This window comes from Hyla sarda, chromosome 7 (genome assembly GCF_029499605.1).
Source record: "Hyla sarda isolate aHylSar1 chromosome 7, aHylSar1.hap1, whole genome shotgun sequence".
NCBI classification, from domain to species: Eukaryota; Metazoa; Chordata; class Amphibia; order Anura; family Hylidae; genus Hyla; species Hyla sarda.
The window spans coordinates 213,431,532-213,575,710 of record NC_079195.1 but is presented as its reverse complement, the minus strand read 5'-3'; the positions used below and the strand labels follow the sequence as shown (position 1 = coordinate 213,575,710).

At 41.4% G+C, this 144,179-nt stretch overlaps 2 long non-coding RNA genes across 4 annotated transcripts; both read right to left on the bottom strand.

The window, feature by feature from the left end:
- Positions 1-61,716: 61,716 nt before the first annotated feature.
- On the bottom strand, positions 61,717-125,623 carry LOC130283302 (uncharacterized). Of its 2 annotated transcripts, XR_008846639.1 has the most exons (4): positions 125,374-125,623; positions 124,347-124,524; positions 117,341-117,730; positions 61,717-61,925 (listed from the first exon to the last, which is right to left on the bottom strand). It is a non-coding gene; the product is annotated as an uncharacterized LOC130283302 (long non-coding RNA). The 2 variants fall into 2 exon arrangements; XR_008846638.1 differs by lacking the exons at positions 124,347-124,524; positions 125,374-125,623 and adding an exon at positions 121,750-123,042.
- Positions 74,138-116,534, bottom strand: LOC130283303 (uncharacterized). Of its 2 annotated transcripts, none has more exons than XR_008846641.1 (3): positions 116,467-116,534; positions 77,151-77,254; positions 74,138-74,332 (listed from the first exon to the last, which is right to left on the bottom strand). It is a non-coding gene; the product is annotated as an uncharacterized LOC130283303 (long non-coding RNA). The 2 variants fall into 2 exon arrangements; XR_008846640.1 differs by lacking the exon at positions 116,467-116,534 and adding an exon at positions 105,618-105,719 and having other exon boundaries at positions 77,151-77,257.
- Positions 125,624-144,179: the final 18,556 nt, after the last annotated feature.

Sequence of the window (144,179 nt, the reverse complement as noted above, 5' to 3'; positions counted from 1 at the left end):
GGGCAAATATTTTGCATATGTGAATATTCACAAATTCCTTCTTTTAGCTTGTGGGCCAATGAGAATGATGCAAATACACTTGTCAGAGGTTATCAACAACATCCCTATCAACCAGTAGTAATGTTGCCCACCTCCTCACTGTTTTCTTCCTCAAATATGCGATTATGCCAATATGCAACGAATAAGCGAATACACAACGAATTTAACGAATATGCTAAATTCGCGAATATAGGGTGAATATTCGGCAATATATTTGTGAAATATTGTGAATTTGAACATGGACAATGCTGCTCATCACTATTCACTAGACCAGTTGCTCTGCACTCTGCCCAGTGGATGTATACCGATACTTAGTGAACTGTACAGGAGCAGGGACTCCTGCCTTTGATAGGAGTACCTGCATTGTACATACTTTGTAGGGGCAATTGAAAAACCATTTGGGCCCTTCTGACTCTAAATAAGAAGCCAAAACTGAAACATATCTGACAGTCACATTTAGCCAGTTCCAAATAAAATAATTTTGGGAGAGTGACTCCTCTCTACAGGATGAGACTACACATTGGTTGTTTGTAGTATGTCACCATAGAAATACATTGTTGTCTAAACAGTCAAAGATTTTTAAAAGCAACCTATAACCTTATACATAGAAAGTGCTTCATGGTGTAGTAAGTCCGAAGTTCCAAAGTCCCCTACTGATGAAATCATCTTACCCAAAGTGGTAGTGCCAGACAAGCACAACACTGAAAAGCGTGCATAATTGAAGTTCCCCTGCGGCGGAAACGGACACTGCTCCACCCACTTACAGAACAAACACTGATCTCCAAACCTCTCTGCCACTCTATCGTATGCTGCAGAGCACTGACCGGACCACACACACTTCTCAACAGGTAAGTATGAGTATATATTTCTCTCTAAAGTTACAACAAGTTTCTAGGTTGATCTGACCTTTTTTGCTGGAAGAAAAGGTCGGATTGACGTAGAAAAGACCTAGCCAAGTGGTTTGGAAATTGGTGAAGATTTTTTAAAGACTTGGGCATCTAAGTTTTTTTTATTTTAGATACAGTTGAACAGTGGTCTCAAACTATGGCCCTGCAGATGTTTTAAAACTTTAACTTCCAGCATGCCCGGACAGCTAACAGCTGTCTGGGCATGCTGGGAGTTGAAGTTTTAAAACATCTGCTGGGCCACAGTTTGAGACCACTGCATTAGAATGATACAACATGGTTGCAGTAAGCATGTCATGTTTCCTTTAAAGGGATTATTTTAGTATGTACCTGACGGACAGTAATGGACATGCTTAGGAAGGATTTGTGCCTGTCTTGGGGCTAAATGGCTATGCTGTGAGATTACCATAACGCTATGGCTATCTTTTTGTGAACTGGGTATTTCCTGTTGGAGTTCCTTCTCTCAAACTATAAAAATCTGATAGTTCCTTGTTTATAAGTGTGAGGTCACTTTCCTCCCTCCCACACATCAGCCACCCCACCCATTGAAACACAAATGAGCTGTGTTCCATTCAAAAGACCAGTGTTTTCTAACCAGGGTGCCTTCAGCTGTTGCAAAACTACATTTCCTGGCAGAATTATCTCCCTCCCACCCAGCTGTCACTCCACCCATTGAAACAGAACAGGTTCCCTTTGCACACCTAACTAGTGACGTCATGTCTCGGCCACACTGCAAACTAGGAAAACCTGAGACCTGAGTAATTTTGTAAGCTGTTAAACATAAATATTGGGGCAAAAATAACAGAAGAATTTTGAGTCCACTGTCACACACAGGTGCAGGCACTATATTATGAACTACACTAACTTTACAGCCCCTGTAGCATAGTCAAATAAAAATAAAAAAAATATCCTGGAATACCCCTTTAATTCCACAGTGTTTTAACATGGTAATAAAAAAAAATAGAATAAATAAAAGAATATTTTATTCTATGCTCAGTGATTTACTGAATTTTTTTCGGTGTGTTTATTTGTATTTTTTTGTGCCGCCTCAAAATAAAGAACTAAACAATATTTTCGGCTCCAGAGGAAACAGACTAAGATCCCTCTCTAATCAGCCCATATTGTTTTTTTCTAAACATATTTCGTCGGGAGATAATTTGTGTATAATCAGCAGCGAGCGGCACACTTGTCATCGACACTGTCAGAACTCTGCTCTCCGTGGCTATCACGTATGATTATGAAAATAGTTAATAAATCCTTTTCTTTCCGTAATTCTACCGTGCAAATGCCAGCACTTTAAGTCGTAAAACGCCAACGTGTCTCTGGTGTATCTATGGAAACAAAATCAAAGTCACAATAAAGTCAGTTTTGGTAACTAGCATTCGCTTAATACACATATGTGATCACGAGCATCTGAGCAAATACTAAAATATGCATGGGCCGCCCGTGATGTGCACTGAACAAATGAATATTATATGGGGTCATTATAGTGTAAACCTCACGCAACTGAATGGGAGGCAATCCCCTGGCATACACTATATCCAAATCCATATGGTACGGTTGGCAGAGGATTCAACACTCCGGTGACTACCATGTTACGGCTGCAGAATCCATTGGCTTTACACCCCTCCAGTAGACACCTGACATTGAGCATAATGATCTCAATCCTGGGAGGCTACTTGGCCATGGAAATTGAGTGAATCCACTTAGAACTAATCATATTTGTATGGAATTTTCCAAAGTGGTAAAGATACTAACTCCAATGTAGTGTTAGAAATAGGATGTATTGCTGTGCAAGAGCTTGGATACATTTGGCTACATTCTACGAGACAAAAGAGTCAAATACAATCAGGACATTTTCAAATCTTAATAGAATCTGAGGAATAGGACTCAAAACAAACCTTCGGAAATTGTCTTATCGTTAATGTTGCATACAACCTTTTTAGCATTGGTGTCATAATTCAAAAATTTTGGCCAGTCGTCCAGAAAAAAATGTTGTCAAAATTTTAGATCACGTCAGGTCTTAGTCCTGATACCCCTGCCATTGTGGGTGATAGCCAGAGGAATTGTGCAACAGCGCTCTTCATTACCTGGCCAGCCACCCTATCTGATTTGTTTGCTCCATAGACTAATGCAGTGAATGAGTCTGATCTGTCAGACAGGCGGGAAGTGAAGCACACTGCGGCGCACTTCAGCAACCTATTACATACTAATGCAGTGGATTTCAAAATTGAGACCCAGTGCAAGCAAAACTTTTGACATGTCTTGATAAGTCGCCCTATCCATGGGCATTATGCAGCTTCTGGACTCACAAGACTTCAGAGAGAAGAGGGAGCAGAGCGGTGATGGCGGAGGTGCCCGGGCTGTCAATCACCTGATGCTCCATGACTATGTAAGGCTGCAGAATGTCCTGTAGACTACTTACACCTCAGTACCCTATGTAGGACATCATGACCTGGTTAGAAACCTGATAGAAGATTTTGCCAACAGTTATATAGGGTAAAATCTGGTGAAAGGTCCCCTTTAAAGGGGTATTCCAGGAATTTTTTTTATTTGACTATGCTACAGGGGCTGTAAAGTTAGTGTAGTTCATAATATAGTGTCTGTACCTGTGTGTGATGGTTTTCTCACAATTCTTATGTGATTTTCACCCCAATATTTATTTTTACCAGCATACAAAATTACTGTTGTCTCAGATTTTTCCCAGCTTGCAATGCGGCGGAGACCTGACTCACTAGTCAGCTGATGACAGGGAGCCTGTCTGCTTCAATGGGTGGAGGGATCGCTTGGTGGGAGAGAGATCAATCTGCAACTAATGCAACAGCTGTAGGCACCTTGTTTGAGAACCACAGGTCTTTTGAATGGATGCAGCTCATTTATGTTTCAATGGGTGGGGTGGCTGATGTGTGGGAGGGAGGAAAATGGAATTATGGGATTTGTAGTCAAAAATAGAAAAGTCAAACAGGAAATACCAGTTCACAAAAAGCTAGCCACAGTGTTATGGTAATCTCACAACATAGCCATTTAGCCCCAAGACAAGCGCAGATCCTTCCTACGCATGTCCATTACTGCCTGCCAGGTACGTACTAAAATCACCTTATGGTCGATAACTCCTTTAAGGTTCCATTTAAGGTCCCCCTCTTCAGCAGTCCTGTTATGTCTGTATATATTGCCTATCATTGCATTTCGAAGCTGCTTTAGCTTCTAGATGTATTAACATAACTGCACCTCTACTCTTTTCACAATGTCCACATCCAATAAGAGGTTTGAACATAATCCACTCTAAGGCCCTATTGTCAGAAGTAATGGCAAATATGTTTTCCACGCTGTAAAGTTGTTTGTGGCAGTCCATGTTTGTAGAAAGCTTAGTCTACTTTGCCTTCCTATACAATTAAAGATGTATGCAGTCCATCAAGTGAATGGGGTTCCCATGAATATATTCAGCATACTGTATTCCACAGACAAAGTTCCTGGTACAAAAGAGTTGCAAATATAACCTTACAGGGCTATGCTCACAAATCTGATGGGTTTCTTACACCCTCTCACATGTCATGTTTGACATGGATTTGGAATCGGATTCCGCTTCTACTCTTTATCCGATGACAAGCTGCATTCCCAAACACGCAGTTAGGTTTTCCATAATGCCATTTACATGCTGCGTGTTACGCCGAGCGCTCCGGGTCCCTGCTCCTCCCCGGAGCGCTCGCGGCGTCTCTCTCTCTCTGCAGCGCCCCGGTCAGACCCGCTGACCGGGAGCGCTGCACTGACATTGCCGGCGGGGATGCGATTCGCATAGCGGGACGCGCCCGCTCGCGAATCGCATCCCAAGTCACTTACCCATCCCGGTCCCCGGCTGTCATGTTCTGGCGCGCGTGGCTCCGCTCTCTAGGGCGCACGCGCGCCAGCTCTCTGAGATTTAAAGGGCCAGTGCACCAATGATTGGTGCCTGGCCCAATCAGCCTATTAGCTTCCACCTGCTCCCTGGCTATATTACCTCACTTCCCCTGCACTTCCTTGCCGGATCTTATTGCCTTGTGCCAGTGAAAGCGTTTAGTGTTGTCCAAAGCCTGTGTTCCAGATCTTCTGCTATCCACATCAACTATGAACCTTGCCGCCTGCCCCGACCTTCTGCTACATCTGACCTTGCCTCTGCCTAGTCCTTCTGTCCCACGCCTTCTCAGCAGTCAGCGAGGTTGAGCCATTGCCGATGGATACGACCTGGCTGCTACCGCCGCAACAAGACCATCCCACTTTGTGGCGGGTTCTGGTGAAAACCAGTAGCAACTTAAAACCGTTCCCTTGACACGGCCCACGCCAATCCCTCGCTGACACAGAGGATCCACATCCAGCCTGCCGAATCGTGACACTGCGGAACATTTACATGGAAAATTCTGTCCATATCGTAAAAAAAAATCTGTTGCAGAAGTAACTAGTTTATCCTTTATTTTGCACAGAGAGGCCAGGGATTCCCTCCATTGACGATGGTGCCCATCCTTGTGTAAATCTGCTTAGGATCTTCGGCAAACCCAAATATATGTTAGATCTGTGTGAACACTGAATGTCCCTAAGCTCTTCAGCTGAGCAATCTTTTTTTATACTGTATCTGTCTATGAAGAGTCTGGAGAAGATCTAAAGTGTAGTCCAGAGCTGGTCTTCATATTCTGCACAGATAGGTGCGGAGAGACGCAGCTCATACTTGGCGGCAGTAGTATGACACCCAGCAGGTTACGAGCACAAGTCCTTTTCTGATGGACGGAATTCATACACTGAACTTGCTGGCCATGGTACGGTTGCCTCGGCAGCTGTATCACCCAGCGTGAGTTGCGTCTTTTTGCACAGATGTGTGGAGAACAAACAGGAGACAAGCTCTGGACTTAAAAATATACCTTTTCACATGTTACCCAGGCATGTCAAAAGGTTTGATGGCACCAGGTTTTGCTCCTGATCAAAGGGGGGGGGGGGGGAGGAACCGACCGATGGGACCCACGTGATCTCCTGCCCAACACCCCAGCTCTCCTCATGCTCGGAGTGACATCCACTTCGTACCGGATTACTGTCAACCACCGCATGAAGTGCTGTATCTCCGGCTCTCCCATAGAGATACATGGAGGGGGTGTGTCGACCATGGCCGCTTAGAGTCAGAGAAGAAGCTGATGTTCTGAAAACTTCAGAAGGAGATCTCAGGGGGGTCCAAGGGGTCGGACCCCCATGATCAGACACTTATCCCCTATCCTGTGGATAGGGGATAAGATGTAATGTACCAGGGTTTCTTTTTAAGATTGGTGTAGGCAGAGGCTTAACTTGTAGCTATTGGGCCCCAATGCTAAATCTGCAACAGGGCCCCATGTACCAATTATAATACAATTCTCTTATGGGGCAGATGTGCTTTGGAGCCCCCTAAGCCACCAGAGCCCTGATGCGATTGCTATCTCTCCACCCCCTATAGCTACACCCCTGGGTGTGGGTCCCAAAGTAGAATGCTTGTGGATACACCATGAATGTAAGTCCTCAGTTGGTCTCCACCTGTTCTGCATATTTCGGTGCTGAGAGATGCAGCTCATGCTTGTTGATACAGTTTCCGAGGCAGCAATATCCTCGCCAGCAAGTTCCGTGCACAAGTCCCGTTCACCAGTAAAGGGCTCGTGCACAAAACCCGCTAAGTCTCCTTTGATCTGCTTGGTGATGAGAAAAGCAAGCTATTTTATGCATTTTATGTAACGCCCATTGACTTGCATTACGTAAGCAAAAAATAAAAAAATAAAAAAAACTTGTGCACCAGCATTATTCAGATTGACACATAAAATGTCGATCTTAGTAACTGCCCCCCCTGTATGTAAGCACAAGAGAACATTGTGCTTTACTGTAGAGATGGAAAACTGTAACCTCATGGCCGGGTTCACATTGTGGAATCTCCGGACGAAGTTTCCGCCGGAAATCCCGCGGGCGGCTCTAGGACCACTCGGACTGCATTGCCGTCCTCACAGACGACAATGCATTTGTGAGCGGATCCTGAGGCAAATGCTCTGAAAAAAATGCATTGCCGCCTATAGGGACGGCAATGCGCTCATAGCGCCGCCCCCAGGATCTCTGGTGGAATTTCCGTCTGGAGATTCCACAATGTGAACCCGGCCTATCACTTATTCTGCTGGGGAAAAAACAAGATGATGAATAAACTTTATCATTGAATTTCTATAACAATTATTTTTTGTTATTTTTATTTTTTTGCAGATTTCTCCAACAGTCTAAAACCATTTGCTTGGTCTCGTCCTCTGGTGCCGGAGCCATAATTGTAATGGTATAATCCCCCCCCCCCTTAGTATAAGTGAGCTAATGTCACGATGCTGTTCTCCACATGTCCTCGCGGTGTGACGTTCCTGCTTCCTGGTGAAGCTCGAAGCACATCTTTGGTGTCAGATATATCACTTTCAGCTAAGTGGAGCTGACATTTGGCGGTGACGCGTAGGGATCCTGATGCCAGCCGCACGGCAAGAAAACCACATTTTTTTTTCTGTAGCGTCATTAGATTTCCTTCAGAGGTCATGGGAGTTAATCACATTCACGGCACAATGATACCCAAAAAAGGCTGATATAATGCCATGGATGCTCGCTGCGTACTACATTCTCAGAGAAGGGGGCAAAAGAGCAAGGGCCTCCAGCTGCTCCAAAGCGAAAATTAAGAATTAAAACTTCACTTTTATTCCATCGAGATTAAAAGCAATAGGATATCCATAATGGTAATAAAACAAGAAACACCGACATGTTTCGAGCCAAATGTGGCTCTTACTCGTGGCCACATTTGGCTCGAAAACGCATCGGTGTTTCTTGTTTTATTACCATTATGGTTATTATATTGCTTTTAATCTCGATGGAATAAAAGTGAAGTTTTATTTATTAATTTTTGTTTTGGGGCAGCTGGAGGCCCTTACTCTTTTGCCCCCTTCTTTCAGTTTCTACATGGGATACGGCCCGCTGTCTGATTGACCTGCTTTCCGAATACAGACATGGTCTTCAGTCATGGAACATTCAATAGTGGTGAGTAGTGTTGAGCGGCATAGGCCATATTCGAATTCGCGAATATTCGCGAATATATGGACGAATATTCGTCATATTCACGAAATTCCCATAATCGTAATAATTGTTTTCTTTTCGCATATGCGAATATTCGCATATGCGAAAGTCAACATATGCGAACATTTACATATACATAAATGCGCATGAACGAAAATTCGCATATGCATAAATTCGCATATGTAAATTTCGTATATGCGAAAATTCGCCCACCAGTCTCACACAGTAGTATTAGAGCTTTCTTACACCACATAAGCTGGAAGCAGAGAGGGATGATCACATTGATGTGTTCTGTGAAAAAAAAAAAACAACGAATATTCGTAATTACGAATATATAGCGCTATTTTCGCGAATATTCGCGAATGCGCGAATATGTGATATTCGCGAATAAAATTCGAATTGCGAATATTCGCGAGCAACACTAGGTGAGTTGAATCTACATATTTTTTCTTGTACTATATTCTCACCCACATTGGTGCATGTGCACATTGAAATTATTTCATTCTAAAAATGCCAAAAATTTCTAGAGATTTTCTGATTTTATCTTCAAATTTTATTTTGAGCTTTTATAATGAAGTAGAACAGTGTTTCCCAAGCAGGGTGCCTCCAGTTGTTGCAAAACTACAACACCCAGCTACTTCGTCTGTCCGGGCATGCTGGGAGTTGTAGTTTTGCAACAGCTGGAGGCACTCTGGTTGGAAAACAGTGCCCTACCTCATTGATATTGCACTTATGGGTCTGATTGAGAATTGGGTTGTGTCTGTTGACAAGTAGTGTTGCTCGCGAATATTCGCAATTCGAATTTTATTCGCGAATATCGCATATTCGCGAATTCGCGAATATAGCGCTATATATTCGTAATTACGAATATTCGTATTTTTTTTTTTTTTTTTTTTTCACAGTACACATCACAGTGATCATCCCTCTCTGCTTCCAGCTCGTGTGGTGTAATGAAGGCTCTAATGCTACTGTGCGAGACAGGTGTGCGAATTTTCGCATATGCGAACATTTAAATAGCACAATTTTCGCATATGCGAATATTAGCTTGCGTTAATATTTATCATGTATGAGAATATTCGCATATGCGAAAATAAAACTATGCGCATATAACGAATATTCGTCCATATATTCGCGAATATTCGCGAATTCGAATATGGCCTATGCCGCTCAACACTATTGACAAGTTGTTGACGGTTTTTAATTTTAAAAGGGGAACTCCGGTCCTAGACATTTTATCTCCTATCCAAAGAATAGGAGATACAATGTCTGATCATGGGGGATTCGAACGCTGGGACCACAGTGATCTCCAGCCTGGCACCCCGCTGTGCTAGGCTTCAGGAGGCCATGGTAAACTGTGTCCCTGTAGCGGAATGTGACCCTTCACACAAGGACACCCTCTTCTGCTTTACAGCCGGGTCCCACTCACTCCATGATTCCTAACCCTTATCTTAACCTCTAATCCTAACCCTATCCCTAATCCTAATTCTTACCCCTAATCCTAATTCTCACCCATAATCCTAATTCTCACCCCTAATCCTAACCCTAATCCTAACTGTAACCTCTAATCCCAACCATTTATCCTAACACTAATCCTATTCCTAATGCTAACCCTAATCCTAACCCCTAACCATAATCATAAAACTCCCCCCTAATCCTAACCCCTAACCCTAACCCCTAACCATAATCGTAAAAATACCCCCTAACCCTAATCCTAACCCCTACTGCTAACCCTAAACTTTACCCTAATCCTAACCCTGACCTGACTCGCGAATATAGCACTATTCATTCGTAATTACGAATATTCTATTTTTAATTTTTAATTTATTTTTTTATTTTTTTCACAGTAAACATCACAGTGATCATCCCTCTCTGCTTCCAGCTTGTGTGGTGTAAAGAAGGCTCTAATACTACTGTGTGAGACTGGCGTGCAAATTTTCGCATATACGAATTTTGCTGTATGTTAATTTTCACATATGCAAATTTTGTCGTATGTTAATTTTCACATATACGAATTTTGTCGTATGTTAATTTTCGTATATACGAGTTTTGTTTCATGGTAATTTTCGCATTTGCAAATTTTCGTATATGCAAATTTTGTTTTATGCTAATTTTGGCTTATGTTACTTTTAGCATTTGATAATTTTCACATAAAATTTTTTCTCATGTAAATTTTGATTCATGCAAATTTTCGCATGTGCGGATTTTAATTCATGGTAATTTTCGTATTTGCTAATGTTCGCATATGCGAATTATAGTTTATATTAATTTTTGCATATGCAAATTTTGGTTAATGTTACTTCTCGCATTTGCTAATTTTCGTATATGCCAATTTTGACTTATGTCAATTTTCGCATTAACAAATTTTTCACATATGCAGATTTTTTCTTATGTTAATTTTGTTTTATGCTAATTTTCGCATATGCGAAAATAAAACGCGAATAATACGAATATGCGAATTTAGCGAATATATGACGAATATTCATCCATATATTCGCGAAATATCGCGAATTCGAATATGGCCTATGCCGCCGAACACTAATCGTAAAACTAACCCCTAATCCTAACCCCAATTTTAACCCAAATCCTAACTCCTAATCCTAACCCTGACCGCTAATCCTAACCATAACCCCTAATCCCAACCCTAAACCCTAATCCTAACCCCTTATCCTAACACTTATCCTAACCCTGACCCCTAACCCTAATCCCTAATGCTAACCCTAATCCTAACTCCTAACCCTGACCCCTAACCATAATCATAAAACTACCCCCTAATCCTAACCCCTAATGCTAACCCTAATCCTAACCCTAATCCTAAACCTTACCCTGACCCCGAACCGTAATCATAAAACTAACCCCTAACCTCAATTTTAACCCTAATCCTAACTCCTAATCCGAATCCTGACCCCTAACCATAATCGTAAAACTAACACCTAATCCTAACCCTAATCCTGACCCCTAATCCTAATCCTAACCCCCCACCCCTAACAGTGATCAGCACTGAGAAGGGTTTAGAGCGCTGAGCTCAGGAGCTCAGGTCACAATTGGCTACGGGTCACACTTTTTTTCACTTCACCTGCCAAAAGATCTGGGGGTTCCCAGAGTCGCTGGGAGCCGCCCAGCGATCAGACACCTATCCCCTACCCTGTGGATAGGGGATAAATTGCCTAGGAACAAGGTACCCCTTTAAATTTATACATTCTTCTATAACCTACCAATAATCCAGAGTTTAGATTTGTCCCATTGGGAATAGATATATAGATGTGAATAGTGAACTTTTATGCAGTGCTGTGTCATTTGTTAGTTTATATAAAAGGATTGACTTTGAATTACTTTTTATTTACTTTTATATGTTGTTTATTTTATTTTGAATAATTAAAAAAAAGAAAAAGAAAACTCTGGTTTGACAAATTATTTGAACGGAAAAAAGGATTAATAATCTGGCATATGCTAGGATCACTTTACTGCAGAATTGTAGGAATTTAGCTGCTTATAAAGTGTACCTGTCATATCACGTAAAAAATAATGTTTCTTCATGTTACTCACTAGGTCATACAGATGCTTTACATGTCTTTTTATGTGTCTAGCTCCTGTATTTGGCACACAAATCCTTCCGTTCTGCTGCTCACTCATTCTGACATCCACTGCTCAGGAATAGGCGTGTCTAAGGCAAGAACTGAGCCGGCCCTCTCTCCATAAACATATACTTTCTCCCTGAGTCTACTGTGCTGTACAGGGTATCTTCATCCAATCACTGCAGGCTGCTCTGTAACCCCTCCTCTCTGTTTTCATGCTGCAGTCTGATAGGACAGGAGTGAGCACAGAGGAGTGCTAGTCCTGCCCTAACTTCCTGGACTTTGTCCCAGCCTGTGCTTCAGCTGAGATAAAGATAATGCTGTAGCCGGAGAGGATTATGTTCTGGATGGTATAGGGACCCCTGGTGGTCTTTTTTTAATAAGCCATGATTTCTATAAAAAGGAGATACATTTCTTTGATAAAGTATAATAGAAAGGTTAATGTTTTGCCAAGATGTACCAACACATAAAATGTTTTTATTCTTACGGTAAATTTAAGGTGGAATTGTTGTTAAGGTGGAATCTTCCCTTCAAAAACGACATGTCCCCAAACTCCCCCTTCAACAGTAGAATCAGTGAGAGTTATTTTTATAACCCAACCATAGTCATTCCCCCACTTACAGACAAGCTCTAAATACTCTACCCTAAAAATAAAGCAAGCATCATTTCCATATTCTCTAAAGAGCTGGATCATCTCATTGTATCAGTCTGTACCTGTATATCATTATTGCAGCTTTCTATCCCTGCCAAAGCACAGAAAAAAAATGATGGCACCAAACCAATAAGTAATACAAATAAATACATTTATAAATAGCATTCATTTCCCTTTAACTCCTGCCAAATACCGTACAAAGCTAAAGCGCGCCCTGCCACTCATTTCAGTCTCTGGCTCAAATAGGAAGGAGCTTAAAAGGTAAACAATAAGGGAGCTGAATGGGAAGGAATCTGGAACATTTTCAGGTCTATTTGCTTGTAAATATTTAATTAATTATTAAACTCATTACATATATAGTGATAACATATTCCGCAGGACAGTACACAGAATACTCTCACATCAGTGCTTGATACCGTCAGACCTCAAAAACTATAACTACCTGTCTTAATGTAGTTATCCCCAGACTAAAACGTATCACCTATTAAGTATCTTTCGGGATCTGACAGCTGGGACCCTCAAGAGCCCCTTGTCCAATTTTGTTAATAGAACAACAATCAACTATTCTTACTGCCTCTCTTCATATTAGCTGAGCTGTCTGGCTTGTAACTTTGACATCACATCACAGTCTGCAACGTCCCTACTCCCCCCTCTGCTCCTGCCTGCTCAGGACAAGGCCAGTGATGTGAAGGGGGAGCTCATATTACTGCTCATTAGATTTTAAGGCAGAAGAAAGCCTTTCCCAGTCACATTAGTTTCAGTTATATCAGGCTCACTACTGTCTTATCTGAGAAATCTGCTTTAAAATCTAATGAGCAGTTATATGAGCTCCCCCTCTTTACATTAATTGTCTTGTCCTGAGCAGACAGGAGGGCAGTAGGGAGCAGACTGCTATCAGATAGTATGATGGGACATCACAGCTACAAGTCCGACAGCTGGGAGTTGTACTATTGCCACATCTGGAGGTCCACTATTTTAAGACCAATCAAAACCCCCAGTTCCTTCTATTAACAAGGCCTTCCAGTCTCATGAGGTTGACTTCTAAATATGACTTTATTAGCAACAGCCCGGATTTATTCTTGGTTTCCGCTGAGAATGCAGATCTTTATGTTTGTTATTCTCATACATTGAATAGATTAATCTTGTGTATTACTCTATGAATTACTGTCAGAGTTTTTTCACACCTTGCAAACATGAACAGTATTTGTTGCTTCATGCATAGAGACTCGGAATTAATTCAGCTATTTCACAAATGAGGTGGCACAAAGTCAAGTTTCCTTGTGCCGTGTTTCTTACCTTAAGCGCTACTGATTCCATAAGATTTCGCAAGAAAAGAGAAAAAAAAAAAAAAAACACCTCAGCCGCGCACAAGGTCTAATTCTCCAAAGAGCTGCTCCTTCACTGTGTCCAAAACAAACAATTTACACTAAGGATGAAGATAAAGCACAGAGAAACTAATGTACTGACATCATTTACACCTTCTCGGGGAGCGAGAGAGGCTTATTTTATAGGAATCTTACAACTCTACCTCCAATTACCTGCATAAAATAGAAATAAACTCAGTAGAACAATTTAGTCCAAATTGTTTACATTTTTTAACTCCTTTTTTACTATGCACTAAATGGAGAACCTCAACCAGTGTAGGTCTTGATGGACCAAGACGGCATGACCAAGGGTTGCTCCTATGCTGGAATTCTCTGATATATTACTAGTATATGCCATAACATGACCTGTGAAGGTTCGCCCTCTACAACCACTCTTTCAGGAGAATGAAGGTACCTGCAACAAATCCCTAATGAAGAAGAGTTCTCAGGACATCCATTGTGCTGAAGAAATCAAAGGAGCTTGTGGAACCTTTATGGCAAGGTGGAAGCACCAACAATGTGTAAGCCATGGCTTATCCTTTCAACCCCTTATGGAAGAATTCACTTGGACACATTGACACTTTGGTTATGGCCCCAATATCTACCTATAGTATCTATTTACTAATATCTATCTATCTATCTATCTCATATCTATCTCTCTATCTAGAAAGCAAGGGAAGAAAGCAACACTCCTATTGTAGTTATGCACGGGTGCCTCCCGTAGTTAATCTGGGTCAGAGATCCAAGCTTGATACAAAAAGTAGAAACAGTGGCACTCCAGGTAGGTGAAAACGTGGTGTCTTTATTCACTCCAAGGCTCGCCTTGGAGTGAATAAAGACACCACTTTTTCACCTACCTGGAGTGCCACTGTTTCTACTTTTTGTATCTATCTATCTATCAATCTCATATCTATTTAATATCTATCTCATATCCATCTATCTATCTATCTATCTATCTATCTATCTAGAGATACAAAGTTGAAGAAGAGCAGCACTCTAAGTAAGGGAAGTTCAGATAGTGGGTGCAGGTGTTGCAGTCGCAGGGGCCCCGGTCCTGGGTCCAACAAGGTAGATAGAGAAGGAAGTTGACTGCAGCACACCAGCGTATTTGGTAAAAAATTGTAGCTTTATTCCATAGATACAAGGACAAGGATACAACGTCCTTGTATCCATGGAATAAAGCTAAATTTTTTTTACCAAATACGCTGGTGTGCTGCAGTCAACTTCCTTATCTATCTATCTATCTATCTATCTATCTATCTATCTATCTATCTATCTAACCAAAGAATAAGTTGGCCAGCACTATTGATTCCAAACTATTATATTGACCTGGCTGTATTACACATACGGGGGAGTGGCTACCTCCATGTGGGCTCTTGCACCCCATCCACCTCTATCAGGTGTATATAAGGTGCCTTGGATGTTTCAGATCCTGCAATGCCTGCTGAACTGTTCACACAGAGACATATTCACAGTGTAGGGTCCGTTCCAAAATGAGATCACCTTACTGTGGTGGGACGGTCCAAGCTATTTGGCCGCCAAATTTGCAAGCTAAGTACCTCACTGTTTCATAATTTCATAATTTCATATTTTCATTTATTGCACTACAGCTGGATAGCTTTTCATGTTTCATCTATATACTCATGTTTTATCTATATCTTTGTGCTAGCAGTGTGCTGCTGTATTCTCCTGTTGCTGTATATTTAGCCCAGCAGCTTGCACCTGTAAGCCAGGTCTATATAATAGTTTGGAATCAATAGTGCTGGCCAACTTATTCTTTGGTTGTATTACACATACGGGGGAGTGGCTACCTCCATGTTGGCTCTTGCACCCCACCCACCTCTATCAGGTGTATATAAGGTGCCTTGGATGTTTCAGATCCTGCAATGCCTGCTGAACTGTTCACACAGAGGCATATTCATAGTGTAGGGTCCGTCCCAAAATGAGGTCACCTTACTGTGGTGGGACGGTCCAAGCTATTTGGCAGCCAAATTTGCAAGCTAAGTACCTCACTGTTTCATAATTTCATATTTTCATTTATTGCACTACAGCTGGATAGCTTTTCATGTTTTATCTATATACTCATGTTTTATCTATATACTCATGTTTTATCTATATCTTTGTGCTAGCAGTGTGCTGCTGTATTCTCCTGTTGCTGTATATTTAGCCCAGCAGCCCGCACCTGTAAGCCAGGTCCATATAATAGTTTGGAATCAATAGTGCTGGCCAACTTATTCTTTGGTTGTATTACACATATGGGGGAGTGGCTACCTCCATGTTGGCTCTTGCACCCACCCACCTCTATCAGGTGTATATAAGGGGCCTTGGATGTTTCAGATCCTGCAATGCCTGCTGAACTGTTCACACAGAGGCATATTCATAGTGTAGGGTCCGTCCCAAAATGAGGTCACCTTACTGTGGTGGGACGGTCCAAGCTATTTGGCCAACAAATTTGCAAGCTAAGTACCTCACAGTTTCATAATTTCATATTTTCATTTATTGCACTACAGCTGCATAGCTTTTCATGTTGTATCTATATACTCATGTTTCATCTATATCTTTGTGCTAGCAGTGTGCTGCTGTATTCTCCTGTTGCTGTATATTTAGCCCAGCAGCTTGCACCTGTAAGCCAGGTCTATATAATAGTTTGGAATCAATAGTGCTGGCCAACTTATTCTTTGGTTGTATTACACATACGGGAGAGTGGCTACTTCCATATTGACTCTTGCACCCCACCTACCTCTATCAGGTGTATATAAGGTGCCTTGGATGTTTCAGATCCTGCAATGTCTGCTGAACTGTTCACTAGTGTTGAGCGGCATAGGCCATATTCGAATTCGCGAATATTCGCGAATATATGGACGAATATTCATCATATTCGCGAATATTCGCATATTCGTAATATTCTCGTTTTATTTTCGCATATGCGAATATTCGCGTGTGTGTGAAAATTCGCATATACAAGAATTAGCATAAGTGGAAATTCGCATATGCGAAAATTAGCATGCGTAAATTTTTGCATATGCGAAAATTTGCACACCAGTCTCACACAGTAGTATTAGAGCCTTCTTACACCACATAAGCTGTGAAAAAAAAAAAACGAATATTCGTAATTACGAATATATAGCGCTATATTCGCGAATATTCGCGAATTCGCGAATATGCGATATTCGCGAATAAAATTTGAATTGCGATTATTCGCGAGCAACACTACTGTTCACACAGAGGCATATTCATAGTGTAGGGTCCGTCCCAAAATGAGATCACTTTACCGTGGTGGGACGGTCCAAGCTATTTGGCTGCCAAATTTGCAAGCTAAGTACCTCACAGTTTCATAATTTCATATTTTCATTTATTGCACTGCATCTGTATAGCTTTTCATGTTTTATCTATATACTCATGTTTCATCTATATACTCAAGTTTTATCTATATCTTTGTGCTAGCAGTGTGCTGCTGTATTCTCCTGTTGCTATCTATCCATCTATCTATCTCATATCTATTTAATATCTATCTCATATCTATCTATCTATCTCATATCTATCTATCTCATATACATCTATCTATTTATCTATCTCATATCTATCTCATATCTATCGATCTATCTATATCATATATATATATATATATATATATATATATATATATATATATATATATATATATATATATATCCACCTTTACTGGCAGAGGCAATGCTAAAGATGTCAGATTCAAGAAACCATTTGATCTGCCAAATTTGATAAATATTTTTATTTTTCTTGGCATTTTTTTTATTTTATTTTGAAGTTAAAATAAAATACTTCCAAAAATGTTGTATGTTGTTTGATCAATGTACCGAATCTGCCATAAACTAAGAAACATATATGGTCCAAATGGTAAAGCTTTGTTCACATTTGCACCAGAGGCCATGTTTGGAGTCTCCATCAGATATTATCTTTTAAAAATTTTCCTATAAAAATGATTGACACCTTGGTGGAAGTGGATGAACCCCATTATGGGCCAATGGAGTTTGTCAGGCCCAGCTGGTGTGTTTCATGTCACAGATCTGTCACAACATTATTTACAGAAGCCCTTGCGGGCAGGTCCCTCTCTCCCTTTATATCAGTCCGTCATTTACTGTTTCACATTCTTTTATTTGCGTTTGCGTTTTATGTCTGTCATGTGTATTTTAACCCCTTATCCTATGTACAGTGCCCAGGAACCAAGGGTCCTATAAAGAAAATAATAATATTAATTAAAATAATGATAAAAACAACAACAATAATAATAATAACGACAATGTAAATGTTTATCCCAAATAAAAAATAAATAATACAGGCCCCAGACCTGAAAATTTTTCCCTATCAATTGTCTATTCTTCAGTCACATACTGGCCCTACAATAAAAATACACATTCTGGGAATGTTTCTGTCCTCTAATCTCAATTGTATCTGTTTCTTATTTATATTTTACCAGAAGGAAGGACAAAGAAGTATTACTTAATGAGTCTGACCACCACTACAAGATTACAGGTTTTTTATGGTTTGCCTGATGGGAATTGGAAAGAATTTAAATGGAATACAATGGTAATAATTCTCGACCTTACATGAGCCGCTCACTTAATGGTGTGATAATGATTATGTCATCGGGAAGTGATGAGAGGAACAGCGGAGAATGGGAAATGTCATCAAGTAGTTAAAAAAAAATCTATCTATCCATCTACCTCATATCTCATATCTATCTATCTACTTACTTACTTATATCTTTCTATCTATCATATATATATATATATATATATATATATATATATATATATATATATATATATATAGATCTATATTTCTTTCTCTCTATCTATTTGTTATCACAGCAGATGGTGGATCCTTTGGGCCTGTAAGGATGATGACGTGAGCCGCGCCAGGGAGCGGAGTCTAGGGTGCTGCTTTTCACCAGGTGGCACCCAGGTCACTACCCCTGGAACGACTCGTCCACACAGGTAGCTGGGAGGTGGCATGGCACAGAAGGAGATTGGCAGGACGTGGCAAGATGGCAGTAGGTATGGGCAGGAACAAAGGTGCAGGGTAGGAAGGTAGCAAGGAACAGGTACACAGTAACAGAGACACAGGACTTTCACTATGGCAATAGACAACCAAAGATCCGGCAGGGAACCAAGGGAGGAGCGGATATTTAAGGACCAGTGTGCAGGTGTAGACAGTTAATTAAATGAGCACGGGCCCTTTAAGAGTGAGAGCTCCGGCGCGCGCGCCCTAGGAGGCGGGGGCATGCGTGCCAGGGCTGTGAGGACATGGAGAGGCGGGAGGTGAGTGAAGGGCTGGGATTCGCATGCGGCGCTCACGGCCGGTGTGTCCGGACGGAATGCAGGAGTTACACTATTTACAAATATATATCTATCATCTATCTATTATATATATATATATATATATATATATATATATATATATATATATTCACTTATATCAATCTATCTATTTATCTTTCTATCTATCTTTCTTTATAGAGCAGAAAGAGCTCTATAGCAGCCTAATATATTACTTTATTGGAAAAGATTCATAGTAACTGGTAACTTATTGACTGAAATTTCTTCTCCTCTTCCATCAGGAGTCCAGTGGACAGTGTCACTCAATGATTGGACCGCCCAAAGGACTCCTTAGCCTGGAAAGAATAGAAATTTGAAACAATAAGTTAAAATTTACACTAGATCTTTTTCCACAAAGATATATATGAATCTGCTCGGTTCCTACTCCTCTATGACATGGTGCTATTGGCAACTACTGCCATCAGTTTTCCTGAATACTTTGTATCCTGACCTTGTTTTGGACTTAACCTGCTCATCAACTAGTGGACTAGTAAAAATCCCTTCTTTCTTGCAGAGAATTAGGCAGAATAATAAAGATAGAGCTGACACAGTCATGTATAGGGCACACGACATCAGACAGAAATCAATCACTGCCACATGTAGACATGTATTGTTTTTTTAATTTTTTTATATACATTTGGTTTCTTTCTTCATTTAATTCTGCTTTCCCCCTCCCTTAACTATGAATTATGAGATCATAAAAAAGCAGCTCAGATGTAAATAAAATAAAATGTGATTAATCCAAAGAGTTCTAAACATATATCTGGTGATTTATGAATAAGTCTTAGTCACAAGTGCAAAACCACAAGTCAATAATTTACCCATTACTACCAACAATAAGCCATTGACTCTATTAGTTTACCCTGGGGAACTTCAACTAGTTTTCGGAGTTTTTGCTAATGATGTGCCCTGGTGAATTAATTAAGCAGTAATCACTGATGGTAAGAACATTAGCTCCATGTAATAACATTCCCCATTCTAGACAGGCCATTAACCAGCATTTAATACTTCATCCGAAAGGTTACACATGCCCAGCATTTCCCTGCACGTGAACGGGAGGAATTGGGGGAGCAAGACGCCAATGTGCCCGCATGAAGGTGGAAATACCACAAGGGCAAAGCTGCAAAATCCTCACAACATACAAATACTCACATGTGCATTATGTGGTAATGCACAGTAATAAGGATAGTACAGATTTGAGTTTTTATTTTTAATATTTATTTTGTATTTAATATTTGTTTATTTTTTAAATACTATATTTAAAGGGGTACTAATCCCCTAGACATCTAATCCCCTATCCACTGGGGACCCCGGCGGCATCGCTGCTGCACCCGGTGTTTGTTAAGAGCATCAGGTGCAGAGCCGGAGGCTCGTGATGTCACGGCCACGCCCCCTCAATGCAAGTCTATGGGAGGTGCCTGGCGGACGTCACGTAGCCTTGACATCACGAGCGGGGCAGTGACATCACAAGCCTCCGCCCCGCATCACCAGTCATCCGGAACAGAGCGAAGTTCGATCCATGCACTGGATGTCTGGGGTGCCGCAGCCGAGTTTGCAGGGGGTCCGCAGCTGCGGGACCCCCTTGATCAGACATCTTATCCCCTATCCAAAGGATAGGGGCGGAGTACCCCTTTAACTTCTTAAAGATCAAGAAAATTAAAATTTTTTGCCTTATATATATTTTTTTCTCTCCTTCTAACAGCCATAACTCTTTTACATTTTTTTTTTATATTGCAAAGGCTTGTTTTTTGTGGGACCAATTGTTCCTAGTAGTGTTATTCATTATTTAACTATAAAAAAAATATTGCAAAAGAAAACAAAATAGAAAAAAAGATAAAGGGGTGGGGTCTTTTTACGCCATTTACTGTGCAACATTGACGTGTCCCAGGCAGGCTTTATTAATGTTAAAGTGTTCTGGAAGCTATGGACACTCTGTCTGTCATGGGCAGGACATCCGGACCCCTGCATCACTAATATGAGTTACAACTGCAATGTAGATGCTGCTCTCAACTTTGATAGCGGCATCTAAATGGTTAATAGCCTGTAACAGCGATCGCCCATGTCGGCTATTAGAAGAGGCCCGCCGCTATTGAATTCAGTCGGAGGATGCTGAGTATGGAGGAGCCCATTACATATACCCTTGAATGCCCCATGACATCATTTTATGTCTGGGGTTGTCAAAGGGTTAATATTTATTTATTGGAAGGTGTTCCACTGCAGTTATTCATTTCTAGGCCAAGATAAGGTGTGCTTCCTGCTCAGGTCATCTGATCATACACATATTCTGGATGATGAGAAAGCCACGGTCTGTCACACCTGTTGATAACTCTCCTCAAAAACAAAAAGGATCAAGTTCAATCCAGCATACCCAAGCCTTCTCTGCCTCAACATCTGCCGAGGTATCCCCCACCAATCTGATATCCTAAAGTTGGCCTGTCAAAAGGGGTACTCCAGCGTTTGCAAACTTATCTCCTACCCAAAGTAGTGCAAGTTTGTCCCACCACCTCCATGCATTCTCTATGGGACAGCACCAGAGATACACGAGTGCTGTACATGGTGGAGGGATGTGAACCCCGCACTCTGAGCACAGGGATATCTGGGCGCTGCTCTGGAGGTCGCAAGGGGCCCTTCAGTGGTTGGACCCCCTCAGGATCAGACATCAGCATGTGCAAATGCTGGAGTACCCCTTTAAGACCAGTTTTCTGTATGCGTCCATAGTGTGGGAGCAAACCCATGCAATCATAAGAACATACAAACTTCACATAGATGTTGTTCTTCACAGATCGCACTTGTACACAGCTGTACGCAACAACCTCCCCCTAGTGGTGGCAGTAAGAAGACACAATTATTTAATTGAATTTACCTCTATGTCTATACAGGGGATTCAAAGTTAGCAAATAATTGTGCACTAATGTGTGTATATATAATATATATATATATATATATATATATATATATATATATATCTCAATAAATAAAGGGAACACTGAGATAACACATCCTAGATCTGAATGAATGAACTAATCGTATGAAATACTTTCGTCTTTACATAGTTGAGTGTCACACAAAAATTATCAATGGAAGTCAAATTTATCAACCCATGGAGGTCTGGATATGGAGTCACACTCAAAATCACAGTGGAAAACCCCACTACAGGCTGATTCAACTTTATGTAATGTCCTTAACCTGTTCAGGACCCAGGGCGTAGACTTACGCCCTGAGTCCCGGTCCTGCGATATAACGCGGGGTCACACGGTGACCCCGCATCATATCGCGGCGGGCCTGGCGTCATAGTGAAGCCGGGACCCGCCGCTAATAGCGGTGCCCCTTGCTATTAACCCTTTAGCCTCGCGCTCAAAGCTGAGCCGCGCGGCTAAAAACGAAAGTAAAAGTGCCCGGCTAGCTCAGGGAGCTGTTCGCGGTATAATCACGGCATCCCGAACAGCTGTAGCACAGGAGGAAGGTCTCTTACCTTCCTTCCTGCAGTCCGATCGCCGAATGAATGCTTCAAGCCTGAGATCCAGGCTTGAGCAATCAATCGCCGAAAACACTGATTGATCCATTCCTATGGGGATACATCAATCAGTGTTAAAGATCAGTAAATGCAATGTTATAGCCCCCCCTGGGGGCTATAATATTGCATAAGAAAAGTGTAAACAAAAATCATAAACCCTTTCAATTATCCCTTCCCTAATAAAAGTTAGAATCACCCAGCATTTCCAAGAATAAAACAAAACAGTGTAAATAAAAATAAAAATAAACATATGTGGTATCGCCGCGTGCAGAAATGTCTGAATTATAAAAAATATACTGCTTTTTAAACCGCACGTTAAATGGCGTACGCGCAAAAAAATTCCAAAGTCCAAAATAGCGCATTTTTGATCAATTTTTATACCACAAAAAAGTTAATAAAAAGTGATCAAAAAGTCTGATCAGAACAAAAATGGTACCGCTAAAAACATCAGATCACGGCACAAAAAATTAGTCCTCATAGTGCCCAGAAGATAGAAAAATAAAAAAGTTATAGGGCTCAGAAAATGACAATTTTAAACGTATAAATTTCCCTGCATGTATTCATGATTTTTTTCTGAAGTGATACAAAATCAAACCTATATAAGTAGGGTATCATTTTAACCGTATGGACCTACAGAATAAAGATAAGGTGTCATTTTTGCCGAAAAATGTACTGCGTAAAAACAGAAGCCCCCAAAACTTATAAAATAGTGTTATTTCATAAATTTTGTCGCACATTGATTTTTTTTTTCCTGTTTCACCGTAGATTTTTGGGTAAAATGACTAATGTCATTACAAAGTAGAATTAGTGATGCAAAAAATAAGCCATCATATAGAATTTTAGGTGAAAATTATGTTATGATTTTTTAACGTTAAGGATGAAAAATTGTAAATGAAAAAACGGAAAAGGCCCGGGTCGTTAAAGGGGTACTTCGGTGGAAAACCTTTTTTTTTTTTTAAATAAACTGGTGCCAGAAAGTTAAACAGATTTGTAAATTACTTCTATTAAAAAATCTTAATCCTTCTAGTACTTATTAGCTGCTGAATACTACAGAGGAAATTATTATCTTTTTGGAACACAGTGCTCTCTGCTGACATCATGACCACAGTACTCTCTGCTGACATCTCTGTCCATTTTAAGAACTGTCCAGAGTAGGAGAAAATCCCCATAGCAAAACATATGCTGCTCAGGACAGTTCCTAAAATGGACACAGATGTCAGCAGAGAGCACTGTGGTCATGATGTCAGCAGAGAGCACTGTGTTCCAAAAAGAAAATAATTTCCTATGTAGTATTCAGCAGCTAATAAGTACTGGAAGGATTAAGATTTTTTAATAGAAGTAATTTACAAATCTGTTTAAAGGGGTACTCTGGTGAAAACCTTTTTTCCTTTAAATCAACTGGTAGCAGGAAGTTAAACATATTTGCAAATTACTTCTATTAAAAAATCGTAATCCTTCCAGTACTTATTAGCTGCTGAATGCTACAGAGGAAATTCCTTTCTTTTTGGAACACTGATGACATCACGAACACAGTGCTCTCTGCTGACATCTCTGTCCATTTTAGCAACCAGGCATAGCAGATGTATACTAAGGGCAGCATGGTGGCTCAGTGGTTAACACTGCTGCCTTGCAGTGCTGGGGGACTTGGGTTCAAATCCCACCAAGGACAATAATAAATAAAGCGTTATTATTATTATAATAACATCAGCAGAGAGAACTGTGGTCGTGATGTCATCAGAGAGCATTCCAAAAAGAAAATAATTTCCTCTGTAGTATTCAGCAGCTAATAAGTACAGGAAGGATTAAGATTTTTTAATAGAAGTAATTTACAAATATGTTTAACTTTCTGCCACCAGTTGATTTAAAAGAAAAAAGGTTTTCACCGGAGTACCCCTTTAACTTTCTGGCACCAGTTGATTAAAAAAAAACTTAAAATAAAGTTTTCCACCTGAGTACCCCTTAACAACAAGTCAACATGAGGCTCAGTAGTGTGTGTGGCCTCCACATGCCCGTATGACCTCCCTAAAATGCCTGGGCATGATCCTGATGAGGTGGTGTCCTCCCAGACCTGGACTAAAGCATCCACCAACTCCTGGACAGTCTGTGGTGCAACGTGGTGTTGGAGCGAGACGTCCCAGATGTGCTCAATCGGATTCAGGTCTGGAGAACGGGCGGGCCAGTCAATAGCATCAATGCCTTCCTCTTGCAAGAACTGCTGACACACTCCAGCCACATGAGGTCTAGCATTGTCTTGCATTAGGAGGAACCCAGGGCCAACCGTACCAGCATATGGTCTCACAAGGGGTCTGAGGATCTCCTCTCGGTACCTAGGTCAGGCTACCTCTGGCAAGCACATGGAGGGCTGTGCGGCCCCCAAATAAATGCCCCACACCATTACTGCAAACCGGTTACGCTGGAGGATGTTGCAGGCACCAAAACGTTCTCCACAACATCTCCAGACTCTGTCACGTCTGTCACATGTGCTCAGTGTGAACCTGTTTTCATCTGTGAAGAGCACTGGGCGCCAGTGGTGATTTTGCCAATCTTAATGTTCTCTGGAAAATGCCAAACATCCTGCACGATGTTGGGCTGTAAGCACAACCCCCACCTGTGGACGTCGAGCCCTCATTCCACACTCATGGAGTCTGTTTCTGACTGTTTGAGTGGACACATGCACATTTGTGGCTTGCTGGAGGTCATTTTGCAGGGCTCTGGCAGAGCTCCTCCTGCTCCTCCTTGTACAAAGGCAGAGGTAGCGGTCCTGCTGCTGGGTTGTTGCCCTCATACGGCCTCCTCCACGTCTCCTGTTGTACTGACCTGTCTCCTGGTAGCGCCTCCATTCTCTGGACACTACGCTGACAGACACAGCAAACCTTCTTGTCATCCTGGATGAGCTGCACTACCTGAGTCACTTGTGTGGGTTGTAGACTCCGTCTCATGCTAGCACTAGAGTTAAAGCACAGCCAGCATTCAAAAATGACCAAAACATCAGTCAGGAACCACAGGAACTGAGAAGTGGTCTATGGTCATCATCTGCAGAACCACTCCTTTATTGGGGGTGTCTTGCTAATTGCCTATAATTCCACCTGTTGTCTGTTCCATTTGCACAACAGCATGTGAAATTGATTGTCAATCAGTGCTCTTCCTGAGTGGACAGTGTGATTTCACAGAAGTGTCATTGACTTTCATTGTGTTGTTTACGTGTTCCCTTTATTTTTTTGTGCAGTATATATATATATATATATATATATATATATATATATATATATATATATATATATACATATATATATATATATATATATGTATGTATATATATATATATATATATATATATATATATATATATATATATATGCAAAATTGTGCAATTGTGCTCCAAAGAGAACCATTACTGTAAGAACATATGATCAGTAAGAATCCCGGTCTCAGTATTTATATCGGTTTATATCCTCTCTATAAAGATGAATTAGTGTGAATCTTTGGAGGTAATTATTTCTTCACGGATCACTCAGCAGATTGTGCGCTCACGTGCTTATTAAGGCGACTTCTCTTTGCGAGTTGTCAGACAAATGAATAATTGTAAAAAATAAATTTGAAAGGAACACGGGGCGCACTGTCTAAGGAATAGTTCAGTTTACAAAATCGAATGCACCGTTCTGGTGACATATTTCCCCTTTTTCAGCGACTGATGTTGTGTATCAGAGAAGCCATTCTCATTTTATATTCTCCCCTATTTACAAACACACACGCTATTAATATAATGGCAGATGAGGAAGGTGCAGGGCCGCCTGGCAAGTTGTAATTAGAACTGCAACTAAATGTCAGAATTCCTCATCGTTCCGGCATTACACATAAATTGTTTAATGATTTTAGCTTAGTTAGCGAGCAAATTCATCGCGGTTCGAGAACATCGTAGAATTTCCTCCTTCTATGTATAGTCACAGATTTATTTAGCTTCCTCCACCTTCACGATACCCAATGGGATCAGATAGGCAAAGAAAGAGTGGATAGTATCAAAGGGGTTGTCTGGTGAATAAACAATCTGTGTATTGTGTCAAAAGTATAAGAAAGCAACTCACTAATATAATGTTATTAGCCATAGTGCACAGATCTTCCATGTCAGCTGGGCTCTCTGGTTGTAGTTGTGATATCACATTACATTCCCATCTCTCCTCCCACTTCCCTCCAGTCTGCTCAGGACTAGACTAGTGATGTGAAGCTTATATTACTGTTCTTTAGATAAAGCAGCAGAAAGTATTTTTCAGTCACAGTAGTTTCTGTCAGAACAGGCTAATTGCTGCCTTAATCTAAGTTTACACGGCTGTTGTGCTCTGGTTAAAGAAGTGCCTTAGGTCAGTCAAATGGAAGGACGGGAGTTGAGTGGAGAGAAAAATACTGCATGTTCAAACTTTTTTCTCTGCTCAACTTACCAAAAATGTTGGACACCCGACAAACCACATTTAAGTCAATTGGATCCGTTGGGACCTGAATGTGTCAGTTGTGTTCTGCCCCATTTAGGGTCTGTTTGGCACAGAAAAAAAGAGCCAATGGACCCTGAAGAGGTCAGAGCACAATGGCAGTGTAAACTTAGCCTTATCTGATCAGTCATTAATCTAATGAGCAGTAATACCACCTCCCCTCTTCACATTACTGGTCTTGTCCCGGGCAGACAAGAGGGTAGGGGGAGCAGGGACAAAGTAGACTGCTTTGTTGTGCACTATGATCTATAGATAAAAGGTCTAGCACCTAGTTCTAAGATATTACTGAATAGAAGACTCAAGGAGACCACTGCTATTAATGGAATTCATAGGTGTAACTATTAGGGTAGCAGGCATGAGTGTTATTGTGGCTCCCCATTGGTTACATGTATATTTTCCTATGATGTGTACATGTTAACCTTTTTTATGTGTACGTAATACCTGGGCTGTGATACCATAGTGTACATTGCCCCTGTACTGTGACATCTCTATATAATTTGTGTGCTATAGCGTCACTTAATATACTTTCTCTGTACTGTGAGCATTATTACTTTACTGTGACATTACTGTGAGCATTATTTGAATTTTGTAGAGAAAAAACACAGACATGGTCGCACATCTATATCTTACACAGTGATCCTGATCTTTTCAGCAAAATGTATAAAGCTAATATGTCGTTAGTGTACATTTTGATCATAATGTGCATGTCTGCTAGCCAAGTCATGGCCACCTGTATGTAACGGGTCCCTTACATCCCTGGCGACCACAGCTGCAACATGGGGGGGGAATAACCCAGTGGCAGGGCGGCCCCAGTGCTGCAGGAAATAGCCCCAGGCTCTGTGATGCACCACTCCACAGACTGTGAGCATTAATACTGTACTGTGACATCACTGTGAGCATTATTACTGAACTGGGACATCACTGTGAGCATTATTACTGAACTGTGACATAACTGTGTGTTTTATCCCTGTACTGTGACATCACTGTGAGCATTAGTGCTTTACTGTGACATCACTGTGAGCATTACTACTGAACTGTGACATCACTGTGTGTATTTTCTCTGTACTGTGACATCACTGTGAGCATTAGTGCTTTACTGTGACATCACTGTGAGCATTACTACTGAACTGTGACATCACTGTGTGTATTATCCCTGTACTGTGATATCACTGTGAGCATTAGTGCTTTACTGTGACATCACTGTGAGCATTAGTACTGTACTGTGACATCATTTTAGGCATTACAACTGTACTGTGTCATCACTGTGAGCAATATTACTCTACAGCGACATCACTGTGAGCATTATTACTGAACTGTGACAATACTGTGAGCGTACTGTGACAACATTGTGGGCTTTATTACAATACTGCAGTGTTTCTCAATTCCAGTCCTCAGGGCCCCCTAACAGGTCATGTTTTCAGGATTTCCTTAGTCTTTCACAGGTGATATAATTGTGATGATGCCTGATTCACTGACCATTATTATGTCACCTGTGAAAGACTTAGGACATCCTGAAAACATGACCTATTAGGGGGCCCTGAGGACTGGAATTGATAAACACTGCCATACTGTGGCACTACTGTGAGCACCATTACTATACTATGACAACATTGTGGCATTAAAGCGGTTCTCCACCATAAGGTGATCTTAGTACGTACCTGGCAGGCAGTAACGGACATACTTAGGAAGGATCTACACTTGTCTTGGGGCTAAATGGCTATGTTGTGAGATTACCATAACACTGTGGCTAGCTTTTTGTGAACTGGTATTTCCTGTTTGATTTTTCTTTTGACTACAAATCCCATAATTCCATTTTTCTCCCTCCCACACATCAGCCACCCCACCCATTGAAACATAAATGAGCTGCATCCATTCAAAAGACCTGTGTTTTTCAATCTGGGTGCCTACAGCTGTTGCATTAGTTGCAGATTTATCTCTCTCCCACCAAGCGATCCCTCCACCCATTGAAGCAGACAGGCTCCCTGTCATCAGCTGACTAGTGAGTCAGGTCTCAGCCGCATTGCAAGCTGGGAAAAATCTGAGACAACAGTCATTTTGTATGCTGTTAAAAATAAATAGTGGGGTGAAAATCACAGAAAAATTGTGAGAAAACCGTCACACTCAGGTACAGACACTATATTATGAACTACACTAACTTTACAGCCCCTGTAGCATAGTTAAATTTAAAAAAAATCCTGGAATATCCCTTTAATACTGTACTGTGACACTACTGTGACCATCATTACTATACTGTGACAACATTGTGAGCATTAATACTGTACCGTGGCACTACTGTGAGCATTGTACTGTGACAACATTGTTAGCATTTTTTATGTACTGTGGCATCACTGTTTACATTATTACTTTACTGTGACACTATTGTGATCATTGTTACTATACTGTGACAACATTATGGGCATTACTACTGTACTGGGACATTACTGTGTGTATAATTCTTGTACTGTGACATAATTGTGAGCATTATTACTGGACTGTGACTCTACTGTAAGCATGATTACTATACTGTGAGCATTATTACTGTACTGTGACATCAATGTGTGCACTATCCTCATCTGACACCTCACTGCGTGTAGTACTCTTATACTGTTACATCGTTTTGAGCCTTACTACTGTACCGTGGCCATTACTATTGCAAAACTACAACTCCCAGCATGCCCGGATAGCCGAAGGCTATGCGGGCATGCTGGGAGTTGTATTTTTGCAACAGCTGGAGGCACATTGGTTGGGAAACACTGCCCAAGTTAATGGATATAGAAATGGTCAGTCATCCACTATCAATAAATATCGAACAATTAACACATTGTATTGGCTGGAAATCACCAAACAATAAGCACCAGTCACTAATGTAGAAATTATGTAAATACTTAATGTTCATAAAAATAGTTAAAAACATACATAAAGTGTAAAACAGAGAAGATGGCACTAGAGGTACATGGATGCATACGTAAGGAGTACTGGCCATAGAAGTACATACAATAAGCGTACAAAGATCAAAATAACTCACATGGAGGAGAAAATGGTCCAAAACACCCTATCAACATGAGGACAATACCAAACAGAAGCTAGGCAGAGACATACACATAAATGCAGGATGGAAAAGTATAAGAGAAGGAACTCATTAATGAATTGATCAAACAAACCGCCATGTATGCCGTCAGGAACACAGTACCACCTACCCCTACTTATGTTCTGCATGTTACGTTTCAGATGCCCCCTGAGGAAGCCATTGCGAAACGTACGTAGGGGTAGGTGGTACTGTGCTCCTGACGGCATTCATGAGTTCCTTCTCTCATACTTTTTCATCCTGCATTTATGTGTATGTCTCTGCCTAGATACTGTATGGTATTGTCCTCATGTTGCTATGGTTTTTGAGACCATTTTCTCCTCTATATGAGCTATTTCGATCTTTGTACGCTTATTGTATTTACTTCTATGGCCAGTACTTCTTTCTTCTGCATTCATGTACCTTTAGTGCCATCTTAGACAAAAGGATATGTCCGGCACTCGAGATTGAAGGATAAACGAAGCTTGCTTTATTAGAATCTTGACACAGAAATCATACAGCAGATAAGATTGACTGACGTGTTTCACACCAGCCAGTGCTTTATCGTAGACTAAATCACAATACAACACACGCTACTAAAATGCATGGATGGAAGGTCATGTGACCTGTTACATCACTCTACTTAAAAGTTTCTCAGATGAATGTGTGGTGTCCCGGTACCGCATCCTATCCGGTACCTGTGTATATAGGTCCCCATAGCGAGAGTCCCTAGGATGTTGGGTCCTTATTGTCTCGTCCACCCCAGTCACCTCTCATCTAGGTATTAGTTGTCTAGTAATTATTTAGGATTTATATGTAAAGGATTGTATAAATGTATATAAATTGTTAATTACCTGTCCGGAGCGTAGAAGGACCCGGGTCACGTGATCAGGTAAACTCTATGGTTTTTGCTTAAGGACCTTTGGAGGTCCCTGTGACCTCCTGTTTTGCGCCCACCATGCTTTGTGACGGTGAGTGACAGATATTCGGACCAATAGAAACAACCCTGCCCCTGCCCATATAAGGGAGCGGCGGCCATGGTTTCGCTCTCTTGTTCCCGGGCTGTCAAACGAGCAGGATCTGCGCAGCTATCTTCCGGAGTGAGTTAGGCCTGAGCCTTGCGGCAACGGCTGATCTATTCAGAATCGTGAGTGTATCAATCCCTAAGCACTCTGCAGGATCACCGGACCTTATCTATCCCCTAAATCCGGACGGATCTTCGCAAATTACCCTAAATTCAGAGACTTGTATTACTATTCATGGTCCGCAGCAACTGTCAGTCACTGAACTATATAGAGACTGTATTCCTGAGACTGTTACTGTTCATTGGATGTACCGCAAGCATTTAAGTAAAGTTATCCAAGTTCAAGTACCTTGTGGACCTTCAGTCATTTTATGCATGCACCTATCGTTACTGGGAAGGGCGGCGATAGGCCAGAGAATTACCTCAGCATACTAGCCCTCAGCCTGGCGCCACGAACTATAGGGTTAACCTTAACCCCTCATCAACCTAAACAACACCCCAGCTACCATACACCCCCCAAGGGCTACCACAAATGGAAAACCAAAAATGGATCATACAAGTAATGATCCATCATTACTTGTATGATCCATTTTTGGTTTGACCTTCAATCCATGTATTTTAGTAGCGTGTGTAGTATTATAATTTGGTCTACGATTAAGCACCGGCTGATGCAAAACGCGTCAGACAATCTTATCTGCTGTTTGATTCCTGTGTCAAGATTCTAATAAAGCGAGCTTCGTTTATCCTTCAATCTCGAGTGATGGACATATGCTTTTGTCTATTGTTACTGAGAAGCCGTGGATGGGACCAGCGGATCCGATGCACAGGTGTATCAGAAGGAAGTAGCACGGGTGAGCAGACTAAGTGTTGCTCTAGTGCCATCTTCTCTATTTTACACTTTTTGTATGTTTTTAACTATTTTTGTGAACAATATATAAAAGTATTTACATTATTTCTACATTAGTGACTAGTGCTTATTGTTTGGTGATTTGTTGTTGGTGTAGCCCAGTGATGACTTGGTTCTTGGCCGCTTGTTATCTTTGGAGTAACATTATTGGCTCGGCTACAGCTACCACTATTCAGCGGTGGGGTCAGTACGGCCATATTGTGGTCTTTATCGTTGAATGTTTCACGATCATTTAGAGTCCTGCAATAAACCCAACTGCGTGAGTGTTTACTGAGCAAAAAAGTCTCTACTGTGATAAATTCCAATAATGACCCAAAATGCCAGGGCTTATAGTTCTATTTCCGTAAAAAACAAGTTGCAAACCTCTTATTATCATTAAAATAAAAAGGCTAAAAACGTATTACAGTTCTCTTTTGACATTTATAAAGTATACACATGCCCAAAGACAACATTTTAGTTCACAGTTTTGCTGAGAGAAAAAAACAAAATAACAGATATGTTTTAGTTTTTTTTTTCAGACCAGTCAATGAGACCTCGGTGAACTCAAGACTCTTTCAAATTGGAAATCATAGGATTTGAAGTTCACTTAAAGTGATTGACTAGTTTGAGCTTTAATAATGGATTTTTAATGTTTATTTTTTGTAAAAGGTTAAAACAAGAAAACATTTTTCCTACTACTTTTTTAGTGTTTACTATATATGGTGGCATAGAGAAGAGGAGGTCTATTACTATATGGGGGTTTATAAGCATGTGGGCAGTAAAGGGGTCTACAACTACATATGGGGGCAGTATAGGGGCCTAAAACTATATGTAACCCCATGAAATTTTTGCTACCCCAATTTCCCATTTTCTTAAAAGGGTACTCAACCTCTAGACATCTTATCCCCTATCCAATGGATAGGGGATAAGATGTCTGATCGCGGGGGTCCTGCTGCTGGGGACCCCCGTAATATAGCATGCGGCGCCCACCGGTTTCTTGTCCGGAAGCGCTGGAGGGTCTGGGTCCCGACCACAGGAACGGAAGTTCGTGATGTCCCGACTCCGCCCCGTGTGACGTCACGTCCCGTCCCCTCAATGCAAGTCTATGGGAGTGGGCGTGACGGCCGTCACGCCCCCTCCCATAGAGTTGCATTGAGGGGACGGGGCGTGACGTTCAGAACTTCCGTTCCCGTGGTCGGGACCCAGACCCTCCAGCGCTTCCGGACAAGAAAAAGGTGGGTGCCGCATGCTATATTGCGGGGATCCCCAGCGGCGGGACCCCCGAGATCAGACATCTTATCCCCTATCCTTTGGATAGGGGATAAGATGTCTAGGGGTGGAGTACCCCTTTAAGTGACTTAAGCGGTATACATATTAGTTCCGCATCTCATGGCGTTACTTCCTCTAGGAGGGTAAACTTTGCATCTGCCTCTAAGCTCAATTGCCCTTGTCCTACATGGGTGACCTCAAAAACATTATGACTGTAATTGGTCTTTTTGTTGTGTTTTGAGGCTATTTAAAGGAATTTCCTAGGAGAAAACGGCATCGGTAATTACTGGGCGGCCGTGATTAGAGATGAAATCTTAAGCAGTATTTAGAAATTATAAGAGCGAGCTTTGCAGAAATGTTTCTCATTATGTTCTCATCGCAGCAACAAAATCCAATGTTTTATGATGACGTATGGAGTTTGGTGGGGGAAGCCAGCTGCAGGGGAGCAGGATGCTGTATCCAACAAGGAACTATGCTCCTGGTTATGTAAATGTCAGGTAATTACGGGGAATTAGAGGAGGTGTCGGGTTTCTGGTGGCGTCTCTTACATCAGTACACTACAGCATCGTACCATCAAAATGAACTATATATAACATGGAATTGTCTTCAACTTTAGTATTTGACCCCCTGGAGGCACTGATAAAGCTCTCTGTATTCTGAATTTCCTTAAAGGGGTACTCCGGTGGAAAAATAAAATTCAAATGAACTGAAAATGAGCAGAAAGTTAAACAGATCTGTAAATTGTATTTATATATATATATATATATATATATATATATATATATATATATATATATATAGATATATATATATAATCTTAATTCTTCCAGTACTTATCAGATGCTGTATGCTCCAGAGGGAGTTGTGTAGTTCTTTCCAATCTGACCACAGTGCTCTCTGCTGACACCTCTGTCTGTGTCAGGAACTGTCCTGAGCAGGAGCAAATCCCCATAGCAAACCTCCCCTGCTCTGGACAGTTCCTGACACAGACAGAGGTGGCAGCAGAGAGCACTGTGGTCATACTGGAAAGAACTACACAACTTCCTCTGGAGCATACAGCAGCTTTTTTATAGAAATAATTTACAAATCTGTATAACTTTCTGGCAAAAGTTGATATTTTTTTTTTTTTTTTTTTTTATCACCACTGGGGTAATCCTTTAAACAAGATAATGTGCATGTAACCTATGCAAGACCTAATGCACATAGCATACATATGCTCCATATGCTGCATAAAAGAAGCAAACAGAAATATTGAAGGGCCCCATAATGAGTCCAAGGTCACATATAAGTAGTGTTGTGTGCGAATATTTGCATTTTGAATTTTTATTGCGAATATCGCAAATTCGCGAATTTGCGAATATTGCGAATATATTTACTATGTATTCTAAGTTGCAAATATTCACTTTTTTCCCCGCATATGTGAATATTTGCATATTGCTTCTTTTCACTTGTGGGCCAATTAGAATGATACAAATACACTTGTCAGAGGTTCTCAACAACATCCCTAGCAACCAATAGGAAAGTCGCCCACCCCCTCATGTTTTCTTCCTCGAATACGCGAATATGTGAATATTCACATATGCGAATATAACGAATACGTGAAATTTGTGAATATAGGACAAATATTTGTCTATATATTCGTGAAATATCGCGAATTCGAATATGGACAATGCCGCTCATCACTACACATAAGTTTCTGCAATAGATGCAAGCATATTGCACTCAACATTGTAGGGTAAAAAGGTATAGGGAACACAAATTACCTCCTTCCTACAAACAAAAATGCAATAAGTAAAGGGTTAACCATTTGGCTGTACAGGGTGCCCAAGTAGCAGTCACCCCTGGTGCCTGTGGGGGTATGCCATCATTCACCTTATGATGTATAGGGGCCCAGTCTATGCAGTGTGTTAAATTAAAGTATATACCCTCACTTTATAATCATTGGGGGTCAGCAATAAATCAGCAAAGTGACCCTGCATGATCAAGATCATTGGGGGTCCCAGTGGTCTGTCCAGCACTGATCATCAATTGTTAGGAGTCTCAAAGTTCTGACCCCACTGATCATCAACTGTTGGGGGGTCCCAGAGATCTGATTCCTCCAGATCACCAATTACTGGGGGTCTCAGAGGGTTGATCCACACGGATCATCAATTGTTGGGGGATCCAAAGATCTTACCCCTCCTGATCATCAATCAGTGGGGGTCCCAGAACTATGACCACCACTGATAATTAATAATTGGGGGTCCTAGAGATTTGACCCCCACCCATCATCAATTGGTGGGGGTCCAAAAAGTCTGACCCCCGCTAATCATACATTCATGACATATCCTAGCAATTTGCTTTTCCTTTTCTTAGACAAAAATACCTCTTAAATGTAAGATACTACATAAACTGGAGCCATGTCTGAATGGGAGAACAGTTTCGGGTCTAAGCTGTGAATGAAGCAGCTCTGCCTCCCTCTCTCTCAGCAGGAAGTCCCAGCACTATCTAAAGCACCAAGAAATATAAAGCTCTCTCAGGGTCCGTCATCACTCCCCATACTAAACACAGCTTAGCACAATAAGACAGGACAAGGCCATTTTCAATGACAAAGTAGATACACTGCACATAAAGGGGTGTCTTCATGGATATAGATTACTGACAGCCCATAATATCCAAATATTGAATTTTATTCGGTGGCTGTTTAATCTACTTCTTAAATAAAAAATATAAAATTAAATTTTTTTTCATGCTAAGAATCACAATTTACTTTTTAAATATTTGTTTTCCTGGCTAATATAATGTTCAGTCACTGCAAGCCTCATGTGCCGCCAAAAAGATCATTTTTATGAATATTGCATTATCTATGGAGAGAGACTCGATATCAAATGATCTGTAAACAATATCATTACCAAATTATATTGGAAAAGAAAATAATAATAGTAGCAATAATAATTTAAGACAGGCAATAGTCATTTAAATTGTATAACGTGGACCCAGTGATGGGTAAACACCACTTTGGCAGCACAAGGATTTTCAATATAATTTGTTTTAAAAACGGCCTCATAATGATTTTCTGAGCTTTTTTTTTCCAGACTATTATATGGGTCTTTTTTTAGACTATTAAGTCTGTGTCTATAGAAGGCATTAGAGATGAGCGAACTTACAGTAAATTCGATTCGTCACGAACTTCTCGGCTCGGCAGTTGATGACTTATCCTGCATAAATTAGTTCAGCTTTCAGGTGCTCCCGTGGGCTGGAAAAGGTGGATACAGTCCTAGGAGACTCTTTCCTAGGACTGTATCCACCTTTTCCAGCCCACTGGAGCACCTGAAAGCTGAACTAATTTATGCAGGATAAGTCATCAACTGCCGAGCCGAGAAGTTTGTGACGAATCGAATTTACTGTAATTTCGCTCATCTCTAGAAGGCATCTTGTCACCAAGAGTTTCCTGGAAGGGTTTGTGTGTTTTTCCTACAAACAGAATCAGGCTAGGTTTCCACTTGTTTTTTTTCCTGGCAGTTTTTGGATATCTGTCACTGCAGTTTTTGAGCCAAAGCCAGAAGTGTATTCAAAAGGAATAGGACATATAAAGGAAGGACTTACACTTCTCCTCCCTTATGGATCCACTTCTGACTTTGGCTCAAAAACTGCAGTGGCAGTTTTCCAAAAACTGCCAGAAAAAAAACCAAGTGGAAACCTAGCCTAAATGTTGTCTCTGGTCTGTGTCTGGCATTGACCCCTCCAGTGCTGAGATATCAGAGTATAATAATATATGTAAATTAGGCTTTGGAGCCCACTAGGCGTTCCCCTCGGATGCTAGACTACAGGGGAGAGGCGGAGATTACAGTGGAGCCTAATGTTTGTCAATCAGAGGGGATGAGGATGTGACCAGCACACAGAGGGGAGGAACCAAATGGTGATGGGGCCGAGCTGTGTTGGGTTCTAGCAGCTGAGGAAATGCCAAGTGGGTGCCAAAAAATATATTTAAACCCTGATATATCGGTGCTGGAGGGGTCAATTAACTGATGAGAAATATATACAGATTTAGGTTAAAAAATCCTATACTGCCATACCCCTACTTTATATCCTAAAAACTTGTCTGTTTTTTTAAAGCGTAGCTGTCATCACAGAAAAAAATATATATCTATATATATGTTACCCACTAGGTCATGCAGATGCTTTACATGTGTCTAGTTTCTGTATTTGGCTCACAGATTCCTCTGTTATGCTGCTCACTCATTCTAACATCCACTGCTCATGAAAGGGCATGTCCGAGGCAAACACTATGCCCGCCCTCACTCACCATGCATTCACTTCCTCCCTGAGTCAGCTGTGCTGTGTCTCTTCATCCAATCACTGCAGACTGCTCTGTAACCCCATCCTAAATATTTTCAAACAACAGTCTAATAGACATGACGGGAGTGAGCACAGAGTTCCTTGACTTTGTCCAAGCCTGTGATTTAGCTGCTGATGTGGCAGCACGACAGGATTATGTTCTGGATGGTATGGGGACCTCTAGTGGTCTTTTTTTCTTTATATAAATAATGATTTCTATAAAAAGGAAATAACATTTTGTATGAAATATATTAGAAAAGTTAATATTTTGCCGAGATGTGCAAAGATTTTGAAACTGACAGTGCCCATTTAAGTTTGTACCATAGCAAAACTGCAAAAACAGCACTGCCGCCTCTTTAAAGGGGTACTCCGTCCCTAGACATCTTATTCTCTATCCAACGGATAGGCAATAAGATGTCTGATCATGGGGGTCCCGCCACTGGGGACCCCTGCGATCTCCCTGCTGCACCCGGCATTCGTTTAAAGCTTTAGGTGCAGCGCCAGAGGCTCGTGACGTCACAGCCGTGTCCTGCTCGTGATGTCACGGCCATGCCCCCTCAATGCAAGTCTATGGGAGGGGGCGTGATGGCCGTCACGCCCCCTCCCATAGACTTGCATTGAGGGGGCATGGCCGTGATGTCACGAGCTGGGCGTGACCGTGACGGCACAAGCCTCTGCCTCACATCACCAGTCTTCTGGCTTGGAGCGAAGTTCGCTCCGTGCACCAGACGTCTGGGGTGTCGCAGACAGGCGATAAGATGTCTAGGGGTGGAGTAACCTTTTAACCTGATGATGCCAAAGGCATTCCATTTACTATAATGTTATCATATTCGCTGTAAAAATTTGCATTTCGAATATTCGCACTCAACACTAATCATCAGACCTCTCAACAGGAAAAGGTGTGTAGCTCCAAGCGCTGTCTTCTTTTATTTCTACTCTTCACAGTTAAAGCGAGTGGTATATACTGTAGAACTGCCAAAAGTCCCATAGACTTGCATTGTGGTAATACGCATATCATGTTAACACCAAACACCATAGGACGGCCTGCTGTCTTTTCCGCAGTCTTAGGTTCTCTGACCGCTCTTACATTGTATATGAATAAGCGCCATTGTTTACACAGAAGGGCTTGTAATATCAGTCGAATGCGCTTGTCTTCTCCTCTCAATATTATGACTGCACAATAATATAAATAGCGAAAAGCAGATGCAATAAAGTAAACACATTTATCTGATACTTCCTTGTTCCATGCATTAGTTGAGAAAACAATGGCACTGACTCTCAGCGTTGTACGAAATGTTCTGTTTATAATAAAGCCATCAAGTCGTTCGCTGTAACTCTCCCCAGCGTAATGTTCTGCTTTTTATTTTGACTGTGAGATACATTCATAGATTTTTCAAGTATATGAAAATTACAATGGGCTGAAGTCATACATTTCACAAGGCAGACGTCATCTATCGTCCACAATTGGGCCCCTTAGAAATACCAATGTAGAAGAGATGATGTTCATAATAACTATTTTTAGCAGGTAAAATACAGTAAGGTCCCCATACACTTTAGGGCCTGTTTACATGCCCATTGTTCTCTAGTAAAGGGAGCACTATCGGAAGGAAGGGAGATGTTTTTTAAGAGCCGAGGAACATGCTCTCGAATCACCCAAAGTGCAAGAAAAAGGGCAAACGTGTTACACTAAAAAAACGTGCACAAGCCCTTCTCCGATAGGAGAGAGGCCCCCCAACAAACCTTACCCTTCGCCTCCGGACCAAAAGGTACCTGCGAGGTTCCAGATTTGATGTCCCTTTTCGCCAAAGCTACTAAGAGACCACAAATGCTCCCAGCATCCCCCTAGGCGTTAGCCAAGGTATCTGCCCGCAGAGTTGATAACGGTAGGTACCCTTCCAGAGCAGGAGTACCTGGGGTGTTTGAAGGGAGGTGCGGAACCTGATGGCCACACACACCTCCCCTAGACCGCCAGGAGGGTCACCCAGAAGGGCTACCGCATCCTGACAAATCCTGTGGACACACAACATGCAAAAAGTGACACAGTGAGACAAAAATAAATAAATAAGTGAATGTGTGCAGATATACTGCCCGGACATCCAGTTGGATCAATAAAAATGTCTCTGATCCTAGCCAGAAGGCCGGGAATCAAGAGGTGAGTGCCACAAGGTGAAGAGATTATGGTGCCCGTGCATCCACTCAGTGAGCCAGTACACCCAGTGAGTTTCGGCACCTCAGGGTCACCACTCCCCGAGGCACAAAAGTACCTTGGCTCTAGACCCTCTCAGCCTCATGGCGAGACCCGGAGGAAGCAGGTCACATCGGGGCAGCCGTCGGGCTGATTCCTCAGAACCAGCCCCGGAATGCCCTAGTACACCTGCTCCCTACCATGCAGCACCCATCCCCACCGGCGTCACCTGTCACCAGAAGGAAGGGAGATAAGAGGAGAAAAAATACTACATATCCTATTTTTTTTTTCATCTCCACCCAACTCCTGCAAAATACCGGACATCTGACAGACCCCATTCTAGTCAATGAGATTTGACCCAGTGGTGTTAGCTGTGCTCCGATCAGGTGGGTTGTTTGGTGTTTAAAAAAAAAAAAGAGCCGAACGGATCCAGAATGGGTCAGGGCACAATGGCCGTGTAAACTTAGTCTAAGGCTAAGATTTCATACATCTGGTGTCCGGCATCTGTAAACCCAGCCTAAATCTTGATGCAACTGATGCCACAAATGATGACAACATGCATCAGTTTTCATCAGTTGTGTAGCATCCAGCATCGGTTGTTGCTGGACGGAGGAACACAGCAAGATGTGTTCCCCTGTCCGGTGCCGGTCCGGCGAGTCCAATAATCTAGGGTCCAAACTGAGCTGCCGCATGAATGTAAACTGTCCAATTAAAATGAATGGGATCAGTTCTAGCATTAGATTCTCTCCAGCGCATTTTCTATAGCGTCAAAGGCAAAATATGCCGGACACCAGACATACGTTAAGGAGGCCTAAGTCAAAGGTTAGCTGAACCCGACCTCCTAGAGCTATATTCACACGGCAGAATTTCCTGCATGCGGAATTCCGCACAGATTCTGCGGATTCCGCATCAAATTAAAGCCCATAGACTTCAATGGCATTCTGCACTCTCATTCACACTACAGAATTTCCACATGCGGATTGTGCAAAATCTACACAAGACAGAAACGGAATCGATGCTGAGGTGCGGCAATTCTGCTGTGTCAATATAGCCTTACTCTCTTGAGATGTTGGGGGAACCAAAGCATTGGGCATGTTGCATTTTAACAGTCAGACCCTATTGTTTTCAGAAAAGATCTAAAAAAAAAAAAAAAAAAAGGTGGGGTGAAAAAAAACTGTGAAAAAAACCTAATGTTTTAAAAATATAAAGGTCAATTTATTATATAAAAAATTAACCATAAAATAAGCATCATTGGCATTACAATGTCCATAAAAGTCTGAACTTCTAAAATACCATTTAAAAAAATACGGTTTGCCCAAATTGCTATTTTTATATTTGTCCTCACCCACCGCCCCCACCGCCCAAAAATAAAGTACCCCATGATTGCATTATTTTTCAATTCAATCTTCCAAATACGTTTTTAAAAGATTATCAGTACATTATTTGACATAAAAAAAATATATATATAAAAATTCCACAAAAAAAAAAAACTCAAATACACTTATGTAGCAGACAATAGGTGTGGATCCATTTTGCTATGGGACACCCACTAGGTCTTTATCCTACTTCCAGGTGCAGTAGCTGGATTTCTGCTTTTACTGCAACGTTTGCCAACCAGGGTGCCTCCAGCTATTGCAAATCTACAACTTCCAGCATGCCCGGACAGCCTTTGGCTGTGCTAGAGGGTACTAGGTTGCTCCAAAAGCATAGTCCTGGTATGGATGTTGGCCTGCCCAATGGACCAGATATTACTGGTGCATGGTACCAGGTAGGTCTGGCAGGCCCAGTGGAACAGATGGTACTGGTGCATGCATCAGGAAAGTCTGGCAGGCCCAGTAGACCAAATGGTAATGGTGAATGGCACCAGGGAGGTCTGGCAGGCCCAGTGGACCAGATGGTATGGGGGAATGGCACCAGGGAGGTCTGGCAGGCCCAGTGGACGAGATGGTATGGGGGAATGGCACCAGGAAGGTCTGGCAGGCCCAGTGGACCAGATGGTATGGGGGAATGGCACCAGGGAGGTCTGGCAGGCCCAGTGGACCAGATGGTATGGGGGAATGGCACCAGGGAGGTCTGGCAGGCCCAGTGGACCAGATGGTATTGGTGAATGGCACCAGGTAGGTCTGGCAGGACCAGTGGACCAGATGGTATTGTTGAATGGCACCAGGTAGGTCTGGCAGGCCCAGTGGACCAGATGGTATTGGTGAATGGCACAGGGTAGGTCTGGCAAGCCCAATGGAACTGATGGTACTGGTGCATACATCAGGAAAGTCTAGCTGGCCCAGTGGACCAAATGGTGAATGGCACCAGGGAGGTCTGGCAGGTAGACATAGTCAACAGGACTGGTCATACACTGGAGAGTCAGAAGAGTACCGGAGATGAGGAAAGGTGTGGTCTAATAAAAAGGTAGTGATTGAGGTATGCGGCACAGGTTCGGTTCAGCAATCCAGGTCACCAACTGGAGAGACAGTACGGTACAGAAAAGCCAGGGAACAGGCTTGGGTCAGAATATACAGGATAACAGGAATACCTTGCACCCAGGTCCTAAAGGCCATAGAATGAAGCTCAGGAGAATGGTGATATCCAATAGTGTTTTATCGTGAATATTGGCAATTCGCGATTTCGTGAAAATTTCGAATATAGTGCTATATATTCGTAATGACGAATATTCGTATATTTTTTATTTTTTTTTTCGCATGCGAATTTTCCATGCAAAGTTTTTGCATGGAAAAAAAAGTAAATTAACATAGCGAACATGCGAATTTCGTGAACTAGGGCAAATAATCGTCGATATAGTCAGGAAATATCACAAATTCGAATATGGGCCCTGCTGCTCATCACTAATATCCAACAGAGATGGGAGCACGGGGGAGAGAGCATCAGTGCAGCACTCCAGTAGGGACCAGAGCAGGAGCCATGCCAGGAGAACCGGGACCAGAAGTGGAAAATCAATGGGTGTCGGTGGATATCTTTTACACTATGTCAATGGAAAAATAAAGTTTTTGGAATAAACTAAAAATGTAATTGCCAAAAATTGATGTGGCAGGAAGTAGTAACTCAAAACTAATAAAGCAAGTACCTGCAAAGTAATTCAACTTCTCAACCCCACAAGTAAACAATGACATTTTATTCAAACTGGAATAACACTTTGATCTCTCAAATCGCCGCCATAACAGGGGCCGATACGTAAGAACATAATGTTTCATTCTTACGGCAGCCGTCTAATGAAATAGGTGAGTCATTTTACAACCATCTCGGCTCTGTGAATAACATATAGCCCACTGGGCGGCATTCAAGGTTGACCCCCGGGGTTATGGATATAGCGATTGTCAAGCAACGTGCTTACCTATTAGTCACAATCTAGTTAGTTATAGTTCACTGATAGCATCAATAGCAAAATACAGGGCTTTTTTTATTTTAAAGTCTTTCGAGCCGATACCGAAGTAAGAGCTGAACTTTGAAAAATCCAAGAAAATAACAGTAAAGTTTAATGAAGCGTTCATCTGAAAGACTGACAAATCCCCAGCCAAAGTATTGATTCTGTAGAAATTTATTAAAGAACACTCTGCACTCTGTGTCATTATGGCCCATGTCTGGCTGGGGGAATCATGTAAAATAGATGTTTAAATGAGTAGTAATAGGGAGACATAAAGTGGGTATTGATGTGTGTCATGAAGGGTGAAATAGTAACGCATATAAATACACATAACACGTTGAAAATGGGCAAAACAGCATTGCTTTCAAAATGTAAATCTGCCCTCCGTGTTAGTAAACTATATGCTTGGAAAAACATTATTTTATTCTGCAATTATAGTATTCCTTTATGCTCTGTTTTATGGCCTATTTTTTACTAATAAAAGGGGAAAACTGCACAGTGGATACTGGCAGTCCACTACAAGTAAGGGGGGGGTCCAACCAAAATAAGGTACCTGGGCATGTAGAGGGTAGAGGCACCTTTCAAGTAATCTGATTGATATCACTTATAGATTTCCTTAGAGTTTTATTTTTATTTTATATATGTTGGAGCCATACAAACAAATGACAATTTGCCCACTTTGGGAAAACCCTTTTTTTGTAGGGAAAGGTCCATAGGAGAATACAATAGGTGTAACATGAGGCCTACCTGACAGTTGAAGTAAATCTTCGAGTTAATTTGGATTTGGAATAGGGCTAAACTGAGGAGTGATGTCTAAAGTGATCAGCCAGATGTCCATACTGATCAGCAGTAGTGGATTGTAATATGGGTGGTTTGGGAGTTGTCTGAGGCTCCTGAAGGGCCTGTGGTTGATAAAGTGCCCATATTATAATCCATCATTTCTGAGAAGCGAATTAGTTGTAGGGGTCACAGAGGTCGCATCTTCGACCATGCCTATAAGCTAAGAGGACCCACTGCCCCAACTCACCACATGACTAACCAAACTTTGTTCATGGACTGTGCACTATTGTGTTGTGAGACACAGACAGGGGCGTAACTATAAAGGCTTCTTATGGTTCAAAGGTGCCTTGGGGCCCCCTTAGTCAAAGAGCCCCCGATGCAAATTCTTCCTCTGCATTCCCTTATGCAGTCTGCCTAAGGAAATGCAGAGGAAGCATTCACATCGGGGGCTCTTCGACTAATGGGGCCCCAAGGCACCTGTGATCCATAAGAAGCCACCAGTAGTATAAATGGCACGTGATATACATGGGCGCCGTAGAAGATTTTGCATGGACTTCCGGTTCCAGTGCAGATGAGATAGGAGGCCGGTGAGACGAGCTCCTGCTGCCATCCGCCGCTTACCTGCACAAAACCGGCTTCGAATCGCGACTTTGGCCCCCCGGCGGCAGTTAAGGATCCCGCACAGCCCGGTGCATGGATCGCTATGTCCAGCGCGGCGGGCAGACGGCCTCACCGCCGCTAGCGCTCCCGGCCGGGAACATATGCGACCCCAGCAATATGGCTGCCGCAACAACACCTCATCCCCCTGAAGGGACGGCCCTGCACCGACTCCCCAGGCTTAGCCGCTGCCAATACTGAGGGCTTCCCAGGAGACACAGGTACACAGTGAAATGGACATTCAATGTGCAGACAGCCACCCTGCCATACATGTCAGCACTGGGCAGGGGGAGCATATAGAAATCTCTGCTGCATCACACACTCTGATAAGACCTGCTCCTCCTTCCCTATTGCAGATTGACTATAAATTACTGGCCACTGAATTGGCACTTCAGATCACTCCTACTGTTAAAACGATAGTGGAAGAGGTCCTTAAAGAATCCCTACAAAATTTACACCTGGAAGTACAATCACATGCTGGGAGGATAGGCGAGGTGGAAAAGAGGGTGTCTCAGATTGAGGATGAGGATACACTTATCTGAAGGGGATGTATGCCACTCCTATGGCCAGAATATACACACGCAGAATACTGTCGCGACCTTTCCCATTATTTAAGGGGACGAGACTGGGTTGCCCATTGTCGCCCCTCCTCTTTGACACAGCCCTGGAACCATTAGCCAAATTCTTCCTATCATCAGACTTATATGAGGGTATCAGAGTGGGAGGGCAATCCGTGAAAATCACTATGTTTGCAGATGATGTCCTATTATTCATAAACGACCCAGGTTCCTCGCTTCGCAAAATACTTAATCAATTGAACCATTTTGGGAGTTTTTCGGGTTACAAAGTTAACATACACAAATCAGAACTGCTCCCCATAGGCCCCACTCCCCCGAGATGGTTGTCGGAAGTGACTAACTTAGGCATTCGCATTACCTCCTCCTCTTTCACGTATTTAGGGATCAAAATAGGTCAGACTCCTCATACGATTTACACCCTAAATTACCCCCCTTTATTCGCAAAAATTTAAGCAGAACTTAAATGGAGTAACATCCCACTTACCTTCATGGGTAGGTGTCAGCTGATCAAAATGATCAGCTTTGCCCGACTTCTCTATCCCATGCAGACCCTACCCATATTATTGAAACACTCTGACATTAAATCGTTGAACTCGGTCTTCTCGAAATTTATTTGGGCAGGAAAACGACCGCGAATAGCCTTAGCCAAACTGATGCTGAACAAACAAGAGGGAGGGCAGAATTTCTCTAATTTGAGAGGTTATAACCTATCTTGTTTGTTTAGATTCGTACTGGACTGGATCCATAATACCTCCTTCCATGCAGTCCTTGTCCTGGAGGCAGCCCTTGCTGAGCCATGGGATCTTTCGATTCTCCTACCCACCTCCTACTCTAAGCTGCCTCCTTTGGTGAAGAAGTCCATCTTGCTGAGGGACACGGTGGCGACATGGAAGGAGGTACGCAAATTGTACAAACTGCCTTACCTAATTTCCAAACACCACCCCCTGAAAAACCACCCTGAGCTCATACCGCATATATCAGCATCTACCTACTCCGCCTGGACGGACAAGGGCCTGAGCACAGACAGACAGTTCATGGATAAGACAAATAGGAGTTGGATGTCTCCAACGGCTATTTGTTCCCAATATAACTTGCCATTAACCCATGTCTTCTCCATTAATAGAATATACTCCTTTTTTAAATCCCGTTTGAGAAACTTAGACATTGAATCACAAGATCATGGTCTGGACTACCTAATGTGATCTAGCCCGCGGAAACTCTCCATCTCTGAAATATATGCCGCCATACGGAGACTACTGTTGAAGGTGGATCCTTCCACCCTCTTCGCATCGTGATCATCATGGGTGCCGGGAGACAATATATCTGACTGTATTCTCAATGGATGGAATACCGTCCGTAGGTGCATAATTAACGAGAGGTGGAGGGAGACTTACTATAAGCAAGCTCACAAAGCGCTATACGGATTTAATATTCTACCTTCACCAGACTTCCCAGACAGAATTATCGCTTGCCCCAAATATACGACCCCTTTGACCAACTTATGGCATGGTATATGGACCTGTCCCCACATAACGACATACTGGAAACTGGTAGTGACCTATATTAAGGATAACTGGAAGGTAACTTTACCGTGGTCTCCTAGAACCTTATTGTTCCATCAATTCTGACCACTGGACATGGAACAGCAGGCTCCCCACAGTGTCCCCACACTGGTTCATATTACACTTTTGATGGCCTTACGCTGTATATTCAATAACTGGCTTGTGCCCTTAACAGCTTCGATTTCGATGCTGATTGCACAACTCAAGACATTGTGTGGCATACATAGAATTGATACAGAAAGACTTAAAAATACTCGCACGGAGAAGTTCTTTGATAAATGGAAGGATTTTATTGTATCTCATTACACGACAATTGAAATTGCGGACATTGTGAGACCTTTCAGCTCAACTGAATGGTACTGTTTAGGAACTATAGGTGGTACGCTGCGTGCCCTACAACTCTTGTCCTAACCATCTTACTGCACCCCGTATACTGGGTTTGAATGTATCACCGCAATGTTGATTGTCTTTTGGTGCCCCATTATTATTGTTACCTTTTATCGTTTTTTTCTTTTTTTTTTTCTTCTCTTCCTGTACTGTTGTATATGGAAAAACTCAATAAAATGTGTTTAAAAAACAAAAAACAAAAAAAGATTTTGTATTAGGGATCATTATCTACAAGGAGACACTATTATATTGTAGGGGAACAGAGGGGGCACCATTTCATTGTGGGGGCATTGGGGGGGGGGGAATTATGACATTACGAGGACAAAAAGGGGCACTGTTACATTATGGGTGTCACAGTGGGGACACTATGACAATATGGGGGCATTGAAGAAACAATAATATCTTGGAGGGGCACTTTTACATTTCGGGGGAACAAATACATTGTGGGAGCACAGAGGGTGCACTAATACATTGTGGGGGCATAGAGGGGATACCATTTTAGTGTGGGGACATTGAAGGGGTGCTATGACCTTGATGAAGCATTATGATCTTGTGGGGGAACAGTGGCAGCATTAATTGTTGGGGACACAAAGGGGACACTATTACCTTGTGGGCACAAGGGGAAGAGCATCACAAAGAAGCCATCTAGCCATTCTTTGCGGGAGGAGGGTGAAAGGGAATTTAAGGGTAAGAACTAAGTATAAGGTTTTCTGGAATGTCAGATGCTGAATTAAAAAAAAAATGTAACTGCATATCTATTGGACATCATAAACATTTTACTCTGTGATAACCCAAGTGAAGAAGTAATGATTGGGCACAGAGCATCTGAATCCCTTGGTCTATTCATGAAGAGCATGCTGGGGGTTGTAGTTTTGCCGCAACTGGAGGGCCACAGTTTGGAGACAACTGCTGTAGACCAATCCAGATGTAGACGTTAAACTTCAGATGCTGTTTAATACTGTTTCCAATACCTCTTTATTTAACATAGATGAGATTATAAGGTCAAACAGGTCTCTATATACAAAAAATTACACAATACATATATATATTTATTATTTTATTTTTTATGTTACTTTATTTATTTTTTTGTTATTTCTATTGTAAACCAATGCAACACTCGCCTCTGTAATTTTATGCAATTTGCCATCTTAAATCTAAATTTCTTTTTTTAAGGGGGAGAAAGAAGACATAATCAACTAAATAAGTGAGAGCGTTACAATACACGATTAGCATTCAGATATTGAATAAAGCCGCGGCGGGAAATAATAGGGTCAAAGCAGCAGCTATTCCACCAAATGGTTTATCTTATATTATTTTGGAAGACTGCACAAGCAGAGCTAATATTAGTTAATGTTTGTCCTTCTTTCATACATCCCGACTTCCATTTACATAAAAATATCAAAATCGACACAATAAAGTCTCTAATGGGGAAATACAAGAGTATGCAAAAAATCTCCACGCCCCGCGCTTTTTACTAAATTGAATAGGTCTTTAAGCCAAGAGGCTTCATTTTTTTATTTTATTATTGTAAACAAAAAGATTCATTTCCACCATTATTCTCTATTCCTTCACATGGCTAAAAAGAAGCTGTGCTGTAGCTGTTTTGCTCCTTAAAGGAGAACTCTGGCGAAAAAAAATTTATCCCCTATCCAACCACTGGGGCCCTCCGATCTCTAGGAAAGGACCCCAGCACTCTCAGTGAGGAGCGTGTGTCATCTATTGGTAAACGGCCAATGCTCCATTATTTTTATGGGAGCGCCGATGATGCCCAAGAGCTGTGCGCTCCTCGCTGAGCCCCAGGTCCCACCCCGGTGGTTGCGGGGGGCCCCAGCAGTCGCTTCCCCCCCCCCCCCCCCCGCAATAAGCTACTTATCCCCTATCCTGTGGATAGGGGATAAGTTACTTTTTACCGGAGATCTCCTTTAACCCCTTTCCTCTCCAGGATGGATGGGACACTCTTGGGAGGGTTGGCTTTGGAGTAGGATTCTGCCCCTGACTAATAAAAAGGCCACAGCTAATAGCCTGCAGTGGCTTTTGCTGTTTCAAGGATATTAACCCTTTAGATCCAGCAATCAAAGTTGATGGTGGTACCTCAAGCTAGTAAAATACCGGGGCGGGTGGGTTTTGAAGATCGTAGGGTCCCAATCAACTGTTGTGACGGCCAGAGGGTTCCTACCAGCCTCCATGTCATCTGATCCATCATGTGACGATAAAACTGATCAATGTTATGCTTACGATAAAGCATTGTTCAGTGTTTGCAATTAAACATTGCTTGTAATAGTAAAAACATATATAAATAATAATACTCATCATTATTAATATTATTATTAATAAAAACATGTAATAAATGGAAATAAGCCTTTCCCTAATAAAAATTTTCTCACCCCCCCCCCTTTCCCCTTTTTTCAAATAAAATATTCTAAACAAAAATAAACATAAACATATGTAGTATCGCCGCATGCGGAAATTTCCAGACTATATTGTATAATGAAACCGTATGGTGAAAGGCGTAAACATAAAAAAAATAAAGTCCAGAATTGCAGATTTTTGGTCACTTCCTATACCAGAAAAAAAAATTATCAAAAAATTATCAAAAAGTCCCATCCAAACAAAAGTGGTACCAATTTTAAGTGCACTGAATAGAAATGAAACCCCTAGAAGTTACAATATTGGGTTTATTTGTTTGTTTGTTTTTTAATTTTGCCCCAGAAATATATATTTTTTTATCTTTACCTTTGTGGTAAAATGGGTGAAATCATTACACGGTGGAATTGATCCCGCATAAAACAAGCCCGCATAAGGGTCTGTAGATGAAAAATTGAAAAAGTTATGAATTTTTAAATGGAAGGAGGAAAAATATTAAAGATCGCTGTTTTAAAAGTCATTAAAGGGGTACTACGCTGCTCAGCATTGAACGCTGGAGCTGGTGTCGGGAGCTCGTGAAATCATAGCCCTGCAGCCTCATGACGTCACGTCCCGCCCCCTCAATGCAAGTATATGGGAGGGGCCAGGGTGTGACATCATGAGGGGGCGGGGCTATGACGTCATGAGCTTTCGGCGCCAGCTCCAGCGTTTTGAACAGTTTGTTCCAAATGCTGAGCAGTGGAGTACTTCTTTAAAGGGTTAAGTTTACAGGGGCCAAGCGAACAAAAAAAGTAGTAGACAAAGTAGTTTCCAGTAAGGGTCCACCGCAGAGCATTCAGAGACAGGTGTCGCCGAGGAGATGTTTCATACAGGAGAAAGGTTTCGCTCTCCTATGGTATTTAGGGCGGCTGGAACATCTGCTGGAATGCAGCTCGCTGCGCCCGACGCGTATTCACTAAGTATAAATGATAAATGGCTTTTCCTGCTATTAATGAGTTCTCCAGTTAAGCAGTTGTGAGTCACGGCACTTCAGTGTTTATATGCCGGATGATTTATCACATACTTTTGGACAGGTTGGATTTAAAGATACATTCAGGTGTTTAAAAGACATTTGGGGGAAATCGCAGAAATAAAACATAATCTGGCATGTGAAGGAGCAGTGCGGAGCAGGGTTTGTTATTTCTTCTTACATCACTTAGACTTACAGGTCTTCCTGGGATGTGTAGAATATTGTCTATATCAGTGGTCTCCAAACTGTGGACTGTGCAATGGTATATTTAGTTTATTCACCCCCATTTATCAAAAACCCATAAGTGTCTTTCTTTTTCCATTGACACCCACCACTGCCCTGTGATTTCCTACTCAAGCTCCTGGTTCTCCTGGCATGGAGCGCTGCCTTCCACTGATTCTCTCTTCTCTCTAGCTACGGTGTCTGTTGCCCACCCCCATTCTCCTGCACTTCCTACTTTGTCCTATAGGAGCTGGGTGCAAGTTGTCCCTGTTATTCTGTGTATCCTAACCAAAGCCTGTTTCCTGGCTTCTCTGTACCTTACTGTTTTTCCAGATGGTGACCTGGGTTGCTCACTTTAACCACCTACATATTATTAGACGACCTCTGCCTCATCCCTGGTACTGTTCTGACTCCATTGTACAACCAGGCCTGCTGACTAAGTCTCACTGTCAGACCTCCCTGGTACCATCTGGTCCATTGGGCTAGCCTGGACTATCTATACCAGGACTTGGCTTGTGGAGTAATCTAGTACCATCTAGGTTTCTTAACCAGAGTGTCTCCACCTACAAAACTACAACTTACAACATGCCTAGAATGCCTCCTTTCTCCCCCTCCCCTTCCTTGCTTGATTGACAGCCAAGTCCTGTTACCAGATCTCACACCTGCCCACAATTTGTATGCACAACACAGGATAAAGATTTGGAGACAAGGCTGGGATGCTGGAAGCTGAGATCTGACTGTCAATCAAGCAGAGACAGGGATAGGAGGGGGAATGAGGAGACGTTCTAGCCCTTGGCACTTCAGGGTCTTGGGAACACCTCATTGACTCTTTGCAAAGAAAAATAAAAATAACTTTTCTATGTTATGGGAGCACAGACAGATTTATGAAAAATAGCATTTATCTACTTGTCCTAACAGTGTCAGCATTTTGAAACGTGGATTGCAGCTGAGAGATTCCCTTTAAGGTAGCGGGAAAGTAACCTAACATGATTAAAGGGGCTATCCCAAGAAGCAAAATAATCCTCTATTTATTGCTCCTCATCAGTACAGAACAGGGTGGTGACTAGTGAGAGACCTTTCATTATGGGACGAGTGGGGTATTGCTTCTCCTTCAAGGGGTACTCCGCCCCTAGACATCTTATCCTTTTTCGAAATGATAGGGGATAAGATGTCAGATCGCGGGGGTCCCGCTGCTGGGGACCCCCAGGATTTTGGCTGCAGCACCCACCTGTTGCGGCTTTTGGCAGTGCTGGAGGCTCTCATCCTAATGCCTCATGACCACGGTGACAGGAGATCGTGACATCCTGCCCCGCCCCTCAAGGCAAGTCTATGGGAGGGGGCGTGACAGCCGTCATGCCCCCTCCCATAGACTTGCATTGAGGGGGCGGGGTGTGACATCACACGGGGCGGAGTTGTGACATCACAATCTCCCGTCACCGCGGTCGTGAGATGTTAGGATGAGAGCCTCCAGCGCTGCCGGAAGCCGCAACAGGTGGGTGCTGCAGCCGAGATCCCGGGTCCCCAGCGGCGGTAATTCACTGCCTCAGCATTCGGAGCATTTTGTGTGAGTGCGGGTGCCAGGGCTTGTAACTTCATGCCACACCCCCTCAATGCAAGTCTATGTGAGGGGGCGTGATGGCTGTCACACCCACCTCCCATGGACTTGCATTGAGGGGGTGTGGCGTGACATCACGAGCCCCTGCGCCCACACTTAGCGTTTGGAACAAAATGTTCCAAATGCTGAGGCAGTGGAGTACCCCTTTAAGGAAAGTGTCATAAAGGTGTAAGGAGACTTATAGGCCTTTGATAATTCCCTTATAATTCTGGGAAGGAAGAATATGCAAAGCAGCTCCCCCACCACTTCTCCAAGTATTTTCCCTTTAAAAGTAACAGAGTTCTCAGTAGAGCATCAACGGCCTATAAGTCTCCACACGTCTATATGATACTCTCCTTACAGAGAAACATCTGTAGAGCAACAGGTGTTCTTTCCTTTTGGAGAGATCTCTGGCTTTGCATACATTCCCAGTCAGTTTTCTTTTTGGAGTGGAACATTGACTCTTCATGCGAGAGCTGCTTTTCACATAATTTCTTCCTAGAATTTTGTTAAAACCCAGCTGCTGGACAACCATGGAGGCACATGAGTCTGCATGCAAACTGTATATACAAGTTGTCAATTTCATAACTAACTCAAAGTAGAAAGTAATATAATAATAATAAAAATAATAGTTATATAAGATATGGGAGGCACTTGCAACTCTTCATGACCCAGGGCTCAAGTTCTGCAGGAACGCATTGGGAACTGAGTTCCTGCACAGCAGGAACACCGGCCAGCCCTTGAGTGGAAACCTTGAGTGAGTTCCCACACTTTTTTCCAGGGACCCTAACCCTTCCATGACCAAAGGAAATATAGAAGTAAGCATGACTTCCGGCTCAGACTACACTACAGACTACACTATTTTTGTATATAGTCTGTAACCATGGCAACTCATTGGACTGTAAAAAACCTGTAGAAAAAAAACAAAAAAAAAGAAAAAACAATAGAAAACGATTGCTTTATCATTGTTCGCATTAAAAAAAGGAACTGTTTGCAAAAGTGCCTGCGGCCTTTAAGAATGGATGTACATGCTTCAAGGTTAAGGTGCTAAACGTATTGCTGTTACAGAAGAGCGAATCCTATAGAATATTAAAGGCTAATTGGTTTTCCTTCACCTACTTAACGATGTGCGTTTCGTGTGAAGTGGCGCACAAGTAGCTATCCTAGAATATTATCTATGAGAAGACTTGACAACAGTAGCTCAACTCCTACACAAGAGTCCATTAGAGGCTCGCCAGACCACAGCTTCCGATTCCCGGGCACCGCGTGTAAACCTTTATTTGCCTAATTGCACCGTCTTTTTATAGAATAACATTTGGGTCGCTCTTAGTTCGGCATTAAATGCACTTTGTTAATCTTTAAGAGAAAAGGTCAAGTTTCCTGTTATCTGCTCACGTCTCAGCACTATCTTGGTTACTCTTTTTTTGGCTTCCAGTCTTGCTGTTAGGAAATGAAGTTAAAAGCCATTAGCTCGGTCTGCGCCCGCGATGTGTGTCACCGAGAACTTTGGACTGTGATCTGTTTACAATGGGATCTGGAGATGTTTGTGAAACCAATGAAACCATCGGTACTAGTTATGTGGCTTTGTTTAATTTCTTCTTGAGAATCTCCATATCCTGACCTTGCAATGTTCTCTAGTTCTTCTCCAAATATATATATATATATATATATATATATATATATATATATATAGTAAATTTGAGTAGCCGTATTAGTCCAGTGATGCAGATGCAAATCAAAAAATGTTGCGGTATCTTGTAATAATGTTTTTATTGGACTAACAGAATTTTGTAGAGACAAGCTTTCGGGATTCCTCCCTTTCTCAAGTCTAAAGCAAAGGGATTTGCTTTAGACTTGACAAAGGGAGGAATCCCGAAAGCTTGTCTCTACAAAATTCTGTCAGTCCAATAAAAAAGGTATTACAAGATACCGCAACATTTTTTGATTTGCATATATATATATATATATATATATATATATATATATATATATGATAAGTTGGCCAGCACATACTGATACACAACTACTGCATGGACCCGGCATACAGGTGCACGCTGCTAGGTTAAATATACACAAGCAGGAGAATACAGCAGCACACTGCTAGCACAAAGATACAGATAAAACAAGAAATGCTATATTGCTACAATGAAAAATTTAAAATTGAGGTGCTTCGCTCACCATTTGGCCAAATAGTTTTGACCATCCCACCACGATAAGGTGACCTCATTGTATATTTAGCCTAGCAGCGTGCACCTGCCCATGCAATAGTTTGGTATCAGTATGTGCTGGCCAACTTATTCATTTTTGTGTTATACATATAGGGGGGAGTGGCTACCTCCATGTTGGTTCCTGCACCCCACCCATCTTATAAGGTGCTGGATGTCTCAGACCTTACAAGCCTGGTAACTGACTGAACAGAGGCACATTCATAGTGTAGGGTCCATCCCAATGAGATCACCTTATGGTGGTGGGATGGTCAAAACTATTTGGCCAAATGTAGCAATATAGCATTTCATGTTTCATCTGTATCTTTGTGCTAGCAGCGTATATATATATATATATATATATATATATATATTTATAATATGATCTAGAGTAAAAAAAAAATTATATATATATATATATATATATATATATATATACACACACACATATATCAAATTAATTGAATCAGTTCTGTACTGTATTCTGCATTGCATTATATTGCTACCCTCCCACTATACAGTGCATTGCCATACAATGCAAAAATTATCATACCAAACACTATGTAATTTTTAGTGCAATACCACATTTATATATATATCTGATTTCTGTCTGATTTCTGCTTGGTCTAGAGCTCATTGGCCCACAAGTGAAAAGAAGGAATATGCGAATATGCGCATATGCGAAAAAAGGGAATAGTCGTAATTTCGAATATATAGCGAATATATTTGCAATATTTGCGAATTCGCAAATTTGCGATATTTGCTATAAAAATTTGAAATGTGAATATTCGCACCCAACACTAATCCTGGGTAACAATCACATGACATATCACATGGTACAACTCTTAAAAACATTTTAGAATACATTACAATGCAGAACATATGTACAGGGGGGAAACAAGTACAAGGGAGCCCAGGGGACACTGAAGGGAGGATGCCGGACAGGACAGCAAGGGTACGTGGTAACACCTCCCGTACTGGGCCACCACAACAGGATACAGGTGTAATTATTCTTAGGGTTCTTGTCTGAACAAAATTAGCACTTAGGGAATTGCTCCAGGCAGTTCAATTTAGAGGCTATAACAAGCTTCTCGGCTATTTCAGAAGGTCATTATCGTTTATTGAAAGTACAGAGTGATTTATGGACCAGGTAATGGACTATCCATAGGAGTTTCCTCGAGGTATCTGACCAAATAGTCCTCAAAACATTGAGTCAATTTTGGCATTATGGCTTGCAATCTTATTGTTTCCACCTAATTTTTCCATCTTTTTCTCCATTTTATGCAACACAACGCTTAAACATATAAAGTGGAATTTTTGTTTTTCAAAAAGATCTGTGAAGCGCAACAGCTATTTCCCCCCCCCCCCCCCCACCTTCCAATAAATACTTCTTAGGAGACAGATCTGCACAAAAACTCCACCTGCGGCATCTGTCGAGACACAATCTTACGTTTTTGTTCAACAGCTGTCCTTTAAATTACATTACAGTGCCCCATGACATCATAGCGCACACGGGGAACATAGCTCACAAAATTCTGTTGAGTGACATGGAAGTCAAGCTGAGTTTCTGATCTGCTCCCACTGAGGAAAAGAAAACAAGCATGGTGGGAGCTCGTCTATTGGGCATGTCCAAATACATAGATCGTTGAAGCACATGTCCACGGAAAACTAGGAGGGGCAGACCTCTTGTATTCAGCATGAGAAATAATATTAACCCCTTAAGGACTCAGTGTTTTTCAGTTTTTGCACTTTTGTTTTTTCCTCTTTACCTTTTAAAAATCATAACCCTTTCAATTTTCCACCTAAAAATCCATATTATGGCTTATTTTTTGCATCACCAATTCTACTTTGCAGTGACATTAGTCATTTTACCCAAAAATTCACGGCAAAACGGAAAAGAAAATCATTGTGCGACAAAATCGAAGAAAAAACACCATTTTGTAAATTTTGGGGGCTTCCGTTTCTACACAGTGCATATTTAGGTAAAAATGACACCTTATCATTATTCTGTAGGTCCATACGGTTAAAATGATACCCTACTTATATAGGTTTGATTTTGTCGTACTTCTGGAAAAAATCGTAACTACATGCAGGAAAATGTATACGTTTAAAAATGTCATCTTCTGACCCCTGTAACTTTTTATTTTTCCACGTACAGGGCGGTATGAGGACTCATTTTTTGCATCGTGATCTGAAGTTTTTATTGGTATGATTTTTGTTTTGATCGGACTTTTTGATCACTTTTAATCATTTTTAACCCCTTAACGACGCAGGACGTATATTTACGTCCTGCGCCGGCACCCGCGATATGAAGCGGGATCGCGCCGCGATCCCGCATCATATCGCGTCGGTCCCGGCGCTAATCAACGGCCGGGACCCGCAGCTAATACCACACATCGCCGATCGCGGCGATGTGCGGTATTAACCCTTCAGAAGCGGCGGTCAAAGCTGACCGCCGCTTCTAAAGTGAAAGTGAAAGTGACCCGGCTGCTCAGTCGGGCTGTTCGGGACCGCCGCGGTGAAATCGCGGCGTCCCGAACAGCTGATCGGACACCGGGAGGGCTCTTACCTGCCTCCCCGGTGTCCGATCGACGAATGACTGCTCCGTGCCTGAGATCCAGGCAGGAGCAGTCAAGCGCCGATAATGCTGATCACAGGCGTGTTAATGCACGCCAGTGATCAGCATTAGAGATCAGTGTGTGCAGTGTTATAGGTCCCTATGGGACCTATAACACTGCAAAAAAAATGTAAAAAAAAAAGTGTTAATAAAGGTCATTTAACCCCTTCCCTAATAAAAGTTTGAATCACCCCCCTTTTCCCATAAAAAAAATAAAACAGTGTAAAAAAAATAAAAAATAAACATATGTGGTATCGCCGCATGCGTAAATGTCCGAACTATAAAAATATATCATTAATTAAGCCATACGGTCAATGGCGTACGCGCCAAAAAATTCCAAAGTCCAAAAAAGCGTATTTTGGTCACTTTTTATATCATTAAAAAATGAATAAAAAGTGATCAAAAAGTCCGATCAAAACAAAAATCATACCAATAAAAACTTCAGATCACGGCGCAAAAAATGAGTCCTCATACCACCCCATACGTGGAAAAATAAAAAAGTTATAGGGGTCAGAAGATGACATTTTTAAACGTATAAATTTTCCTGCATGTAGTTATGATTTTTTCCAGAAGTGCGACAAAATCAAACCTATATAAGTAGGGGATCATTTTAACCGTATGGACCTACAGAATAATGATAAGGTGTAATTTTTACCGAAATATGCACTGCGTAGAAACGAAAGCCCCCAAAAATTACAAAATGGCGTGTTTTTTTCGATTTTGTCACACAATGATTTTTTTTTCCGTTTCGCCGTGCATTTTTGGGTAAAATGACTAATGTCACTGCAAAGTAGAATTGGCGACGCAAAAAATAAGCCATAATATGGATTTTTAGGTGGAAAATTGAAAGGGTTATGATTTTTAAAAGGTAAGGAGGAAAAAACGAAAGTGCAAAAACGGAAAAACCCTGAGTCCTTAAGGGGTTAATGGTATAAAAAGTGACCAAAAATACGCTTTTTTGGACTTTGGAATTTTTGTGCGCATACGCCATTAACCGTGCGGTTTAATTAATGATATATTTTTATAGTTCGGACATTTACGCACGTGGCGATACCACATATGTTTATTTTTATTTTTATTTACACTGTTTTATTTTTTTTATGGAAAAAGGGGGGATTCAAACTTTTATTAGGGAAGGGGTTAAATTATCTTTATTAACACTTTTTTTTTTTTTTACTTTTTTTTTGCAGTGTTATAGGTCCCATAGGGACCTATAACACTGCACACACTGATCTATCATGCTGATCACTGGCGTGTATTAACACGCCTGTGATCAGTGTTATCGGCGCTTGACTGCTCCTGCCTGGATCTCAGGCACGGAGCAGTCATTCGTCGATCGGACACCGAGGAGACAGGTAAGGGCCCTCCCGTTGTCCTGTAAGCTGTTCGGGACGCCGCAATTTCACCGAGGCAGTCCCGAACAGCCCGACTGACTAGCCGGGATAGTTTCACTTTTGCTTTAGAAGCGGCAGTCAGCTTTGACCTCCGCTTCTAAAGGGTTAATACCGCACATTGCCGCGATCGGCGATGTGTGGTATTAGCCGCGGGTCCCGGCCGTTGATGAGCGCCAGGACCGACGCGATGTGATAGATGATAAATATACGTCCTGCGTCGTTAAGGGGTTAAAGGCCTGTGAAAAATGAAAGAAGAGATCTGATTGGTTGCTATGGGCAACTCAGCCAATTTTCCACTAGACAGGTTTTGATGAATTACCCCTTCCTCAGTGTTTTGTAATTGAACAGAACTACTTCTTCTTGTCTACACAGAACATCAGATTACATTGAGCTATGTCAATATGAGAGGGACATCCCAAAAGGGCACCACAGCCCAAAGAATCCTTGTGCTGAATAAGTGTATAGTGAACAAAAATAAAATGAATGTACAGATGTGTGCCATGTCGTGAGAGCGCAGACATCTGACCGGATCTATAAATATTCCTCATAACAGCCCGCAACTAGGCTGAATAAGTATGGAATCAGGCACCTTAGGGGTCCCCACTTCTAGGACACTTCTATCCACTTCCTACCCAAAACAAATTTAAAGGGGTATTGCAGCTTTACACATCTTTTCCCCTATCCAAAGGATAGGGGATAACATGTATGAACGCAGGGGTCCCGCCATTGAGGACCCCTGCTATCTCGGTGCAGCCCCTAGGAATTCTGTGCCAGGCACTGCTTCCGAGATGGTGATGTGACATCATGGCCACACCCCCTCCATTCAATGCTATGGGAGGGGGCATGGCCACGACATCATGTCCCCGTATCGGAGGCAGTGCCCGGGACCCCTGTGATCATACATCTTATCCCATATCCTTTTGCATAGAAGATAAGATGTATAAAGCCAGAACACCCCTTTATTTTATTTTTTATTGAAAGCCGAGGTATGTGCTCTCAAATCACCCAAGTGCAATTAAAAAGTGCAAGTGTTCACACAAAAAAACGTGCACGAAGATGCGGTCTATCGCAAGCTCTTCTCCGAAAGGAGAGAGGCCCCCCAACAAACCAAACCCTTCGCCTCCGGGCCAAAAGGCACCTGCAAGGTTCCAGGTATGATGTCCCCTTTCGCCATAGCTACTCAGGGACCAAAAGTGTTCTCGGCAGACAACTAGGCGTTAACCATGTTGTCACCAAGGAACCAGTAAAACCGGTTTGGCATCCTGCAGAAACAGGATGCCGCGGGGTACAGCAGGGAGGTGAGGAACCAGAATACCCCTTTAAGTTCTCACAACCTCTGCCTGTTGTTGCTCAAGAGGAACTTTCCTTGTTTTCATACAGAGGATGCTCAGGAGGGAATACTGATTCTCATTGGTGAGATTTAGTGGCATATGGAGATTTATTTTCAGGTGGTGCCTCATGGGAAAGAAATATGCTAATTATATGTTCTCCAGAAGTAAATATAGAATAAATAATCTAATTCTAGCCAAAACAGGGTCTCCTTCAAATAAAGTGACTTAAAGATAGTTAAAGCGACTCAATTCCTATACCACTAGGTGATAGAAGGTGGCTGGCAGGACATTTTGGAAACTATCTGTGCAATAATAAGACCCGTTTAATCCATGGGGAATAATTTTTTTATGTAACGCTCCATTGAGTGAAAAATAATGCAAAGTAGCTCTCTTCTAGAAGGAAAATTTGTGTTCTTTTTCCCCATGGGGAAATATGTTTCTATACACCACTGGATCTCTTGGGCTCCAGTGAGAATTAGCATCTACTCCCAACTGGCCCACCATACCCTAATGTCTACTGATGAGGGGAAAGATCCCTGGAACAGTGGTGGTAAAATTGATGACTGTTCATTTAGAGAGCACCTTCTGGCTTACACTATACTGAGCATTTTTATAAAAAAAAACTAGGAGCCAAAGCATTGACCCTATTGCCCAGGTGCATAAAAAGTCCAAACTGTTACACAAACAAATGCACAAGGATGAGGACTATCACAAGCCCCTACATACCTTCTCTTCCCCTCCAGTCTAAAGGGCTCCCGCAAGGGTCCAGGGTTGATGTTTCCCCTTCGCCAAATGCTCTCCACATCCAGTGGAAGACTGGAAGACATTTTATTTTATTTATTTTTTCAAATCAACTGGTGCCAGAAAGTAAAACAGATTTGTAAATTCCTTCTATTTAAAAATCATAATCCTTCCAGTACTTATGAGCTTTTGTATGCTCACAGGAAGTTGTATTTCTTTATGGAATTCTCTTCAGTCTGACCACAGTGCTCTCTGTTGACACCTCTGTCCATGTCAGGAACTGTCCAGGGTAGAAATAAATCCCCAAAGCAAATATCTTCTGCTCTAGACAGTCCCTGATATAGACAGAGGTATCAACAGAGGGCACTGTGGTCAGACAGAAAATAATTCCATAAAGTAATACAACTTCCTCTGCAGCATACAGAAGCTAATAAGTACTGGAAGGATTAAGATTTTTAGATAGAAGTAATTTCCAAATCTGTTTAACTTTCTGGCACCAGTTAATTTTAAAAGTGGTACTCCAGTGGAAAACTTTTCTTTTTAATTTTTTATCAACTGCTGCCAGAAAGTTAAACAGATTTGTAAATTACTTCTATTTAAAAATCTTCCAGTACTTATGAGCTGCTGTATGCTCAACAGAAAGTTTTTTTTAAATTTCCTTTCTGTCTGACCACAGTGCTCTCTGCTGACACCTCTGTTCATGTCAGGAACTGTCCAGAGCAGGCAGGTTTGCTATGGGGATTTGCTTCTGCTCTGGATAGTTCCTGACATGGACAGAGGTGTCAGCAGAGAGCACTGTGGCCAGACAGAGAACAAATTCAAAAATAAAAGAACTTCCTCTGCAGTATACAGCAGCTGATAAGTACTGGAAGGATTAAGATTTTCAAATGCAAGTTATTTACAAATCTTTTTAATTTTTTGGCACCAGTTGATTTTAAAAAAAAGTTTCCCACCGGAGTATCCCTTTAACACCCACACAGAATATTGTGAAACATGCTCCCAGCCTTGGTTCCCTTCCATTATTCTCCTTATCCAGGCAGTTGCCTACAACACAGAGAGAAAGAAATCCAGATACATCCTTTTATCTCCATCAGTGTCCACCAGATTCCCTCGGTGGGTGAGACAGTCGTAAATCACCGGATTTAACTTTTCAAAGCTATAACGAAAACAGGATTCATGTACATACACGCGGTGGTACAAATGGACCCTTTTAATATTTAACATAAAATGAAAGCCATAAATTTGAAGCAGGTCTTGCCCACAATGTAAGTAATCCACAACAGTCTTTGTAAATATTGTAGAGTGAAGGTAGGTTTTTGTTGAATAATCCCTTGGATTAAGCGAAGGATTTATAATTCAAACAATCTGTTTGGAATCAGGATTTTTTTTCTTCTTCTTCTTCATATCACTCCCTGGAAAAAAATAAATAAAAAAAAATAAAAAAAATAAAATAAAATTAATAATAATAAAAAAAGATCTGATGGCATGTTTTACTGATTAGTATTTTTTGTCTTCCACATATAACTTTCTCTTAAAAAAAAAAAAAATAAAAATAATAATAATAATGATAAAAAAAAAAGATCTGATAGCATGTTTTACTGATTAGTCATTTTTTTCTTCTACATATCACTCCCTCTTAAAATAAATAAATAATAATAAAAAAAATTGATAGCATTTTTTTCCTTATTGGTATTTTTTTTCTTCTTCATATCACTCCCTTTTAAAAAAAATATAAATGAATAAATACGTAAATAAATAATAATAAAAAAAAAATTCTGATGGCATGTTTTACTGATTAGTATTTTTTTTTCTTCTAGATATCACTCCCTCTTAAAAATACATAAATAAATAATAATAATAATAATAATAATAATAATAAAAAGTTTGATAGCATGTTTTTCTTATTGGTATTTTTTTCTTCTCCATATCACTCCCTTTAAAAAAAAAAAATAGAAATAAATAAATACGTAAATAAATAATAATAAAAAAAAATTCTGATGGCATGTTTTACTGATTAGTATTTTTTTTTTCCTTCTACATATCACTCCCTCTTAAAAATACATAAATAAATAATAATAATAAAAAATGTGATAGCATGTTTTTCTCATTGGTGTTTTATGTTCTTCTTCATATCACTCCCTTTAAAAAAAATAAAATAGGAATAAATAAATAAATACGTAAATAAATAAATAAATAATAATTAAAAAAAATTCTGATGGCATGTTTTACTGATTAGTATTTTTTTTTTGTTTTCTTCTTCATATCCCTCCCTCTTAAAAATTAATAAATAATTACATAATAAAAAAAAAATAAAAATAAGATCTGAGATTCTGATGGCATGTTTTAATGATTACCATTTTTTTCTTCTTCACATCACTCCCTCAGAAATAAATGAATGAATAAATAAATAAATATATACATATTCATTTAAAAAAAAAAAAAAAAAGCTCTGATAGCATTGAATAAATAAATAAATATACACATATCTAAATAAAAAAGCTCTGATAGCATTGAATAAATAAATAAATATACACATATCTAAAGCTCTGATAGCATGTTTTACTGATTAGTATAATTTTTTTTATTTCTTTATAATTTTTTTTCCCAGTTTTTTCTTAAGCAAATATGTCTTCGATTTGCGGTCTGAATAAAAATGAGAGGGAAAATGTGTCACCAGCCCCGTTGCATTACATTTGATTCGTTATGCCAATAACACTAGGGCCGACAGCCCAGATTCATATGCATGGGGTCTTGAAAGCTGGAGGAACGCTGTATATACGCTTTTGCTTCCCTTTGATAATGGTTCAAAATCTGCAAATGGTCCCCGCAAAATTTTCGCTTTGTGGGAAAGAAATTCTCTCCCCCCCCCCCCCCCGCTTACGTGTCGCAGGAGCGTCCTTTTCTATTAGCCAAGATGGGCGGAAGCGGAGAGGTGGGATTCTGTTTGTTCTAAGACGTGAAGTGTAAACATGACGTTAGCTTATCTGATGCTACAAATTGTCTGACGCTTTGTTCTTTTGCGCTAAAGACGATGCGGTTTAATCAACCTTCAGATAAAACAGTGTTAATGTTTGTTGACGATGCGAAAGGGTTTTATCATGATTGTTTCTTACATTACAGTCTGCATTATGTATGTATAGGCAAGTGTTTTCCAAACAGGGTGCCTACAGCTGTTGCAAAGCGACAACTACCAGCATGCCCGGACAGCCGTTGGCTGGAGGCACCATGGCGGGGAAACACTGGGCTAGGTTCACATTGTCCCGACAAAAAAACACAACATGCTGTAATTTTTTTACAGTTCAATGAAGGACACTGTGCCAGAAACCCAACAGTGTCCATCAAAGTCAATGGGGTCCATTAGGATATGCTGGTGACTATCATAAGGCAGATCTGTCTGCTCCATTTTTGTTCTTCCGTTTCTGGACTGGGCTGATGAAGATTGAAAATAACAGCTTTAAACATACTCTTTACTGCCACCTCTGTACGTGTAAAGAACTGTCCAGAACAGGAGCAAATTACATGCTTCAGACAGTTCCTGACATGGACAGAGGTGGCAGCAGAGAGCACTGTGACAACTCCTTTTCCGAACAGTTCCTGACATGGACGGAGGTGGCAGCAGAGAGCACTGTGTCAACTTCTCCTTTTCCGAACAGTTCCTGACATGGACAGAGGTGGCAGCAGAGAGCACTGTGTCAACTACTCCTTTTCTGAACAGTTTCTGACATGGACAGAGGTTGCAGCAGAGAGAACTGTGTCAACTTCTCCTTTTCTGGACAGTTTCTGACATGGACAGAGGTGGTAGCAGAGAGCACAGTGTCAACTTCTCCTTTTCCGAACAGTTCCTGACATGGACAGAGGTGGCAGCAGAGAGCACTGTGTCAATGTCTCCTTTTCCAAACAGTTCCTGACATGGACAGAGGTGGCAGCAGAGAGCACTGTGTTAACTTCTATCCCGGACAGTTCCTGACAGGTACAGAGGTGGCAGCAGAGAGCACTGTGTCAACTTATTTTCCAAAAAGTTCCTGACATGGACAGAGGTGGCAGCAGAGAGCACTGTGTTAACTTCTCCTATCCCGGACAGTTCCTGACATGGACAGAGGTGGCAGCAGAGGGCACTGTGTCAACTTTCTGTGGAGCATACAGCAGCTGATTAGTACTGGAAGGCTTAAGATTTTTAAATATTTTGAATATTTGTATTTAAATATTGATTTTAAAATGCTTCCCCCCCCCCCTCCGGAGTACTCCTTTAACATTCACACACTATAGGGCCTCACACAAACTATAAAAAGAATGGACCTGTATCCTGTTGTGTAGGTCTTACAGGAGGCCACACTCGGCAATTAAATTTCCAGCAATGGGAAAAGTGCTATAATACTTAACTCTTATTGGAATAGTATAAAAGCTCACCAAATCAAAAAGTGTAAACTTAAGACCTCTAAAAATACATACCAGCTTCTGATCAACTGGTTATTCCGGACAGACAACCAATACAATAGGTATATTTTTGCTAATAAAATACTGACAGCATGCCCAACGTGTTTCTGTTACATACTGTATGGTCATCAGGGGATAGATCACATCTTAGCACAGAAGAGTAGACATAACATCCATAAAGTATATAGTGGTCTGCATTAGCCATTCTTGCTATAAAGAGCATTAAATCACCATAAGGCTCTCAATGGTCTCAAGCACAATGGGTTATATGCAAGTCATGCAGAACCATGGTATTAAAGTGCATGTGCCATCGTGGTACTATAAGACCAGCAAGGGATAATGCCGGATAGTGCCAGTGATCCAAGATCCGGCCTGAAAAACACGAGAAGTTTAATATAAACTATAGTCTTGTAGTGGGAATGTGAAATATAAGAGCGTGACGGACAAAGTTGCCAATCTTTATTAAAACCGTCTAAATAAACATCGGACTTAAGCCAATCGAACATCACTGATGATATCACCGCTCAAAAAATAAATAAACAAATATATAAATAAGTTGAATATTCCTATCTCCATGTTACAAAGTCCTTGCTCCCACTTATTTTGTCATTTTTATTTTTTTCCGCCTAAGCAACAAGTATCTCATTATTCCCGCGGTGTCCTTATCGGTTCACGTGGAACTCGGAGATGTACTGGATTACAACCAGCTCCCAGTCTGTCATTGTTGACCTTTTCTAACTAGATGGATGATTTTCTCTCCCACAATCAGCAGTTGTCCCTCCGGTAAGTGACATATAATGGTGTGCCAAAATGTCTTGTCTGTAAGGCCAAGGCAGATTTGTGCGGAATCTGTAATTTCACCGTTATATTAATAAATAAAAATAGAAAAAAAATCATATAAAATACAACATTCTGTTGAGTTTGTTCCAGCTCTTCCAGCTCTGGGTCATGTCACTTTTTTATTATTATTCTTGGGGTGCTGAAAACAAAAGTAGGGGAGGCTTCTTACGGAGGGAAAATAATGGGAATGAAGTTGTAAGACACGTCTGCTGCATTCATCTACTCATTTCCCCAGATCACTTCCAGGTGACAGAAAGTGAGCGGCAACCAACAAAAAATACCTAAGGATTTCAGGGCAAATATACTTTTATAACCTTTAAGGGTCACCCCCCAAGGGGATAACCCTAAACTAGAAATCCCCCCCTAAAATCAATCTTTATTGTAGTCACTTAAAATCATAGTGTACTGTATACCGAGCGTTAGTGTCACTTAAAAACACAGCCTGGATTCAGATGGTATTCACTTTACATCCCATAATATAGCGAAATCGCTATTGTATACTGCATATGCTGAGTTTAGTAGGGGAGGTTGGGAGAGAGAGGAAAAGACCAGGGGGAGATCCCTTGTAATGTATATCAGCTTGGCGTGAGTCCTCCACCACACCTAAGTGATCTACTCACCTTTCTGGTGATGGCAAACTGATCCACGGTTCTTCCGAATAGGGGGTATTGCAGATGGATGCTGTAGAGCTGCTGCACACCCAACCGGTACTGGACTCCCTGGTTGGGATCTTGCAAGTTTGCGGTGCTGGCGTGGACGGCAGTCCACCCCGGCACCGCAAACTTGCAGGATCCCAACCAGCACACTCCCACATTAACAACAACGAAGAGTTTACTGTCCTATTGGACCTGAGGAAGGCATTCTGTATATGCCGAAACGCGTTGTCCGTCCTTTGCAAATAAAATATGTATTGTCCTGTGCCGGCCTGAGTATTTTCAGCGCCTCTAAAACCATATTTTTACCACTTCCATTCAAGTTTAGTAGGGATGTTTGTTATATTCTTATGCTGACAATAGGCTGCTCATACAATCATGTCTCAATTAGCCATCCTAACGTTACAAACGAGGTCATTTGCCTTGCTCCCTTGAGAAAGACAGCGGTAGCAAACGAAACGTTGGGATGGCTTATTGAGACATGATTTTAGCAGAAGCCTATTGCCAGCATGAGAATATAACACACATCCCCTACAAAACTCAGCATATGCAGTATACAATGGCGATTTCGCTATATTATGGGATGTAAAGTGAATACCATCTGAATCCAGGCTGTGTTTTTAAGTGACACTCATGCTTGGTACACAGTACACTATGGTTTTAAGTGATTACAATAAAGATTGATTTTTAGGGGGGGTTTCTAGTTTAGGGCTAACCCCTTGGGGGGTGACCCCTAAAGGTTGTTGCAAGAGAAAGTGAGCGGCATCCATTGCTTCATTCCGTCCCATTCCTGCAGGAACATAATGACTTTTTCATGATAGGCAGCGCACAACGTATGGCTGAAAGGAGACGCAAAATGAGAAATAGCTTCTCCCTCTGGGAATAATTCTAAAAAAAAAAAGCACAGTGACACTTTTTATATCTTTTTTTCCCCTCTTCTTCTTCTTTGCAATATGGACACTTATACTCGTGCTTGAGATGCCTTGGCAGTCGGCTGGAGTCTATCATGGAAAATCTGGTGCATTAGCATTCATCAAGTTATTCCATTGAATTTAAGATTTTTTTTTTTTTTTTTTTTATTAAAATGTTATTTATTTGTGAGCCATGGATAGAAAAGTGCACTGGTTATAAGATAATAATAGAAATAATAGTGATTCTAATGATAAAAAAATAAAAAAATATTACCACTACTACAACTAATAGTACTACCTAATACTACTGCTACTAATAATACTACTACTGCTACTTATGCTACTACTAGTAATAATAATAATTCTAATACTACTACTGCTACTACTGTTAATATCATGATTATCATGAATAATAATAATAATAATAATAATAATAATAATAATATATTTCAAATGCACCAACATATGACATGGCACTGTATTCAGAACAAACTCTCTTAAGTTTTGAGGTGTCATGCAAGTCACGAAAATGCATTATTACAGAAAATTAAGATACATACATAGATAGGTAGATATGAGATAGATAGATATGTGGTAGATAGATTTGAGATAGATAGATAGATAGATAGATAGATAGATAGATAGATAGATATGAGATGATAGATAAATATGAGATAGATAGATAGATATGAGATAGATATGAGATAGATATATAGGTAGATAGATAGATAATAGATAGATAGATAGATATGAGATGATAGATAGATAAATAGATATGAGATGATAGATAAATATGAGATAGATAGATATGAGATAGATAGATAGCTAGATAAATATATCCCAGGAGAGCAGCACAACCAAAATAGTACTTCAGGTAGCTGGTGCACGCTGTATAGGAGCCTTGGTGTCGGGATCCCAATAAGTAAACGTTTCTGCGACCTCTTCGTCGCCTTTCTCAAGCTCGAGCTTGAGAAAGGCGACGAAGAGGTCACAGAAACGTTGCTCTGTCTGCACTGATGCAAGAAAACCACAAACTTTTTTGCACCGTATACCTTGTGTGCTGCTGCTTCTTTGGATTTAGATAGCTAGATAGATATGAGATAGATATATAGGTAGATAGATAGATAATAGATAGATAGATGGATAGATAGATAGATATGAGATGATAGATAGATAGATATGAGATAGATAGATAGATGATAGGTAGATAGATAGATAGATAGATAGATAGATATGAGATAGATAGGTAGATAGATAGATAGGTATGAGATAGATAGATAGTAGTGTTGCTCGCGAATATTCGCAATTCGAATATTATTCGCGAATATCGCATATTCGCGAATTCGCGAATTTCGCGAATATAGCGCTATATATTCGTAATTACGAATATTCGTATTTATTTTTTATTTTTTTCTTCACAGTACACATCACAGTGATCATCCCTCTCTGCTTCCAGCTTGTGTGGTGTAAAGAAGGCTGTAATACTACTGTGTGAGACCGGCGCGCGAAAATTCGCATACGCGAAAATTCGCATATACTAATTTTCGCATATACGAATTTCCACAAATACTAATTTTCGCATGTGCGTATTTTCGCATACGTGAAAATAAAACGAGGATATAACGAATATGCGAATATTCGCGAATATATGACGAATATTCGTCCATATATTCGTGAATATTCGCGAATTCGAATATGGCCTACGCCGCTCAACACCAATAGATAGATAGATAGATAGATAGGTATGAGATAGATATGAGATAGATAGATAGATAGGTATGAGATAGATAGATATGAGATAGATAGATAGGTATAAGATAGATAGATAGATAGATAGATAGATAGGTATGAGATAGATAAATAGATATGAGATAGATAGATATGAGATAGATAGATAGATAGATAGATAGATAGGTATGAGATAGAAAGATAGATAGATAGATAGGTATGAGATAGATAGATATGAGATAGATAGATAGATAGATAGATAGGTATGAGATAGAAAGATAGATAGATAGATAGATAGATAGGTATGAGATAGATAGATATGAGATAGATAGATAGATAGTAGTGTTGAGCGGCATAGGCCATATTGGAATTCGCGAATATTCGCGAATATATGGACGAATATTCGTCATATATTCGCGAATATTCGTTATATTCTCGTTTTATTTTCGCGTATGCGAATATTCGCGCAAACAAAAATTGACATGCGCGAACATTCGCATATGCGAAAATTAGCATATGCTAAGTTTCGCATATGCGAATTTTCGCACGCCAGTCTCACACAGTAGTATTACAGCCTTCTTTACACCACACAAGCTGGAAGCAGAGAGGGATGATCACTGTGATGTGTACTGTGAAGAAAAAAAAAACGAATATTCGTAATTACGAATATATAGCGATATATTCGCGAAATTCGCGAATTCGCGAATATGCGATATTCGCGAATAATATTCGAATTGCGAATATTCGCGAGCAACACTAATAGATAGATAGATAGATAGATAGATAGATGATAGAGCAGCACTTTGGCAAGCAGATTATTCCTTGCTGCCAGTCAATGTGACCTTGATCCAGGGTCCTGGCAGTTGTAAATTGAAAACATTTCAGAACTCCACAAATTCCAGTGAATATAAGTGATTTATTCACTGATGTCAGTTCATGGTTTCAGTCCTGTCACATGGTCCTATTTGACTGAAACATTGAATTGACATCAGTGAATAAATCACTTATATTCACTGGAATTTGTGGAGTTCTGCAAAAAAAAATTTTCAGATAGACAAAGATAGATAGATAGATAGATAGATAGATATGAGATTGATAGATAGATATGAGATAGATAGATAGATAGATAGATATGAGATAGATAGATAGATAGATAGATATGAATTAGATAAATAGTTGCGAGATAGATAGATAAATATGAGATAGATAGATATGAGATAGATAAATACATATGAGATAGATAGATAGATATGAGATAGATTGATAGATAGATATGAGATAGATAGATATGAGATAGATAGATAGATAGATAGATAGTGTAGAAAAAGCAGGGTGGGCTGCACCTCAAAGGTGTGTAGAGGTAGGTGCACGCAGCGGCTGGTCCCAGGTCCCGGGTCCGTATCGCTAGAAAAACAGATTTGCTGCAGCACACGTTTCAACCACACATGCGGCCTTTTTCAAGCACAGTGCTTGAAAAAGGCTGCATGTGCGGTTGAAACGTAGCAATTGGAATGAAATAAACCACTTGTCATTACTCTGTGTGCTGCAGCAAATCTGTTTTTCTAGATAGATAGATAGATAGATAGATAGATAGATATGAGATAGATAAATACATAGATAGATAGGAGATAGATAGATATGAGATGAGAGAGCTAGAGAGATAGATAGATTTGAGAGCGAGAGATAGACATGAGATAGATAGATAGATATGAGATAGATATCAGATAGATAGATAGATAGATAGATAGATATGAGATAGATATGAGATAGATATGAGATAGACAGATAGATAGATAGATAGATGAATCGATGGATAAATAAATATTATACTCCATTCAGATAAGCCATAGTGTTTATTTATCCGTTGTTTTTCTTTTCTCTTTTCGGAGATCCCGATACCATTCAGTAGAGAAGTGTATTGGGATTTTGTACGGTTCCCTTCCTCGCGCTCTCTCTAGGTCAAGTCAATAACTCTCGCAGAACACCAGAAAATGATGACAGATTTATTGGAGTTAAAAACTCTCATTTATCTCTCCTTAAAATTGCTGCAATAAGAAACGTGTTAATCAGCAGCAAACAGATCTATGAGAATGGCGCGGTGCGGAGCCGGCCGCTGATTGAATTGGATGGGGAGTTTTGTTCTGTGTCATCTAAATCAGATCAGATGCAATCAGTTACCGCTGTTTAGAGACATTTAATATCATCATCATTATCAATTACCTGGGAAAGTATTAAAAGATGCTGGAAATGTCAACAATTTGGTGTTTGTACCGGTGGATTATTTATGTGCATACAAATTATGGAAAGGCCATGTGTGCAAATGAAGGTAAAAGAAGTCGCTTTAAACATTTTTATGCAGAGGAAAAAATTCCTTTGGGTTGTGTTCACAAATAACTATTATTTATAGCGCACACAGATTCCGCAGCGCTGTACACTCACATTGGGTACACTCAGATCGGTCCCTGTCCCCATTGGGGCTCACAATCTAAACAATTGTTTCCCAACCAGCATGCCTCCAGCTGTTGCAAAACTACAAATCCCAGCATGCTGAGAGTTGTAGTTTCGCAACAGCTGGAGGCATACTCGTTGGGAAACAATGATCGAAATCTATCAGTATGTTTTGAAGTATGGGAGGAAATGAGGAGAACATACAAACTCTTTGCACATATATTTCTTTGTTGGATTTGAACCCAGGACCCTGCAAGGACAAAGTGCTAACCAATGAGCCACCACACTGCCCATACATGAATTTTTGCTGCCCAAAATGCTGCAACTAAAAATCTTTTCCGTTCACCTGAATGAGCTGTTTTTTTTATGTATGAAACCGTCGCAGACATTTCTGCTGCTTGTGAGTCCCTTCTGAATCTGATCAGGAGCTTGACCAAACGTGGTGAAAAGGTACCAGTCAGACTCATACCCTGGTGCCAAAGGGTGTCCACTGCTCATCTGCATCATAACGATTTTACACCAGGGCCTAGGCTAGTGTGTTCAGACCAGGGTGCCTCTAGCTGTTGCATAACTACCAATTTTCTCTTGTCCTTGAGCTAGTGGCTGTAGACTGCTCAGAACACCCTCAGAAGCAGCAGCAGCATGGATGACATTATAGAGCAGTATTGAGCAACGTAAGCTGAGACTCAAGGACTGGGGTGAGATCTCTTGCTCACTGAAAGCTCCTGTTATAACTATAAAATCTCTCTAGATCAGTGTTTCCCAACCAGGGTGCCTCCAGCTGTGGCAAAACTACAACTCCCAGCATGCTGGGTGTTGTAGTTTTGCAACAACTGGAGGCACATGGGTTGGGAAACACCACTATACCTCATTATAAAAAAGAAGCTCAAAAAAAAAAAAAAATATACAGTTACGAACAAAAAAGTTCTCGTAAAAAAGAATATTTTGGGATTCTAATTGTGCTCAGTGGGAAGTTAGCCTAAGGCTGTAATAGGAGCCATTTTTCTTTTCTTTTTTTGTTCTTTTTGTAAACAGCGCCTAAGGCAAAAACAATGGTGCTTACTTCCTGAAACAGTGCCACTAGCCATTGGTTGAGTCAGGTATTGCATCTCAGCTCCATTGAAGTGTACTTCACTTGAACAGAAATACTGCCAGTGACCAGAAGGGGCAGTGTTTAATTAAAAAAAATGCCATGTTTATTTATTTATTTTATTCTAATCCTTTATCTCTTACAAGCAAACGAGGGAAGAAGGTAAAACGTGGCTGGCGCATTGTAAACATCACCATGGAAATGTATTACGTTAATATTACGTTATCCTTTATTACTACTAAAAAAATGTTTTTATCCCCACAAGAGTCTTTTGTACAATACTTCTTCAATATCTTAATTTTTTTTTATAACAACTAATCTCCGCGTTTTGATTGTCTCCAGTTTCCATTGTCTTTATAAGAAGCTGATTTTCTTTCTTTCTTTTTTTTTCCTTTTATATTCAAAAACATTACTCTCCCTTCCATCTCCGAGAGCCATAGAGAACATGCATTGTTTTCAAAACAAGCGACATTACGGAATAGTATTCCCTTAATCTGCCCGAGCAATAAGGAAATATACGGTATTAGCGTCCTGCCGGTGAGTTCCGAGGTGATAACTTCATACGTTTTTACATCTGAGAGGCCCGGGAAGAAGAATTGTCCTTTTCCAGTGTGTTTGTAGTTATTATCAATCCCCCAGCAGAGATATTTCATTGTGCTGTGTGTGGAATCTCGCCTCCTAATCACAAACCAAACCGTATTTACTATTCTCCTAAGAACAGCTATCGGTGCCGAGGAGAAGAAACGGCGCTGTAGAGGTCATGACCTTGTCGGAGCTGGAACCAATAACTGTATTTCCTGTGATAGGATGTTTATATGAAGAACATCTATCTATTATCTATCTACCGTATAAACTCGAGTATAAGCCGACCTGAATATAAGCTGAGGCCCCTAATTTTACCCCAAAAACCCAGAAAAAGTTATTGACTCGACTATAAGCCTAGGGTGGGAAATACATCATCCCCCCATGTAATCATCCAAACCCCCGTCATCATCCCCCCTTCATCATCACCACCTGTCAATCCCTTCATCAGTGGTCTTTAACCTGCGGACCTCCAGATGTTGCAAAACTACAACTCCCAGCATGCTGTCCATTTTCACCGGGGGGTCCTCTTCTCCGCACTTCGGGCCCGGACTAGTGATGTTGCCTTGACGACGATGCACAGGGATGTTGCGCATGAACTGCAACGACTAATTCTCCCCACCGGATAGTCCCTGCAGCATAGATGGCCCGGACCAGCTCACCCTAACGTCCCGCTGAGGGGAGGTGAATACAAACCAATGATGTCACAGCATCGCCCCGTGTGACGTCACACTCCGCCCCCTCAATGCAAGTCTATGGGAGGGGGCATGGCAGCTGTCAGACCCGGAGCGAACACGCTCCGGTGATTGATTTTAACGGGGTGCAAGATCTTTGGATAGGGGATAAGATGTCTTAGTGCCGGAGTAACCCTTTAAGTTTTCTTACGAACTAAGCAAAATCAATCTCAAGTTGGAACCAGCCCATTGTTACGACAAAAGCGCAGTCCTTTGTTTAATAATTCTAATTGTCCAGTGGAGAATTCCTTGGAGGAAATATTCATGATGGTATTTTTTACTTCCTCCATGACCCCGTGTTTTGTGGGGTCTTCCCATTTCTGAGACTCCGTGTTTTTGAACCTTCTTCCATGCTTCCTGCCCTCCCTCCTACGGCATCTCCATGTGGCTCTCGAACCCCTAAAAAAGCAGATGACTGTGTGTTATTATCCAGGTTGGTTTGTTCATCTTGTAGGGGTGCAACTCTAGCTGAAGATGCTCTATCGAAAGAACTCTTCCCACGTCTGTTCCGTCTCCAATTGGTGGATACTGCTCCTCAGTTATATACTTTTCCCAGGGAGTAATCTCTGTATATCCCTATGCCACTTCCTCTTTTTCACATCCTCCAGATCCCCTCTAAACTTGGTAAGGAAGTCCTTTTGTTTATCCAGAAATATCTGGAACTCTCCTTCTGGTGAATTATCCCCTAAAGTAGATTCTAATTCAGATACAGTTCTCTTTACATTCACCAAATCCTGCAGTAAAAATTCCATCTGTAGCAGTATGAGGTCTAATGCATACTTGTTAGAGATGGCTTAAAATTTACTGCGATATTCATTATGATTCACATAAGCATTATCCCTAGGGAGAGATCTCATTCCCCTCTGGATCCTCTGCGCCTTATAATATTCAGCCAACATTGTTAAATGTAAATTCGGGTAGAAAACAGACATGGTCGCACATCTACAATCTTGTATAATGATCTGATTGCTTCTCAGCATAATTTCAAAAACTAACAGGTTGTTAGTATACACTTTTGATCAAAAAGTACAAGCCCACTCGCCACGTCAAGGCCACCTATTTAGAGTGGGTCCCTAACGTCCCTAGCATAAAATGGCGTAGCACTGGGCGGCGACCACCACCGCCGTGACACCAGTGCCCACGGGGGGGAAAAAAATTGTTAAATGTAAGCCTGTTAGTAGTAAATTCATAGTTCCTTTCAATAACAATAATAGATGAACTAGCACAGATACATAACCTGCAAAAAGAAAATGGATCTCTCGGTATCTAAACATTTCACGGAGATGGGCCATAGTGAAAAATAACTAAGATTCCTGGTGGTAGATCACATTCCCCCAATGAGACGTGGTGGTGACAGACAAGAGATGTGAATTAAATGGATTTATTTCCTAAATACACTGAAACCCTTTGGTTTGAATGAAGAGTTTAAAACTCTGCACAGGGTTGTGGGGAAGTGGTAATCGTCCAGGACAGCCAGTATTGGGTATGCATTTGCATCAGTGTAATTAGTACAAATGTCATGTTGCATGATGTAGGCAAGAATATTGCTTATATAATAGGGGAGGATCACTTACCGGACATTATAATTTTGATCTGTTTTTTAAAATAAATGTGATGTTGATTTATTATAATTTTGGTCTTGCGCATTACTGAGTGGATACATGGGAACATAGGATTTATGCACCTTCTTTATTCTATAACATTTCCCAATTTTTTTTTTTTTCAATTTTTTTTCATTTTTTATTAACTTTTCTTATCATTATTATTATCATTATTTTATTTCTTTATCATAATTTTTTTTGCATTTTTTGTGGTTTATTTTTTGCAGTATGCAGTATATGGGTCTAACAATGAAATGGTAATCTCTGCATACCTGTGTGGTCAAATATGCCCCTATATTGCACTGACCATGAGGGTCTATTCAGATGGTGCGTTAATGAGCCGATTTCCGGAGATTCCACCTATTCGGTGTAGTGCTCGAGGTCCTTGGCTGCAGGGATACAAGAGTCCAACACTTCATTGTGCCGCATTCCGGATCCTGACAGACACCGCTATACTGATTTAACAAGGGGGCTGAGAACGTATGTATGTATGTATGTATGGTTATACAAGTACATACCACTTACCTGACCTGCTGCTTTATATTTTATTTCATTTTATTTTATATATATATATTTTTTTATTGTTTGACAAGGAATATGTTTATACTTGCTTGCCCTAATGTAAGATGGTGTCATATGCCCTAGATTGTCTATAAAGCGGTCGCAAACTGAATGGAGCCGTCACTACAATCACATAGATGTTGCGCTGCAGAGAGATTTTAACACTTTGTCATAACTACACAGACGCTCTCAGTACCATGTGTTGCACTCAGGATGACGCACTTCCGGCGCGCATGCGCATTGGAATATACACAGGCTTAGTTTTCCATACTTGCTCCGGGTGAGTGATTTCCCCTTTCTAACTGTAATATTGTGTTTTTAAATGATTTTAGCCGTGAGGACATATGTCCTGAGTCACAATCAGGACCCTATTATGGGTGATGTATGATTTTGGAGGGATTGATGGTTATTGGTATCCTTATATATTGTGTATAATAAACCATTTCTACTGAGCTTGAGAAAGACCTGGAGAGCTGGTTGAAACGTTGCCATGTGACATTCACTTTTTTTGTTGGATTACATTTTTCACGAACTTGAGTGCTGCAGATATATTCCTTATTTTGTACATTTATGGACTCCTGACCCGGGTCTGACTTCTGCGTGCACCGATACCTACCTTTGGAATTAATTGGAGTGCTGTTTTTCTTCAGATACATCTATCTATCTATCTCTCTCTCAATGTTTCCTAACCTGGGTCCCTCCAGTTGTTGCAAAACTACAACTCCCAGCATGCATAGAAATATTTACACACACATATATTTGTTTCTATGGGATTGTTGTTTAGGGGCCTTAGCTTTCAGCTATGTTTAGCCCCCCTCCCCCCCCCCCCCTTTCTCATACGGTCGTCTCTCATGTATTTAAACTCAAATATCAATACGTTTGATGGTGACGTACAGCTCTGAGGGGAGCTGCGTTATTGGTCATCGTGTCGTAATACATCACTGTGAATTTACTGCAATTGATCACCAGAGTGTACTTGTTCTCTAAGATGCCTTTTCATGTAACTACACACACAAGAAGCAATAGAGAACAATGGTGTAAACGCCATAACTCACTCATCCATAGGGAAATATCAGCATGTGATCTGTTTGCTTCAATCCGGAATAGATACAATGGTCTGTGTGTATCTGACTCTTTAGGCTTTCTTCATGCAGTGAGTCTGCTGGTATAATAAATATACGAAAAGCTATAATACCAGTAATACAGAGAGTCATGGAAATATATCAATACTTATCTCCTATCTATCTATCTCCTATCTATCTATCTATCTATCTATCTATCTCCTATCTATCTATCTATCTATCTATCTATCTATCATCTATCTATCTATCTATCTATCTATCATCTATCTATCTATCTATCTATCTCATATCTATCTATCTATCTATCTATCTCCTATCTATCTATCTTCTTCTATCTATCTATCTATCTATCTATCTGTCTGTCTATCTATCTCATATCTATCTGATCTATCTATTTATCTTACATCTTTCTGTCTATCTATCTATCTATCTATCTATCTAAAACCACATGTAGAAGGCAGCACAACCAGAGCCAGTCCGTAACAGGGTACGGGGTGCCAATGGGGTAACAGTCCCAGTCGCAGACTGGCCCTCATTTACAAAGACCGGAGTGTCGTTTAGGTTGGACTGGAGTACTCATCTTTTTTTTTCCCTTGTGATTTACTAATCTGTCACCCAATTTCCCTTTCTTTCTGTCGCAGAAATGTATTCTGTGCGACAGAAAAAAGTCTCTGCAAATTCTGACTACATCAGTGCTTGTACCACTACCCCCATCATGGAACAGGGTCTGTTCCATGTTGGGGGTAGTAATACAGGGGCTGAGGGATTGATCGCACCGGGTCTCACTTCTGAGACCCGATCCGATGTTATTAAGCAGGGGAGCGGGTGGCATGTTCCGATCCCCTGCAATGTACTGTAAACTTTCATTTTTAAATTTCCCACCACAAGCCCTGAATGGCCAGGACCGGGGAACCAATCAGGGCTCCTGGTAGCCGGCACCTGTATATATAGATGCTATGACGGTCAGACATATATCCATATGTCTGACCCCTACCGTGCATCTATATATACAGGTGTCGGCTCACCGCTATGAATGACAAGTAAAGCAGTGCAGGGAGGCTCGTGCTGCTGCTCCTAATAGCTTACTTGTCATTCATAGCGGTGAGCCGGCATTTGTCTATGTATGATGTGAGGGTCAGACATATATCCATATGTCTGACCCCCACAGCATGATCTGCAGCTGCTGACCGCTATGAATGACAAACTCTTAGCAGCGAGAGCGGGCAGCAGCCCTCCGCTCCCCCGCTAATAGAGTTTTCATTCATTGGCAGCCAGTGGAGGGAGAAGATGAAGATTAATATGCGCAGCTTGGGGGAGGCAGTTTATACATAAATATGCGCAGCGGGGGTCAGTATATGCGCAGCGGGGGTCAGTATAGATATATAATAGCGCTGGGGGGGGCAGTACATTTATTCAAGCGCAGCGGCCACTAAGTTTGATATAGCACAGCAGGGGGAAATATATATAGAAACGCTGGAGGGGCCAGATATATACCCCCCCCCCAGCGATTCTATACATCTTTGCCCACCACAGCGCTTCTATATTAAAACCCTGCTAGGAGCCCTGATTGGCTCCTCGGTCCCGGCCATTCAGGGCTTCTGGTGGGGAATTTAAAAATGAAAGTTTACAGTACATTGCAGGGGATCGGAACATGCCGCCCGCTCCCCTGCTTAATAACATCTGATTGGATCGGGTCTCAGAAGTGAGACCCGGTGCGATCAATCCCTCAGCCCCTGTACTACTACCCCCAACATGGAACAGACCCTGTTCCATGCTGGGGGTAGCAGGATTCACTCCGTTTTGAGTAATTTCCCGACAGCTCTGAGCTGTCGGCTTTCTGTGAAGCAAAACTCACAGGTTTTCTTCACACTCGGAGGGTTTTTTCTCTTTTTTGTCGGGAAAAATGGCCCCTTTTGTAGTTTTTTTTTTCTCTCTGAGTGATTTTGATCTTGTCGGGTTGTGCGCCAGATTCTGGCGCAAATTCTGGTGCAAATTCTGGCGCAGACAGAATTCTGGCGCAAAACCCGACAAAGAGTGTTGGGATCCTGTTAGTAAATGAGGGCCACTGTGTACAGATCCAAAGCAAATAAGATCCAGCGGCACTCACAGGATAAGGTGCAAAATATAAGGTGCTTTATTGACCCATGAAAATACAACGTTTCAACAGCATGATGATTGATAAAGACTGTGCAGACAGTTGAAACATTGCATCGATGTATATGAGGAAATAAACTTCACATTTTTGTTCACCCGACCCTGGAGTGCCGTGGGATATATTTGCTATCTATCTATCTATCTATCTATCTCATATCTATCTATCTATCTATCTCATATCTATGTATCTATCTATCTATCTCATATCTATCTATCTCATATCTATCTATCTATCTAGGTAATGGATAAAGGCAGCACACCACAATAGTAGAATCGCCGAAACGTTGTTATTCACATCATGGAATAAATTCACATTTTTTTGGGATTCTACTATTGTGGTGTGCTGCCTTTATCCATTACCTATCTATCTATCTATCTATCTATCTATCTATCTATCTATCTATCTCATATCTATCTATCTATCTATCTATCTATCTATCTATCTATCCAACTAAAACAAAAGTAGATGTAGCATACCATAGAAATAAAACTTCAAGCAACCAAACCAATAACCACAAGTTATTTTTGCATTGTATTTCTTAAATGGGTTCTCCACCATAAGGTGACTTTAGTATGTACCTGGCAGACAGTAATGGACATGCTTAGGTAGGATCTGCACTTGTCTTGGGGCTAAATGGCTATGTTGTGAGATTACCATAACACTGTGGCTAACATTTGTGAACTGGTATTTCCTGTTTGAGTTTTCTTCTTTTGCCTACAAATCCCAGAATTCCATTTTCCTCCCTCCCACACATCAGCCACCCCACCCATTGAAAAATGAATGAGCTGCATCCATTCAAAAGACCTGTGTTTTTCAATCAGGGTGCCTACAGCTGTTGCATTAGTTGCAGTTTGATCTCTCTCCCACCAAGCGATCGCTCCACCCATTAAAGCAGACAGGCTCCCTGTCATCAGCTGACTAGTGAGTCAGGTCTCGGCCGCATTGCAACCTGGGAAAAATCGGAGACAACAGTCATTTTGTATGCTGTTAAAAATAAATATTGGAGTGAAAATCACATAAGAATTGTGAGAAAACCGTCACACACAGGTACAGACACTATATTATGTACTACACTAACTTCACAGCCCCTGTAGCATAGTCAAATAAAAAAGTTCCTGGAATACCCCTTTAACCTGTTCAGGACCCATGACGTATGCATACGTCTTCACACCCTGGGTCTTAAGGACCCATGACGTATGCATACGTCATGGCGTTTTCCGGTCTCTGCCGCTGGCCGGGCAGAGATCGGAACTGGATGCCTGCTGAAATCCTTCAGCAGGCATCCAGGGCAAACGCCGAGGGGGGCCATGTAGGCCCCCCATGTCGGCGATCGCCGCAAATCGCAAGGGAAATCGCCCTTGCGATCTGCGGCGATACCGGGCTGATCGGGTCTCTGGGACCCGACCGCCCGGTAATTTTGCATGATCCCGGCTGTCGCAGACAGCCAGGACCATGCTGGAGTATCGGAGCGAGGTGGCAAGCCGGCCACCTCCTCCGATCCCCTGCGATCTGTCGGTTAGTTAACCGACCAATCGCAGGAGGGGGGGCGGTTACTTCCTCCCGTCCTGCCCGGCCCCTGAAAGTCCGGAGAGGACGGGAGGAAGACCGGAGGACGCGGCGGGGGACGGGCGAGTGCTGGGGACCGGCCCCGGTACTTACCTCGTCCCTGAAGACCCGGATCCAGACGATGAAGACGGCGGCGGCGGCGACAGGTGAGTAGATCTTCAGCCGCGGTCAGGCCCTTTACAGCAATGCACGTCGCCGTAAAGCGACATGCATTGCTGTAATAGGACCCTGTAAACTACAACTCCCAGCATGCCCAGACAGCCCTTGGCGTCTGGGCATGCTGGGAGTTGCAGTTTTGCAACATCTGGAGGTACACAGTTTGGAGACCACTGTGCCCTTCCAGATGTTGCAAAACTACACATCCTCAGCATGCCCTTACTGTCCAGGCATGCTGGGAGTTGTAGTTCTGTAACATCTGGCCCTTCAGATGTTGCAGAACTACAACTCCCAGCATGCCTGGACAGTTTTGGCATACTGGGAGTTGTAGTTTTGCAACATCTGGAAGGGCACAGATTGGGAACCACTGTATTAGTGGTCTGCAAACTGTAGTCCTCCAGATGTTGCAAAACTACAACTCCAAGCATGCTGGGAGTTGTAGTTCGGCAACATCTGGCTCTAAAGATGTTGCCGAACTACTACTCCCAGCATGCCTGAGAATGTTTGGGAGTTGTGGTTTTGCAACAGCTGGAGGCACACTGGTTGGGAAACATTGTTTCCTAACTCAGTGTTTCCCAACCCGTGTGCCTCCAGCTGTTGCAAAACCACAACACCCAAACATTCTCAGGCATGCTGGGAGTTGTAGTTTTGCAACAGCTGGAGGTCCCCCCCCCCTGTGAATGTACAGGGTACATTCACATGGGCAGGGGGCTTACAGTGAGTATCGGGCTGCAAGTTTGCGATGCAGCAAATTTTGCGCGGCAGCTCAAACTCGCTGTAATCCCCCCGCCCGTGTGACTGTACCCTAAAAACACTACACTAACACAAAATAAAATAAAAAGTAAAAAACACTACATATACACATACCCCTACACAGACCCCCCTCCCTCCCCAATAAAAATGAAAAACGTCTGGTACACCACTCTTTCCAAAATGGAGCCTCCAGCTGTTGCAAAACAACAACTCCCAATATTGCCAGACAGCCGTTGACTGTCCAGGCATGCTGGGAGTTTTACAACAGCTGGAGGCACCCTGTTTGGGAATCACTGGCGTAGAATACCCCTATGTCCACCCCTATGCAAATCCCTAATTAAGGCCTCAAATGCACATGGCGCTCTCACTTTGGAGCCCTGTCGTATTTCAGGGCAACAGTTTAGGGCCACATATGGGGTATCACCGTACTCGGGAGAAATTGCCTTACAAATCTTGGGGGTCTTTTTCTCCTTTCACCCCTTATGAAAAGGTGAAGTTGGGGTCTACACCAGCATGTTAGTGTAAAAAAAATAAACTTTTTACACTAACATGCTGGTGTTGCCCTATACTTTTCATTTTGACAAGAGGTAAAGGGGAAAAAAGCCCCACAAAATTTGTAACACAATTTCTCCCGACTACGGAGATACCCCATATGTGGGCGCAAACTGCTCTGGGGGCGCACAACAAGGCCCAGAAGGGAGAGTGCACCATGTACATTTGAGGTGATTTGCACAGGGGTGGCTGATTGTTACAGCGGTTTTGACAAACGCAAAAAAAACAAAACCCCACATGTGACCCCATTTCGGAAACTAGACCCCTCACGGAATGTAATGAGGGGTGCAGTGAGAATTTACACCCCACTGGTGTCTGACGGATCTTTGGAACAGTGGGCTGTGCAAATTAAAAATGTTGTACAGCCCACTGTTCCAAAGATTTGACAGACACCAGTGGGGGGTAAATGCTCATTTTATGCCTTGTTACGTTCCTCAAGGGGTCTAGTTTCCAAAATGGTATGCCATGTGGGGGTTATTTTGTTGTCCTGGCACCATATGGGCTTCCTAAATGCGACATGCCCCCCGAGCAAAATTTGCTCTCAAAAAGCCAAATATGACTCCTTCTCTTCTGAGCATTGTAGTTTGCCCGTAGTGCACTTCAGGTCAACTTATGGGGTACCTCCATACTCAGAAGAGATGTGGTTACAAATTTTGGGGGGTATTTTCTGCTATTAACCCTTGTAAAAATGTGAAATTTGGGGGGAAACACACATTTTAGTGATTTTTTTTATTTATTTTTTTACGTATGCAAAAGTCGTGAAACCCCTGTGGGGTATTAAGGCTCACTTTATTTCTTGTTACGTTCCACAAGGGGTCTAGTTTCCAAAATGGTATGGCATGTGTTTTTTTTTTGCTGTCCTGGCACCATAGGGGCTTCCTAAATGCGACATTCCCCCGAGCAAAATTTGCTCTCAAAAAGCCAAATATGACTCCTTCTCTTCTGAGCATTGTAGTTCACTCATAGTACACCTCAGGTCAACTTATGGGATACCTCCATACTCAGAAGAGATGGGGTTACAATGTTTGGGGGGTATTTTCTGCTATTAACCCTTGCAAAAATGTGAAATTTGGGGGGAAAAACACATTTTAGTGAAATTTATTTTTTATTTTTTTACATATGCAAAAGTCGTGAAACCCCTGTGGGGTATTAAGGCTCACTTTATTCCTTGTTACGTACCTCAAGGGGTCTAGTTTCCAAAATGGTATGCCATGTGGGGGATTTTTGCTGTTCTGGCACCATAGGGGCTTCCTAAATGCAACATGCCTCCCAAAAACCATTTAAAAAAAACGTACTCTCCAAAATCCCCTTGTCGCTCCTTCGCTTCTGAGCCCTCTACTGCGCCCGCCGAACACTTTACATAGACATATGAGGTATGTGCTTACTCGAGAGAAATTGGGCTACAAATATAAGTATACGTTTTCTCCTTTTTCCCCTTGTAAAAATTCAAAAATTGGGTCTACAAGAACATGCGAGTGTAAAAAATGGAGATTGTGAATTTTCTCCTTCACTTTGCTGTTATTCCTGTGAAACACCTAAAGGGTTAAAACGCGGACTGAATGTCATTTTGAATACTCTGGGGGGTGCAGTTTTTATAATGGGGTAATTTGTGGGGTATTTCTAATATGAAGACCCTTCAAATCCACTTCAAACCTGAACTGGTCCATGAAAAATTGTGAGTTTGGAAATTTTGTGAAAAATTGGAAAATTGCTGCTGAACTTTGAAGCCCTCTGGTGACTTCCAAAAGTAAAAACACGTAAATTTTATGATGCAAACATAAAATAGACATATTGTATATGTGAATAAAAAAAAAACATTATTTGGAATATCCATTTTCCTTACAAGCAGAGAGCTTCAAAGTAAAAAAAAAAGCAAAATTTTCAAATTTTTCATAAAATGTTGGGATTTTTCACCAAGAAAGGATGCAAGTTACCACAAAATTTTACCACTATGTTAAAGTAGAATATGTCACGAAAAAACAATCTCAGAATCAGAATGATAACTAAAAGCATTCCAGAGTTATTAATGTTTAAAGTGACAGTGGTCAGAATTGCAAAAAAATGGCCGGGTCCTGAGGTGTAAAATGGCTGGGTCCTTAAGGGGTTAAAGGAGTACTCTAGTGTAGAGTATTCCTGCTCCGTCCTGCCCGTGCTGCAAAATAAATGAAAATGAACCATCACTCACCTCCCTGGGTTCCCGCGGAGCGTCACTACAGCTGATCAGTCCTCCGGTCCATCCTCTTCATACTTCCAGGTGTAACGAAGCGTCACCTGGCGCTCAGCCTATCGCCGGCCGCCGCGATGTTCAGCCTCGGCCGGCGATAGGCTGAGCGCCATGTGATGCTTCGTTACACTCGGAAGTATGAAGGAGATGGACCGGAGGACCGGACAGCTGTAGTGACGCTCCGCGGGAACCCAGGGAGGTGAGTGATGGTTCATTTTCATTTATTTTGCATCCCGGGCAGGACGGAGCAGGAGTACTCTGCCCTAGAGTACTCCTTTAAGGGTGCTGCAACTTTTTTTTTTTTTGCATATCTACTCTATCTATCTCATATCTATCTATCGATCTCGTATCTATTTATCTATCTATCTATCTCATATGTATCTATCTCATATCTATCTATCGACCTCGTATCTATCTATCTCATATCTATCTATCGATCTTGTATCTATTTACCTATCTATCTATCTCATATCTATCTATCTATCTCGTATCTATTTATCTATCTCATATCTATCTATCTATTGATGTTGTATCTATTTATCTATCTATCCCAATATGCTTCTCTACTGAATGATATCGTAATCTCTGAAAAGAGAAAAGAAAAGAACAGATATATAAACACAATGGGGTAAGATTCATCAAAACCTGTCCAGAGGAAATGTTGCCCAGTTGCCCATAGCAACCAATCAGATCACCTCTTTCATTTATAACAAGTCCTCTGCAAAATGAAAGAAGCGATCTCATGGGTTGCTATCTTTTGATCTCACATATCTATCTATCTCTTAGTGTATCTCAACCAGTGTTCCTCCAACTGTTCCAAAACTACAACTCCCAGCCTTCGGTTGTCCAGGCATGCTGAGAGTTGTAGTTTTGCAACAGCTGGAGGCACACTGGATGAGACACAGATCGATCCTTCTCATATCTATCTATCTATCTATCTATCTATCTCATATCTATCTATCTATCTATCTATCTATTTACTATGGGACAGCGCTCATGTATCTCCAGCTCCTCCCCAGAGAATTCATGGAGCACATTGCGAACCACCACCCCATGCACAGGGAGACAGGGCCTTTAAGGGGTTACTTATAGCACATCAATTACAACCACTAAAACATAGTCCTTCTTGATTTAAATTATTGATTATGTGTTCACAAGGAATTATAGGGCTTTGGGGACTTTTTTATTTGATGGGTCCATCACCCAGGCCGATTTGCCAGAACCTCAGCACCCACAGACCTGAGGATAGTCAAGACTTCATTCCAGACGGAAATACAGAAAGACGTTTTTGTACAGGACAATGTTGGTTTTAAGAACAAATCATCTACAATATTGATGGACAAAGGAGAGATTAAAGAAAAGTCTGGAACATTAAAAAATAATACAGCAATGGTAATCCCAACAACTCTAACCCTGTGAACTTCTGTAGAAAGAATTAGAAATCCGAGAGCAATGCCTGAAGGACACTCAAGGACACGGAGTCTGCGTTCATCAGAATTCGCAGACTATTGCTCCACTAACTTAAGGCACATCTGTCACTACTATGTCAATCAATATATAAGCTACCGGTGCATTTATATGGATTGAATGTAATAGAAATAAATGGCACAGATTCATCATTTCAGTTACATTGTTATGTACAAAAATAATACATACTGTACTCTATATATACATATATATATATATATATATATATATATATATATATATATATATACATATATACTAGCTGAATACCCGGCATTGCCTGGTTTTTCCTTCCTAATCCTTGTTGTGGAGGAAAATAAACAAAAGAGGAAGCTTTTGACTTCATATCCCGTCCTCATATATTGTTGTCATATCCCAACCCCATATCCGATCCTCATATCCCAACCTCCTATCTCGTCATCATACCTCGACCTCATATGCCATCCTCACATCCCGTCCTCATATCCCGTCCTCATATCCCGACCTCCTATCCCGACCTCCGATCCCATCCTCCTATCCCGACCTCCTATCCTGACCTCCTATCCCGACCTCCAATCCCATCCTCCTATCTCGACCTCCTATCTTGATCTCCTATCTCGACCTCCTATCTCAACCTCCTATCTCGACCTCCTATCTCGACCTCCTATCCCGAACTCCTATCCAGTCCATCTATCCCAACCTCCTATTTCGACCTCCTATCACGTCCTCCTATCCCGTTCTCCTATCCCGTCCTCCTATCCTGACCTCCTATTCTGACCTCCTATCCTGACCTCCTATCCCGACCTCCTATCCCGGCCCGTAATATGTGTACCAGGTATTGAAATATCTCTAGCCGTATTGAAGTTATGTGGGAACATACATTTCCCATTGATTTGCATGGGACTTTAAACAAAAACCCTGACCCTCACAAATGGGGGTAGTTAAGGGTTAAATTAACTATGCTATATTTTAAGTGGACATATAAGTAACATGTGACCAAGTATTATCGAAATATCTCCAGCCGTTTGGAAGTTATACAGTAACATATATTTCCCATTGACTTGTATGGGACTTAAGTAAGGGTTAAGAAAGGGTTAAGAATGATGTTGAAGCCAAGGAAGACCAAGAAGAAGCTCTGAAGTACAAATGAGGAAGCACGAAGAACTACGTTTTTTTCTCATGCTTGTCACCCACTTGCAAGACGAGAGGTTCTGTGCGGAATAGCACTGTAGAATTTAGGTTTTGTCCATTTACAGAGGTAATATACAAGGGCTTAGCAAGCTTAGTCACAGGAAGTCAGCGTTTATGGACCAGGAAGGCATTAATGAAGTCTCCAGCAGTACCAGAGTCCAGAAAGTCAGAAGCAAAGAAAGAGGTCTTGGCAGGAGTAAAAACTTGGACAGGAGTGGACAAACGAGGAGAAGTAAAGTTCACACATAGGGTCATCACACTCACTTGTCCTAGATGTGAGCGTTCTCCCGGACGCTGTGGGCGTATAGAACAGTCTTTAAGAAAGTGCTCCGGGTTGGCACAATATAGGCACAAATTATCATTGCGTCGTAGGGACCTTTCCTGTTGCGTAAGGCGGGAGCAATCCACCTCCATAGCCTCTTCAGCAAGAGGCAAAAAAAGACAGAAGAGGTGGACGTTGGAACACGGGTGCCAGAGCATGAAGTCATCATGTACGGACAGGTTCTCTTCGCAAATGAAGTTCTTCCTGCCTCTTGGAAAAACGCACACCATTTCGAGTGGCTAAATGAATTAGTTCACTCAGGGTAGACGGAGGATCGCATGCAGAGAGAGCATCCTTGATTCTACTGGACAGTCCTTTTTTAAATGTAGTACACAAGGCCTCGTCGTTCCAAGCCAGTTCAGGAGCAAGAGTGCAGAATTGAACCGCGTAGACACCAACGGAGGAATTCCTTTGGCAGAGGTTCAGGAGAGCCGTCTCGGCTGAGGAGGCTCGTGAGGGTTCTTCAAATACACTGTGGAATTCTGCTGGGAAGGACGGCAGATTAGAGGAGAGTGGATCATTACAATCCCAGAGAGGAGTTGCCCAGGCAAAGGCTTTTCCAGACAATAAACTGACCACAAATGCCACTTTAGCTCGCTCCATCGGGAACTGATCCACCATGAGCTCCAAATGCATAGAACACTGTGTCACGAAGCCTCTACACAACTTTGGATCACCTTCATACATCGAAGGCAGGGACAAACAAAGCTTGGATCCGGATAGTGCTGCAGGAACAGGTGAAGAGGTTGCGGCTGCTGTTGCTGCTGTACGGCTAGAAGCTGCTGCACCATTGCTGACAATTGATTCAGCTGTTGCGCCTGGCGGGCTATCTGTTGCGACTATTGAGTCACAATAGTAGAAAGATCCAAAACATCAGGTGAGGGCACCCCAGCGGGATCCATGGCCGGATCTTACTGTAAAGACTCTCGGCAGTAGGCAGGACACTTACGGAGGTAGTAGATCCGCTGGACCTGTGTGGCAGATGACACGGCCCGTGCCAGGGAGCGGAGTCTAAGGTGCCGCTGGTTTTTACCAGAGCCTGACGCAAAGCGGGATGGTCTTGCTGCAGCAGGCGGCACCTAGGTCGCCAGCCCTGGCATGACTCATCCACACAGGCAGCTGAGGTGAAGCAAGGTACAGGAGGGCTAGGCAGGACATAGTCTGGATAGCAGGAGGTCAAGGCTGGCATCAGTGGAGCGAGGTCAGATACATAGCAGGAGTTCAGCAGGCAGGCGGCACAGGAGCAGGGTCAGGACACGGAGCTGAGGGTCAGAACACGGCAGAGCAAACATAGAATACGCTTTCTCTAGGACACCACTAAGGCAACAAAGATCCGGCAAAAGGCAGGGGGAGGTGCACAAACTTAGAGGGAAGGAACAGGTGTGGACACTAATTAGGGCGTACTGGCCCTTTAAATCACCGAACTCCAGTGCTTGCACACCCTAGGAGGCGGGGGCACATGTGCCGGCACTGCAGGAGAACCGGAGGGACAGAAGGAGGCAGCGGTAGGTGACAGGCTGGGACCTGCATGCGGGCGTGTCCTGCAATGTGAATCCCAGCACCGCCGGCAGGGAATGATAGAGAAGGGGGAGTGATCAGCATGTCCGGCCGGAGCACTAATTATAACATTAGGCTTGTGTTGTCTAAGGATTTCTGTATCATTGCTACATTAAAGGGGTACTCCGACCCTAGACATATTATCCCCTATCCAAAGGACAGAGGACTAAATGTCTGATCGCGGGGGTCCCACCGCTGGGGACCTTTGTGATCTCGGCTGCGGCCCCTCAGACATCTGGTGCACGGAGCGAAGGCTCGTGACATCACGGTTGCGCCCCGCTCGTGACGTCACGCCCATGCGCCCTCAATGCAAGTCTATGGGAGAGGTCAGCCGTCACGCCCCCTCCCATAGACTTGTATTGAGGGGCGTGGCCGTGACATCACGAGCGGGGTGCGGCCGTGACGTCACGAGCCACCGGCTCTGCACCTGACGCCCTAAACGAATGCCGGGTGCAGCAGGGAGATCGCGGGGGTCCCCAGCAGCGGGATCCCCGCTATCAGACAACTTCTCCCCTATCCTTTGGGTAGGGGATAAGATGTCTAGCGACGGAGTACCCCTTTAATCATAATTACTATAATCCTGACCCAATGGGCAGAATTTTCTGGAAAGGGAACAAAAAGTTGGAGAAAAAAAAAACTATAAACTATATAATTTTTTTTTCTTATGAATATTTTAAACTAACCCAGTCTATACCACAGTGAACCATTTCATAGGCTTAAAAAAAAAGAATTTCCTCAGTTTCTTTCCTTTCTTCTTTAATTGCAATCCTCATATGTTCCTGTTTGCTTTCTTCATTTCTGTATTTCCTTAATCAGTCGGGCGCTGATTGTCTTGCACTTGTTCCCTCCGCTTACAATTACAATTTCCTTGTCGGTGAATCGTTCAGGAGAACAACAGGAAAATAACACCAGGTCGTGACCTTGACGTGTCACTGATATGAAGCCAAAAAAAAGGAACCTATATCCCCCTCCCAGGCTTCGAATTCATGACTTTTACCCTTATACACTGTACGCATTCTGTTTAATTAAGCAGTCAATTGCCCCCTGATCTTGATAAGCTGAAGATATTTTAGGCTGTAGTTTAGTAAATAAAACGTACATAAAAAATATAATAAAAAAATAAATAATAATAATAATAAAAAATAATAAAAAATAAAAAATAAAAAAAATAATAATATATATTATTTTTTTTCTTCATTTTTTTATTATTATTTTTTTTTATTATTATATTTTTTAAGTATGTTTTATTTACTAAACTACTAAATTTTATATATATATATATATATATATATATATATATATATATATAAAAAGTCATTAAAATTTCTAATTTACAACAAACGGCATCATTAAACGTTCCGCCCGTACAGTGACGGAGTCTGCCCTGAAATAGTTTGTAACCATAAGTTATTATCCGAAAATATTTTTCCTGCAGATAAAAAGATTTGTCAATGGTCTATATTGAATGTCTCATAAGGGGTTCATTTATGGTTGAAAACTGAATAAAAGCAGTAAATTAAGAACAGATTTAACCATAGAAAAGCTGTAATCCAGTGCAGGTTTCCTTGGTGAATGAAGTATTGTTGTGCGGAATTAATCTCAATACTGGAGCAGTTAACCAGTCACATCTGTGGCTGAACATGATGTCTGCGCACAAAAGACGGTTTTGGCGTTCAATAAAGCGACGGCGATGGTTTGTGCCATGTGCGTATTTTTTTATTTTTTTTTGCTGTATATTGATGAATTAAAATAACACTTCAACTAGGTTACAGACAGAGAGCCAGATGGGAGATAGAAGCTCGAAACGTTCTGCTTTCTATAAAGAGGGGGGGGGGGGGGAATTGTGGCTAGATAAAGAACGGCCTTTAAAAAAAAAAAAACAAAAAAAAAAAAAGAATAAATAAATAAAACATTGCCGGTGATTGAGAGATTGTGGTTCCAGTAGTGAGTGGGGCGCACAGTTGTGTAAACTGTTGTATAGTCCTACGACGTCCCGACAAGGTCTGTTTCCGAGCTTTCATCGCCGCGTAATAGAGCTTTATGTGAGAAGTGATTGTGTCCGTGCGCAGGCCCGGGCGCTTTGTTATTTTATTTACAGCCACTATAATTGTATTCTTTATTTGTAGACTTAGGTCTGGGTTACGCAGTGACAGATCTGCTAAAACGGTCTAACTCTTTTTTCTACCTATCTTTCTGCTTTTATTAGATAACGGTATAACGCGTTTCGATCCCCACCTAAAATCTTCCTCAGGTACTACTTCCTCAGTGGCAAGATAAAGCTCCTAGGGCAGTGTTTCTCAACCAGGGTGCCTGCAGCTGTTGCAAACCTACAAGTCCCAGCATGCCCGGACAGCCGTTGGCTGTCCGGGCATGCTGGGACTTGAAGTTTTGCAACAGCTGCAAGCGCCCTGGATGAGAAACACTGGTCTAAGGATATGTCAGATTTATCAAACTGGCTCATGATGTTTAATAAATCTGTAATTGTCTTAGACTGTCAAGTCTAAGGGCAGGATTTATTATTGTCTATGTAAATCCAGTTTTGTTTTATTTATTTTTTAAGCATGTACGTCATGTGCTCCTTCCCCAAATGTATTAAAATGGCAAATTTTCTTCAGAAAAAGTTAAATAGCTTAACTTTTGACATGGCAAGCCCCTGCACTTTAGCCCAGCGGAGGGACTGGTGCCCAGTTGTGGATATAGGGCGGATACGCAAGTAGGCAGGGAAAGGGGTTGTAGGTGAGCTCAGGGCTGCACTATTCCATGCCCTATATGACAGTAATAGTGGCCTTTAGTGCCTACCTCCAGTAACAGTACTCCCATGCAAAAAAAAGTGTCATTCTAATGACAAAGTCACACCCCTACACTTAAGCCCAGTGGAGGGACTGGCCCCTAGTTGTGGATCCGCTGTATAAAGGAGATACGCAAGTAGGCAGGAAAAGGCGTTCTAGGTGAGCTCAGGGCTGCACTATTTTCTGCCCCACATGACACTGGCCAGTAATAGTACCCCCATGCAAAAAAGTGTCATTCTAGTGACCCTCTTACAGTATTTGTTCCCCTCTACTGCCCTTACACAGTAATATTGCCCCTTACAGGGTCATCAGGTGCGAAAAAGACATTGCCTACCTTGCCCCTGCACCTCCTCCAATGGTGAGTGCCATCTTCTTCATACCATCTATTTTAGGATGTGTATCTTATTCCACACCACTTCTCATTTCCTTTTTTTTTTGGGTCCCTTCCTGATATTAATTGCATACAAAATTGTGATTCAACGACCGCGCAATTTATCTTGTTTACCTTTGTGCTTACAGGCCAACAAATACTGACCTGACTTATTTTTGCGGGGGGGGGGGGGGGGGGGGATGTGCTCCGTGTCGCGCTTCGCCTTGTTTGTGTATTTATTCCGCATCCCAAGTAACACTAATTTGGTTTTAGTTCTAAGGGATTACATCTGTTCTCCCATTTATTTAACATCATTTTCTTCTAGTTAGTTATAGGACTCCGGTTGGATCCTATTTTTTTTTTTTTCTGTAAGTTCTCATTAATTAGAATACTTTCTCAGCTTGCCCCATGCTTGTGTTTTCCTTCCGCTATTCTTGTTAGACCAGGACACATAATTAAAGGTTACAAGAGAAAATTTTTCCTACATGAAAAAAACTAAAATTGCTTTCCGACTAACAAAACTTCTGCTCATGTCTGCTGAGTATATAACAAGAATAATTACTGACGTGTGGACTGTAACAATAAGAATGCTGCATCCTAGATTTTCCAAAGAAGATTTATTTTTGTCTGGGAACATTAAAAAAAAAAAAAAAAAAAAATCTGAGGATGGGTGTTTGTGAAGAAAATTTTCTAAAACACATGACAACCCCATTCTATTGGTTTGTAAACGGAGAAGAACGCTTTTCGCTTTGCCAATTTGCCTACGAGCAAAATTTGCTTTCTTCCTAGTAAGGAACTTTTTTTCTACCATCTTAGACATCCACAGATAAAAAAACAGAACTGTCTTTATGGTAGGGAGCAGTGGAGTACCACAAATATTTGATGATGATGTCGTTCCTCCCCCCCCCATGGTCTTAAAATGTCATTTCAAACAAATTTCCCTTATGTGATAGCCTACATATTTCCAAACATATTTGTGTATCACTTTGATTTACAAAAATTACCCCTCACCTCAGAAAAAACAGCTCTAACGTATTGGTCACTAGGTGTCTCCTCTCCCCAAAATCTGCTGTCCACTGCCTGTTGTTGGAGAAAATCTGTCTCAAGCAACTGCTAGACTAGGACACAGGAAGTGAAGGCAGGGCTTAGCATGTGCTGTGTGCAGAAAAGGGCGGGGAGAGAGCCTGAGAAAGCCTGGGCTGTGTACCTGCAAGCTGAGCCAGTCTGCCTGCTTAAGATGATCCACACTGTTCCTGAAAGGAAAATCAAGGCTTCCTTTTTATCTCTTACCACTAATAAAGCTCAGGGTAGTTGTTAGTTGTGTAAATACCAGTGTACCTACTGCTGAAAAGTGAAAGGGTAATGTAGCTTCCAGTCAGTCTTCCAGCAGTTCACCAACACCGTGCTGAAAATGTCAAAGTATATAAGGTCACTGTAGGAGCAGAATATTTTTCACGGCTTGAATCTCTGCAGCAGTACATAAAACATGATCAAATGTCTTAATCTAGGATGAAGGGTGTCCGTGATACCTGACATGTCACAATACATCTAACCTGTATGCAGAATTACCTGGCCTATAAGACTACCTATGCTTCAGCTATTACCCCCTCAGATCCGCATCAAAGGCCTCACACCTCACCAGCCAATTGAATTGTCTAGTTCAAATTTTTTACCTATATCCTGATTTATGTCCATATGAACAATTGCAGAGTCCCCCTAAAAAGCATCCATTCTTTTGGAGAATATAGCTTGCCTATGCATTATATGTTGTTTTTTTTATATAAAAGAAAGTTGTGGGAGTAATGCCAGATTCTACCCTTTGCAATGAAAGCCAATAATGGATTCCTCTATCTATATTCAAATGTCATAGGCATCAAAAGGTTGAAATTATACTCATGACCTTCATGATCACGAATGATGTACGGCAGTGGTCCCAACCCAGTCCTTAAAGGGTTACTCCGCTTCTAGACATCTTATCCTCTATCCAAAGGATAGGGGATAAGATGTCTGATCGTGGGGGTCCCAATGCTGGGGGCCCCGCTATCTCTGTGCAGCACGCATTCATTTAGAACCCTAAGTATGGGGCGGCAATGTCCCTCGTGATGTCTTGCCATGCCACCTCAATTCAAGTCTATGGGAGGTGACGTGGGGGCAGCCAAACCCCCTCCCATAGACTTGCATTGAGGGGTTGTGGCATCACAAGGAACGTGGCCGTGACATCACACCCCTGCCACACTCTCTAAGCATTCGGAAATGTTCCAGATGCTGTGGCAGCAGAGTGCCCCTTTCAGGTCCATCAACATAATGTTTTTTTTTTTTTCAGTTACTCCTTTGGAATAGAACAGGAAAAAATTCTAACCCTGGACTGTTGGTGACCTTGAGGACTGGGTTGGGGACCTCTGTTATACAGCACTATGTTTGTCCATAAAATCCAATAGATAAAACTAGCGTGTTTTGAACTTTACAAACTCTTATTCACGTGAACATAGAGCTGAATGTCTTTCATCAACTCTTGATCCAGCGTTATCTAGTCATAGCTCTGATCCTGCTTATTAGCCTCTGTAACTCCAGCGATAGCGTCTATTGTTAGTGTCTTTACACCCTGCCTGTCCATGACCTCCAACATGTCAGACACATAGAGTAGACCCTGTGAATAATAATTGTGTAATACTTTATCACATATTCTATCTTTGGTATCTTCATTCAACCTATGTTTATTCCTAGTTATAAGGCAGAAATATCCGACAAATGCCAATTAAAGTAATTATTATCCACTTTTCTAAACACTGTCTACCTGTCACCATAAATTACTATTACCCGTTCACCCATACAGAAAATAACTATGATAACAATGCATGAGTACGGGCAACTTTGTGTCCTCCAGAGACAACAATTTGTCGTTATTAAGTTTATATTAATATGAATTTATCCAAATTCTCCAAATAGAACACAAACAATTGTTAGACAAGGAGCAAAACAAAGGAAGGGCAATACATGTACAGAAGACATTCTCTACTATAGATGGATAAAGATGTGATACATTAAAGGGGCGGCTTTTATTTAGAACTAGTACCCCTCGAGGTGATGTGCTGCACTTCTGCCCTTTTTTGATGCACCCAGGGCTAAGAAAGGGGTATACTTAGAGGAAAGGAAGCCCCATGGCCATTTTGATCTGTGCTTTCCTCCTCAAGCAGTTTGAAATAAGAAATGCGTTAGTGATATACATCATGTTTTATTACTTTTAATTATCACTTTAATAAAGACATCAGATTTTAACTGTAAAAATGAGTACCGGACACACCTCTTTTTTTGGGAGCTTGAAAATGCCTACCAGGTCAGAAGTTCAAAGTTCATAGGGCTTGTTTGCAGAGGCAATATTATTATTATTATTTACAAAAATAAAAAATAAATTAAAAAATAAATAAATATATAATTTTATATATATATATATATATATATATATATATATATATATATATATATATATATAGGGGTCAGTACTTTCCTCAGGGAGAGGACACCTCTTCAGGTGTAACGGAGATTCAGGTTAGGCCATTTAGCACTCCGCAGGCATATATATATATATATATATATATATATATATATATACACACCGTATTTTTCTCCGTATAAGACTCACTTTTTCTTCCCCAAAACTGGGGGGGGGGGGGGGGGAAGTTGGTGCGTCTTATACGGCGAATACACACCTAACGGGTCGGTCCCTGCGGCCATCAACGGCCGGGACCCGCAGCTAATACAGGACATCACCGATCGCGGTGATGCCCTGTATTAACCCTTCAGACGCGGCGATCAAAGCTGACCGCTGCGTCTGAAGCCAAAGTGACACTAACCCGGCTGCTCAGTCGGGCTGTTCGGGACCGCCGCTGTGAAATTGTTGCGTCCCGAACAGCTTACAGGACACCGGGAGGGAATTTACCTGCCTCCTCAGTGTCTGCTCCGGGCCGGGATCCCCTACATGGCGGCGCTCTCCTTCGACGTCATCACGTCATCGCGCACGCCGTCCCGTCATCCAATAGGATCGGCTTGCGTAGCGAAGTGATGACGGCGACGTGATGACGGCGACGGAGAGCGTGGATCCCGGGGAAGAAGACGTCCGGAGCGTCGGGGACACCCCGGGGACGCGGCGACAGCGATGGAGCGACATCCAAGGCAGCGGTGACGAGCGGTGACGGGTCCGGAGCGGCGGTGACACATGAGTACTACTTCCTATACCAGTGGTGTTCAACCTGCGGACCTCCAGATGTTGCAAAACTACAACTCCCTGTATGCCAGGACAGCCAACGGCTGTCCGGGCATGCTGGGAGTTGTAGTTTTGCAACATCTAGAGGTCCGCAGGTTGAAGATCACTGTTGGGTGCAGAATCTTTTTTTTCTAGATTTTGCACCTGTCGGTGCGTCCTATAGGGCGAAAAATACAGTACAGTATAAATATGTGTATATATATATATATATATATATATATATATATATGTGTGTGTGTGTCATTGTATACATTCATACAGCATATTTATATTTTTAATTATTAGTAGTTTTTATTATTATTATTATTATTATTATTATTAATTTGTTTTTTAATGCAGACTAGAAATATACCTGCAAAAAAACACACAAAATAAGCTTATAATCATATAATCATGGACAATAGTATTATGACCATCACCAAGATACGTCCACATTGTTGATATACTTTTCACCATACCGGGACATCTGTTAAGGACATTTTAGGACGTCTTCAAAATATTTTATGATCATTAGTGAACTGGTGAAACCATGACATCTAATAATTGTTCCCAGGTTTATAGAATGTGGAACTCAACCCCCAATGGTAACAGTATCCCTCACCCCCTACAGGATACATACTGCTACTTTAATTGATAGAACATTCCTCTTATAGTGTACACATGCTTCCCGCATAAATGGTTTCCATGGAACATCTCTCTTATTAATGGAAGGGTTTCTTCATCTGCCTGCTCTTCTCTCTTTAAAAGTCATGATCATTTTTTAACAGAAATTCTATGAAGAAAGTTAAAGGAGTAGTCCAGTGGTGACCCAGTGGTGAACAACTTATCCCCTATCCTAAGGATAGGGGATAAGTTTGAGATCGCGGGGGGTCCGACCGCTGGGGCCCCCTGCGATCTCCTGTACGGAGCCCTGACAGCCCGCGGGAAGGTGGCGTGTCGACCTCCGCACGAAGCGGCGGCCGACACGCCCCCTCAATACAACTATATGGCAGAGCCGAAGCCCTGCCTTCGGCAATCTCCGGCTCTGCCATAGAGATGTATTGAGGGGGACTGTCGGCCGCTGCTTTGTGCGGAGGTCGACACCCGCTATCTGGCCAGAGAGCCTGGCCCCCGTACAGAGAGATCGCAGGGGGCCCCAGCGGTCGGACCCCCCGCGATCTCAAACTTATAAGTTTTTCACCACTGGACTACCCCTTTAAGGCAGGAAATGCATAGGTGACCATTGAAGTGGGTTACAAGGATCTGCTGGACAATTGATATCTATTTCAACATTGGGGGAAAGACTGGCATCTCCTATGTTGGCCTTCAAGGGGTACCCTGCCCCTAGGCATCTTATCCCCTATTCAAAGGATAGAGCATAAGATATCTGAGGGGACGTGACGTCACGACCATGGGTGCCCGATGCTGGTGCTCTGAACATAAATGTTTAGAGCACCAGGATGCCGGCCTGGGGATCATGGGGGAGGGGGGGGGCCTTTAAAGAGGTACTCCAGTGTTTGAAAACATACCTCTTATTCACTGAGTGGGAGAAAGGTATCTGATTGCAGCCCCCCATGATCAGACACTTATCCCCTATTCTAAATCTCCAGAATAGGGCCCCCAAATTAACCTCGTTTGGAAGCCCCTGCCCTCTCACTTCTACCTTCCCTTGTCAGAATTTGAATAATGAAGACCCTTTTGGTGAGTGCCGTCCCTGTCATCTATTGTCTCATTGGACTACTAAGAATGTCCTGTTACTAATAATATGACCGGTGCACAATAATAATGGCTAATTTCTAAGTAGATTGTTAGAATTGTTTAAAAAAAATTCCCAAAGTTTCACCGCTCAGCTCCGGTTTGGGGCTTTCCAATGCTAGGTACGAATCTCAGCTTTCTATGTACATTTCATCGAATACAAAGCAATGGGAAAACATTTTCGTAATTGAAAAAAAAGTTCTCTTTCCGTCCCAATATTAATTAATTGAAGCTCAGTAATTATGTAAAATTCTATAAACGGATGCTATAAAAACAAGGCTGCCGAAGATTCCCCATCCTTCCGAGTTGTCTAATAGGATCATAAGCGTTAAAACTTTAAATTTTCATAAGCTTGAGGCAACGGTTTTATATACTCGAGCGGACGGAATTTCCGAATGTGGAGGATAACAATGCAGAGTCAGATCCTGCTAAGTAGTGAGCCATCTGCTTTTCTGATTGATGGGTGCACTAAAATCTATTTTCTTTTCCTTGGGCTTTGCTGAATTTAATCAGTGGTTAAACAGATATAAAAATTCGAGATTAATAGTATGTATTGCGAAGAAGAAGAGGCTTAAGATTTGATGAAAATGTGAAAAAAAATATTATCCATTGATAAAAAATTAAATAAAAAATACCTTCTTAATAAGCTCCCCTTATTAAGGTTGAAAAAAACAATCAAGTAGCCAGGAGTTCAAATGCATCTTCAGATTTATCGGTGAATTACATAAAAGTGAAATGTACTGATAAAATCATTCTTTCCAAAATGACACATTTCGAGTCACGTGACTCCTCCTCAGTGGAATCTGATGAAGAGTCACGTGACTCGAAACACGTCATTTTGGCGTTTTGCTGCTCATCATGGAATGATGAGATCAGACCCTCATACCCTATATTGGGGATCATTTTTAAATAGCGGGACAATCCCTTCAACAACAATTCTGTTGTCATAAGCTGCTCCTATGGTATGCATAACAGCTGAAAGTGGACTTCAAAGGGGTACTCCAGTGGAAAACCCAAAACATTTTTTTTTCAAATCAACAGGTGCCAAAAAGTTAAAGGGGTACTCCGGCCCTAATGCATCTTATCCCCTATCCAAAGGATAGGGAATAAGATGTCTGATCGTGGGAGCCCCACCACTGGGGACCCCCGCAATCTGTCATTGTGCACCCACCTTTGTGAGCGCGTGAGCTCAGACATCTTATCCCCTATCCTTTGGATAGGGGATAAGATGTATTAGGGCTGTAGTACCCCTTTAAAGAGAATTGTAAATTGATTCTATTTAAAAATCTTAATCCTTCCAGTACTTATCAGCTGCTGAATGCTCCAGAGGAAGTTGTGTAGTTCTTTTCAGTTTGACCACAGTGCTCTCTGCTGACACCTCTGTCCATGTCAGAAACTGTCCAGAGCAGGAGAGGTTTGCTAAGGGAATTTGCTTCTACTCTGGACAGTTCCTGACATGGACAGAGGTGTCAGCAGGAGAAAAAAACAGGATGAATACTTTTCTTTTTTTTTTTTTACTGCTTTAAAAGTTAAATTTCTCTGCTGTGCCACCACAGGGCAAATAAAGAAGTACACAATTGACATTAATGCCTAGATATGTTGGGTCACTTTATATAGAGACCCTTTATTACCGGGTAATAGCAACATAATGATTAAAGGGGTATTACACTGCCTCAGCATTAGGAACATTTGGCTCTGAATGCTGAGTGTGGTTGCCGGGCCTCGTGACAACACAGCCAAGCCCCCTTGTGATGTCACAGCATGCCCCCTCAATGCATGTCTATGGGAGGGGGCGTGACGGTCATCACACCCCCTCCCATAGACTTGTATTGAGGAGGCATGGCGTGACGTCATGAGGGGGCGTGGGTGTGACATCAAAAGCCCCGGCACCCGCACTCAGCATTCAGAACAATATGTTCCAAATGCTGAGGCACTGGAGTACCCCTCTAAAGGGGTAATTCAGTGGAAAACATTTTTTTTTTCAATCAACAGGTGCCGAAAGTTAAACAGATTTGTAAATTGCAGCTATTAAAAAATCTTAATCCTTCTAATACTTATTAGCTGCTGTATGCGCCACAGGAAGTTCTTTTCTTTTTGAATTTGCTTTCCATTCTGACCACAGTGCTCTCTGCTGACGCCTCTGTCCATTTTAGGAACTGTAAAGAATAAGAGCAAATCCCCATAGCAAACCTCTCCTGCTCCGGGCAGTTCCTGACATGGACAGAGGTGTCAGCAAAGAGCACTGTGGTCAGACAGAAAGGAAATTCAAAAAGGAAAGAACTTCCTGTGGAGCACACAGCAACTGATAAGTACTGGAAGGATTAAGATTTTTAAATGCAAGTAATTTACAAATCTGTTTAATTTTCTGGCACCAGTTGATTAAAAAAAAAAATGTGCCCCTTTAGGTGAACATTTTTATTATACATATGTGTAGCGTTATATTTATACTTGAATCCTGATGACATCATTGCATAATAATTTGTTGGTTGGAATTGCCCTTCAAGGTAAATTTTAATCTTAAGGGTACATTCAGACGAGTGGATTTTCTCAGCGTATTTTGATGCGATTCCGCTGCTGAAGGGCCTCCTAAATGCTGGCTTTACATGTGCCTACTCGCAACGGCAATACGCCGCTACGAGCAGACACACTGCGATGTGCAATTCGCCGAGCGCATGCACAGTATACACTTAAATCGCGGCAGCTCAATGAGCAGGGGGAGCAGCCGCTATGTGTGCGAGTACACTGCGCATGCGCGGCGACTCGCACATCGTTTCAGTGTGTCTGTTGATAGCGGCGTATTGCCACTCCGAGCAGGCACATGTAAAGCCAGCATACAGGAGGCCCTTCAGCGTAAAATACCCTGCAAATCCCTGCAAAAATACCCTGCTCGTCTGAACGTACCCTAATAGTGTGATAATCCAAGCTGTGAATTTCCTATGACCTTGTAACATCAATGAGGCTTGAGATGATACCTGCCTCAAGACCCAATGAGGTCACCAACTCCTAGTTTATAGAATTAATGTTACTTTAGCCAAAAATGAATTTCTACAATGCAGGCAATGAGGGATTTTTGTATCACAGGGCGTATTTAGGTGGAAAAATATTTTGGCATATTTGTATTCTAATACGTCTTCTTTAATAACGCGCTCAGGTGGAATCATCTGGTGGTTAACTCATTACAGAAGCGGGAAGTATCTGTCCCGGTGATGGACTGTCTGCAGCTCTCCTTATTAGAAACAGTATCATCCTTGGCTGTTTCCCAGGGCAGGGATATATAGTCTTTAATCAGACACATATTTGAGGGATTATTGGGTTGGAGGAATCTGTATACAACTTGTCCAGGAAAGCTATTAATGCAAATGGCTTGTTGAGAGTTTTAAAGCAAAAGAAAAAAAAATTGGTGTTTTTTTTGTGAGGCCGCCATCCATAAACTCCCGTCTTTATTATCCTTAGAATAAATAACATTTATAATCTTCGGAACATAAGGGGAGCAGGTTAGACCTCTTTTATCTTGGCAAACAATTAAGCCGGGTAAGTAATTCTCTGTTCTGAAGAATTTTTTTATTTTATTTTTTATTTTTTTTATTCCTTTCTTTCTTTATTTTTATATATATATATATATATATATATATATATATATATATATATATATTATTTTTTTTTTTTCTGAAAAGGTTATATGTTCATTCGGCGCAGAACTTCAAAAAAATTATAAAGGTGAAATTCTCTTAGTTAAAGTTTTGCGAAACAATATTTGAAAGGTCAGCGGCACTCAACACAGAACACTGCTTTAATATATAACTAATTTGGGGAAATGCTGCGTTTTTTAAAGGTTATCAAGCACTTCAGAGCTTCAGGATTGTTTTGTAAGGGATTAATGTTCTGGATATTTAAAAACTGCTCCGTCTGAGACCCTCATTAGAAGGTAATTCTCTTGTTTCGGCTTTCCTCGCTGGAAATGCGCGGATGGGCTTCTCGGGAGAATGTCAGCGGGCGTTTCTGGTCTATGTAAATGAAACATGTCTGCGTGTCAATGCTACACTTCACTTTACTTGGTTATACAGTGCAGGCTCTTCTGCACCCATTCGCATTCTTGAAATTTTTTGGAAAACCAAAATACAGTAGATAAGGTTGGATGGATTTCCCATTGACATGCCACAGGCGACATCTCCTTGAGATATGGTTACGCTCACATGCGGTATATCTTTTTTTTTTTTGCGTGGGATTTCCATCGCTCCTTGAGGACCTGAAACAAGGGCATAAGTGTACAGGGGGAAGAGGTTATGGTTGCACCAAGGCCCTGAAGTCTTTGGGAACCCAAAGGTCATTTAGACTTGTAGGTGGAGACCAGTTCTATAAGTGATACTTGATAGTTTGTTTGTTTGTTCCTGGGATTCCTGTTATATCTCATAGTATATTGTGTTATGACACAGCAGTGATCTAAAACTATGGCCCTCCAGATGTTGCAAAACTTCAACTCCCAGCATGCCCAGACAGCCGGAGTTGAAGTTTAACAGCATCTGGAGGGCCACAGTTTCAGACCATTGAATGAGATGCATATTAGATAGATAGATAGATAGATAGATAGATAGATAGATAGATAGATAGACAGACATATATGAGATAGATAGATATAAGATAGATAGAAGATATATAGATAAATAGATAAATACATAGATAGATGGATAGAAGATAGATAGATAGATAGATAGATAGATAGATAGATAGATAGATAGGTAGGTAGGTAGGTAGATAGATAGATAGATAGATAGATAGATAGATAGATAGATAGATATGAGATAAGTAGATAGATAGATAGATAGATAGATAGATAGATAGATATGAGATAGATAGATAATGAGCTAGATGGAAAGATAGATGGTTGTTGGCTGTCCGGGCATGCTGGGAGTTGAAGTTTAACAGCATCTGGAGGGCCACAGTTTGAGACCACTGTGAGATGCATATTAGATAGATAGATAGATAGATAGACAGACATATATGAGATAGATTGATATAAGATAGATAGATAGATAGATAGATAGATGTAATATATATAGATAAATAAATAGATAAATATATAGATAGATAGATAGATAGATAGAAGATGTATAGATAAATACATAGATATATAGATAGATAGATAGATAGATATAAGATATATAGATAAATAGATACATAGATAGATAGACAGATAAAAACATAGATAGATAGATAGATAGATAAATAATGAGCTAGATGGATAGATAGAAAGATAGATGGTTGCTGGCTATCTAGGCATGCTGGGAGTTGAAGTTTTGCAACATCTGGAGAGCCATATTTTTAAACCACTGTTATACATGTAAGTAGTAAAAAATAAAAAAATAAATACCCCTAAGAAAAGCCCTTTAAATCAGATTGTTTTAGGATTAATTTTGGGAAAATCACAACATTTACAGGAACAGGGACTCCTGTCAAAGAAAGGAATCTCTGCTCCCGTACATGGAACAGCAAGGTATACACTGTATGCCTTAGTGCTCAGTTAACATTCTCTGGATCAAGCACAACATGTCTGCCCCAGTGAGTGTGTGGAGACACTTGGAGGGAAATATTAATGCTGAATGCATCGTCACTTCTTACACACACAACACTCACATGGCCCAAAACTCTTCCCCTGGCCTAGTGAATTTGAATAGTGGGACCTATTATGTAAGCCTCACCGCTCATTGTACAGGAGTCTCTGCTCCTATATGAATTAGATTTTCGAAAGGTTTGCACATTTGTCAATATAAGTCAATAAGACCTTATCAGAGCTATTAGGATATCTCCGGTGCTCCCATAGAAATCAATAGACGATGTGCAGGCCTGGTGCAAGGATTTTTGTCACCCTAAGTGAAAGCTAATTTTGCCGCCCATTGGCTCTGCCCTTTGACATGCCCTACCATACTACCGGGGTGACACACTGTAACAAACCTCCTCCTCATGTAATCTCCTTACTACCGGGGTGACACACTGTAACAAACCTCCTCCTCATGTAATCTCCTTACTACTGGGGTGACACACTGTAACAAACCTCCTCCTCATGTAATCTCCTTACTACTGGGGTGACACACTGTAACAAACCTCCTCCTCATGTAATCTCCTTACTACTGGGGTGACAGGGTTTTGCTGGATGGGCGGGTGCTTCAGATGTTAGCTAACTTTATTGCTGCGGGCAGAGCGGCGCACCCATTAAAAGTGCGCTCCAGGCGGCTGAATATTTTGCCTATAGGCAGAGCCGGCTCTGATAATGTGGCGTCTGCAGCTCCTGGACTCATGGAGAGCCAGGGCGCCGTACTGGGGATTGTGGGGATCCAATCAGCAATAAGACAGTTTTCCTGATCCTGTGGATAGGGGATTGAGTGCTTTTGGCAGGATAACCCCTTTAAGTCTTTCTGGCAGCTCTTACTCAGAGGCATAGCTATACCCAAGCCCTGGAGCCTGATTGGGCCCAAAAGTCCCTATAACGCATAAGAAAACACCAATATTATATACTGATCAGCCATAATGTTAGAAAAAACTGACTAATAAATTGTATGCTCCACTCATGCCACCAAAATACCTCTAACCCCCTGAGATAATCATAATCTCTGATGGTGTCCAGTTTCATTTGGCACCAAGATATTACCAGCAGATCCTGAAAGTTGTGTGAGGTGCGGCCTCCATGGATTGAACTTGTTTCTATAGCATGAATTGGATTGAGATCTGGGGAATTTTTTGGCCCAGTCATCACCATGAACTATTTGTTATCTTTAGTGTTGAGCGGCATAGGCCATATTCGAATTTGCGAATATTCGCAAATATATGGACGAATATTCGTCATATATTCGCTAAATTCGCATATTCATAATATTCGCGTTTTATTTTCACGTATGCGAAAATGCGTGTATGGGAATATTTGCATATGCGAAAACTAGCATATACAAAAATTAACATAAGCGAAAATTTGCATATGCGAAAATTTGCATATACTAATTTTTGCATATGCAAAAATACGCACGCCAGTCTCGCACAGTAATATTAGAGCCTTCAATACACCACACAAGCTGGAAGCAGAGAGGGATGATCACTGTGATGTTTACTGTGATAAAAAAAAAAATAACGAATATTCGTAATTATGAATATATAGCGCTACATTCGCGAATATTCGTGAATTCGCAAGTAAAATTTGCATTGCGAATATTCGCGAGCAACACTAGTTATCTTCCTCAATAGTGTTTTCAGCGTGGCCGGGCATTATTCTGTTGGACGAGGCCACTGCTGTTAGGGGATCTGCTGTCATGAAGTGGGGGACAGGGTCTGTACAATGGTTAGGTAAAAAAAACATAGAAAAATGCAAATCAGCTCACCACTCTAGTGTGAATATACGTCAATGTCCATGGCATCTATGATGAAGGAAGCACGGAGAATCAATGGGCAATATCCCACGTAGACATCAGAAGAGAAACAAAAACTGTTGGGGGCGATCTCTCATCTTCCATGGAATAAGGAGTGCATGTGGGTACACATGCATCCCACACCTTAGAGCGTCACAGGCCGTTAAGTACCATCTTGAGGGTATGTTCACACGTGCAGATTTACAGCGTATTTTACGCTGCAAATCCGCTGGTGGAGGCCCGCTCTATGCTGGCTTTACATGTGCCTGCTCATAGTAGCAATACGCCGCTACCAGCAGACACCCTGCGATGTGCGAGTCGCAGTATACTCACACATCGCGGGAGCTCTCTGCCTAGCTCAGAGCAGGGAGAGCGGCTGCGATGTGCAAGTACACCACACACATCGCTGCACTGTGTCGGCTCGTAGCGGCGTATTGCTGCTAACAGCAGGCACATATAAGCCAGCATACAGTGGGGCCTTCACAAGCAGATCCGCAGCTAAATATGCTGCGAAAATCCACGCGTGTGAACATACCCTTTACATTACAGCAATTATGATCCTGATTTTCAAGGTTATATACTTATATACTTATATACCTATATATACTTGATGGGGGAGATTTATCAAAACCTGTGCAAAGGAAATGTTGCCCAGTTGCCCATAGCAACCAATCAGATCGCTTCTTTCATTTTTAACAAGACCTCTGCAAAATGAAAGCAGTGATCTGATTGGTTGCTATGGGCAACTGGGTAACTTTTCCTCTGGACAGGTTTTGATAAATCTCCCCCGATGTTCTTACTTTTCTGTTACAGCATAATTATTAAACTTTTGATGGGTCATACTATATGCAAATCTCGGGTTGCCAGATGGGGGCTAAATTTTCACCGTCACTGGCTAACCTATATATGGCCTACTGGGAGGAGGAAAGACTATATGTGGCCGACAACCCATACCATTAACATATTTTATGGTACGGCCGTTATCTCCTCCTGGTGTGGCAGAAGCCCCAAAAAGATTTTGTTCCCTTCATTAACTTTCTGAATGACAATGATCTGAATTTAGAATTTACTTACCAAACTTAAGCCAACTGTACTGATTTTCTGGACTTCCTCATCGGGAATGTCACAACAGGCAAAGTTGACACCACATTATGCCGCAAACAGACGGCTGGCAACAACATTTTGCATGCACTTAGCTGCCATCACACCACCAAAAATCTCCCTATTGGAGAATAAATGAGAACCAAGAAAATTCGGCAAATCGGACAAATCAAATTTTTCAAAAATGTGCTCATCTCTAGCCATGATCGTAATATCATGACCACGCCCCTTGTAACATCACACCAAGCCCCCTCCATTCATGTCTATTCATGTGATGTCCCGACCACTGCCGTAGGGACCCAGCATTTGTTGAGAATGCCGGGTGCTGCGAGAGATTGCGGGGGGCCCCAGCAGCAGGACCTCCGTGATCAGACATCTTATCCCCTATTCTTTGGATAGGCGATAAGATGTCTAGAAGCGGAGTACTCCTTTAACCCCTTAAGGACACATGACGTACTGGAACGTCATGTGTCCACTCCCGATCTATAACGCGGGGCCACGGCGTGGCCCCGCGTCATAGCGGTTCGGGCCCGGCCTCTAACAACGGCCGGGACCCGTGGCTAATAGCGCGCGGCATTGATCGCTGTGCCGCGCGCTATTAACCCTTTAGACGCGGCGTTCAAAGTTGAACGCCGCGTCTAAAGTGAAACCGAAAGCATGCCGGCTAGCTCAGTGGGCTGTTCGGGATAGCCGCGGTGAAATCGCGGCATCCCGAACAGCTGACAGGACAGTGGGAGGGCCCCTACCTGCCTCCTCGCTGTCCGATCGCCGAATGACTGCTCAGTGCCTGAGATCCAGGCATGAGCAGTCATGCGGCAGAATCATCGATCACTGGTTTCTTATGAGAAACCAGTGATCAATGTAAAAGATCAGTGTGTGCAGTGTTATAGGTCCCTATGGGACCTATAACACTGCAAAAAAAAAGTGCAAAAAAAAAGTGAATAAACATCATTTAACCCCTTCCCTATTAAAAGTTTGAATCACCCCCCTTTTCCCATAAAAGAAAAAACACAGTGTAAATAAAAATAAAAATAAACATAAATGGTATCGCCGCGTGCGGAAATGTCCGAATTATAAAAATATATAGTTAATTAAACCGCACGGTCAATGGCGTGCGCGCAAAAAAATTCCAAAGTCCAAAATAGTGCATTTTTGGTCACTTTTTATATCATGAAAAAATGAATAAAAAGCGATCAATAAGTCCTATCAATGCAAAAATGATACCGTTAAAAACTTCAGATCACGTCGCAAAAAATGAGCCCTCATACCGCCCCATACACGGAAAAATAAAAAAGTTATAGGGGTCAGAAGATGACAATTTTAAACGTATAAATTTTTCTGCATGAAGTTATGATTTTTTCCAGAAGTGCGACAAATTCAAACCTGTATAAGTAGGGTATCATTTTAATCATATGGACCTACAGAATAAAGGTAAGGTGTCATTTTTACCGAAAAATGTACTACGTAGAAACGGAAGCCCCCAAAAGTTACAAAATGGCGTTTTTTTTTTCAATTTTGTCTCACAATGATTTTTTTTCCCGTTTCACCGTAGATTTTTGGGCACAATGACTGACGTCATTACAAAGTAGAATTGGTGGTGCAAAAAATAAGCCATCATATGGATTTTTAGGTGCAAAATTGAAAGAGTTATGATTTTTTAAAGGCAAGGAGCAAAAAACGAAAATGCAAAAACGGAAAAACCCCCGGTCCTTAAGGGGTTAAAAACATTGTTATGGAATGCTTTACCTGCCTCTATACTAAATCCTTGAAGCAGGATTGGCATTAGGAGTTCACCAGAAGCGCAATTTTTTTCCCCAGGTTTCCCTGTGGTAATAAGTAGTGTTGGGCACGAATATTTGCATTTAAAATTTTTATCGCAAATATTGCTAATTTGCGAATTCGCGAATATATTCGCTATATATTCGAAATTACGAATATTCACTTTTTCCCGCATATGCACATATTTGCATATGCGCATATTCACATATTCCTTTTTTTAACTTGTGGGCCAATTAGAATGATGCAAATACACTTGTCATAGGTTATCAACAACATCCCTAGCAACCAATAGTAAATTTGCCCCCCCCCCCCTCACTGTTTTCTTCCTTGAATACGAGAATATGCGAATATAACAAATACGCGAAATTCGCGAATATAGGACAAATACTCGTCTATATATTTGCAAAATATTGCAAATTCAAATATGGCCAATGCCGCTCATCACTAGTAAGAAGGTTGGAAACACTGCAGCAGGAAATGGAAGATATATCTGAACCTCGTAGATTCACAGAAGACTGGGAAAGGACGTTAGTGGTGGATTGGTGTTTTTTTCTCACTCATTGACATTTACCATGTTTCATTCATAATAAACTTTGTGGGTATCAAAAAAATACACAAATACTCAAAGTCAACTAACCTATAAGAATCATTTGTAGTTCCATTACTGAATCCTCTTAACTCGCACTAGAGGCAACAACAACCCAAGATCTGTTCATCAAGAGTTTCATGGTTGAGCAGTCAGAGGAGTTTGAGGTCACCATGCACAGTGTCGGTGGCAGACGTACAAATCACAGTGCCATGCGGGAACATATTCTCTGAAGAATGAAATCATGCTTTACCATATGGCAGTCTGAAGGGGTGAATATGATAAATTCCAGGAGAACACCTTCTTCCTGAATGTCTTCTGCCCTTGTTGGGCTAATCTTCTTGGTTTAAGATTTACCCCTTAGGCTCTGTTCACTCTTTGAAGTGCATGTTTGGCATACGCATTGAAAGCTCCCAGAACATAGGTCGAGCATATCCGTTTGGCCTGATTCACCCAATGATTGCCAAAAGATAAATGAGATGATAGAAAGATAGATGATAGAAATAGTGTAGGGTGATTGTTAGGGATCCAAGCAAACTAGAAGATACATCCGACACCGCTACTGTCTAACACGTCTTAGATAGATGGCTGCAGCTACACCTATGTTGGGAATAGCACAGGGGTGCCGTTCTCTGAAAAAGCGTTAATGTCCAATACTTTAAAGAGAGTATAAAGAACACACTCACCTGTGATGAACTTGCTTGTAGAACTTTATTCCATAAAAGCAGACATGGTACAGCGGGTAAAAACAGAGAAGCAACCTCGTGGCAACAGTCTGTTTCCTGCACCCAAGAGCAGGAAACAGACTGTTGCCACGAGGTTGCTTCTCTGTTTTTACCCGCTGTACCATGTCTGCTTTTATGGAATAAAGTTCTACAAGCAAGTTCATCACGGGTGATTGTTAGGGATCTCACCCTTGCAATCCCTTCCAATGACAAGAATGGGGATCATGTATCCCTTATTAGAATGGAATGGTGGTTGAGCATGTGCACTTCTGCTCCACTTAAAGGAGATTATCCCAAGACTAAAACTTACCCATAAGATAAGTATCGGGTACATAGGTGCCTGGATATTTAGACCTCCACCAAACATGAATGTGGGTCCCCATTCACTCACTACGAGACTATCAAAGACAACCGAATACAGCTAACAAACTAGCTTCATAATTGTGATAGAACAGGGTCCTAGCAGTTGAACCCCCACCACTCCTATTCTGTGAATATATTTTAATCTTGAGAGAAAACCCTTTAAAGGGGAAATCCGGTGGGGAATTATTATTTATTATTATTATTTTATTTTATTTTTTCAAATCAACCAGTGCCAGAAAGTTAAATAGATTTGTAAATTACAAATTAAAGTATCAGCTGCAGTATACAACAGATATACTACAGAGAAATTTGTCAAGTTCTTTCCAGTCTGACCACAGTGCTCTCTGCTGACACCTCTGTCCGGGTCAGGAACTGTCCAGAGCAGGAAAGGTTTTCTATGGGGATTTGCTTCTAATCTGGACAGTTCCTGATATGGACAGAGGTGTCAGCAGAGAGCACTGTGGTCAGAGTGGAAAGAACTTCCCAAATCTCTCCGTAGTATACAACAGCTGATAAGTACTGGAAGGATTAAGATTTTGAAATAGGAATAATTTACAAATCTGTTTAACTTTCTGGCACCAGTTGATTTGAAAACATTTGTTTTCCACTTGTTTCCACCGGAGTTCCCCTTTCAGTCTATGGGACTGACAAATATGGTCCAGTGCTCTACTTGATTATCTCTGTCAGTCCCATTGACTTTGAATAGAACCACAGTGTGCATGTTCGTCTGCCCTTCATACAAATAGGATACACAAGACCCACAATCATACTATTGATGGGGGTCCCAAAGTGTTAAATTCTGAACAATCATATTTAGTCTACATAGTCTTTATAGTTTTGTCCTATTCCTTTCGACATGACAGTGAGATCCTTAAAATAGTTTGCTGAGTTTGGTGTAAGTCAACTGCTCACCTAGACCTGATCTAAACCTCATTGAATATTTTTAGGAGATATTGAAACACCTACTATGAACCAGGCCAAACATTGATCTCCAACCATAAAATGTTCCACAATATGGGGGAAAATCCCACAGAAAAAGGCTTTCTATTATAACACCAAACTTTGGGCATAAACTCCAGATGAAAGTTTATCATGATTTTGGAACAAAATGTGAACCAGCCATATAAAAATGGGCTTTAAAGGGGTACTCCAGTGGAAAACATTAAAATAAAATAAAATAAACTAGTACCACAAAGTTAAACAGATTTGTAAATGACTTCTGTTTAAAAATATCAATCCTTCTAGTACTTATCAGCTGTTGTATACTCTACAGGAAGTTGTGTAGCTCTCTCCAGTCAGACAATAGTGCTCTCTGCTGACACCTCTTTCCGTATCAGGAACTGTCCAGAGCAGGAAAAGTTTGCTATGGGGATTTGCTCCTGCTTGTGACAGTTCCTGACTTGGACAGAGGTGTCAGCAGAGAGCACTGTGCGCATCCAGAAACGAACTATGCAACTTCCTCTGGAGCATACAGCAGCTGATAAGTACTGGATGGATTAAGATTTATAAATAGAAGTAATTTACAAATCTGTTTAACTTTCTGGCACCAGTTGATTTAAAAGAAAAAATTCCTGGGAGTACCCCTTTAAACCTTGTCTACCTTCTTTGCAATGTCAGTTATATTTCGGTAAGAATGATCCTTAAAAAAAAAAAAAAAAAGAAACAGTTGTAGTAAAGTATAAAGAAAACACTAAATTAGCAAAAGTAATTGTCAATAATTGAGCGTAATTTTAACTTGTAAACGGTTCTTCTCCGCGATCGCCCTGACTGAAGCCGTAACACAGGTATTTTCATTTTGAATAGGTCACTGTGTTTAGTTTTGTTTACAAATTGGTGTCCTTAGAGAAAATCGAACCTGACAGTGTATATGAAAAATATTGATCGCCACCGACGACACTGGCACCTGCCAAGAGTTCAACCTGCTGATGAAATGTACTATAGATCTGATATGAAGAGAGGAGCAATAATGGCAGCAATTAACATGGAACTGCACAAAAATGCTAAAGGATCGGGCCCAGCAAAAATATAAATACAATTTGTTCAGAAAATGGATTGTTGTGTGGGATGAACGCTGGAAATGTTACCCTTGTATGACACGTGTTAGAGACGATGTTTACTGCATGACATTTCTTGTCCATTGCTGCCACATTAAAGGAGTATTCCGGTCAAAGGATAGGGGATAATATGTCTGATCGCAGGTGACCCGCCACTGGGACCCCCGCGATCTTTGCGCTGCACCCGCATACTATGCTGGGCTGCTCCAGTCTCACCAACCTCTGTGTTTCCAGGACTGGAGACCTGACATCATGCCACGCCCCCTCCATTCATGTCTATGGGAGGGGGCGTGACGGAGTCTAAAACTAAAGTAAAAGAATCTCGGCAGCTTAGCGGAGCTGATCTGGACTATCGCGACAAAGTCTCGATGTCCCGATCAGCTTACCGAACGACAGGCGGGTCCTTACCTGCCTCTCTACTGTCCGATCGGCGATCTACCGCTCCATGCTTTTGCAATGGCAGAGCACTGATCAGTGTTTGCAATAAAAAAAAAGTGTTAACATTTTTTTTTTTTATAAAAGTTCATTACCCCTTCCTTACCTATTAAAAGTTTAAATCAACCCCCTTTTCTGTTTTTAAATAAAATATAGTAATAAAGAATAAAAATAATCATATGTGGTACCGCCGCATGCATAAATGTTCGAACTATTAAAATATTAGGTTAGCTAAACAACACAGTCGATGGCATACATGTAAATAAATACCAATGTCCAAAATTGTGCATTTTTGGTCATTTCATGTACCATGCAAAATATTAATAAAAAGCAATCAAAAAGTCCCATCAAAACAAAAATGGTACCTATAAAAACTACAGATGACGGTGCAAACAATGAAAATTTTAAAGGGGTCCTTAAAGGGGTTCTCCGGTGCTTACACATCTTATCCCCTATCCAAAGGATAGGGGATAAGATGCCTGATCGCGGGAGTCCCGCAGCTGGGGACGCCTGCGATCATGCACGCGGCACCCCGTTTGTAATCATTCCCCGGAGCGTGTTTGCTCCGGGTCTGATTACGGGCGACTACAGGGCCGTGTAATGTGTGTTGTCACGCCTCCGCCCCCCGTGTAATGTCACGCTCCGCCCCTCAATGCAAGCCGACGGGAGGGGGTGTGATAGCTATCACGCCCCCTCCCGTCGGCTTGCATTGAGGGGCGGAGCGTGAGGTCACACGCCGCCGGCCCTGTAGTCGCCCATAATCAGACCTGGAGCGAACACGCTCCGGGGACGGATTACAAACGGGGTGCCGCGTGCATGATCGCGGGTGTCCCCTGCTGCGGGACTCCCGCGATCAGGCATCTTATCCCCTATCCTTTTGATAGGGGATAAGATGTGTAAGCACTGGAGAACCCCTTTAAAGGAGTACTACCGTGCTGACAACTTATCCCCTATCTAAAGGATAGGGGATAAGTTGCCTGATTGTGCGGGGTCCCGCCGCTGGGGACCCCCGCGATCTCGCACACAGCAACCCGCTCTCATCAGGCCCCGGAGGGAACATCGCTCTGGGTCTGATGACTGCCGATCATGAGGCCGGAGTATCGTGACATCACGGCTCCGCCCAATATGATGTCACGCTCCACCCCCTCAATGTAAGTCTATGGCAGGGGACGAGACAGCTGTCTCGCCCCCTGCCATAGACTTGCATTGAGGGGCGGAGTGTGACATCATATTGGGCGGAGCCGTGACGTCATGATCACCAGCCCCGTCATCAGCCCCGGAGCGGATGTTCGCTCTGGGGCCTGATGAGAGCGGGGTGCTGCCTGCGAGATCGCGGGGGTCCCCAGCGGCGGGACCCCGCGCGATCAGGCAACTTATCCCCTATCCTTTAGATAGGGGATAAGTTGTCAGCACGGTAGTGCCCTTTTAGGGTGCGTTCACATGTGCGTATTTTTGCTGCAGATCTGTTGCAGATTTGCTACTGCAGATTTTGCTGCCCATTGACTTCAATGGGCAGAAAAATCTGCTGAAGCAAATCTGCAGAAGAGCTGCAGCAAAAATACGGACGTGTGAACGCACCCTTAAGGTGAAAATAGTCCCTAAGGGGTTATTACATAATGGCCCAGATTTATCTGGGTGAGAAAAAGTGGAGAGATTTTTCCACAGCAACCAATCACAGCTCAGCTAACGAGCTCAGGTAAAGTAAAAGCTGAGCTGTGATTGGTTGTTGTGGGAAAATCTCTCACTTTTTCTCTCACACAGTTTGATAAATCTGGGCCAGTAGGTGACATAATCCTATGTTGGAGAGGTGCGAGCTCCTTCCAGTAACCGAGCCCATTATGATCTGCTCAGCATTATCTCCCATGCAGCATCACGGTGCCGCCTGCTCCTCTTTGCATTGTGTTGTGTTCGGCTTACATTTCTCAGCCACTTGAGATAATAATTTATTGACTGTGGTTTTGCAGCAGTTTAATTTACTGACTATAAGAGGAGATTGGGAGACAGAGAAGTGGAGCTTAAGCAGGTTATTTAGCAAAGTTTCCTGGCATTAGACCGGACCAGGAAAGGTGAACGGCACTAATGGGTAGAAGAATATTTGTAAACGACAAACACGTCCCAAAATGATGGGATCCCCAAACTGGGAGAATGGTCACTTAATGAGATACTTAATACCAAGTACACAAATCATATTACATAAAATAATGTATATATATATATATATATATATATATATATATATATGTCCAGATAGCAAGGAGGAGCAGCACACCAGGGATGCAAAGGTGTAGCGGGTGCAGCAGCAGTGATGTATAGTAGAATAAAGCGTCCCGCAGCACTCCAATAGTGATCAAATAAGGTTTATTTCCTCATGGTAAGATACAACGTTTCGACCGTCACCACGGTCTTTTTCAAGCATGAAATAGACCGTGGTGACGGTCGAAACGTTGTATCTTGCCATGAGGAAATAAACCTTTTTTGATCACTATTGGAGTGCTGCGGGATGCTTTATTCTACTATATATATATATGTATATATATATATATATATATATATATATATATATATATACATATATATATATATATATATATATATAGAACAGGATAACATCCTGACCTCCTGACACATTTCTCAAACATCTGTTTTCTAATGATTTAAAAGGAAGAGTTACCAACATCTCTATGACCCCCCTTTGCATTGACTGTTGAGGAAATGATGAACATCTCCTCTGGCCCATTATGTGACCTGCAGCCTCATACCATAATAATAGGAAAATGTGATGATTTTCTTCATGCTTCATCTTTATATTTTTCATTAGAAAAGCCCAGACAAAAAAACCTCCAGCATCATCTCCTTGGCCAACGTAGATTGGTGACTGATCAGTGATGGAACAACAAAAAGAAAAGATCCAGCAACTCACTGCAACCATCACTAAGTAAATAGCTGCCTCCATGGATGTCCAGGATCTTGCGAGAAGCTCAGAGGCTAAAAACAGGTGAGTTTCATGCTAATTGCACAAAACTCACCGGTATGGGGCTGGAAGAAGTGCTAATTGCACGAAACTCACCGGTTTGTAGCCTCTGAGCTTCCCACAAGATCCCGGACATCCATGGCGGCAGCTATTTACTTAGTGATGGTTGCGGTGAGTTGCTGGATCTTTTCTTTTTGTTGTTCCATTATTGACTCTTTTATTCCTTTGCACCACCACTTATCACAGATATTTTTTGAACTACTGTGATTTCTCGTTTTTGCTCTCCGTACATCCTATAGATTGCTTCAGGTTTTTGTTTGGGTGCTTCCAGTTATTGTTCTCTTCATTAGTCTTATTTGACTGATCAGTGATATCACGTTCATCCAATCCTTCACACACCATGATTGCTCCCCTTATCCCCCTGCAGTTTAGCTTTCTTCTGCGTAGGTGTTCTGGTCTTCATTTGGCTGAAACATCAGGCAAGAGATTGGGAATGTTGGTTGGCACGCATTCTGTGTGCCACCCAGCTTTCGCAGCCTCCTGAAGCCCCATCAGGCTGCTCATCCTCCTTGCACTCCTCACTGCAGGAGGGCTTTCATGCCCTCTCCCTGCCCTCACATAGATGTATTTTCTTCCCTCTCACCCTTCTCTCAGCCCACAATATGTCTTCTCTCCCCTCTCTCTGTCCCCACACTAACTATTCTCTGCACCCATCTACCGGACAGTAAAATCATATTTCATCATGAGTCATGAATCATGAATGGTACAGACAGGTAGTGCAGGTGACACTGATGACAACGGTACTTACCTTGTCCCGTTCCATACTGTCGTTCTCCGGCAATCCTCTTTGGTATCTTATGCTCTGGGCCCGACTTGACCATAGGCGGAGCTTAGTGACATCACAGCTGCTGTTTGCTAGCAGTGGGACCCAGCAGAGAATGCAGCGGTGATGTCACTAAGCTCCGCCCATGCTCCAAGTCGGGCCCAGAGCTGAAGATACCAAAGAGGATTGCCAGAGAACAACAGCACGGCACAGGACAAGGTAAGTACCGACAGGTTATTGCAGGGGACACGAATGACAGAATTCCTTTAACTCTACTTTATTTTTTATTTGACATAAAAGAAACATATTTACTAAGTGTAATCAAAATATCTCTAGCTGCTTGGAAGTAATGCTCCTGAGCCTGTTCCACACTACACCATTAAGGGGTTAAAAGTACACTGATTCATGCCTAGTGTAAAGCCTGAGGGGGAGGAGCCTGACGCAAATCTTTAAAAAAAAAAAAACACCAAAAGCCTAAACCAAAGTATCAGTTTAGCCCAGAGTATTCCTTTAACCAGTGATGCATTGACGAATTTCACTTTCTAGATTTTTCTTCCCCCTTTTCTAATTTAGAAGAGCAAACTGTTTATTTCCTGAGCAATTTACCTCAGTAAAGATATTAATACATTTGTGTTAAATTGTATCCTGTTCTTAAATACGCTACGGATGAAACCCTAGACCCCTGCTTAATTGCTGTGAGAGAATAGCCTGATGTCTCCAAGATTAGGCACATACTTGCGTACACTTTGACCCCCGTGTGCCTCCTTCAGAATTAATCTCCTAAGGTTCTGGGATTTGCTTTGCACATAGAGCATAGTCACTTACGAGGAGAGGTGTCTAATAAAATGAAATTACTTACCAGACTCTTTCCTGCCTCTTTGAAATTTCTCCTCTTTCCTCTACTTCACACATCTTTTAACAAGTCGTTTTAATCTTTCACTACTTGGAGAGTCGGTTCTGCATGGCTTCCTCGCCTTGGCAGCAGCAAAGTGGTTAATTAACAAGCCAGGAATTCATCGCAGACGGTGTTCAATCTATTTATTTCAAGACAGATGATTTTGAAAATTAAAGAGAAAAAAAAGCTGAAATAATAAGAAAGCTTTTTTTTTTTTTTTAAAGTTATTTAAGCCGACGTGGTGTAGTGCCGAATCTCTCGTCTTCAAATGAAAGAGAATGCCGGAGAGTTCAATAGACGTTTCATGCATGTGCGATTTGTAGGTGTTGAAGAGGACCTGTCATCTCTCCTGACCTAAAAGAAAACATTTCTGAAAATCATTATTATTATTATTATTATTTCAATTATTGTTAATATTATTATTATTATTATTATTATTGTTCCTGGAAATGTATAAATAAAACAACAATTTCACTCAATAAATAAAATCAGTTGGATATTGTCAGCGTTTTATAGGAATGGTTACACCCAATTGGCAATGTATTTCTGGGGTGATAATGAATACTTTAAATGGGCACTGTCACCAATTTTTTTTTATACATGTTATAGAGACAAACCAAATGTTTTAATTGGTCAGGGTCTGAGTGATCAGACCCCAACCGATCACCATAATGAGTTTGTAGAAGTGCGTGCCCAGCGCATACTTTCCCTACTCGGTGTAACATGGCCAAAACGCCCTCAAAATGTTAAGACCCTCTCCCATAAGCACAAGGTGGGTTGAGAAGTGCACGGAATCACATTTCTCTTCCTACCGTTCTAGCAATGTCAGGATCTCAACTGCTTAAAACTTGACCTCAACCGCTAAAAACTATTGACTCTGTCTCTAGAATATGTAAATTATTTTTTTATTTTTTTTTACGTGACAGGTGCACTTAAAAAGTATTAAAAAATATACTGTAGCATTATTAGTTATGGAGAATGTAAATATTTAATAAAACAGACACATCAGACGAGATAATAAATGCTCTTTAAAACCTGACAGGTGAGAAATTATGTCACTGGGATCAATGAACCCATCGGTTGAATAATATCCTTGGAGTCTTACAGAATAGATTTCCTTAAAAAATTTACAGATTGCTAGTCAAAGTGGGCAAGAGGTCATCTGTGTACATAGGAAAGTTGGCAGAACCTGCCAATTTACGGCAGATGGCAGGGAAAAGAGAAGAGTCGGGTATTTGGGGTTTTTAACTGCCCTGCTCTATTGTTATCTGTTAAATATAGATTTTCCAGAGAAGGCTAGCAATAGCCATTGTGCCCAACCTACCTATACATGTGGCGATTGAGTAAGATAGTTGTGGGTTGAACAAGTGTTTGGCTGACAACTAAAGTGTATGGCCAGCTCATAAGACAATGCACATAGGGAATAGGAAGCCCCATAGCAAAGCTGGTCTTCCATTATGGTTTTGGATTTTGCTATCAAAGGCAGAAGGGCCTGGAGCTTGTTTCCTCTTTAAACCCTTTCCATGACCATTGAGTCTCTTTGCACCCTCTTGTTTCCTAACGATCCAGTTTCTCTAGACATCGAATCCTGCCCAGGTTACGGCCACTCAAAAGCAAAGGGGACAATACCAACAAGAAGTGGGCCACCATCCTCCCAAGCTCCATATCAGCAGCATAGACTTTCTCTGTTCTATATAATGCTTTTGACCCACAGAAATAAACTAGACATGTGCAATTCGGTTCGGCACGGATGTCAAATTTACCGAATTTTGCCGTTTTCGTGCATTCGGGCCGTTCCGAATGCACGAAAATATTTTTTGAATATTTCCGAATAGCATCGATAAAAAGAATAGCAACATAACAAATGCATTCGTTATTCTCCGAATGCATGCGGTAAAAAAAAAACGAATGCATTCGTTATCCGAAAACAAATGCATTAATTATTTACTGAATGCATGCGGTAAAAAAACGAAAGTAAAGAATTCTTTCTAATTTTTTTATTGTTCCTTGCGCTACACTGTTTCTGACTGTTAGTTATTGTTTTACTGTTACTAGGGTGCCTCCAGCTGTTGCAAAACTACAACACCCACCCAGCATGCGGCTGTCTGGGCATGCTAGGAGTTGTAGTTTTGCAACAGCTGGAGGCACACTTTGGCTAACACACGCATTCGCGCAATGCTTTTTAATTTATTTTCAAATTCCGCTGGCTTTTGTCAGAAATGGGTTACCAGGTCAATGACATGCATAGTAATTGAAATGTACTGTACTGTACTGTTTTTGCTGCATTACCAATGCATATCCCAATTTGGATGTATTCTCTATTAGAATCATGGAGGCATCATATGTGCTCATGTGTGTACACATAGCCATGAGGCAGATAGACCAGCTCATAATCTAATGTATATGGGGGTCTATTGCCTTGATGTTGGGGTAGAGAAGGATCAGTCATGTTTAATTTCAACTGCTTAAAACTTTTTCTTTTTTTGGGGAGGTAACCCTCCTTCGGTAGAGTCTGGCAGAACACATGAACACTCATGAAGGGATAGCTTATGTGTGGTGGGGTGTGTGTGGTGCAGGGCAGATGTTGTTACCCTAGGGGCAGATGGCATTAACCCTTTGCATTCGTGACGCCAGGGCGTGGTTTAGCCTATAGCAACCCAAAGGTATACTGCTAGATCCTGGGCTAGGCACAGGGGGCAATAAAGACTCTGACGCCAAGTTACGGACGATGGTAGCTTTACTGAGGGTAGACAGTTGGTAAAGTCTATACCAGTGGTCTTCAACCTGCGGACCTCCAGATGTTGCAAAACTACAACTCCCAGCATGCCCGGACAGCCAACGGCTGTCCGGGCATGATGGGAGTTGTAGTTTTGCAACATCTGGAGGTCCGCAGGTTGAAGACCACTGGTCTATACAGTTCAGCCAGGGCCCAAGGAGGTGACCAGTGATGTAGAGACCTTAAGGGCTTGCTGGGACTTGTGGTAGGGCTGGACAATTGAATGCAGACCACACTGACTTGACAGATGAAAGGGACTGACTTGACTCATAAAGCTGTGACTTTATCTTACTTGACTTGATGGTGGCTGCAGGACTGGACTTTGAGGTCTCCAACACTCTGGACACACACACTAGACAGGACTGCACTGGACCTCAGCAGAAGAGCAGAGCTCAAAGAGAGAGAAGCTCCACCGGGGGCTTATATGGGGGAGACTAGCAGGGGGCCCATAGGTCACTCTTGGGGTCACCTGGTCACTGATACCTCCTGGGTAACAATCACATGACATATCACATGGTATAACTCTTAAAGCAACATTATATTATACAGTATAACACTTTACATGGTAAAACATATTTACAATGGGGAAACAAGTGCAGGGGGCCTTGGGGACGCTGTAGAAGGCTGCTTGACAGGACAGCAGGAGCACAGGGTAACACCTCCCGCACTGGGCCACAACATTATGTGTATGGCTACATTAAAGCATTATTGTCTTTTGATATGTCACACAGACATATTACTGTGTTTAATGTGTCAGAACAGGATGTCAGCCCTGGGTCAGCTGAATTCCTGTTACCTACAGGATGTCAAAAGTTTTAATCAGTTGAGACCCCCATAAGATAGAACCTAGAGAACTGCACAGAGGAGCATATTACTCTCTGGCTCATTGCTCCATCCAACCCGTTGCAGGAGACATGCTCTATTGAAAGTCTATGAATCTCGTCTTCTGCAACAAGCTGGACTGGAGTGTGAAGGACCCAGCTGCGTTCTTCTACTGGCCCGATCTAGGAATCGGTGAGGGTCATAGCACCAAGACCCTGTCTGATCAAAACCCTTGATATGTCTGCTCCTTCCTCCTGCACAGCCTATTAAAACTACATTTCCCAGCAGTCTTCACAGCCAAGACAAGTAGAATGGGGACGTGGCATGACACTATAATGTCAGAAGGGGATGTGGCTTGATGAGGTATGATAGAGAGAAGGTGGCTTAGTTGGACGATGTTAGAAAGGGGTGTGGCTTACAAGGCGAGGGTGCTAAAAGCCAGGACAAAGTGTCACATGATCTTGATCTCCATTGGGTTGGGAAGTTGGGGGGAGAAGACAAAGTGGACAGAGGATGTCAGTTCTTTCTTCATTCCTGACTGGCACAGTATATTTTAACAGGGAAAATGCCCTAGTACAGGTAATAAGTGTATATAACAATACAGTTGGTCTGGCCATGCAGGGACAAAGTATGAATCATTTTTGCTATGCAGAGTACCCCTTTAAGTTTTGGTTCCTGGGTTCCTCTGCTGGGAACCACAATGTATATGGATGACATTTTAAGAAAGTCCATTGGATTGTAGGCATAAAGGAAACTCAAATCTAGCTTACCGCACCTGCACGGTCTATGGGACACTTATCATCGATGTGTGTTGTGATAAGCCGAGCATCTGAGTGACCTCCAAGGACATCTTAGTGACCTCCAAGGACATCTGAGTGACCTCCAAGGACATCTGAATGACCTCCAAGGACATCTGATTGACCTCCAAGGACATCTGAGTGACCTCCAAGGACATCTGAATGACCTCCAAGGACATCTGAGTGACCTCCAAGGACACCGGGACCGATTCTTATCTACTGAGACATAACAATGAAGGCCTCCAACAAATGACAGAAAGCAGAGATCTTGAAAAGGGATTAATACAGAACATATATTGGAACATCCTAGAATCTACTCATTTTCGTTACATACAGTATCAGTTCTGTTCCACTAAGCCGGAACAGAGGTCACGTTGTCTAGGACAGAGAAGCAGATGTCTTAGTCTTCACAAATGTGCTCGGTTACAAAGAACTTTCTTCAGACTTTGATCTTTCTTCTAAACACTTTAATGAAGCGGTGGAACCTTGTTTACAGTGAACGTCCCCTTTATCTATGGTGGTAGTCACATTGTAGCTTTCCCAACCAGGCCTCCAGCCATGACACAAACATGCCGTCCGCCAGCCTCTCGGTTTCTTCCAGATGCCCCTCATTGCCACAAACAGACAAACAGAAATGCAAGGAAAGACTGTCTACGTCCTCCCGGCTTCAAAGAACCAAAGATCAAGTTCCATTTAAAGGAACAGCGCCGCTCGGTTCCTAGAAAATTGCCCTGCAAATGCATTTACTTTGCGAATGTAACCGGCCTTAAAGTGACATTATCACAATTTTCTCAATTTCAGCAGAACACCCGTCAAGAAGATCGCCTTCCCCATCTGGATCTTGTTGCTATTCCTGTATACTTGACATTATAACTATGAAGGCATTTGACTCCTGTACAATTACCAATCTGTGTAGCCCGGGTACCCTCCATACGAAATGTCGAGGGCTTTGTGTGGGTGGATGGGAGTCATTTTTGTGTTAAATGGTCTTTTTTTGTGTGTAAAGTCGGAGTTCTGCCCGTGGGGAAATAACTGGAATACCCCCAGGGGAAGCAGCAGAGTCTGTGCATGGCCAAAGAAATAAGGAGAATAAAACAAATCTGATTTTTTTTTTCTTTTTTTGCTTTAACAGAAACATCTTATTAAGCCGCCATTAAGCTAAATTATGTCAAATATGCACTCAGAATAAGTCATGATAATTTCAGGTTGCCTGGTGAAATGAAGGTCTGAACTGGCTGAAGTACCGATAATTGTTTAATAATAAATACATTTAAAATTGTCACCCACAAAGGGGATATTTTTTTTTTTTTTTTTTTTTTTTAATGGAGCAATGAAATATTATTCAGCAACAATAGAATAGCCTCATGGTTTGCTGTCTATCTAGAATACTGGAATATATATATATACATACATATATTTATATATATATATATATATATATATATATATATATATATATATATATATTAGTATGATTCGAATAATGAAATAGACCAATGTGAGGGATTCTTACAGCATAACCTTACTGTAAGGTATGAGGCCTAGTAGTGTTTCAGCTCTAAAGATAGATAGATAACAGATAGATAGATATGAGATAGATAGATAGATAGATATGAGTTAGAAAGAAAGAAAGAAAGAATGAAAGAAAGAAAGAAAAAGAAAGAAAAAAGAAAGAAAGGAAGATAGATAGATAAATAGATAGGAAGTAGATAGATAGATAGATAAAAAGTTAGATAAGAAATAGCTAGATAGATAGACAGATAAGAAATAGATAGATAGATAGATAGATAGATAGATAAGAAATAGACAGATATGAGATAGATAGATAGATAGATAGATAGGAGAAAGTAAGAAAGAAAGATAAATAGATAAGATATAGATAGATAGATAGATAGATAGATAGATATGAGATAGATAGATAGATAGATAGATAGATAGAGATAGATAGATAGATAGATGAGAGAAAGAAAGTAAGAAAGAAAGATAAATAGATAAGATATAGATAGATAGATAGATAGATAGATATGAGATAGATAGATAAATAGATAGATAAAAAGTTAAATATATATTAGATAGAGTAAATGCAGCACACTAAAAGTGTCTAGTGTGTTTAGTGCAAAAAAAAGTGATACCGTCTTCAGGCTACCGAAATGTTGCATTTTTTTGTATTTCTTTTTTTGCACTAAAGACACTTTTAGTGTTGCACGTTTTTTTTCTACTCTATTGAAGTTGGGGTCCCTAACCAAGTCTCCTATGACTGCTACCTGGCGGATGTGCTGCTTCTTTGGAATTTTAGATAGATAGATAAGAGAAAGAAAGATAGGAAAAAAGAAAGAAAGAAAAATAGATATGAGATAGAGAGATATGAGATACATATACAGTATAATGTTAGATAGATAGATTGACAATGAAGCTATTCTTATTCACCTGAATTATATAAAGGTAAGAAATCATAATTCCATTCTATGATATAAAATCTGAGCTTGTCCTGGTGGACGTGAACACGCGGTCCTCGGTTAGATATAGCGCAGATTGATGTATATAATCGCAGTCCTAGTAACTGACTATTCTTTACCTTGGACACATCCTGCCTATTCCCACAGATGACAAAATGCCGAGCAGGGCTGCGGTTCTCTCTCACATGATCCATTCTTCTTTTCCATCTCAATTAGGCGACAGGCGGCATTACACCGTGAATCACCGGGACGCCTGCTCGGAATACTGATCTTTTCCTCTTTTTTTAATTAAGTTCACTAGGTAAAAAAAAAAAAGGAAAGCAACCTGGTGATTTGTGGGTAATATTCATTTGGTATTCATTGCGGATTTAACTAAGCATTGAAAAGTTTATTCTGTTTCCCCTCTTTATTACTTCATTGGATTAACATTATAGCAGTGTTAACACTTTTCTTTTCTTTGGGGGTAAGCGCTATTCGGGGTTATGAAAACCCGTCCAGAGGAAAAGTTGCCCAGTTGCCCATAGCAACCAATCAGATCGCTTATTTCATTTTGTCAGAGGCCTTGTTAACAATGAAAAATGAAATCTTACTGGTTGCTATGGGCAACTGGGCAACTTTTCCTCTACACAGGTTTCCCTGCCAAGCATGTCAAACTCAATGGCTAACATGGGCCAAAAAAACAAGGTTTAAGTTTATGTGGACCGCATCAAAAAAAAAATATCAAACTTTACTATATGTATCAAGATCCCAACTCCCCTGCACAAGACCCCATGCCATCCCTGCACAAGACCCCATGCCCCCTTTGCACAAGACCCCATGCCCACCCTACACAAGACCCCATGCCCCCCCTGCACAAGACCCCATGACCCCCTTCACAAGACCCCATGACCCCCTTCACAAGACCCCATGACCCCCCTTCACAAGACCCCATGCCCCCTTCAGACATGACCCCATGCCCCTTCAAACAAGACCCCATGCCCCCCTTCACACAAGACCCCATGCCCCCCTTCACAAGACCCCATGACCCCCCTTCACAAGACTCCATGCCCCTCCTTCACAAGACCCCATGCCCTTTTTGCACAAGACCCCATTCCCTGTTAAGAAAATAATAATCAAACAACAATATTAGCATTAGATTTTACTTACCTTATAAATCTGGTGCCCTGCGTCTATAGCCGCAATGGCGCCATCCGCAGCATGTGTCAGAACTCCTTCAAGGCGCAGCCTGATGACGTCACATCAGGACGTGACGTTGACCTCTGTGCACCTCCATCCTCTCCTGGACTGCCTCCAACTACTCCTGGACTGCCTCTGCCAGCCTCCATCCTCTCCTGGACCACTTGTTAGCTACTGGACCACCTCCAACTTCTCCTGGACCGCCTCCGCCATCCTTCAACTGCTCCTGGAGTTGTAGTTTTGCAACAGCTGGAGGCACTCTGGTTTGGAAACACTGGTATAGGTTATGGTGCAACATTACAGTAGTTGGAGGATTGTTGGATAAATACAGGCAATTGCATTGCCGGCAAGGTGACCAAAATAGAATCTGTGCCGGTAAAATACCGGTCAGGTGGCAACCCTACCAATAGGTGAAGTAAATTAAGAAAACCCTTTCAACACCCAAACAGGACTTTGTTAGGTCTGGCCTAGGGCTGGCAGTATTAAACGATTGGGTCTGTTATCACGATGTCAGAGCTGGTGGCCATGAGGCAAAGAGGGCCCCCTATTAGGGTATGTTCACACTACAGATTATGAACGGAATCTCTGCTCGCAGAATTCCGCAGGGGAGATTCCATTCTGGCGGCTGCCGCCTCAATACTTCGGTGGTGGGACCACGTGGCACTGCGCCGTCACCATTGATAGGCTATGCAGTGTTCGTGGACTTCCGTGCAAAGAATGGACATTTTCTTTCTTTGCGCAGAACAATTTCAGCGGCGGAATTGTCTGCCGCTGAAATTCTGCAGTGTGAACTGGTCTCGCTGAAACCCATTCACACTGATGTTTCTGTTCACAGCACGTAATTCCGTTTTCCGAATTCCAAGGGAATTATGTAATGTGAACATACCCTTACAAGAGAAACTGCAGAAATCACATCCTGACTAGTGTTGAGCGGCATAGGCCATATTCGAATTCGCGAATATTCGCGAATATATGGACGAATATTCGCCATATATTCGCGAATATTCGCATATTCGTTATATTCTCGTTTTATTTTCGCATATGCGTAAATTCGCGTATGCGAAAATTAACATATGTGAATATTAGCATATACAAAATTAGCATACGCGAAAATGCGCATATGCGAAAATTAGCATATGCTAATTTTCGCATATGCGAATTTGCGCACGCCAGTCTCACACAGTAGTATTCTTTACACCACACAAGCTGGAAGCAGAGAGGGATGATCACTGTGATGTGTACTGTGAAAAAAAAAAATAAATTAAAAAACGAATATTCGTAATTACGAATATATAGCGCTATATTCGCGAAATTCGCGAATTCGCGAATATGCGATATTCGCGAATAATATTCGAATTGCGAATATTCGTGAGCAACACTAATCCTGACTGAATAGTTAGGGAGTGCAAAACAGAATTGGAATTTATGGTCAGAAAGTGTCCTCAATGACTCAATGCCACTTTCAAGAGGAAGTGCAAACTGCAATAGGTGAGGTAAGTATAAGGCCGTGCTCACACGGCAAAAACACAAGAGCAAAACATTCCGCCCATTTGAATGTTTCAGTGGGGCTAGGACCACTCAACAATGCACTGTCTTATAGACGGTAATGCATTTATGAGCAGAATCCACAAAAAGAATCTACATGTTGCTGCCGCAGAAATTCTGCACAGCGACGCAGAATCCCACTGAAATCAATGGAGCGGAATTCCACAGCTGAATTTCCGAGCGGAATTTTTTTGGTGGAATTCTGCTGTGTAAACATAGCTTAAATGTTTTTGTTTCCCCAGGCCTGCCAATTTTTTTCTAAACAAGAAAGCCACTTTTAATAATAATAATAATAATAATAATAATCTATATACATAAAACTCAATGGGGTTTATTTACTAACGTGATCCCGACTCTTTTTTGTCGGGTTTTGCGCCCAAATTGTGTCGCAAGTCCCTTGCGACACAATTTGCGACCAAAAAAACGAAACCCTCCATTTTACAAGAAAAACCCAAAAAGGGGGCGTGACCACGGGATAAAGTGAGTGTGGTCCCGACAAAGTTTTGAAAATCCCAACATATTTACTATGGTTTCCACAGAAAAAGTGGTGTATTTGAGCTGAGGAAAACCCGAGTTGTACAAAAAAGCAAAACGTAGGGAAAAGTGCAAAATGTAGGGAAACCTTAGTAAATACCTTGGGAAAATACCAGTCGGAAATCTAAACCCACAAAGAAATCTACACTCCACTATTAGTAAATAAACCCCAATGTGTATATGTATGTGTGTGTGTGTGTGTGTATGTGCGTGTGTGTGTATGTGTGTGTGTATGTGTGTGTGTGTGTATGTGTGTGTATGTGCGTGTGTGTGTATGTGTGTGTATGTGTGTGTATGTATGTGTGTGTATGTTCCAGCATCACGTCTAAACGGCTAAAGATATTAACATGAAAGTTGGCCACATGTTACTTATATGTCAACAACAAACATAGGATAGGTAATTTAACCCTTAATCCCCCCCATTTGCCAGGGGCGGGGTTTATGTTTAAAGTCACATACAAGTCTATGGGAAATATATGTAACTTCCAAACTGCATAACTTCCAAACAGTTGGAGATATTTCGATAATACTTGGTCACATGTTACTTATATGTCCACTAAGAATATAGGATAGTTAATTTAACCCTTTACTACCCCCATTTGTGAGGGTTGGGTTTTTGTTTAAAGTCCAATGCAAATCAATGGGAATTGTATGTTCCCGCATAACTTCTGTACGGCTGGAGATATTACTTATATGTCAAATAAAAATGTAGGATAGTTAAATTAACCCTTACCCACACCCTTATATAAAAGATGGGTTTTTATTTTAAGTCCCATGCAAGTGTACTTTACTCCACAAGCTCCGCTCTGCATCTCTTGGTGAATGTGTCAATCCTGCTTGCAAGCCACACCCCATCTCACAAAGATGAAAAGGGATATGGGGTTGGGATATGGGGTTGGGATATGAGGTCGGGATATGGGGTTGGGATATGGGGTCGGGATATGGGGTTGGGATATGGGGTCGGGATATGGGGTTGGGATATGGGGTCGGGACAGGAGGTCGGGATATGAGGTCGGGATAGGAGGTCGGAATAGGAGGTAGGGATAGGAGGACAGGATATGAGGATGGGATATGGGGTAGAGATAGAAGGTCGGGATAAGAGGTCGGGATATGAGGTCGGGATATGAGGACGAAATATGAGGATGGGATAGGAGGTCTAGATATGAGGATGGGATATGAGGACGGGATATGAGGTCGAGATAGGAGGATGGGATATAAGGACGGGATATGATGACAGGATATGAGGTCGAGATAGGAGGTCGGGATATGAGGGCAGGATAGGAGGTTGAGATATGATGACTGGATAGGATGATGGGCTATGAGGACAGGATATGAGGTCAGGATATGAGGATGGGATATGAGGTTGAGATATGAGGACGGTATATGGGGAAGGGATATGACAACAATATATGAGGACGGGATATGAAGTCAAAAGCTTCCTCCTTTGTTGATTTTCCTCCCCAACAAGGATTAGGAAGGAAAAACTGGGCAACGCCAGGTAATGAGCTAGTAATAATAATAAAAATTATATGTGATTTTTGTTGTTATTATTTATATAGTGTCCTTTTAAGGGTATGTTCATTTTTGGTCAGAATTATGGATGTTTTTATATACAAGGTGTGGACTAACAACTACTTTTCCATAAACTTTAATACATTATTTTGCAAAAAAAAAAAAACTGCTGTTTTGTAAACTCAATTTTACGGACGTATTTTTGTAAAAACATAAAGCTTATTTTGTAGTGTGTTAACTCAAAGGGTTAAAAACAAAATCACATCACAAACACATTGGGATTTATTAATATAAAAAAGTGCCATACAAAAAGATAAAATAAATAAAAATAAATAAGTAAATAAATAAATAAAAATACATATATACATGTATGTATATTTATTATTTTTTTTTCTTAATCATTTGTTTTATATATATATATATATATATATATATATATATATTTACACACACATACATACATACATAGAACTGAAAACTGACGCATCTTGGGAAATTGGGAAAAAAAAGAATTAATCCTTTTTCTTTTGATGACAAATTTTACGGTAAAACAAAAAGAGGAAATATAAATTCCTTGGAGAACATATTGGGACAGATGGCAAAATTAGTTCCCATTTGATGCGATTTACTCTTTTTTTATTTAAAGATCCAAAATATCCTAAAGAAAGAAATGTCATTGTGAACAAGACCTTGTTGTGTTTCCTTCCAATGATTATTGCTGTGAGATATCGACTATCCTTCCCGCTGTTCATGCGGATGAGATAATGTTACGCTATTAGAAGAATTAGCGAGGACTTTGTAAGGTTTAAAAAAAAAGTAAAACGAAAAGTATTTGTTAGTTTTTTGGGTTGAATTGTTATTTCTTTTCTTTCTTAATTACAAAAAGTGAAGCAAATGGTGGCCCTGTGTTTGGTCACCAATTAAATGACTTTCGCACGTGTTCGGCCATTTGTCACTATGTCAACAAGTGGTTTCCTGAAGATTTGATCCATACTTTCCGCCCATTATTGAACTGTGATTTATTACCTTTTTTCACGAGCCGCTGTATACATTTCTTTCTTCTTCTAATGCATTCGAGCTGCACATAGGTTTGTCCTGAGAATTCTGTATAAAGGGAAATTACATGAGCAAATTATCCTGGATCTGTTTATCTTAAACTTACATTTTTATCAAGTCCTTTTCTGTGAAAGTTATAAATAAATTTTAAAAAGGAAAAAAAAATTAATTCAGAACCATTTTGAAAAAAAATATATAATTATTATTGACAATTTAAAATCTGAACCCTAATATAAAGGATTATATATCTTCTTGCTTGATTCAGTGACCATGAATTTTATTAGTTCAGATGACTCATAAATTTCCCAAAAATGTCAGCCAAAAATATATTGAGATTTAAAAAATAACATGTTATGGCTGATGGGTGGGGCGGAGGGTTAGGGTGAGCTAGTACAAGGGTTCCTAAAAAATTATAAGATGCTGGAACAAAATAGAAAAAAAAACGATACTTACCTAGCCCTGACCCCCCGCAGCTTCCATTCAGCTCCGTCCAGTCCCCTGATCTTCTCTGAGTGCTTGATGAATGTAGTGTTTTTATTACCATCTAGCCACAGCACATTTTAGCCAAAAAAAATTGATTTTTTTTTGCCATGTCAGACACCAGGCTATGGGTGAACCTACTTGGGAATCTGCATTAAGCCTGAGGCTGGTGTCTCACAATAAACCACATTTTATTGTGCAAAACAGTTTAATGGCATATCTGGCTGAGTGATAGACCCTACTCATCTATACAAGACTGTATAGTTGAAGTTTACCCAACTATTTGTTGGCTTAAGCGACGCCAGAATTTGCACCATGATTTTAACCGATTGATGGGCCCACAGTGTTGCAGCTTAAGCCACTTCTCCTTTTCCTAATTCCATGTTCCTCTTTTATTGAGGGCAATGACCCTTTTTCAGACCCGATGTAAAAGTAAAAAAAAACAAACATCAAAAGACAAATTTTTCCAGGTGTTTATACCAGCATTAATTTAGTTATTTAGTTATTTATTTATAATTTTATTATTATTATTTTTTTACATGTTTTTTTTTTTTTGGGGGGGGGGGGGGGGGGGCTCATGTCAAAAGTCAAAAGGAGGGTCTATATTTTGTTGTTCTATATGGTGCTAAGATATAATAATAATAACAATAATAATAATAATTATTAATAATAATCATAATAATTATAGAACAGTAATAGCAACGTTATCAATAACAATCATAACAATAATGATAATAATAATAATTGCAACTATATCAATAATAATAATAAATATAATAATAATGATCATGTTGATTATTATTACTATATTTATTATTTTAATTATTATAGCACACTTTTGATGCAATCATATATATATATATATATATATATATATATATATACATACACATATATATTTTTTTTAAATACAAAGATGAAATTAATATTATAATGTCTTACAATCATGATAATAATAATGATAATGATGACTATGCTGGGGATACTGATGATAAAATAATAATAACTGTTATAATAATAATAATAATAATAATAATAATAGAAGAAGAAGAAGAAGAAGAAGAAGAAATACATTATTAATATTGTTGTTATCATTATAATTATTATTAATACATTATTTATTAATTGTTTTAATTATTAGTTATTATTGTAGCACACTGCTTAATATAGTTGTTTTTTTATTTTTATTTATTAGGCAATTAACTTTATATTAATGTATTTTAAATTATATGTAGTGTAAATCACGAAAAAATTCTAAAAACAAACTACAGGAGACTACAAAGCATCACTAAAAACCCCTCGCAATATATATATATACATATATGTATATATATATATATATATATATATATATATATATATATATGACATCAGAGACTGTGCTGCTATTCCCTTCATTATCCAGATATATTCTCATTAAAGCAAACCTGAAAAGAAAGCTGGGAGTCATGAGAGATGAGATCTCTTACATTCCTTGCATCTGATAGTTCCCCAATTCAATTACACTGAGCCAAAGCCTATAATGTCATAATAATACAAATATAGTTATAATAAGATAACAGTAATAGTAAGAACATTACTAATGAAAGAAAAAAAATATGAAAATCTCTCCCTTTACTTCATTTTATAAATAATAAAGGAGATAAGCTTTTTATGAGTTTTTGATGTTTTCTTTTTTGTTTTTCTGATTTAATTACAGTTCAATATCTTCTTTAAGAAAATAAATTAGTTATTAAAAATTGTGGGTGATGTACTGTATACCACTGTATGTCTATACTTTATTGGCTATTGGTTTCTATCTTTACAATTAAAGATTGGAATGGAGACAGAGCCTCCGATCTTTCAACATGTTCCGAGTATGACTCACATATATTTAATAGTGTAACTTACACTTAGTGAGTGGTTCCTGAACTGACCACTCACCAACTTCACAATGCACATAAACAGTAAATAACCGGTCTATCCGCTACACTTCTTTCGGAATGGGAGTCGCCCTCTTCTCATATTTATGTGGAATCAGAAATAAAAAAACTGAATAAATGGAGTGGACTGCCCACTTTTCTTTGACAATGCCACAATTATTAGCAGTATAATGCTTCAAATGACTTTCTTCACCGAGGGGAGCTCGGTCCTTATGCTCCCCCCGTGCCGGCTTGCTTCCCAAGTCACACTTACAGCCTCATTCCAGTAGTGGTCTTCAGCTGTTTCTTTCCTCTTGACGATATTCACATCCTCTCTGTTAGATGGAAGGTTCTTTAGTGTAAAGACCTTACACTCATGGCCACAGCTCCGCCCCCGCGTGACGTTACGCTCCGCCCCCTCAATGCAAGCCTAAGGAGTGGGCGTGACAGCTGTCACCCCCTCCAATAGACTTGCATAGAGGGGGAGGAGCCATGAAATCACTATGCTCTGTCCTCGTGGTCGAGATGGACTCCGGTTCCGGAAGCCGCTAAAGGTGGGTGCTGCATGGTAGATCCCAGGGGTCCCCAGCAGCGGGACCCTGCGATCTGACATCTTATCCCCTATCCTTTGGATAGGGGATAAGATGTCTAGGGGCGGAGTACCCCTATAATGCCCATAGCACAAAAAGAGTTTTTAATTGAAAATCTAGTATTTATTTTAAACAAAAAATATTTTATATTTGATGGAAAGTTTTTTATTCAACATTGGGGTACAGCATTGGGCGCTAAATGCGTCCCAGTTTTTGCTAAGATGTATGTGGGAGCATCTGAGAGACTGTACATAGAAGAAAGTAATTTTAATCGGTATATTAAATTTTACCGCAGGTATATAGAAGACCTGAACATAATTTGGCAGGGAACAAAGGAAACTTTTGAAGAGTTTTTAAAAGTTTTAAATGATAATGAATGGGGCTTGAATTTTACCATTATAATGAGTAAGGAAAATGTTACTTATTTGGACCTTCAAATTCACGCTAAAAATAATACCCTGCACACAAAAACGCACTTTAGAACAATGGATGCAAATGGATATCTTCATTTTTCTAGTTATCATTAAAAACAATTGGAAAATTAATATTCCATTTGGGCAATTGACATGTATTAAAAGAAACTGTTCAGAGAAAGAAAATTATGAAGTGCAAGCAAGCGACATAGAGGATAGATTTAAAGCAAAAAACTATCTGCCAGAAGTGATAAAAGGTGCAAGGAAGAAAGCCGATAGTTTGATTAGGAAGGACCAAATAGAAAATCAAGCATTACAGGTGGATAAGAAGACTAAGAAGAAAATGAAACATAACAAAGAAGATCAATACGGAACTGCCTTTGTAACTAGATACTCTAAAAATGCTAGTGAGATAGAAAAAATCATTAAAAAACATTGGTCTATATTGGAAGGAGATACCTTCTTACAAGAGGCTTTGGACAAGTGCAATAGACCGAGGTTTATATACAGAGGAGAAAAAACGATAGCAAAAAAATAGTCCCATCTTATCCCTGTATAGAAGATAGTAAAAAGATAAAGAAGATTGGTGATAAACATAAAGAAGCCTATAAATGTAGGGTAAAAAAGTGTGGGACATGTAAATATATTCAACAAGGAACCACATCATTGGTTAGTAGAAGCACAGGAGAAAAAATAAAAATTAAATCTCATATTAATTGTGGTAGTGATTTTGTGATATACGTATTGGAATGCCCTTGTGGCACCCAATACGTAGGAAGGACGTCCCAAACATTAAGAAAGCAAAATAATTTGCATAGATTCAATATAAAACACAGTTTCCCTAAACATAGTGTTTCGAGACACTTTGCTACCCACCATAATGGAGACCCTGAGTTGTTGAAAGTAATCCCGCTAGGGCAAGTGTGGGGGGAGGGCTTGAGGAGGTTTTTATTGTGTAAAAGAGAATATTTTGAAATTAGACACTCTCTCCCCAAATGGTTTAAATGAAACACTGCAACGAGTAAAATGTATATTGTAGCATTGATGTCATGTGGATGAGTTTGTAAGTAGATGACAGTAACGATGTTGCTCCATGGTATATAGTGTTGTGGGTATATGTAGCCTTTTTTATGATTGAAAATGGTAGTAATGATGTCATTTCCTGAAATGATGAATTGTGGGTACATAGATAGTGGATGTGTAGCTTGTAACATTAGCCCCTGAGGAAGGAGAAAGCTCCGCAATGCGTCAGGACCTTTTATTGTTTTATAGTTTTATGTATATTTAATTGTTCTATGTGCAATAAATGATCTTTTGGACGGCTGTGGCCATGAGTGTAAGGTCTTTACACTAAAGAACTTTCCATCTAACAGAGATGATGTGAATATCGACAAGAGGAAAGAAACAGCTGGAGACCACTAGTGGGACGAGGCGGTGAGTGCGACTTGGGAAGCAAGCCTCGGTGAAATAAGTCATTTGAAGCATTATACTGCTACTAATTGTGGCATTGTCAAAGAAAAGTGGGCTATCCGCTCCTTTTATTCTGTTTTTTTGGTTTCTAATTCCATACAATTAAAGATTAAATTGGTTTTGGGTCTAAGTCAATCAAAGCCACTGATGGATTCAATTCAGATTCGCTCATCTCAGGGAGCAAGAACTTCTTTTTTTGATAGGCGTCCCTGTTTCTATCCAGTGTGCTCTGCCTCCACCTCTGCAACTGTACAGTGGCTCAGAGGTGAGCAATGATGCTTTGTCCATTGATGTTCAGTGAACAGTAAAGGAGCAGGGACTCCTGCCTTTGATAGGAGTCCCTGATCCTGTACAGTGAGCTCTGCAAATGTATGGTGGCCAAAGGATAAGGGTTAGGCTGGGTTCACACTACGTTTTCTCCCATACGGGCGCGCATACGGCAGGGGGAGCTAAAACCTTGCGCTCCCGTATGCCTTCGTATGCGCTCCCGTATGTCATTCATTTCAATGAGCCGGCCGGAGTGAAACGTTCGGTCCGGTTGGCTCATTTTTTGCGCCATATGCGCTTTTACAACCGGACCTCAAACCGTGGTTGACCACAATTTTAGGTCAGGTTGTAAAAGCGCATACGGCGCAAAAATGAGCCGACCGGACCGAACGTTTCACTCCGGCCGGCTCATTGAAATGAATGACATACGGGAGCGCATACGAAGGCATACGGGAGCGCGAGGTTTTAGCTCCCCCCTGCCGTATGCGCTCCTGTATGGGAGAAAACGTAGTGTGAACCCAGCCTTAGGCTGTGTCCATTGGCGCTGAGTGTACAGTAAAGGATCTGACTCTGACATGAGTCCCTGCTCTTGCACATACTTTCAGTGGCACTCTATTCCAATAACTTAGGGCACTAGGATATTGTTTACAGGAGCAAGGACACCTGTCAAAGGCAGGAGTCCCTGCTCCTGACAGTGAGCTATGTACCCAGCTCTGCCAATGTACAGTGGCCCAGAGGTGAGCGGTTATTCTGTGTCCATTGGCACTCAATGCACCTTTGATAGGAGTCTCTGTTCCTGTAAGAACATGAATTGTCTTGATAAAATTCCAGAAAATTTGGATTTGCAGAAATCTTTAACAAAGATTAAAAGAAAGCTGAATTAAATTTGATCAATGCAAAAAAGAAAAAAAAAAAATCCCGAACATGCTATGTGTAAAAAACTCCCATGAAACTTGTGGTGTTTTCATGAACCAAAGGGTAATGGGGATCTAATATGTATGTATATATATATATATATATATATATATATATATATATGTATATATATATATATATATATATATATATATATATATTTATTTATTTTTAATTTTTTTTCTACAGTATCCATCATAGCAGAGGACCCAATCCTCAGGCAGAAAGTTTTGTTGCCACTTTAAGACCGAGAGGGAAAATAATCATTAAATATGTTGTAGCAGTTGGGTTCTTATTTGTCATAAACAGAAAACTTGAGAAGCGGCAGAAAGTTGAGAGGCCTCCAGCTGTTAAAATTCACCACGCTCCCTGATATCAGCACACGTACTACGGCCAAATGGCAACAGCTGTGTGGACCAACCAAAGATCAGAATCTGTTGCTATTATTCATCTCCGTGCATCTGATGTATGACTGTATCCCAACCAGAATCCATTATATGCTAAACCTATACTCCAGTTACATCATTACCAAAAATCTACAGTACAAATAAATTTAGCAGAAGTTACACTCATAAGTTACAGTTATGGATTTATATATGTTGTGTTTGTCTTGCAATTTGTAGGTTGAAGACTTCTTCTTTAGGTCTATTTCTATCATGCACTACCTAGCACAAAAATATTGCAGAATGTGAGTTGTATTTTATGACCGATGCAAATCTATAATAGTGTATTCCGTCTGTGCAGCTTATGTGCCACAAAACCTACAGTAACTGTCGATACGCACAATGCACCAAGCATATAGCCTGATATCAGGGCTCAAGTCCTGCAGGCATGCATAGAAACTGAGTTCCTGCACTTTTTCCACAGCAGGGACACCATTCCCATTAGCAGGAATCCTGCAGGATCAGCCCTTGAGTGGAAATTCCCACACTTTTTTTTAAGCAGGACTTGACGCCTGGCTAAACTATTTCATAAACACCATGGACCCAACAAATGCCAAAAGAATGTCCTTTTTGCTCTGCTGTTGTGATACAAGGTAAGATGTAATACCTGCTTTCCTCAGCTCAACCTTCTGGGACTCCCTCAGATGGCAACAATCTTCTTCTGCGCTGGACAGGCCCAAAGTTCGTGGGCTGGACTTACCTGGGCTCTTGCTGGGCTAAGAAATGCCCCCTGGACACTTGAGGCTCATTTGCATACCGAAAGAAATCGAAAGGCTTATTACATAGTTACATAATTAGTACGGTTGAAAAAAGACACATGTCCATCAAGTATGACCAAGGAGGTTAAGGGAAGAGGTATGGGGGAATGATGGGGGAATGGATTCCATATTTCTGCGTAAGCATTAATGTAATTTCATTCTAGGAATGTATCTAACCCTGTTTTGAAGCTTCAACTGTTCCTGCTGTGACCAGTTTCAGAGGTAGCCTGTTCTATAAATGTCTGACAGCGAAAGAGAAGAGAATTAAAATAAAAAAGGTATGCCTGAAATCAGGATAACAAACCTTATCTAGCCATGGGCTTTTTTTTACACCAATATTTTTCTCATGACAGCTTTGCTTTTAATCCTATGCACTTTGGCCTTCTTCTTTGGGAAAAGTCATCTCGGAGTCACTGGAGTATCCAGAGGAGCTAAAACTGGTTTTCTATGGGGCGCGCACCACTCTGGTAACCGGGATAAACCGCATACACCGTGATTAGAATAAAAAAGTGTCATTAAGAAACTGACAATGTGTTTCGGGAGCATGTGCCCCCCTTTTTCAAGAAAAGCATTGTCAGTTTTCCGGTTTGTTCCGGTTACCAGTGTATTCTTTTTTTTTTTTTTTATTGACAAACATCCTTTAAGTCTAGCTTTATGCCAAGAAATGTTTTTCTGCAGAGAGTGAAGCAGAATAAGGGTATGTTCACACTGAGGAATCAGGAATTCTGCTCGGAGATTTCATCTGGCAGTCGTTGCGCAAATCCTTCGGCAGTAGGACCATGAGGACCTGCGTCTTCACCATTGATGGAAATGCAGTGCACACATAATTCCGTTAAAAGAATGGACAGGTTCATTGTCAGTTTTCCGGTTTGTTCTGGTTACCAGTGCATTCTTTATTTATTTATTTTTTTTAATTGACAAACATCCTTTAAGTTTAGCTTTATGCCAAGAAATGTTTTTCAGCAGAGAGTGAAGCAGAATAAGGGTATGTTCACACTGAGGAATCAGGAATTCTGCTCTGAGATCTGGCAGCCATTACGCAAATCCTTCGGCAGTAAGACCACGAGGGCCTGCGTCTTCACCATTGATGGCAATGCAGTGCGCGCGTAATTCCGTTAAAAGAATGAACAGGTTCATTGTTTTGACAGATCAATTTTAGCTACGGAATTCCCCAATGCTGAAATTACACAGTGTGAATGGGTCCACGGCAGGCCCATTCACAACAATGGTAAGATTCACACAGCAAAACTCCGGAGCATAATTCCACGAGCGATAATTCCGTAATGTGAACCTCCCCCAAGTTTTTGCTACAAAATTAAGATATTCACAATCACATAAGAGAGAATTAGCATAGCGCTCACCATGTAGATGTAAGCACCTCAACCGGACGTGTAAAACCACAGACTCCGATCAATCCTGGCAGGGAGGAGGTAGTTGGATATGGGGGAACTTCAGACTTCGGGCCACGGACCGTTAAACACCCCTAGGCGTTTCGTCAGGCCGCTTATCAGCGGCCTGACAAAGCGCCTAAGGGCGTGTAACGGTCCGTGGCCCGACGTCTGAAGCTCCCCCCGTATCCATCTGTCGCCTCCCTGCCAGGATTGATCGGAGTCTGTGGTTTTACACGTCTGGTTGAGGTGCCTACATCTACATGGTGAGCGCTATGCTAATTCTCTCTTATGTGATTGTGCATTGGACTCTGCTATTTCTAGTGTGTAGCGCTGTGGGAACACCCATACCTGTCTTAGTATGCTTTATGGACCTGGATACTGGGTCTTTCTTTATGCTGGTTGCCAATAGTAACGGCTTTGGTTGCTGCCTTCTTTGAGATTACAAAATTAAGATATTATTTGGTAAGCTAATGTGATACCCCAGGCAGAAATTTAAAACACAATCAACCTTTGTTTACATTACATATGTTCTACAAACCCTCAAGTTTCTCTTACTTGGTCTATTGCAATTCTACGACCCCCTCAATGTTGTCTTGAAGGCCTCTGGGGACATTTATTCCATCAGTTTGCTCTAGACTGATGGGTGTTGAAGGAGCTTGTCAAATGACTCTTGGCATGCAAACATGATGTAGTGGTTATATGTAATTTGAGGTTATTAAAGGGTTTATCTAATATTGAATACCCATTTGAGTACCCTAACTATGAGTTAAAACAACCGAGACCCTCATTCATGGTTCTTAACCTTAGGATCCAGCTCAGGAATATATTACACAGTTTGCAATGAAATCCATATACTGTCTGTGTGACGCATGTGGCACAGACAGTCCATGGATTTCCCTGCAAACTGTGTAATGCATCATTTCCCCTGTTGTGGCGCTGCTTGATTCCACCACAGTTAGTAGATCAGCGAGGGACGTGGAGGGACTTTCTATGATTAAAACATAAAATATTGGATCATTTAGTGTTTTTGATTAAAAAAAAAAATGTTACATCCACAGCCAGTTTTAACCGATCCGAAAAATTCAGTGACCCCAACTTCGGGACACCGACCAGCATCTCCGTATACTTTTTCAATTAACTTTCATCATTCGGTTTTCTTTCTCCAAGAGAGTAATGGACACAACTGGTCTAAATTTTACTAATAAATATTTTCTTTCAGGCATAAAACACAATGCACATTGTACGAGCATAAAATCCCAATTATGAAGAGAGGAGTTAAGAAAAAAAGACTCCAAAACCTTCTTTACATGTGGTTAGGACTATTCTTGTCTTTCGCATGATTCAATGCTGTGGCTTTTATGACGACGCCTTGGAAAAAAATAAATAAATCAAATGCCCTATTTTTGTTTAATCTACTATCAGTCGTACTGTGAAAATGCAAAATTTAATTGTTTTTCAGCCTCATCTCATTTTCTCTTTTTAGTGTTTCTTATTTGCGTTCCCATAGCAATGCAATTTGAACGAATTGACATTGCAAAAGAAAGCGCATACGGAACGTTCTACACAGGTGCACGCTGAGAACACAGCTTCTTTTGAAGCAGTTTGTAGAACCTTTTTTACTTCTTCTTTCCTGTTGCTTACATAGGACCATAACATTCAATGTATAGACATGGTTACTACATCCTATGCCCAGTCATATGGTGGCCATGTACTTTCAATAACTGTTGGCCATCCATTCTCCCTATACAAATAAACATGTGACAAGACTAAACAGTCATGCGTCCTCTATGAAGAGGGGAGGGGTAAGCTGCAGTCACACTACTCCAGTGGCAGTTTAAAGGGGTATTTTGGTGAAAAACATTTTTTTTAAATCAATTGGTGCCAGAAAATTTAACAGATTTGTAAATTACTTCTATTTTAAAATCTTAATCCTTCCAGTACATATCAGCTTCTAAAAGGGTGGCCCCACACAGGAACCTCTCCCTATTTCCACCTACAAACACTTCAATTTCCCAGGGTTTTTTGGTGGAAATAAGGATTGGTTCCTGTGTGGAGCCACCCTTTTTAAGACGAGTAACACTTTCCTCGAAAAGGTGGAAGGGAACAACGTATGGTCCATTATAACAGGTAGTGTTGCTCGCGAATATTCGCAATGCAAATTTTATTCGCGAATATCGCATATTCGTGAATTCACGAATATTCGCGAATATAGCACTATATATTCGTAATTACGAATATTCGTTTTTTTTTTTCCACAGTACACATCACAGTGATCATCCCTTTCTGCTTCCAGCTTGTGTTGTGTAAAGAAGGCTCTAATACTACTGTTTGAGACCGGTGTGCGAATTTTCGCTTATGTTAATTTTAGTATATGCTAATTTTCGCATACGCGGATTTTCACATATGCGAAAATAAAACGAGAATATTACGAATATGCGAATATTCGCGAATATATGACGAATATTTGTCCATATATTCGCGAATATTCGCGAATTCGAATATGGCCTATGCCGCTCAACACTAATAACAGGTTGGGGTTAAAATTTCCCCTGTAGGGCCCTACTCTAGCCCTATTAATTCCCTCCTTGTCAAGTGCTAAAAAGGGCGGCCCAACACAGAAAACTCTCTCTATTTACACCTAAAAACCCTGGGAAATGGCAGTGTTTGTAGGGGGACATAAGGAGAGGTTCCTGTGTGTAGCCGCCCTTTTTAGGGCGAGCAACACTTGCCAAGAAGGGAATTAATAATGCGAGAGTAGGGACTTACAGGGGAAGTTTATACCCCCACTGGTTACAAAGGACCATTCGTTCGCTCTGTGCTTAATGACGGGCGATACAGGGGGCGGAGCCATGACATCACGCTGCTCCGGCCCCTGTATCGCCCGTCATTACGCACAGAGCGAACTCGCCACGCCCCCTTCCCATAGACTTGTATTGACGGGGCGGGCCGTGATGTCACGAGGGGCGGAGCCGTGACATAACAATGCTGTTGTGGCAAGTTGTGGCCACAAATCAAGTTTGGCTGCCCAGAAATCCAGCGGATCTTCAAGGTGTGTTGGCATGGACATGTCAAGGTATGCCACCACCTGCTGGTTCAGGTCCTGCTCCATGTTTACCTGCTGCTCATGAATTGCTGCACTATGTGGGTGAAGAAAGCTACTGATCAGCAACTGTAGACTCAGGCTGCTGCTGATGGAGCTGGTACTGCTCCTGCCACCCCACCCCTCCCAGCAGCTATGGCAGTGGAAGGTGAGCACAGAGGGCCCCCCGAGTCAGACCTGCGATGGACGATGGACCAGGATGGAGGATGGCACCGGCCAACTGACTACATAGGATGTCTCTGTAGTAGGTCAGTTTGTCCTCCCTCTCAGTGGGTGTAAAAAAGGACCCCATTTTGTGCCAGTAGCGAGGGTCCAATGTGTAGAGTAAGAAGTCATCCCGCTGCCAAATGGTGACAATTCGGTGGTCACTACGCAAGCAATTGAGCATGCCTCATGCCATTTGTGCAGGTGACTCACTGCCTCCATCTCCACTGCATACTGCCACGGTGTGTCTGGGTCCTCTGTCTCGCATTACTCATAGCCCTCTAGCTGCTCCTGCTCCTCCTCTCCTGTCAGATGACTAGAAAAGCTGCCCATCTCACGAAACTTAAACTGTGCTCCACTGTGCCCCTCCCCCTCCTCCTCCTCCAGTTCAGCCCCCACAGGGCTCACGTGGCTGTAAAAATGTAGGCGCCATGTCTCCAGTGCCCTGACCAGCCATTGTTTCCAACAACACGTGTTGTAGTAAATGATGCAGTGGAATGACATTGTTCATCCTGTAATCCTGGCGACTAATAATGTGGCTTCCTCAAAGGGCATGAGCAAACGGCAGGTGTCACATATGAGCTGCCACTGTTTCACATTGAAGTTACACAGGGGAGTTCCCCTATCCGCTTGGATCATCAAGAAATCGGTGATGGCTTTTCTCTGTTCGTATAGTCAGTCCAACATATGGAGGGTGGAATTCCAACATGTTGAAATGTCGCAAATCAGACTATGGAACAAAATAGTATACCACTTTGATGTACGTATGTGGTATGCACTTATGAGGGGAGGACAATGCGTTCCACTATGCATCAAAACAGTATTGGTCTACAACACCAGCAGGTGTGTACTTTGCCTGGCCTTTCACAGTATCTAGGCACTTAAGACTTTAACAGGAACAAAATAGTACACCACATAGATGTTTGTATGAGGTATGCACTTATGAGGGGAGGTCAATGAGCTCCACTATCCTTAAAACAGTATTTGTCTACAACACCAGCAGGTGTGTACTTTTGCCTTGCCTTTCACAGTGCCTAGGCCCTTAAGACTTTAACAGGAACAAAATAGTTCACCACTTAGATATACGTATGTGGTATGCACAGGCTATACTTAATAGAGGACAATATGCTTTTAGTGTTCTGCTCACCCTAACTGGCTGGCTACTATTAGCTTTTCAGTTGTTGTACACACCAGCTCTGCAGCACACAGTTGCTGTGTACTACACCCAAAATTGCACTTCCTCTCTCATTCTCACTCTCTTCCCTATCAGTGTTTCTAGGCTGGATTTGCCCTCTGTCCCTCTCTGCAATAGAACGCTGATGTGACTGGGAGGTGAATCGCTGCTGTAAAAATGCGTTTCTGTGCAACACACACTGCTATCTGTCCCTCTTTATCTCTCCGCAATAAAAGGCTGAAGTGACTGGCCGCAAGATGGCTGCCGATTATATTTGGCTGTGACATCACAGGGGTGGCTGGCTGCTGATAGGCTGCATGCTGAATTTGATTCAGGGTCATCTCGCCTACCCTTATTCCCGCCTTCCCAGCATTAATTGCCCCATGTCCTCACATGTGAATCCGAAATTTTAGATGCCCTGGAGCCTGGACCGTACTAAATAGAGTTTAATGTAGCGATTTGCGTAATTAATTCGGATTCATCAGATTCAATTCGCTCATCCCTAGTAGTTTTGCAACAGCTGAAATCACCCTGGTTGTGATGCACAGGCCTATTCTGTGTACATCTGTTTATTGCTGTCTTTCTTGTTATTGGAGTTGTTGCAGAGAAGAATGTGATTGTGTGGCCAAACCACATGGCAGGTAGAGGTCCCCTGTCCGTGTAGACAGAGACATAAAAGGAAGAGGTCTCACAAAGGGAGAGATTCAGAGGAGTCTGTTAGATTTGCTGTAGCTACAGAGAGTCATGGTAGTGGTGATTTGGTTACAGCATGCTCCCTGTGCCCTTATAAACTTTACTAACAAAGTGACTATAACCAGCAAATGTTGTGTCACTGTGAAGAAGTAAAGTTAAATCTTTACCTATTGTAGTTTGCAATCATATATTTAAACAAAAAATGCTCAACCTTCAATCACTTGTTACAATGACATCTTTTGTTCCCCATATCCTTGCACATAATTGTCATATCTATTGTTTAAAATGCAAGGCCATCCAGAGACAATGTTACAGCCTGTGCACAAATGA